Source organism: Echiichthys vipera (genome assembly GCF_963691815.1).
Source record: "Echiichthys vipera genome assembly, chromosome: 6".
In the NCBI taxonomy this organism is placed as follows: domain Eukaryota; kingdom Metazoa; phylum Chordata; class Actinopteri; order Perciformes; family Trachinidae; genus Echiichthys; species Echiichthys vipera.
Window position 1 is genome coordinate 28576638 of NC_139831.1, and position 121438 is coordinate 28698075.

General features: G+C 42.5%; 5 protein-coding genes across 6 annotated transcripts in view; 3 read left to right on the forward strand and 2 right to left on the reverse strand.

Moving 5' to 3' along the window:
* The first annotated feature begins 14542 nt into the window (after positions 1 to 14542).
* On the forward strand, positions 14543 to 43378 carry enpp6 (ectonucleotide pyrophosphatase/phosphodiesterase 6). 2 transcript variants are annotated; one of them, XM_083915803.1, is made up of 8 exons: positions 14543 to 14813; positions 26177 to 26356; positions 28195 to 28306; positions 29819 to 29960; positions 30053 to 30232; positions 32294 to 32431; positions 34030 to 34153; positions 41218 to 43378. In XM_083915803.1, the coding sequence occupies exons 1-8, from the start codon at positions 14561 to 14563 to the stop codon at positions 41421 to 41423; spliced, it is 1335 nt and encodes a 444-aa protein (XP_083771929.1). In that variant the 5' UTR covers positions 14543 to 14560; the 3' UTR covers positions 41424 to 43378. The 2 variants fall into 2 exon arrangements, with proteins under 2 accessions (XP_083771929.1, XP_083771930.1); XM_083915804.1 differs by lacking the exon at positions 26177 to 26356.
* Positions 43379 to 53394: 10016 nt separating this feature from the next.
* ccdc142 (coiled-coil domain containing 142) lies at positions 53395 to 78209 on the reverse strand (the record flags this gene model as incomplete). The annotated part of the gene is made up of 18 exons (XM_083915457.1): positions 77957 to 78209; positions 75805 to 75899; positions 74072 to 74112; positions 73134 to 73176; positions 72709 to 72962; positions 71606 to 71833; positions 68629 to 69875; positions 64634 to 64935; positions 63804 to 63890; positions 63334 to 63516; positions 60471 to 60637; positions 59968 to 60099; positions 57703 to 57817; positions 56920 to 57097; positions 55827 to 55937; positions 55386 to 55486; positions 53648 to 53816; positions 53395 to 53503 (listed from the first exon to the last, which is right to left on the reverse strand). Exons 1-18 carry the CDS (start codon positions 77977 to 77979, stop codon positions 53395 to 53397), a joined length of 3585 nt encoding a protein of 1194 aa, XP_083771583.1. The 5' UTR covers positions 77980 to 78209.
* A 7577-nt stretch (positions 78210 to 85786) lies between these two features.
* slbp (stem-loop histone mRNA binding protein) lies at positions 85787 to 91613 on the forward strand. The gene is made up of 8 exons (XM_083915614.1): positions 85787 to 85937; positions 87311 to 87457; positions 87638 to 87751; positions 87844 to 87915; positions 88247 to 88369; positions 88552 to 88707; positions 89668 to 89776; positions 90642 to 91613. Exons 1-8 carry the CDS (start codon positions 85879 to 85881, stop codon positions 90711 to 90713), a joined length of 852 nt encoding a protein of 283 aa, XP_083771740.1. The 5' UTR covers positions 85787 to 85878; the 3' UTR covers positions 90714 to 91613.
* Positions 91614 to 93491: 1878 nt separating this feature from the next.
* On the forward strand, positions 93492 to 112864 carry immt (inner membrane protein, mitochondrial (mitofilin)). Its single transcript, XM_083915777.1, has 14 exons — positions 93492 to 93642; positions 97142 to 97212; positions 97335 to 97515; positions 99068 to 99212; positions 101043 to 101135; positions 101350 to 101502; positions 102653 to 102786; positions 104301 to 104404; positions 105655 to 105790; positions 106739 to 106868; positions 107239 to 107462; positions 107564 to 107695; positions 108785 to 108914; positions 111767 to 112864. The coding sequence occupies exons 1-14, from the start codon at positions 93601 to 93603 to the stop codon at positions 112372 to 112374; spliced, it is 2283 nt and encodes a 760-aa protein (XP_083771903.1). The 5' UTR covers positions 93492 to 93600; the 3' UTR covers positions 112375 to 112864.
* A 2687-nt stretch (positions 112865 to 115551) lies between these two features.
* LOC310947832 (N-alpha-acetyltransferase 15, NatA auxiliary subunit-like) overlaps positions 115552 to 121438 on the reverse strand; it is a 15948-nt gene continuing 10061 nt past the window's right edge. Inside the window, exons 14-20 of the mRNA XM_083914793.1 lie at positions 120060 to 120273; positions 119666 to 119859; positions 118350 to 118458; positions 118148 to 118246; positions 117791 to 117934; positions 116328 to 116425; positions 115552 to 116231 (exon numbers count right to left, since the gene is read on the reverse strand). Of these exons, the coding sequence (XP_083770919.1) occupies positions 116022 to 116231; positions 116328 to 116425; positions 117791 to 117934; positions 118148 to 118246; positions 118350 to 118458; positions 119666 to 119859; positions 120060 to 120273 (1068 nt within the window). The 3' untranslated portion in view covers positions 115552 to 116021. The remainder of the gene's footprint in view (positions 116232 to 116327; positions 116426 to 117790; positions 117935 to 118147; positions 118247 to 118349; positions 118459 to 119665; positions 119860 to 120059; positions 120274 to 121438) is intronic.

Consider the following 121438-nt stretch of genomic DNA (forward strand, 5'->3'; position numbering starts at 1 on the left):
GTGTGTGTGTGTGTGTGTGTGTGTGTGTGTGTGTGTGTGTGTGTGTGTGTGTGTGTGTGTGTGTGTGTGTGTGTGTGTGTGTGTGTGTGTGTGTGTGTGTGTGTGTGTGTGTAATCTGTAATCTCAGGTCATGTTATTTCCACTCTCATTCCAGCTGCTCCAAATCAGTGCATCTCCCTCTTGTGGTGTCTTGTGGTATTACACACTGAAGAGACGCAGCTCTGCTGACTACTGTCACTGACGGTACACACACTCTCACTGGTCGGTTAGCTCTTCTCTAAATCCACCTCTGGCAGACACCCCGTAAGGTGACAATGTATACCCTTGACCATCACGCCAAAGTGCAACAGTCCGACAGTTAGATGAGTCCAGCGGGACTGTTTTTACTGTAACACTCTCTGTAGGATGAAGCTGAGCAGTCCTTGTGTCTGTTGGATGCCATGATGCCCATTTGAACTGCCAGTTTGAAGCCGCTTTTCTCCTCCAGCTGTTGTCAGATACACGGACAGTCGGAGGTGTAGCTCCAGGGATGAGATGTGCCACTGTTCAGACTTTCTTGGGGACAGACCTTCTTCCACTTGTTCTGTCTTTTTACGTTCCCTGTCATGTCTACCGGGTGCAGCCGCGTCATGTTTCAGCTCTGTCGTGGCTGCTGGAAACGATCCTCTGCACACGTGCTCTTTTCTCCACTCCACTATCGTAACAGATAAGTACGGCGGCCCCGAAAGCTCCACGCACTGCAAATTAAGCAACAAGGGACAGCTCTCAGGGCCACCGTATAACAGACTTTATTTATAATTATTATTATTCTATATATATATATATTATTACCCCTGAGTGGAAATTCACGTTACAGCAGCACAGCGGCAGGATGAGAGGCAAGACAACAGCAAAGAAAAAAAAGAAGATATTAAAGAACTTAGAGCGGTGACATTATATACATACTTTACACACTATAAGTGAATTTATATATACAGTGTATAAATGCCTATATATATTGACAGTTGACATGAAATTAATATTTAATGACATGCATCATCTTGTGACTCGTCTTTATGTACATATAGAAAATCTAGTTTTTCTTGTTGGTCGTGGTCACTTCACAGCGGTGTTCAGATATGAGCTGCTGGGGTCCTGCAGATGATGTCACAGCCTGAACCAGCAGACATGTAGATGTATTCATACAGAGCGCTGAGGTAGCCCCGTTCACATGACATAAGAACATTTTGTCACAATGCTAAACCCACAATTAAACGTCATCACATTCCTTTCAATAGAGATGCTAAGTCCCTCCTTTTCCGGGGGACCACAGTGTGACCTAAAGTATTTATGGTAGTGAGCGGGGAGAGACCGATCTTTTTTTTAATCCTGTTTGAATTGTGCCATGAATTACACCTATGATGTTTGTTTTTATTTTTAAAGTCAGGAAAGTCACCCTTCATCTAAGTTTTGTGTGAACTACATCTCTTATGTCCTACAATGTAAGTCACCTATCCTGTACGCTAGCTAGCTAGTCTCACACAATACAGCTGGCTAGCTCGCGAGTAAGCAAGGTGACCGTTATTTTAGGAGAGATGTAGTTCACTGAGCGGTCAGCTAACTACTAGTCTCACACAATATTGCTAGTGAGCAAAGCAAGGTGACTTGTATTGTGCGAGATGAGAAATGTAGTTCACAGTGATTAGCTAGCTCGTTTAGCACAATATTGCTTACCTGGCTTGCTCGCTAGCTAGCTAACTAGCTAACTTAGCTATATTCCAAACCACAGGTAAAATTATCTTACCTTATGTGTTTTATTCAGCGACTCGAAACATAGAGCAAAACCTGTTGCTCATATGAGCAGCCCGGTACAAAACAAACACAGACACACACACACATAGGCATCATAGCTTCAGCGAGACATCACTCACGAATTTGGGGTGTAGTTTTTTTTAATGACGTGTTTCTATTGTTAAACTTTCACGGTTTTATGACAAACTGTGGCCCTCTTGACTAATAATTATGTTTTAAATTGTAGCTCATGGTACGATTCAAATGTGAACAGAAAATAATTAGTCTTACCCCGTTCACTACCATACATATATTCTCCAAAATAAGGTCCTTCAGTCGTCCACCAGAAGGGGAGGGACTTTGTGTCTCTTTAAACATCACTTATATTCGTGGATTTTCTAGTCTGTAACAGCAGTGTGGTGGTGGGACTACTGCGTAAGAGGGCTTGCAGTGATTTTCATACTTCTAAACTGTAGACAGAGTGTTAAAGAAGGCGTAGCAGAGTGATTTGGGAGGTGTCGGCTACTCATGAAGGTACTGTGGTCCTTATTGATATGGACTCACTCAGCTAATGTTTATTTTATCACCATGGTCGGCTCATAGGAATCCTGCTGCACGATGAGTGTCTGTTGCAATGTTAGCTACGCTAGCTCATTAAGAAACGGACGCAGCTCATTCTGTGCTGAACCTGGACACACAGTGATACAGACGAGGGATCGACCAATATGGATTTTTTAGGGCCGTTTTTTTTTTTCAACGATTTTCTTGAGCCGATATTTGAAGCCGATACTACTTTTGCTCCCTCAATTGACATCATAAAAACTACACAATGATGAAACAAATCAATATAAAAAAAGGAACATTTATTGAACTTAAAAAGGCGTCTCCAGCAACACGGAGCTGCCTGTGGACGCCTATCACTAATACGGACCAAAGTTGGGGAAGTCAGTATGTGCTCGCTAACACGGTTTCTCTCGCTCTTTTGTGCGTAGATGAGACCTTGTGTGGTCAGAGGTGGAAACCATGAATTAGCCGTCGCCTTGTTTTTGCTCTTCAGTGTGGCACTCAGCGCTGTATGGCAACATCACAGCAGGACCTCAATAAACCTTTATGACACAGAAAGCACACAGAAACTTTTTTATATAGACAGTCTCCACCAGTTAGTGCTTATGTACATATCCAGCTGACGTGAGAGGAGGGTGGAGAGAAACAGCAGAAAATGTCGGCTAAACAGCACGAAAAACAAAGCTCCTTCATTTCAAAGCAGAGCCCAGTAGCAGTAAACGCGTGAAGACGTGACGCAGCTGCGTCCAGTGGACATGAGGGGTTACAATCAGATCCCTGTGGAGTCTCACTGCTCTGCTGATAAAAAAGAGTCGGGGAATCTTTAACCAGCAAACATCACAGGGCGCTTTCAGTGGACGGGTAGTGAATCTGAAATGACATGTATGAATCCCGGCTGCAGCAGGTTAAAGGGCAGCCCAGGGTCCATGGGCGTCTGTGATTGGGAGCAGCTGTACTGGCACCTGAGATGGCTGAGCGTCCAACAGAGACCGTGAGATATGAGGTGAATCAGTGTTATACATAACAAGCAGGGATGTGATTTCAGTATTTCTTTAGTTCTACACAACCTTACCGTTAATTTACATCTATCACGACTACTTGAGTTCTTCTTCAAAGTGTTTGAATCCAATCCCTGAGCCACTCTCACTCCTGGTGCTAAGATGTATTATGGCCAGTGACGGCCATGATAATAGTCATAATAAAAAGGGTGATGAGAGAGTAGAATTATACAGTAGTAAATGGTTAATAAACATTTTTTTTAAACTATGGTAAAGCATGTGGGTGAACAGGACTGGGAACAGACGGGCGGGGCGACCATTGACTGATGTGAAATAAGACCCACACTCCGAATGTGTTGGTCTCATTGTAACCAGACCTGAGCTGGGCTGGGGGGAAAAAAACCTCCTGCAGTCCTATAGGTCAATCATTTCCCATCCTCCTATAGGCTCAGGGAGCTGTCAGTCATCCCAGTGTTGTCGTCGTCGTCGTCGTCCTTAAGGCTCCTCTACAACTACCTCCACAGCAGCAAAAACACAGCCCGTCCTTTCTACTATCACACTGTCATCAGCCTCTAGCCTGTGAATGTCTGCACGCACACACACACAAACACACACACACACACACACACATATACTCTAACACACTACACATCAAAGTGCTGGACTCCCTATTGTTTTAAAGGTTTCTCCTAACTGTACATGATAGCATTGTGGTTCAGTTGCCAACCCCACTCCCCAAACACACACACACACTCCTCCCTTCCTCATTAGTGGTACACGACTTCCTCTGCAGAGCGACCCTCTGCCCAGATCCCAGAAACGGACTTCAACCCAAACACTGTTGGCCTTTCGCACCAATACCATATAGAACACAAAATCCTGACGTACAGCTATGCAAGCTAATCGCTGAGACGTGGCACAAAGATTCACAGGACATGCACGCTGTAGACTCCAGGGGCCGCGTTCACAAAACATTGGAAGGCTAAAAGTAGCTCCCTGCTTTCTGATTTGGGAGGAACGGCTTGCACTTGACGAGTCAGGAGCCGACATTCCTCTTTGTTTCATGTTCAATCGTGCTATTTTCAACTCTTTATTTGGATACGGCAACGCACCTCCTACAGTATTTCTATCAAGAACCACCACATCATCCAGAGCAACGGGGTCAATCCCGCCCTTTCTTTAATCTTAAGACTCCTCCCAGTTCCTCAGTGAAAGTCTGTGAGCAGGTATGAAGAGTTTTCGTGCTATTTAGGAGTCTCCTGTTGGGAAGATCAAATGTTTTGTGAATACGGACCCCGGTATACACTTTGGTTGTCTGCATGGACGCCCTCAGACGCGAGCTGCAGATTACGTTTACATCACACGGACCCTCATAGCTGCGTTTAAGGTATAAATTGGCTTTGAGGGATTCAGTTTGCTTGACACAGACAAGTTCATACAACGTGTGAACCATGTCTGCACTCGGTGTTTCTACCTGTTCCAAACCGACACACCCACCTTTAAGGGTCGCACTGGAAGACCAGTTCCACGGTCAGGCTACATCCACACTAAGTTTCCATTTAAAAGGCATATATTTTGCTATGTTTGCGTCCACACTGCTCTGGCTTTTCCAAGCTTCTAAAACAGACGTTTGGAAACACTGTTGAGCCTGTTTTAGTTTGAAGACTCTACGGTTGTCTTTTAGTCACATTTTGAAATGATGACGTAGACACCCACGTCAGTCATTCTCATCAGTTAGGTAGACTGACATACCTTCGGTGATTTCATCCTTCTCGTGTGGGTGTTCCTTTCTCTTTGTCGTGGCTTCCTCCAGCAATGGATAATGCTCCTATCTCCTAAGTAAATATGTCGCCGTATTTGCTTTGCAACAACTCCTCATCTGAGTTTCCCACCCACTGTTACCACTTTATACTCCATACTCCGTTCCACCTCATTGTCCGTCCAATTAGATACATTTCTGGTCTTACTTTTCACCATTGCTGTCCTTCCTCTAGTTGTATTTTGTGTATTTACAACTTATACATCTATGATTTTCCACCGCAGACTAATGGTAAACAAAGTAATGTGGACAGAGATTATTGCTGATACGGCGCTAAAATGTAGGTGTATATCAGGGTACTTGTCACTCTCACCTTGGGTTAACTTGCCTGCTGTATGCTAGGACCTAATGGGTTTGTTCAAAATTCTATTTATTTTCATCGATTTCTCAGCGTTGGTGCTCAGTTCCCTCTGCCCAGCAGTCCTTGTTGCAGCCAACCATACTGTTGGTCCGGGACACTGTAAGCACCACGCCCGACCAATAAGAGCAATTACTGTAGTGTCGCGACAAGAACGAGAGCCCCCACTGGCTTCCAACCTGCAAAGACATTGTGTTTGTGGAAATCAAACTCCTGGAACTGGAAATTTAACTCTCCAGAACAAACTTCCCAAACATTTCTCTTGTGAAAACTCCCAGGATCCCATTAAAGGAGTTGTCCAACAGCTATGTGTTGGATGTAAGGAGGTATAGTGCGTACCACTGGAGCAGGACTCTTCTCCCTGACCTACCGTTGGGCTTTAGTCCTCATTCTACCACTGCATTTGGTCCCACTCTGCATCTTGCCACTAAACAAGGGTACATGTCTTACAACTGCGGTAGAAGGTTCAGTATGTTACTCTGTACCTGGTTACAGGTTTATTTATAACATTTCCCCAATGGACTGATGCTCCTTATGTAAGATTACGGTCATTATTCACTGAGAGCAATGCTCTGGGTTAAGGGCCTTGCTCTTGGGGATTGAACCAACAACCTTCCTGTCACAAGTTCACCTGTCTAACGTTTAGACGCACACTGCCTCATATTATTCTAATTCTATTCTGTTCTTTGTTCTACAACTGAAAGATATTCACAGTGGGTTCCACTGCTCTTAGTCCAAACCCAAAGGGGGCTAAAACTACCAGTGTCTGGTCTTCAAGTTCTCTAAGATTGTAGCCTGTCGTCTACAATGTCAGCAGGGTTCTAATACTACTTAAGGGTTTTAGTCCCTCTTCAGAACACTGTATCTGCAATGGGGTTCCTGTCCCTGCTCTAACCCAATGGTAGGCTTCCAGTCCGTTACAGCGCCCACTACAGCAGGGCTTTAGTCTTTACCACATAACTACATTCGATCCGAGGCTCAGTTTTACCTCTACAGAAAGGTTTGCGGTGCCAGTTGTACCCACGTAGTCGGGTACTATTCCTTCACTACAGACAGACAGGTTCTGTTGGTCGAATTCTAGTCTCTATTTCATCTTTACCATTCAGAGGGAGCCCTGTTCCTACAAATCCAGCCCTTTCAGTCCCTGTTGTACCACTAATCTTGGGTTTACCACTACATTTGAGTTTGTGTCCCTGCAGTGGAGTTGAATCTCTATTGTACCACAGTTCAGGGGTCGTAGCTCCTGTTGGCCTGTGGCCCTGTTCCGCCAGTTAACAGGGGCTGTGGCCCCCCCCTTCTGGTGGAGGTCATGGGTTCCATCGTTCATGTCTGATGATTGCACTGCCCCCGTCCTCCCTGCTACTATCTGGCCCAGTGGCCCTCCATCAACTCCCAGCCCCCTCCAGCCACAGTCCTGTAACCTTCCACCCTTTTCTACACTGACAGTCCATGAAATGTCTTCCCTTAACATCGGCGGTGGTTTATAAAAATGGAGGTTCAACAATAACATTGTTTCTAATGGTGACGGTATGTCATACCTGTAAATGATGTTTATCTGTCATGCCTAGTCAAATAATTTAAACAATAAAAAGAGGGATTTTTTAAAAATGTCTATAATATCTGAAAGTCCCTTTGATGTGTAGTACTGGTGTTACCGTTGTAGTGTATGTGATACCCGATTGGGATTGTGTTACTTTTTAAGATAATAAAATAACAATGTTTGGTTACACCACTGTTGTCTATTTTAATGTGAGCTGCATTACTGTCTTCGAACAATTCTACAGGGCCTGGGACCCAGCTTGAAACTGAGGACACAACTATAACAATTCCAATATAAGTGTATGAATTATTGCTCCTTACATATATGGGTTATTCTACGGATCTGCTGCGTTACCAATGGTACAAAAATGTACACACAAATAGGAAGGCAAGTCACAAATTGTACTTGGACCACAAACTGACAGGGAGGGATCCACAGATGTACAAAAACCCATTTACAGGTACAAACGGGTATGGAGTCGGAATTTGATCGTATGGTATACAAACGTGTGTATATATATATATATATACAGTATATACACATATATGTGTGTGTGTGTATGTGTATATATATATTACTTAAATGTGATTTAAGTTGTGTTTTTTTGTTTTTTAAGATATTTTCTTCAAAAACAAAAGCAGCACAATGTAAATCACATTTATTACGCGTCTGTAGATATCTTTCATGTGCGATGCTAGTGCTAATACTTTAACAGTTGGCTGTAAGGTAAACTAGCTCATGGCTGAAAGAGTCTGGGGTAGTTGTAACCAAACAACCTACCTCCACCGAAATGGTGTGTACATGTCTTTGAGTGAAATGTTGAGTTGGGCATCATATGATGTAAAAGAGCTGAGAACAACAGGCAAAGTTAAAGACAAACCAGCACAGACACACTGCATTGCACCAGTGTATATTTAGAGAGAGAGCTCCATTATCCCAGAGTTCAAAAATAAAGAATACTCCTCATACATTTAGCTGCCCACTATATATTAACATGCCACAACCTGAGAGGCAGTGAGTGATCGAAACACACACACACACACACACTGTGAGTGATAATGTTTATAACGTGTCTGAATATTTGGACTTGGCAATATTGTTTTTAACAAGCGCGCACACATTCCTTTTTTTTAAATTATTTTTTACTTCATTATTTATTTTTCGTTATTTATAATACCTATGAAATGTATTGTTGTTTTGTTTTACTGAATTTTTATGCTTCGGCAACATAGTCTTTGTGACATTCATGCCAATAAAGCTTAATTGAATGGAAATATTGAACTGAGAGAGAGAGAGAAGATATCTTACAAAAGTAGAAGATCTACAGACTCTGTTGGTACCCACCATGAAAGGCTAGCTTGTCAGAAAGGAGGCTAAATTATGCCAAAGCTACATTTTGTGAAGGAAAAACTGGTTTGTCCATTTTCAAAGGGGTCCCTTGACCTCTGACCTCAGGATATCTGAATGAAAATGGGTTCTGTGGGTACTCAGAATGACATAACATCATGAAGACCATGGAGAGACAGGACCTGGAGCAGCTAAGGCCTATGGTCAGGCCCTTCACTGATCCACTACAGTTCGCTTACCAGCCTGGCCTGGGAGTTGAGGACTGCATCACCTACCTGCTGAACAGAGTCTAAAGTCATCCTGACAAGCCTGCGAGCACTGTGAGAGTCATGTTCTTTGACTTCTCCAGAGCATTCAACACCATCCGCCCGGCTCTACTGGGTGAGAAGATGGCTGCGATGCAGGTGGAGGCTCCTATCGTGTCCTGGAGTGTGGATTACCTGATGGGCAGACCACAGTATGTACGCCTACAGAACTGTGTGTCTGACAAGGTGGTCAGCAACACTGGGGTCCCCACAGGGGACTGTCCTCTCTCCCTTTCGCTTCACCCTCTTCACCTCAGACTTCAACTGTTGCCCTGAGTCCTGCTACCTTCACATGTTTTCTGATGACTCAGCAATAGTTGGCTGCATTGGGAAGGGGGATGAAAGTGAATACAGGACTGTTGTGAGCAACTTTGTCACTTGGAGTGAGTGGACTAAAACAAAGAAGCTCGTAGTGGATCTGAGGAGGGTGAAAACACCTGTGACCCCCATCTCCATCCAGGGGGTCCCTGCGGACACTGTAGAGGAGTATAAGTACCTGGGGGTGAACTTCAATAATAAGTTAAACTGGACTAGAAACGCAGATCAGAATCAGAATACTTTATTGATCCCCGGGGGGAAATTCTTTCGTTCCAATGCTCCGTGCACAGTAGAAACAAGCCATAAAGATGAATAAAGTAGAAATAAAATAAAGTAAAGATTCAAATAAAATACAATTAAAATAAATCTAAAGTAGCTAATAAATAGCCAATAAAATACAGTACAAATAAATAATAAACAATCAAGTAAACAATCTGAAGTGGGTGTGAAAATACAATCTGAGATATATACACTGTACAATTAGGTTGTTATGGCAAATGAAATGAAATGAGAACAGATATTTATATTTTGATGCTGTCTACAAAAAGTGCCAAAGTGGACTCTTCTTCCTGGGGAGGCTGAGGTCCTTTAACATCTGCCGGACGATGCTGAGGATGTTTTATGAGTCTGTTGTGGCCAGTGCGATCTTCTTCACTGTCACATGCTGGGGCAGTGGGCGGAAGGTCACAGACACCAACAGACTGTACAAAGTGATCAGGAGGGCAGCTGATGTCGTGGGGGAGGAGCTGGACACCCTGAGGACCGTGGCAGAGAGGAGGGTGCTGTCCAGGCTCCGGTCTATCCTGGACAATGTCTCCAACCCTCTCTACAACACACTGGCCCAGCAGAGGAGCACCTTCAGCAGAAGACTCCTCCACCCAGATGCACCACAGAGCGCCTCAGGAAATCTTTCCTGCCTGTGGTCATTAAACTATACAACACATCCCTTGGAGAGTCTGTCAACCCCTCTCTGTAATATGGACTCAATCATAAACAATCAGTTCATGCACATTATTACGGTACTTTGATCTGTATATATTAATCTTGTAAATTGATATTCACTCTCTCATCACTCATCTTCACCTGCTTATCCGGGGTCTGGCCGCGGGGGCAGCAGCTCCAGCAGGGGACCCCAAACTTCCCTTTCCCGGGCCACATTAACCAGCTCTAACTGGGGGATCCCGAGGCGTTCCCAGGCCAGTGTGGAGATATAATCTCTCCACCTGGTCCTGGGTCTTCCCCGAGGCCTCCTCCCAGCTGGACATGCCTGGAACACCTCCCTAGGGGGGTGCCCAGGGTTCATCCTTACTAGATGATCCTGAACCACCTCAACTGGCTCCTTTCAACGCTAAGGAGCAGCGGCTCTACTCCGAGTTCCTCATGGATGGCTGAACTTCTCCCCCTCTCTCTAAGGGAGACTCCAGCCCCCCTCCTGAGGAAACACATTTCGGCCGCTTGTACCTGCGACCTCGTTCTTTCGGTCATGACCCAGCTTTCATGACCATAGGTGAGGGTAGGAACGAAGATTGACCGGTAGATCCAGAGCTTTGCCTTCCTCAGCTCTCTTTTTGTCACAACGGTGCGGTAGAGCCAGGGGCGGAGTGGGACACAAAAATCCTGACTGCACCGGCCCACAACGGGCCCAACCCATCCCCTCCACCAGGACAGGGGTGTGTGCGTGCGTGCGTGCGTGCGTGTGTGCGTGCGTGCGTGCGTGCGTGCGTGCGAGCGTGCGAGTGTGCGTGCGTGTGTGTGTGTGCGTGTGTGTGTGTGTGTGTAAAACTCGCAGTGCAGACCATGATATGACGACACCGCCCCACTGAGGGGAAAATATGAAGAACTCAGCTCAAATGTTTTGCTAATTCGCAAACAATGTCAAAGCTTGAGCTAACCGCTTTCCTGTCAACTCACCTGCAGCACAAGTTGATGCCTGGTTGTTTCGGAATAAATCCGTGATTTTTGACCATTTTGATGCACTCTCCTCCAGCATCTGCTTCTTCTTCATTCTGGCCTTTTCAGCCCCTCCTTTCTCCTTTTTCTTCTTGCCCTCCATCAGGTGTAACTGAGCAAATCAAACACGCAAATCCGATTCCTTTTCCACTGTAAGAAAATCCTCTACTTCAACCTTTCTCTATTCTCTCTGTCTGACAGACGCTCATTCATCCCCATTCGTTCATTGGATAAACACGGAGTGATCATTGGAGCGATACGCAGTTCCCATTTCCCATGAGGCTTTGCTCCGACCATTCTACATTAATTTATGAACAAAAAAACAAATTCAATCGTTGGCCATTTTATATTTGTGGTCATGAAATTTATATAATGTCTGAATCAAAATAAAGAGATCAAGATTGGAGGCTAAACAAAAATCAGTAGGCTGGATTAATGAGAGTGAGTGTGACACTGTAGCGACCATGAGTGAGATGTAGAGACACAACAAGTGTTCGATATAGTGGTTGGACTCTCAATATGTATGGTTTATAGAGATCTTGAGATTTTCACAGGAATGTGTTTGGTTCTGAAGAGTTTTAACTCAATGGGCCGGTCAGGAACATCACGCGGCTGCGCAGGGCAGTCTGCCGGCCAGTTCACTTGAGCTAATTGGCCACTGGCCGACCGGGAAATCTCCCGGTTGTCCCGATGGCCACTCCGCCCCTGGGTAGAGGATTTGATATTTTATATATATATATATATATATATATATAGTTATATATATATATAAATTGTTTTATATGTTATCTGTATAATATTGTTGTTGTTAAATATGTTGTTTGTATAGCTGGAGTTTGAAACGAAAACAATTCCCCCTGGGATTCTAAAAGTATTTCTGATTCTGATACAAGTCTCCTCTTTACACACAAACCCACTTTATTCAAATCCAGACAGTTTGGAGCAAAAACATGACTTTCTCTTTTTTCTCATGCAGTACAAATGTTTTTTTCACCAGTATTGTAATATTTCTGCATAATGGGGTCCATAAGGGTCCAGTGTTGAGGTGCATAAAGTTGATACTCCTTTGGATTCAGTGAGACCAGTTGTGGTCCTGTGTGGTGATGTTAGTCCCCATAGTAACCATTTCATTGTGAGAGCATTTATTTTAAATGTGTGTCACTATGAAAGTATCTGTTGTGGCCTCTGGGATAATCACAGCCTCGTGCAACTCTACCACCACAAACTACAGACCTGGAGCATTCAGAGGATGGATGCTTTTCTTAGGTATACCGACACTAAGGGGGTTTCTGAGCAGTTTCAAGATTCAAGATTCAAGAAGCTTTATTTATCCCGAGGGAAATTATTTGTGCAACAGTTTCAATACAAAGGTGGGAAAGGATCAGAGTGACACTAAGCTAACATAATTAAATTAAATAAAGCTAACATCAAATAAATCAAACAATAACTAAGTGTGACAGAGTGCAACAGACATTGTGGTTAAGCGTAGGTATATACAATATACAAAAATACGCATTGTGCAGTTTAGCAGCATGTTGAAATAAAATAAGAACAAACTAAATAAGTGATAAACAGACACACAACAAAATGCAATTCTTACAGAAATCTTCAAACGTCAAACGTTTTTGATCCCAAACCACAGCATGGATTTTTACTTTGGTGTTGTTTAAGGTCTGGGTGTCTTAATGTTGTATTTTGGAGCGATTTTTGACTTTGTTTTCTATTCTCAAGTGGTAAAAAAAAAGAAGTGAATTTTCTGTTACAGAGATAACAGCTGCACCATTAAATAGCACGCACGTGTGACTGTTGTGTCACATTTTGAACACACTGGCTTAAAGGAGCTCCAAGATACACACAGAAATGTTACAACCATCCCCAGTCTCCCCTGCTCGGTGATGGACGGTACCCAAAGCTCTAATATAAGGACTGTAAAAGTCTATGAATCCGTAGAAAATAACTTTCTTCCTGACCACAATCAATGCTTTGGATTTCGGAAGAAGGCTGAAACAAAAAAAAAATGCCTGAGCTTTTTTGGTTTGACCAAGATGGGGACCACAGCGACTTCCTGGTGGATCCAATCAGGAAGTGCCCCAAACGTCAGTTCTCTGAGTGTCCACTAGGGGCAGGTTTCATAACAGAGCAGTTTCTCATTGACCCCCATGTTAAACAGGCCGTTTTCACAGCATCATTAAACCTGTTCAAGGCCTGGTACAAAAAAACATTCATGTCTGTATTTTTAGGTCATATCTCCATGACAACACTGAGGGGGGTGAATTTTTTTGTACCAGGCTAGTTTTTATTTTATTGGAGGTGAAAGTTTATGAATAATTGGGGGCGTGGCCTCTTGAGCTGGTAAATGTCAGCCAGATGGACGTATCTCCCTCCCCCAACGTCACATACATGCCCTTTTTTGGTAAAAGGAAAGGAGGCGGAGTCAAAGTCTGACAAGATGGCGACTCCCGTAGGCGAGGACGATTGGGTCAAGTGGAGAGAACGGACCTCGACGGAGGGGCTACGTCTATTTTTGACACAGCCTATGGGTATGAAACATGCAGTGGAACTGGAGCCGAGCTGTTGGAGGGTCCCAGCAGATGGTGCTAGAAATAAAGGGATGGGTTCGGCTCAGGTGCTCTTTGGGTGCGCTCGGTAGTGATGTCCAAATGAAGCTTCATGAATCATTAGTTGTATTTGTTGAGTCCACTAGATGGATGGTTTAAAGAAAAGGGCTCAATGAATGGAGATTCAGTGTGTTTTCAACCCTTTGTTGAACAGAGAGCTCCATCTAGTGTCATAACATATCAGTCATATTCACATACTATAGATATTATTATAGTTACTGTTACTCTTTGGTTGCTTGCATCTCTGGAAGTGTGTCTGTCTCTCTGTCTTTTGTCTGTCTTTGTCTTTCTCTCTCCTTTTCTTCCTCCCCAACCGGTGCAGTCAGATGTGCGTCCTCCACAGAGCTGGGTCTGTCTGACGTTCCTGCCTGTTAAAGGGAAGGTTTACGTTGCCACCGTACTCTACAGAGGAATTGTTGGGTCTATGTAAATCATAAATAAGTCATAGAGTGTGGTCTTTACCTACTCTGTAAAGTGTCCTGAGATAACTTTTGATATGATTTGGCACTGTAAATAGAATTGATTTGAATTTAATTGAGATTGAAATTGAATTAAATTGAAATTGAATTGAATTAGTGGACTTGTTTGGACAGCACTAGCGCACGGGCCGATTCTTTCTTTGATTTCATTTTTATCTTTATAGATAACACAAATACAGTTAAGTACAGTGCTGTACAAATCAAGCATTAGGACTTTCCAGAACAGGATCACACACTCTAAACTCTTTAATTGTTTTGACAGTGAGCCAGATGTTACTGCGCATGCGTCAAACCCCAGCGCTCAGACATGTTTGGTGTGTTTAATTGTGTCCCAGCCTTCATCCACAGCCTTGACCGGAACCCGAAGACGGTCATGTGTGGAGGATGGACAGTCCGACCCCGCCCCCCTACAGAGCGCAGCCAGTATGAGCGCGCCCTCACCGGGTTCACCCCCACACCGCAGACTGCAGCACCGCAGGACAGACCCCCACAGCATGTCCCCCCGGCGCTCTCCCGTGCTGTCCCCGGGTCTCCTCCCGCTGCTGCTGCTGCTCGGAGCGGGGCAGCAGAGCCTCGCGGCCCGCCCGCTGCTCGTGTTCCTCATCGATGGGTTCCGCTATGACTACATGGATGACCTGCACGCGCTGCCCGGGTTTCGCGAGCTGGTGCACAGCGGGGTGAAAGTGGACTACATGACACCGGACTTCCCCAGCCTGTCCTACCCGAATTACTACACGTTAATGACGGGTAAGTGTCACGGTTTAATTATCGGGGCATGGATGAATATCACGCCCAGTCCAGACTCACTGACAAGGCTTTTATTAGAGAGCAGAAATGACACATAACACGGTTCTGTTATGTTTTAAAAGTTTTTCGGGGCATTTTTCAAGCCATTAATATAAATGACAGACGGGAAATAGGGTGAGAGAGAGGGGGAGACATGCAGCAAAGGGCCGCAGGTCGGACTCGAACCCGCAGCCGCTGCCTCGAGGACCTTCAGCCTCTTTACATTGGGCGACTGCTCTAACCACTGTGTCACCAACTACCCCAGATAATATGTTTCTAATGAAATAAACCAAACAATTAATATACACTTAACTAACTAGCTAGATATCGATGTAGATCTAATTAAAGATATCAACATAAAAATAAACAAATAAAGCACCCTGATGTTTTTAGGTAGCCTATACAGAAGAGATGTTTTTAAAGAACCAGAGACTTTTTGGTACATTAAAATAAATTAAACTAATCTAAGTTATTTATACATAGTAAAATTAAAATTAAGTGGTACCTGGAATATTTTACATGTTAATATTTACACATTTTATTCATGTAATTAAAGAGTCCATTTTATTATATATATATATATATATATATATATATATATATATATATATATATATATATATATATATATATATTGACCGTTATATATATATATATATATATATATATATATATATCCCCTTCTGTGTGGAGTTTGCATGTTCTCCCCGTGTCTGCGTGGGTTTTCTCCGGGTTCTCCGGTTCCCTCCCACAATCCAAAGACGTGCAGGTGTTCGGTTCATTGATGAGTCTAAAATCGCCCGTAGGTGTGAATGGTTGTCTGTCTCTGTTCGTCTCTATGTGCCCTGTGATAGACTGGCGTCCTGTCCAGGGTGGACCCCGCCTCACGGCCGATGTCAGCTGGGATCTACTCCAGCCCCCCCGCGAACCCGACCCCGGGATAAGCGGTTGAAGATTGAATGATTTTATTATATATTTACAAATTCAATTGAAATGCTTCCTACGTTTCTAATCAAATAAACAATCCTGTCGAGATTTACAGGCTTTAGAAACAGACATTTGATTGAATATACACTTAACTAACTAACTAGACATAGATATAGATATATTTAAAGATAGCAACACAAAAATAAAAATAAGCCACTCTGATGAATACAGAAGAAATGTGAGAAATGTCCTCCTGGATGTTTTTAAAGAGTCAGAGACTTTGTGGAAGATTAAAATAAATTAAACTAATCTAAGTTATTTATACATAGTAAAATTAAAATTAAGTGGTACCCGGAAGACTTTACATTTAATATTTACACATCATATATTTACAAATACAATTGAAATGCTTCCTAGTCACGGCGCATTAACTTTAAAATACTAATTCAATTTTACTCTGAAAATCTTTTTTTATCACGGATGGGTCATATCTAGTGGATGTAACCTTTCCCACTCATATTTGGTAATACTGTTTATGTTTATGTTTAGTTGTGTGTTGTTTGAAAGCATGAAAGCATGTTTGAGAAATCCACTTCCACCTCTCTCCGACCTTCTGTCACCGAGATACGGCAGAAAAAGCCAAACCGCACTGCAGGATACACAGTCATTTACCAATCAAATAGAATCTTTCTCACCAAAAGTGCATCATAAACACGTACAAGTATGATACATCACTGTGTTGGTCTTGATATCAGCCATCACAATCATATATATATCATTATTAAAAACATTCCCACTGCGACAGATGAGTCTTGTTGACGAGAGTATACCAGATTGGAAGAACACACAGCACCTGTTACTGTGAATACTCATCTTCTGCATCATTGCAGTGCAAAACACAGGAGTGTGCTAGTTAGTGTTCATAGAATGAATGAACCGAACATGTCAACACTTAAATAAAAGTACTAAAATTAACTGATTAACAGTCATTTCCTTTCCATGAGAAAATGTTTGAGACTTTATTTAATTCATTTGGATAAATACAACTTAGAAGTTGAACAGAGTTAAGTAACATTTACTTCATTTCTTCACAAATGATACGTTTAAAGGTGACTACATTCATATTCATATTCAGCAGGACAATTTACTTGAGTGCAAATTGTTACAAGGACTATATTTAGTAAATCTTACAAGTGATTTGTTTCAGTGAGGAAGGGGCCTCAACACAAGGTTCGGTGCCATAATCCTGTTTGATTTGAAAATAGGTTTGTACTTTGGTTTGAATAAAATATCTTTTAACCGGTTTTCTTCAAATGCATGATCAATTATTATATATTCTGATCCAGCTCTCTCAAAAACAGCAGCTCTGTGGCCCGGTTGTGCGATTCACTCCAAAGAAAACCTTTTTTATTGACCCTGTATTCTGACATATTAGGAAAATGACTCCACAGTTTCTCCAGTTCACATTCTTGCCGTATTGACCCGGGAATCCAGCCACTATCAACATCTTTAATGATAAACTATCTTTAAACTCCTGACAGATAGTATTTGTTATTGTTTCAAATTTGGATTATCATCAAAACTGATTTGATCACCACGCTTGGTAAACACTGAGCGTTATCTCCCAGATGCAGCAGTGTGGGTTTGTTTTGCTTAAATGAGAACACGGTGGAAGGCAGAGACATGAACGTATTTGGGTTCAGAGCGCTGAGGGAAACATGACCCGGTCTGAACTTGCAGAAAGAACATGACTGTGAAAGGCTCTTATTATTGGAATGTTAATGCTAAAAAAAAAAACACTGTTCATTTTGTGTGTGTGTGTCTAAAACTTGGAGTGTTCAGGACCTTTTGAACATGTTCTGCACAGTTTAACACTGCTGGCATAATACTTGTAAAAGTCATAATTATGGTCAGAATAAGCGTGATAAGAAATGTTCATACCGTTTTAACCCTACAGTCCATCCATCTTCAGCATGGGTGCAGATTTTCTTCCAACATTGTGGGCAGGGTATATTCAGCTGGGGTCTGGTGGTCCTTCCGCTGATTCAGAGCATCGAACACTTTTGCATTTCCTGCTTTTAGGGGGATTTTTATGCATCACATCAGGTGGAGGTGTTTTTTTTATGTAAGGGAAAACACAGGTGACAATCCAAAATATAAAAGTATAATAATATGACTCTATACGACCTATTTTACGATGACTTTATTCTGGAAATACTGTAATCTTCTTTATTGCAATACTAGACTTAGTTCCCGACATCATTGACAGTTTGGCCTTTTATTTGTTATCATCGCATTAGTTTATGGCTGTATTTGTGGTGCTTGCTTCTTTATTTGAGGTTTCATACCACTGAACACACACGTTCTAGTGGTTCTTCAAAATAAAAGTCCTCTGCTCTTAATGTTAAGGGGGGCATGTCCTCACAGTTATCTGCACCCTTGATCCTCAGCAGTAACTTGGCATTCTCCTCCAGCTGCGGGGCAGGGCTGTCACTTATAAAAACAAAACTTGGATTTGCACTAACATTTCTTCAGTGAACTGGGACTGTAAACAACATTATAACCAGGTGTCTCCGGCGATGTCCAGCTGACAGGTTCACAGGTTTCTGCTGTCTCATTTGGGTTGTGGTTGCAGGCAGCTGTTTTTAACAACGTCACAAACAGAAGAAGTCAAGTACTCTGTCTGCTGGACCAGATTATGACGAATGCACATGCTCTGAATATTGATGAATTGGTGAATTTTCGTGCCTGTACGATTTGAGTTTCAGTTTTAGTTTGGAAAACTTGCACAGCTCCAGGTTTAGTCAAGCAGCACAGCAGTGAGGAGAAACAGAGTGTCTTTGTTTGCAGATGATGCTAACTTGTCCTGCCATGGTTAAAGCTGACCTCGAATGGTTAAAGATAGATGGTTGGGGTTAGGCTTTGTTGAGCATTTACTGCATACTGTCTTGCTGCTGTGCATGTGTGTAGCCTGTACAGACTGTTGTGATATTGTTTAAGGTTTTGCTGTATAATGAGTGATGAGCATTAATCAGTAACTATACAAGGTACAGACTTCTGAAGGCTTGTAGTTTAAAGATAATGGGAGTGTGTAAGTATTTGAAACATGCATTGATACTGATTGTAATTTGTCTCTGATTGCTTTAGTACTGCATATACAGTACTGCATATATTCTTGTATGCCAGAGAAGAGATAAGAGAGTTGAGGGTGCCAGACGGTTTTTAATCAGACAATTAAATGGTTAGGTTCGTATTGAAAGTTCAATGTTAAAAGGTGTTACAAGTCACCAGACAGGAGGATCACAATTATACAGCACACAATTATAATCAGAGCCACAATGCAAACTCAGTTAATCAGTGTATTGAGATAATGTAAGAAAGGTCATATATTTGTATTTTTAAATCTGAGTAGAGGAGTCAAATGGCTGAAGATACAACACATTTATACCGTCAATAATGGCATGGGGTTATCATAAAGAGAGCATGTCTGTAGAGGAGAGACTCATGGAAACCATTTATATTCAGATATCTTGAGGTCAGAGGTCAAAGGACCCCTTTGAAAATGGCCTGCATTCTCCTCTCCTACCACTATCACTGCTCTCTATCTATTTTGAAAGGGCAAAATATTTTTTAGTGTTCCTTTTGTATTTAGACCCATTTATTGATGGATTAATATTTTGATTTTAAAATTATTTTTGGAATACTTCTTTGGATTGCACATTTACATGTCAATTAATAATATGATACGATATAATGATATAAGGCGGTATAGCCCAACTCTACCTCCTAGTCGGCTCTGGGCCGTAGCACGATCACCAATCCGTGTCGTGCTCATCCACGCCGCTGTAAAATGACGTAGTTTAAAGTTCTACTGAGTAAGATTTTCATATATTTAATTGCCTTTTAAGTTTATATCCATCAAAGAGTGAGTTAAAACAATGGTGATTGATCACATGACCTACTAATGAAAGCACTTGTTGTCTTTTTGCTGAGTATTCAAATCCGTGTCTGTGGAGACATTCCCTCTCTAGATGTAAATAAGTCTCCATGTTAGTGACACTGCTGACAGCGGTTCGTCTGTCGGCCAAGATCGTCACCAACGGTTATGCTGCGTTCACTTGTAATCGGAAATTGGGATCTTCCAACTTCTGAGTCAGGCGTGTAGCAATGGCAGAAGTGTAATAGGAGTGTGTGTGTGTGTGGATTTAAGAGGGTAACATATAGGGGACGGACTGTAAGTAGAGAGGTGAATGTGTGTCAATAAAGTTTACAAAAGATTAAAAAAAATACAATTGTCAACACACAAAGTGACCATGAACGTGGCAAGATGGAGGCTCTGAAAGAACCGGCTCGCCTGTAGTTACATCTTACTGCCAAAGAGGATGCTAGAAACAATGTATCTCAATTCCTATGGAGTAAAACTTCAAAGAGCGACAAACAGACACACAGGTCTTCAGAGAAAAGGTTACCATTGATGCCAGTGTTTTTACATTAAGTTCTTTAGTATTATAACCCAAACTACAATCTCTAACAATCTCTAACCACATCGTTTTGTTGCCTGAACATTACCAACGGCGACTATTACCGTGTGAATAGATGATAACGGCATCCTGAACCTACTGGTAGGTGAAAAAAGAGGCTTCTTTTAACCCATAACTATGAGGCTGATCATTACTGATGACAGCCATTCAATGAAATAATGACTCTGAGTCAAGTCTCCAACATGTCAGTGCACCAATCAAGTCCATCACAGAGGGAGCCGACAGACTGAGAGTTCAGATCTTCATTGTCCCACAAGTAGAAATTATTTATGCAGCAAGGCGGCATGAAACCACAAACCTGAAACATAAACACACTAAAAACAAGATGATTAAAGACATTGACACCCATGTTCGTAATTCAGAATTCTTCAGATTTATTATCCCATAGAGGGAAACTAGTTTGATCCAGTGCTGCAGACACCATCAAATCATGATGAATCACATCTGATCCTACTGAGACAGAAAGAGAGACCCGTGCATTAAGCTTCATGTTCTACAGACTGATGGCTCCAGTCAGGTTGTTGCTGCGACTGTATGTGGAGTGAAGGGAATGGGTACTGTCCTGTAAATCCAGTTCTCGGAGGTTTAGTTTGTACAGGCAAGTGTGTCTTGGTCAACACACACACAGAATACTCTGAGACAAAGGGTGTGTGATTAAAGCAACAAAAGCAAGCTAGGTCATGAAGAATAAAAATAAGAAACATCAAGTAAGCTCTGCAGGGAACCAAGAGGCAGCTGTTAGCAGAATTCAGAGCATGTATTGCACATGGGACTGATTAAAACTTGAACCTGTTGCACTGAATACTTGGAACCTTACATCCCTCTTTTTTTTATTATTATTATTTTTTAGGGCTTTTATTTCCTTTTTAATAGAGCAGCTGAAGAGTGACAGGAAAGGGGGGAAGAGAGAGGACGGACAGGCAGCAAATGTCCTCAGGTTTCAGGATGGACTCGGGCTATAAGGGGTGCACGCTCTACCGGGTGATCTAGAGGCCAACCTGGAAGAACGCATCTCTGCCCCGAGGGAAGGATGGTTTGGATTGGATAGGATGGATTCAGCTTTCCATGTGATTCAGACTGAGGAAAATCATTTTACTCGCTGCCTCGACCATGTTTCCCACTTGATTCCTGTTTGGTACGTTTACATTTCCATACCAACATCAGCGAGAATGTATGGACGGATTCTGTGATGGATCTGTAGAGTGTTTTCACTGTAGTCCAGTCATTTTATGAAAAGAGGTTGAACAAATTGCAACAGAAGCTGATTTTGTATCCTCAACATGTCCTGAGTAAGGGAAAAAAGCCCTGAAGAATCCCAATATGGGAAAGTTTCTGTAAAGACCCAAATATTCCCTATGATTCACCTATTCATTATTTTTCTCACATGAATAGGGGGGGGGGGGGGGGGGGGGGCTTCAGATCTCACCATGAAAATTACTGAGTTGATTACTTACATCAAGACAAACAAAACATGTAATACAAGCTTTTTGAAATTGTTTGTTCACATGGGCAAAAGGTACATAATCTTATTACGTATGTGCTAATTTTCAACAATACCACAGCAGATCTTAACATTGGGTATATCCAGGTGAAAATGTCTGGTTGAACCTTGTTGACATTAAAAGATTTAATGTTTAGGTCTGAATGGAACCCATTTACTTGACCCATGAGCATTAATAAATGATTAGATTATGCCCCGTTTGCCCATGTGAACAAACAATTAAAAAACAACTTGTAATACATTTTTTGTTTGTCTTGACGTAAATAATCAGTCATTTTCACGGTAATATCTGAAGGTTATTTTTTTCCCTAACGCCTGCGAAAAATAATGAATAGGGTACATTTGGGTCTTTTTTAGAAACTTTCCCCTATTGGGATTCTTCCGGGCTTTTTCCCTTACTCAGGACAGGTTTGTTCCACATTGAGCCCTATTTTGGCTTAAAATGACTGGACTACTAGGATTTCTTTCCAGCAGAAGTGGAAGATATTTAATGTGTCTGCTGACATGAGAAAGGCTTCAGACACATATGATCTGTACACAGTTGTAGATGTTGAAGTAGGTTCCATTCAATGCTTCCTCTTCTCTCCTGTCATCTCTCTCTCCCTCCATACTTTGCCTGTCCTCCTGTCTAATACAGGAATTCACGAAGGAGATGATAAAGCAACAAATGAAATCAAAGAACTCCTGCTAGGCATTTTCACAATTCAAGTACTTGAGGCAAAATACCCAAGATTTTCAGGGATCCCATTTTGGGGAAAGAATGTGCTATGTAGGTCTGTCAGTGTAGGCCAAAAATGACAAAAATAAAAATTTTCAAAAAGCCAAATGTGTGTCCAGTTGGTGATACACCGAGTCAGTCGACTAAGTCACGACTGTTTGCCGTCCTGGCTCCCAAATGGTCGAAAGAGCTCCCAATCGACACCCGCCATGCAGAAAATCCGCCACAAGCTAAAAACGAATCTCTTTCGACTGCACTTTGGCTAAGAAAATGGTTATTAAAAAAAAGGAAAAAAATAATTTATATGTAGCACTCTATAAATCGGCTTTTTTGAAGCTACTGCACTTACTTAAAAACTTGCTCCTCCGGTTTGTCCCCTAATTGTTGAATGCACTAATTGGAAGTCGCTTTGGACAAAACCGGCAACTAAATGAAATGTAATGTAATTATTATATTATCTTATCTTCTCACACATCCCCGTCTGACTGCACCATTAGCCTCTTCACAACTTGTAAAAACTGAGTATGATTTCATTTTCCTGTGACGTGTTGCTCTGATTAATTACCGCAACGCGATGGTCCTATGTCAATAAGAATCACTCATCGTCACCTGCACTGAATCACATCCTGAGACGACTTGTTTGGTGAAATGAGATGAGGTAGTTACTAGATGACAGAGGATGATTTTTTCGTCTAGCCCTGATAATCTGAGCATGTTTGCACTTTTCTGAGATGTTTTATATTTGATCAAAATAGATTATTTGGGAATAAATAAGTGGATAGAAGCATGTGAATATTTTTTTAAATTTGGCCACAAGTTAAAGCCTGGTGGAGAGGACGAAACTTCAGTCTGCGAGCAAAACGTTAGACATAACTTAAAGGAATTTAAGACAGTTAAATGGATATCAATTAGATGTCCAGTGGTCGGTGGCTGCCTGCGTGTGTTTGTGATGCATGCCTTTGTGTTGCAGTCCTGTATTACAAAGCCCTATAAACAACAGCCCATCCTGGCCAACGGGATGTGAGTTTTGGAGCCTGCCCCTGATGATGTGCTGATGTGTGTGTTTTCATAGAGCACATTCTCCTGTTGAAAGAATCACTGGCTGGAGACATGGGCGGATTATGAGACAATGGGCCCCCGGGCACAGACATGCAAAAGGCCCCACCATCTTTCCTACACAGGGCAAGACACGGGCATTGTGATGTTTTTGGTTCTTTTTTCTTGTCCTTTTGCATCTCTTTGTACTTGTTAAACATTTCTCTGTGGTTTTGCAGCCTTTGTGTCTCTTAGTAGTCAATTTGTCTGTCTTTATAGTCACTTTGTCTCTTTGTAGTTGTTTTGTTTTTCTTTCTAATCACTTTGTATCTTAGTAGTCATTTTGTTTATCTTGGTAGTCACTCTGTTGATCTTTGTATTCACTTTGTCTCTTTGTAGTTGTTTTGTTTATCTTTGTTGTCTCTTTATAGTCACTTTGTCTCTTTGTAGTTGTTTTGTTTTTCTTTGTATTCACTTTGTCTCTTTGTAGTTGTTTTGTTTATCTTTGTTGTCTCTTTGTAGTCATTTTGTATCTTTGTAGTTGTTTTGTTTATCTTTGTTGTCTCTTTGTCGTCATTTTGTCTCTTTGTAGTTGTTTTGTTTATCTTTGTTGTCTCTTTGTCGTCATTTTGTTTATCTTTGTAGTCATTTTGTTTTTCTTTGTAATCACTTTGTATCTTAGTAGTCATTTTGTTTATCTTTGTTGTTACTTTGTTCATCTTTGTAGTCACTTTGTCTCTTTGTAGTCACTTTGTCTCTCTGTAGTCATTTTGTTTATCTTTGTAGTCACTTTGTCTCTGTAGTTGTTTTGTCTCTTTGTAGTCACTTTGTCTCTCTGTAGTCATTTTGTTTATCTTTGTAGTCACTTTGTCTCTGTAGTTGTTTTGTCTCTTTGTAGTCACTTTGTCTCTCTGTAGTCATTTTGTTTATCTTTGTAGTCACTTTGTCTCTTTGTAGTTGTTTTGTTTATCTTTGTCTCTTTGTAGTGATTTTGTTTATCTTTAAAGTCACTTTGTCTCTCTATAGTTGTTTTGTTTATCTTTGTTGTCTCTTTGTAGTGATTTTGTTTATCTTTAAAGTCACTTTGTCTCTTTATAGTTGTTTTGTTTATCTTTGTTGTCTCTTTGTAGTGATTTTGTTTATCTTTAAAGTCACTTTGTCTCTTTGGAGTTGTTTTGTTTATCTTTGTTGTCTCTTTGTAGTGATTTTGTTTATCTTTGTAGTCACTTTGTCTCTATATGGTTGTTTTGTTTATCTTTGTTGTCTCTTTGTTGTTTATCTTGGTAGTCATTTTATGCCTCTCCATTTGCTTTGCACCTTTTGTAGTTGTTGTATGGTTCTTTGTGGTCAGTATTTGTCTCTTTGAGTGAAATATTCTTTTGGAGGCCACGGGGGCCCCCTGACACTTCCTTGGCCTGTGCCATTAACACACCCAGTTCAATGACACCTCCCTTTATCCCTGTGCTTACATGTAGGAGAAAACACATATATTTTCATGATGTTTGTCCTTTCCATTTTCACCCAAACAGAGTTGTTATCACTGAAAACGATAATTTCTGAAAACTCCGGCCAAAGTGGAGATTTGTGGAAAAGCAGATTTTGTGTTTGTTTGTGTACTGGGTGAAACAAGGGTGAACAAGGTTCCTTAATGTCACAGTATGCAAATGAAAATCCATTAGTGTCATGTGTGCATCCTATGTGTACACTTTGTATGGCTACTGATCAGTCCGCAACTTCAGCCGCGGACAAGGCAGATGGGGAGGGGGAAGGTGGGACAGAATCGTCCGGATCATTCGTTTCCATACCGGACGTCGTGGAAGTAGTGGCCGATGAACCACCCAATACCTGCTCGCACAGTTTGTAGTCTGCTCCTTCGTCCACTGTCAACTGCTTTTTGGTACTTTCCTTTGACTGCCTTAATTTTGTCCTCAGGATGACCCGGGTTATGTCCTCGTTTGATGAGGAAACTCCTCAGAGTTCTCCGACAGGTACTGTTCTAAAAACAGTGCCAACAGTGCTTTATTTGCCTTTTAATCTAAGGCTACATCATGAGTAGCTCCACTTCTTAATAGGTCCACACAAATGAACCTTGCGCCATGTTTACCCTTTTGTAAGGAACAGGAAGTCACTTGTGTAATTCGTTGTTGTTGTTGATCTGATTCTGATTGGCCTGCAGGGCTTTATCCTTCTCATTGCACTGCCGCCTATAGGTTTGGTATGGTTATGATGGCGCTCAACTGCTTATTTATGCGTTTTTGGACACAGATCTGGTGTGTTATTATTGAAAATGGGGGGTATTCTTTCCTGTGAATCAGTGTAAATGTTTGTTCCTGAATTTACTGAATTTGCTTTAGCTCAAAACCAACAATGCGTAACTTCCTTAAAAAAACACAGTGTGTATGTTTAAGGTTATGAAGAAACATGTCACCCAGTGCAACCGTGGGGATAACTGCTGTAGCTTTAATGTTTTATGGACAACAAAGGCATTCAATGGCACAGAGGAATAATAACAATGATAATAATAATAATAATAATAATAATAATAATAATGTAATATCTTTGGATACTCAGACTATCTTGTTTCTATGTTGATTTGTTTCAGGTCGTCACTGTGACGCTCATCACATGACTGGAAACTACATGTGGGATGAAGCCTCCAAGAAGGAGTTTCTGATTGGGACCAACCCTGACAGTCAGCTGCCTCTGTGGTGGGATGGATCAGAGCCGTTATGGGTCACCCTGCAGAAACTGGGAAAGAAGGTTTTCATGTACTACTGGCCTGGTGAGCTCACACATTATCACCCTGAACCCTAAACTGAAGCAGTCTGCATGTGTGGGTGGCATTTTGCAAACTGCATTGGCAAATTGACTGACAATTATTTCATATGAATTTTTATTGTGCCTCTCATGCTCTTCTGAAAATCAGACACATTTCCACCTGAATCAACAAAATGGAATCGATCTACGTTAGACAGCATACACTGAGTGTATTTAAAGGTGAAGGAAGGGATCAGTGTGCATCAGTTGTTGTAAGAGAATAGCAAAGGTAAGAAGACAGATGATCATCTAACAGAGCTTTGCAGTTGAATGTAAGTCTCAACAACTTATGTGACCTAATCTTATCACCTGTACTGAAGCTGAGTTCACTCAGGTCATTCATATCTACTGAGTGTGGGTAAATATTAACAGTTAAAGAGATCATCACAACACCCTGACCCCATGACTGTAACTGCATGTAGTAAAACAACAGCAGAACCATCTGCTGTCCACAGTGTCAAACAATAAAGCCTTCAGACAGATAACGTTTGTTTTTACTTTATTGGTGCAATATAACATTTCAAGAAGATGTACGTCCGTCCGATCAGATGCTATGAGCAACTAGGTCAATCTGCAGGGAAGAAAAAACAGGCTTTTAGGATTTCAAGGGCTACTTTTAACGACATCTGTCGGCTCTTCTCCACAAGACTCTCGCAACAAGACACTCAGTTCAGGTGACCCAGAATTGGACCACCTTTGCCTGAAGTGTGAACGTTAACTCTTGAGAATCAATACAGTGTCACAAAACATAATTTGCAAAACTCAAGCGTATCAATTCTTTTTTACAACTTTTGTACATTTGGAGTTATGTTCCCATGGAACCTTAGAGACCTCACAAGCAGACCTTTTTATACTGTGAAATATTTTGTCATTAAAGGTTGAGTAGGAGAATGAGCAGAAAACCGCCATCTAGAGTCTCAAGATCGTAGTCGCAACAACTAAAAATAATTCCAGCAGTCGAGTTGCCAGGTTCGTTGCCGAGTGTGTCAGTGATCAGCCTGCTCCATGTCAGTGATGAATCATACAGGGGAACCACTCATTTGGACTAATCAATTAATTTTACACCAGTATTTAAGGTTAGCAAGTCTTCAACTGGAAGTCTTTCTTTGAGTGCTGTGGAATCCATTCGCTAGCTCTCAACTCAAAATTATTCCTTGTTTCTGTAGCAACAACAGACAACCCTGGCAACCAGCAACGCCCATTGCTATTGGCTGCTACAATGGAAACAGAATGTGACAGAAAGTCATTGTCAAACCCGTCAAAATTTTTTTTGTAGCCCTCAAAACGTTCTGTGGGTGTATTATTTTTTTTCAAATATAGCTTTTAATAAAGATTCTACATATTCAACCTTTAAGTGTATAAAGTGCATTTCTGCCTACTCTTCCACAGTAATAAAATGTCCTGCCATGTGAAAAGGTTGTTCTAGTTCGTATTTGCAGATGATCTTGTTCTGTTCTAAGATGAAGATTAATTAGCACTGGACGACCATAACAGCCTCATGAGCACAAATGCTTAAGTTTAAAGTTGGGGCAAGAGCTAACTCCATGTGTGCTACAGTACTATTTAACATTAACCAACTGTCTGTTAATAATGCAACAATCTTACGTGTGTGTGTGTGTGTGTGTGTGTGTGTGTGTGTGTGTGTGTGTGTGTGTGTGTGTGTGTGTGTGTGTGTGTGTGTGTGTGTGTGTGTGTGTGTGTGTGTGTGTGTGTGTGTGTGTGTGTGTGTGTGTGTGTGTGTGTGTGTGTGTGTGTGTGTGTGTGTGTGTGTGTGTGTGTGTGTGTTTGTGTGTGTGTCTTCAGGCTGCGAGGTGGAGATTCTGGGTGTCCGTCCATCATTCTGTGAGAAATACGTCTACAACCCATCAGTGAAAAACCTCACTGACTCCATAGAGAACGCTCTCAATGTCCTGAGGTAACAACACTCCACTCCATGGCTTACTTTGAGGAGCCATATACAGAGCTGTCAACTTAAGAACTGACTGCCGCGATAGTAAAAACTGTATTTTGAGCTGGAACTTTGATACTGGCCACACATGTAAATTATTTAACCTAATAGAGCCGAAGTGAAAGCCTCATTCAGAATACGGTTGACATTTAAAAACAGAGATGACTCAAAGTTATAATCCGTAAGATTTTCATCCAGTTAATTGTCTTTTAAGTTCCGATCTATCAAAGAGTGAGTCAAAACAATGGCGTCTAATCATATGACCCTGTGTGTCAGTGGAGACGTTCCCTCCCTAGATGTAAACCATGTTAGTGACGCTGTTTACATCAGTCAGCAGCGGTTGGTCTGCCCAGGTGGAGCTTATCACTGAAGTGTATGCAGCGTTTCATTGTAATCAGAAATGGTAAGCTTCCATTTCTGAGTGAGGCTCACTCATGGACATAGAAAAAGAATGGACAGCGGATGAAAAAAATGGCGCCCATTCATGTAAAGCTGCTCAGTGGTGCAGTCTCCCTTAAGGACGCCCCCATTTTTGGTTCTCATGAACATGGGAGGACCTACCGGATGTAGAAATCTTTGTGTTACTGAGTCCATGCCTGAGCACCAAGCAACTCAAAAACAATGAAAAACAATAGAATAAATATCGGACACAATGCACAAAAAGTTTGAGCAGCAGAGTTGTGTCTCTGCTGGAGCCTCGCTCTGGGCTCTACGTAGACGGGACATAAGCTGCTGGAGGTGTTTCACCAGCCTCCTTCTCCTGCCCATAACTCAATTTTGGGAGGGTCTGAAAGTGAAAGAGTGGGCTGTCTTGAGAGATCGGCGGTTCGATCCCCAGTTCCCCCGGTCCGCATGTCGAAGTGTCCAAGACACTGAACCCCGAATTGCTCCCTGTGCTGCGCATGGGTGTGTGAATGGTTAGATTAGATGGTATGTAGATGTCCACTGCCATCTGTGTGATTAGGTGAATGTCGCAAATACTGCGAAAGCACCTTGGTGTCCATTTATGTACAAGTCCATATTAACTACGTTCATTGGAGTTCTTGGAACAGATGCTAGACAGGAAGTGACATCACAACCCCGGCTCTCGGAGCATGGCTCAGCTGAGAGAATCAAAACAACAGGAAAAGTGAGAGTAACTGCATGTTTTGATGAATATGAGACATGACATATGTGTGACAAAAATGGACCTGTTTCATATGAACGGAGATTTCATTAGACCATATCGCTGTTGACATGTGAAGGGGTTTTGACTCCTTTTTATTTTGTAAATGCGGTTGTACAACTGGGGGGTTGTTGCAGTCAACATGCTACACAATTATTCACACAAGTACACAGGGTATTCTCAATAATGTTTACTTTTCAGGCATAACACGGTTTGAAAAGTGAATACTTCATTGGTCCATGGTTTTAATGAGACTATATGATTTTAAAATGTAGCAAAATAAATGATATATGTGTTTGTGTGTGTGTGTGTAGATCAGGCCAGGTGGGCATGGCAGCAATATATTATGAGAAAATCGATGTGGAGGGGCATCACTTTGGTCCAGACTCTCATCAGGTCAGAACAGCTGTGCGGCAGCTGGATTTGGCTATGCAGACACTCAACAGCAAAGTCAAAGTAAGTGATGTCACTACTTTTGTCACGGTTACAGCTGCTACTGCGCTTCCTGTCAAGTAGTTTACTTTCATCTGTTTCTGTTGTTGTTGCAGGAGAAAAACATGGCGGACGAGTTGAACATTATGATGTTTTCAGACCATGGCATGACAAAGATCCAGTGGATGGAAAAGGTCATAGAGCTGGACAAGTACATCAAAATGTCAACCATTGTCAAGATGATGGACAGAGGACCAGTGGTCAGTCTGTGGCCCAAAGACAACAAGTACCAAGAGGTGAGGACACCGTCTGTATTGCACCTGCGCGGCCACGATGCTCTTTGTGATTGTGATTGTCTGCAGGGTGAATTTCCGACAAGGTGTCCAGGTATCAGGTTCAGGTAATGGACCATTAGCACCTGACAATGGAAAGTCAAGGGGAGCAGTGTATGTTTGCAAGAGAAGTCAATTGTTCTTGTTCTTGTTATGTGTTTCAGATAGGCTAAATATTTTGTTACAATAAATTGTAACTGGAAGATTTGTGTCGTGTTGCTGTGGATACTTGTTCAATTTAATTCTTTTTTTTAAAACTGTGCAAACAGTTTAAACTGATAAAGAGTTTACTAACTTACTTCCATATATCAGGGGTTAATACCCAAATATGGGATGTACTCCAGCCAATCAGAAAAGAGTATTCGCAAAGACTATGGTATAAAATATGATATAAGACACTTATTAAAGTGTAATTTCGGCGCAAAATCATCCCATGGTCTTTTCCCAGACTTACATAAATAAATAAGCGATCAAGACCGTTTTCTTTCACGTATAAACTATGAACCGAGAAATCTGAGAGTCGCTAACAGTCAGACGTGGCTAACACTGATTAGCGGCAGAACGGTGAAGGCATTAAAACGTCTTTTTTTAACCACTAATACTGCTCAAAATAACAGCAAACCTCTGCAGCAGCATGAGAAGAGTCCCTACACAGAAAACAAAGCACCAACAACGTAGTTAGTGAACCCAGAGTTTATTAAAAGAGTGTTAAAAGACTTACCTACTGGCCCCTGTACCAGCTCCTCTCATAGTAAAGTCCATTCAAGTGGATTACCAAAGTCAATCCAAAAGGAAGGAGCCAATTGGTGCTTTGTTTTCTGTGTAAGGACTCTTCTCATGCTGCTGCAGAGGTTTGCTGTTATTTTGAGCAGTATTAGTGGTTAAAAAAGACGTTTTAATGCCTTCACCTTGCTGTTATTTTTTTTTGTTAGCCACTCTACTGGATTCTCCGTTAATAGTTTATACACAAAAAAAACTGTCTCAATTGCTTATTTGATGTATGTAAGTGCTGAAAAAGACCATGGGATGATTTTACACCGAAATTAGGTAGTAGTGAAACTGTCTGTTCACCTTTCTAAATTAATCGCTAAATCAAATGTATTATTTCCACCAATGAGTGTAGTCCTTCTGGCTACATGACCTTGTTGTTAAGCATTCTTTCAAACTCTATTTACAGTTTGTCGACCGTACACAATGGTATTGCCTTGAATCATGCTAGCATAACTTTTTCGACTCCAGCATGTCTCCCCCTCTCTCTCACACCCCATTTCCTGTCTGTCCTTTTTAATAAAGGCTTGGAAAACTGCCACAAAATAATCTTTTAAAAAAAAGAAATCTTCTGTTGCCAAGTCGTATTCAAAGTTTGCCCTATTTACTGGAGCAGCAACGCTTCCATTGCGTAATAATCTTATGGGATTGAAATGATTTTTCCAGGTATAAGTACAAGTAATAATTGGCAGAAACTTTAGATTTTGATTGCAAAACGCATGAAAATATGAATTAATGTGTCTTTAAAAAAATGTTCTTTGGCAACTGACCATTGTATAAATGGACTCTGTCACATATACGGCACAGCCCGTTGGTGGTGGTGTATGAGAGACCGCTCTCTCCAAAATGAAACCAGTGACGTCCCTGGAGTTCCTAAGTGCCCAGACGCTCTGCACAGGTGCCACTGATAAGAACTAATGAGTGAAGGGGCTGACCCCGCCTCCTCCTGCCTGCCTACACCACACCTCCATCTATAATAACTCAACCAATGGCTTTACTTCACGACGGGCCTCTTCGGATCTGTCCAAAAGGCTTCTATCTTTTTATTCCTCTCGTTTTCCTTTTCAAGTGCATCTTGAGGACAAATATTTGCTACACTTCAGCAGTTATTATTAGTCCTATAACTTCAACCTGAGCCTGAAAGGAAAGACTGATTGTACAAAGAATGTATTGTAAAAGGCACTTTATAGATAAGGTTTGTTATTAAAATCATTCAATTTACACAGCTTGTGTGTATCTATGTGTGTGTCATGCCAGGTGTATGCTGCATTGTCCCAGGTCCCCAACATGCGTGTCTACGCCAGAAACCAGATCCCTGAACGTTTCCATTTCAAAGGAGGGAAGTTTGTCTCCCCCCTGACGCTGGTGGCTGAGCCCGGCTGGTTTATCACAGAGGTAACAGATCATATTTACCGTGCATCACCACATTAAGCATGACAAAGTCTACTTCACTTCACAACTGCAACTGGAAATGTTTCACCTTTGGGGGGAAAAAAGATTTGTGCGTGTTTATTTCAAGACGTTTCATCATCTGTTTCAGCTCAACTTGTTTCAACAATTTCATTCAGATATTTGGTCCTCTAGCAGCCATGGAACAAACTATAGATGTTTAAGCTTTCCATGACTTTCAGCTCCTCAGGGACACCTCATCCATGTCGACTTATTTTTGATAGTATGGCTATGGAGCCATTTTTCTACTAATCAGGCTCCATTTTTGTTTATCTCATGCACCACGGGGTTTGGGCGATATACATTTCTGCCAATGGTTTCGCTATGCCACTGATCCACAGGTGGCTGTAACAGTCATGAAAGAGGGACAAGAGGAAGACTGCAAGCTACTAAACATATAATCAATGCGTCATTAAGAATACTTATCAAAGAATCACTTTGCAGTTGTTTCATTTGGAAGGTAATGCATTCAATCATAGACTGTAGCTGTGTTCGAAATCGTTCCCTCATTCACTCACTATTCCCTATATAATGTTTATTAAATAGTGCACTATATAGGGAATGACAAAACAAGATTTAAGACACTACACTGGAATTTTCAAACAAATCGTTGCATCAGTGCATGCGCCGGATATATGTGTGACGCTCTAAACCCGTTTTACAGTCTGTTTATGATACAAACCTGCTCTCAGGAGGACGGTCAAAGGTTGTATTGATGTTCATGTTCATTTTAGTGTTCAATCAAGAATAAATAGTTGAAATTTCAATGGTGTTAAAGTGTGGTTTAGTTAACAATGGTTGTGTGTCCCGGGTTGCCAGATGTAATAGCCCTAGGTTCATTTATTTCACAAGCAAGTAACAGCAGTAAGCTCACAAGGAACTAGTCCGCTCGTGAGTATCGATTGATCGTAACCGCAGTTGGCTATTAAATACCTGGCTACAGCTTCTTCTCCTCCGGTAAAACTCAACCGCATTGCATTGTGTACATCGTATGTACACTCAAATTAGCTGTGCATTGTGGGTATTTTATAGTGGACTCTATTTTGAATGAAATCAACCACAGAGAATTCAAACAGCACTACAAAAGGGCGTACACACTTTATAGTGCACTACTTCTGTGGAAGGGAACACTTTCAAACACAGCTTGTGTGTAAATGATGCAGCTCCACTTCCTCCAACTGTACAAAGGTGAAGCGATCAAGATGCTTCGGCCTCACTTTGGTGTGGAGTGCCTTGAAGTAGCACTGAATATAACTTAACTTTAGTTTGTTTACGAGAAAACTCCTTAGAGCTTGAGAACACTCAACATGAAACCATGAAAAAACTATCTCACCTCAAGGTCCGTTTAGTAGCTGTTCTGGATCACATTGTTGCAGCCATCAAAAATCAATACAACTGTACATGCATATTAACATTAGTTCTGTGTATGTGTGTGTGTGTGTGTGTGTGTGTGTGTGTGTGTGTGTGTGTGTGTGTGTGTGTGTGTGTGTGTGTGTGTGTGTGTGTGTGTGTGTGTGCGTGTGCGTGTGCGTGTGTGTGTCCAGAACAAGGCAACACTTCCATACTGGAAAAACGACTCTGGGGAGCCCTCAGCATGGCAAAATGGTTGGCATGGTTACGACAACGAGTTCCTCGACATGAGGGGCTTTTTCTTGGCGACTGGACCTGGTAACAAACGTCATATTTGAATAGTACAATCTGGGCCTTGTTATTATTTTAATACCAGTGATGTGTCCTAAAGCAGCCACAGTCTTCTCCTGTCATCCTCTCGTTTCAGAAGCCCGGGGCAGCGTTCTGTAGTTGTGTTCAGTGAAGCGTTCTGCTCGCTGCTTTTGCATACTCCCTAAAATCAGGCATTATAAAATAGGTTTATGACAGTTTCAACTTCTAATGTTTTCCCCTCTCTTAATGAGGTGTGTGTAGTACACAAGTATATGTGGCTGGAAATAAATGATTTATACTTATAATTATGATTATAAGAACCATCACCTTATCGTGGTGGAGAGGTTTGTGTGTCCCTGTGAACCCGAGGGCTGTGTTGTCTGGAGCTTAATGCTCCTGGTGGGCTCCAATGGACAAACAACAAAGAGGAAGAGAGACCCTGCCCGGAGGAAGCCCGGGGCCCCCGTCTGGAGCCAGGCCCAGACGGAGGGCTCGCCGGCGAGCGCCTGGCGGCCGGGTTTGCCATGGAGCCCGGCCGGGCACAGCCCGAAAAAGTGACGTGGCACCTCCCTCCTCTCCATCCTGTGGGCCCACCACTCGCAGGAGGAACCAGTTGGGTCGGGTGCGCTGCTGCACGGGTGGCAGTGAAGGTGACGGGCCTCGACGGACCAGACACGGGCAGCAGAAGCTGGCTCTTGGGACGTGGAATGTCACCTCTCTGTCGGGGAAGGAGCCGGAGCTTGTGCGGGAGGTGGAGCGCTACCAGTTAGATCTGGTGGGGCTTACCTCCACACACAGTCTCGGTTCTGGAACCGTTCTCCTGGATAGGGGTTGGACACTATTCTTCTCTGGAGTTGCCCAGGGTGTAAGGCGCCGGGCGGGTGTGGGGATACTCACAAACCCCCGGCTGAGCGCCGCGGTGTTGGAGTTCACCCCGGTGGACGAGAGGGTCGCCTCCTTACGCCTGCGGGTGGTAGGGGGGAAAACTCTGACTGTTGTTTCTGCATATGCACCGAACAGCAGTTCAGAGTATTCGGCCTTCTTGGAGACCCTGAATGGAGTCCTGCATGGGGCTCCAGTAGGGGACTCAATAGTTCTGCTGGGAGACTTCAACGCCCACGTGGGCAATGATGGAGACACCTGGAGAGGCGTGATTGGGAGGAACGGCCTCCCTGATCTAAATCTGAGTGGTCGTCAGTTATTAGACTTCTGTGCTAGTCACGGATTATCTATAACTAACACCATGTTCGAACATAAGGATGCTCATAAGTGTACGTGGTACCAGAGCACCCTAGGCCAAAGGTCGATGATCGATTTTGTGATCGTATCATTTGATCTGAGGCCGCATGTTTTGGACACTCGGGTGAAGAGAGGGGCAGAGCTGTCAACTGATCACCATCTGGTGATGAGTTGGATCAGAGGATGGGGGAAGATTCTGGACAGACCAGGTAAACCCAAACGAGTAGTGCGGGTGAACTGGGAACGTCTGGAGGAGGCCCCTGTCCGAGAGATCTTCAACTCACACCTCCGGCGGAGCTTTTCTGGCATCACTGTGGAGGTTGGGGGCATTGAACCGGAGTGGGCAATGTTCAAAGCTTCAATTGCTGAAGCTGCAGTGGTGAGCTGTGGCCTCAAGGTCTTAGGTGCCTCAAGGGGCGGTAACCCTCGAACACCGTGGTGGACACCGGTGGTCAGGGAAGCTGTCCGACTGAAGAAGGAGGCCTTCCGGGATATGCTATCCCAGAAGACTCCGGAGGCAGTTGCAAGGTACCGACAGGCCAGAAGGGCTGCAGCCTCTGCTGTGTCAGAGGCAAAGCAGCGGGTGTGGGAGGAGTTCGGAGAAGCCATGGAGAAGGACTTTCGGGCGGCACCAAGGTGCTTCTGGAAAACCATTCGACATCTCAGGAGGGGGAAACGGGGAACCGTCCAAGCTGTTTACAGTAAAGACGGGACGCTGGTGACCTCAGCCGATGAGGTGATCGGGCGGTGGAAGGAGCACTTTGAGGAACTCCTTAATCCGACTAACACGCCCTCTTTTGTAGAGGCAGAGCTGGAGGCTGATGGGGAATCATTGTCAATATCCCTGGCGGAAGTCACTGAGGTAGTCAAACAACTCCACAGTGGCAAAGCCCCAGGGGTTGATGAGATTCGTCCAGAAATGCTGAAAACTTTGGGTTACGAGGGGCTGTCTTGGTTGACACGCCTCTTCAACATTGCGTGGAAGTCTGGGACAGTGCCAAGGGAGTGGCAGACCGGGGTGGTGGTTCCTCTTTTTAAAAAGGGGGAGCAGAGGGTGTGTGCCAATTACAGGGGTATCACACTACTCAGCCTCCCTGGTAAAGTCTACTCCAAGGTGCTGGAAAGGAGGGTTCGTCCTACAGTCGAACCTCAGATTGAAGAGGAACAATGTGGATTCCGTCCTGGACATGGACCAACGGACCAGCTCTTCATTCTCGCAAGGATCCTGGAGGGGGCCTGGGAGTATGCTCATCCAGTCTACATGTGTTTTGTGGATCTGGAGAAGGCATATGACCGGGTTCCTAGGGAGATACTGTGGGAGGTGCTGCGGGACTATGGGGTGAGGGGGTCACTTCTGTGGGCCATCCAATCTCTGTACACCCAAAGTGAGAGCTGTGTCCGGATCCTCGGAAGTAAGTCGGATTCGTTTCCGGTGGGGGTTGGCCTCCGCCAGGGGTGCGCTTTGTCACCAATCCTGTTCGTGATTTTCATGGACAGGATTTCAAGGCGTAGTCGTGGTGGGGAGGGGTAGCAGTTCGGTGGGCTGAGGATCTCGTCTCTGCTTTTCGCAGATGATGTGGTCCTGATGGCATCGTCGGTCAGTGACCTTAAGCACTCACTGGATCGGTTTGCAGCCGAGTGTGAAACGGCTGGGATGAGGATCACCATCTCTAAATCTGAGGCCATGGCTCTTAGCAGGAAACCGGTGGATTGCTTACTCCAGGTAGGGAATGAGTCCTTACCCCAAGTGAAGGAGTACAAGTACCTCGGGATCATGTTCACGAGTGAGGGGACGATGGAGCGTGAGTTTGGCCGGAGAATCGGAGCAGCGGGGGCGGTGTTGCAGTCGCTCTACCGCACCGTTGTGACGAAAAGAGAGCTGAGCCGGAAGGCAAAGCTCTCGATCTACCGGTCAATCTTCGTTCCTACCCTCACCTATGGTCATGAAAGTTGGGTCATGACTGAAAGAACGAGGTCGCGAGTACAAGCGGCCGAAATGGGTTTTCTCAGGAGGGTGGCTGGAGTCTCCCTTAGAGATAGGGTGAGAAGTTCAGCCATCCGTGAGGAACTCGGAGTAGAGCGTTGCTCCTTAGCGTTGAAAGGAGCCAGTTGAGGTGGTTCGGGCATCTGGTAAGGATGCCCCCTGGGCGCCTCCCTAGGGAGGTGTTCCAGGCACGGCCAGCTGGGAGGAGGCCTCGGGGAAGACCCAGGACTAGGTGGAGAGATTATATCTCCACACTGGCCTGGGAACGCCTCGGGATCCCCCAGTTAGAGCTGGTTAATGTGGCCCAGGAAAGGGAAGTTTGGGGTCCCCTACTAAAGCTGCTGCCCCTGCGACCCGACCCCGGATAAGCGGATGAAGATGAGATGAGATGAGATTATGATTTGTATTAAGAATTTATTATTTTTATTATTATAAGAATTAGTTCACAACTTACTGAAGTTTCCAGATGAATCAAAGTAGCATCGGACATCAGGGATGGACTAACCTGACTCGTCAGATGGTTTGTGTCACTGAACCACCTTGAAAACGGATGGAAAAGGGGAGGCTTTACCAAAACGTACCTGGCAGGTGATTGGATGAAGCATCTGTCTATCACAGGCTGACAGTCAGTCAGAAGAAGAGAAAAAAGCCTCCTCCAGTTCTGATTCTAGAGTAGATGCTATCGTAGCATCTAAGCTAACCTCTTTAGGAGCCTCCATTGTTGTTTTGAACGTGTGGTGGCCCGGTCATCAGGTTTATATAAGTCTAGTGTATGTAATGTCACTGCGCTGCATTTTCATCAACTCTGATGAGATCCCGTGTGAAAGAAATTCTCTGAAGTCCTCAGTGTTTCTCAAATCATGTCTTTACTAAGCTGCGTGCATGCAGGAGAGAAGCTACAAACAACGCTGTCGAAAATGTTCTCTCCCGTTCTCCAGATAGCTTCAGCAGATATACAGTCTTATCACAGCACCTTAGAAACACAATGACATCAAAGTAACAAAAACACACTACCCAATGTTTATGACCCCACTGGATGTTATCAATGTTTTACGACCACCAAATGTCACCATTTGCAAACCCCCATGTGACTTCTCTCTGCAATCCCCCAGCATCCTACAGCTTGACTGTTATGTTAATCAACATACAGAAACAGAGGATTTACATCATAGAATAAGAAACACATGGTTATTTCCCACAGCCGGCCATTCAAATTGAAGCTAAAACCATGAATGTCGCCCAGAGTGACGTCATCATATATAGTGTTTCTCTCAGCGTCCTCACCACCTAACTGACCTCCAGCGTCCCTGCTGACATCATTTAACTTCACAGCAAAATAACCCTTGAATGATGAGGGTGGCTGATTTAACTCAACTGGAGACGCCCTGTCTGATCAGGTGTCTTCAACAAAAACATCAGTGCAGTGCACTTCACGTCTGCAACATACTCAGATGAAACCACTTTGGGTTCTTTTAGGCCTAGTCCACACGAATACAGGTATTTTTGAAACAGAAAATTATGGCCCCTGGTTAAAATAAAATTCCTGTTCACACTACAGGTGTATAAAAATATCTCCGTCCACATGAAACGGCAAAATCTGCCTCAAACAATGTCACACACATGCCAAAGCAGTCGCTGGCGATAGCGCTCCTAACAGGAAGGCCATTTTAGCCAATCACAAGGCTGGACAAATAAGTAATAAAAAAATTAATCAAGTTGATACCTGTGTTGTTGGATGAGGTTGAGTAGTTGTATTAGACAAACACAAAGTGCTGATAAGTTGCTAAATAGCAGCAGTATTTTGGCTCCGTCTTCCAGCTCCGTCTTCCTGGTTATTAGATTTGGAGGAGAGACACTCCTTGCCCTGAATACACAGCCATGGGGTGAGGTTTATTGAGAACTTTACCCGATGGCGTTTACCCAAGCATCACTGGACCCAGACTAGTTGGCATCGACCTATGTTGTGCCCCTTGGGATGTCATGCTCACGTCTTCAACATACAAAACACTCTCTGTCTGATCAGGGCTTAAAGATGCTGCAGTGGGTTCCTGTAATCATGTCACGTCTGTGATCTGGGTGGTATTGGAGGCTGATAGAGAGAGTGAACAGTGCAGGAGAAATGACGTGTATTGCTGCTCTGTCAGTATAGTTTGTTGTGAAGTTACAGATTGTAAATTGTGATAAAGACCAATCCGGTGAACAAGTGAACAAGCCGCCATTACTGCAGTCCCTCCAGTATGTGTGTGCTTAAATGGGAGCTGTCATTTTCTACTTTTACCTGTACTTTTTATGCAGCATTACTTTTGACAATGATGTCGAGGAAGTGGAATTCTTTGCTGCTCCAACAGCAGTGGGAAACTTCTTCTTTGGAAAAAAATGAATGCGAACTAAACAAACCTTTACCTCATGAAGAGTACTTGTGATTATTTACCTCCATCACTGATAAACTCAGCTACTTGATGTTTACATTGTGCTCATTTGGATGCTTTAGTTAGAGTAACTTAGGTTATATTTCACAATAACAGCACACTGAGTTCATTTACTGTGTGTGACCACAGCAGTCTTGATAGAGGCGTCTAACATGAGCTAGCTAAGCAGTGTTAGCTTAGCTGACATTACTTTTTCACTGTGTTAAGCTCGGCAGCCTCATGATGTTCACTGTGAGATTGAGTGTGAAGTGTGAACCAAAACTTCCTCTGTTAATATTCTTGATCCACTTCTAGAGAACATCTGCACGCCCAGGGAGTCCATGTAGACCGTACGGCCTCAGACAGGGGCGCTCTTCATGAGGTAAAGGTCTGAATCCATGTAGACAGTACAGCCTCAGACAGGGGCGCTCTTCATGAGGTAAAGGTTTGAATCCATGTAGACAGTACAGCCTCAGACAGGGGCGCTCTTCATGAGGTAAAGGTTTGAATCCATGTAGACTGTACAGCCTCAGACAGGGGCGCTCTTCATGAGGTAAAGGTTTGAATCCATGTAGACCGTACGGCCTCAGAAAGGGGCGCTCTTCATGAGGTAAAGGTTTGAATCCATGTAGACAGTACAGCCTCAGATAGGGGCGCTCTTCATGAGGTGAAGGTTTGAATCCATGTAGACCGTACGGCCTCAGACAGGGGCACTCTTCATGAGGTAAAGGTTTGAATCCATGTAGACCGTACGGCCTCAGACAGGGGCGCTCTTCATGAGGTGAAGGTTTGAATCCATGTAGACCGTACGGCCTCAGACAGGGGCGCTCTTCATGAGGTAAAGGTTTGAATCCATGTAGACCGTACGGCCTCAGACAGGGGCGCTCTTCGTGAGGTAAAGGTTTGAATCCATGTAGACCGTACGGCCTCAGACATGGGCACTCTTCATGAGGTAAAGGTCTGAATCCATGTAGACCATACGGCCTCAGATAGGGGCGCTCTTCATGAGGTAAAGGTTTGAATCCATGTAGACCGTACGGCCTCAGACAGGGGTGCTCTTCATGAGGTAAAGGTTTGAATCCATGTAGACCGTACGGCCTCAGACAGGGGCGCTCTTCATGAGGTAAAGGTTTGTGTAGTTCACATGCAGTTTTTTTTCCAAAGTTGAAGTTTCCCACTGCTGTTGGAGCAGCAGAGAATTGCACAGGTTCTTCCTAGACAAAAGTAAAAGTAAAAGTCATTGACAAAAGTAATGCTGCATAAAAAGTACAGGTAAAGGTAGAAAAAAAAAACCTCTAATGACAGCTCCCATTCAAGCATGCGCATACTGAAGGGAGAATGCAGTATTGGCGGTGCTGCTAGATGGTGAAACACAGAAACAGCCAGATTCTCTATAATTTGAGAAGTAGATCTAATTACGTTTCATTCATTTCATACAGACTTCAAGCAGAATGTTCGGGCAGCTCCAATTCGAGAGGTGGACGTCTATAACTTGATGTGCTGGTCGTTGGGGGTGAAACCTTTGCCCAATAATGGCTCCTGGTCTCGGGTGGAGTACTTCCTGAATGGCTCCGATGGTCCCTCCCAGCCAACAACTCTCTGCTGTATGAGTTTGTTGGGAATACTGCTCGCACTATGGGACTAAAGCTTTGAACAGTTCAGTTTTTGTGGGATCTGATGGGACATGATCTGCTAGACCAGTTGGTCTCAACCAGGGGTTCTTGAGGGGCATCCAGGGGTCTATTTCATTCACTAAAGAAGTGAGCTCAATGCGAGTTGGAGTCAAAAAAGTGACTATTGTGATCAATGGTTTCACTTCCTCCACTCTTATCACTCTGGTCTTAATTGTACCCAACAACCAACATGTTTTCAGATGGAGGTCCCTGAAGGGTAATCCTATAAATCACACAGACTGGGAACTCACCTTCAATGGTCAGAGCATTGTTCTTGGCCAAGAACTTTAAAGGCCTTAAAGGGCCTGGGGAGTTTTCCAGGACCTCATCTACAACTTCCCAAAGATAATCCTACATGCCCACAACACCTTAGAACATTTTCACACCTTCTGTCCATGTCGAGTCAACGAGCGATCATGTATGAGGTGCTTCACAGTGTAGTTTTGCATGTGGTTTTGTTTTCTTCTGCAATTTCTCTCATTAACCACGTTAATCATAGTGAATAACCAGAATAATAGAGAGGTGCAACATGTCTGCAGGACTTGTATTCATTGTATTCATTTATTATAGATGTAGACCATGTGTATGTGTTCATGTACAATTTATATACAATTTATACTTACAATTGTTTCACAGCTTTTCCTGGAAAGAACTACAAACTAATTACAGGGAAAATGGGAATTTCCTGTCATGAACTGCTCCATTTAAACTGAATTATTTATTAGTAATTGGAAACACTGATGTCCATGTACAGTATGTTAAAAGGTATGCTTCACACTTCTGCATGCTCAGCTGACTGTAGATGACACTGCCCATTATAGAAATGAATTGAAAGTCAACAATGTTTCCAAATCACATGTCAGTTCTTTCCAGGAAATGTTCCTGAAAAATAATACAGAACTGTAAAATAAAGTATTACTGATTTCTTAAGGTGCAATTCTGGTGTAAAATCATCATGTGGTCTTTTTCCAGTTGTTTTTTTTTCATGTATGAACTATTAACGGAAATCCAGTAGAGACTCTAATAGTCGCTAACAGCCGGACGCTGCTAACACTAATTAGCTCAGAGCAGTACGGTGAAGGCATTAAAACGTCTTTTTTTAACCACTAATACTGCTGAACATAACACCAAACTTCTGCAGTAGCATGAGAAGAGTCCTTACACAGAAAACAAAGCACCAACAACGTAGTTATTGAACCCAGAGTTTATTAAAATAGTGTTTTAAAGACTTACCTACTGGCCCCTGTACCAGCTTCTCTCATAGTAAAGTCTATTCAAGTGGATTAGCAAAGTCAATCCCAAAGGAAGGAGCCCATTGGTGCTTTGTTTTCTGTGTAAGGACTCTTATCATGCTGCTGCAGAGGTTTGCTGTTATTTTGAGCAGCATTAGTGGTTAAAAAAGACGTTTGAATGGTCTCCATTAGTTATTTGATGTATGTAAGTACAGCCAAAGACCATGGGATGATTTTACGCCGGATTTACACATTAACTTGAATGTTGAATGTAAAGTTCTTCTCTTTTGTGATACATAAAAACAAAACTGCATATCCAGATCATAATGAATCGTTTAAATATAACAGAAAGGCACTTTGAACTTGAGTCATACAGTGAATAACACCGATATCGCCTTCTTTTGATGCGTGGAACAGCTAGAATATGAATTAGGGGGAATAATGGCAAATATACCTTTTTTCAAATTAGCAAAGCACAAATCCATGTAGGTTTTGAACTCCTAATCTTTTTAAAGATGACTTTTAAAGCTTGGGCTCTTTTAATATCTTGTGATTCACTCTGTATGGTGGATGATTATAACTGAGATGCTGATTTTTTTTATCTAGCTACAACTTCTTTGTGCAATCCTGTATTGTATACTGATAATCAAGCTGACCCTGAATTCAGCTTTTCATGTCTTTGCATTGGAACAATAAGAACCTGTATGACACGTTTTGTGAAAAAAGCTCTCTAAATAAATTTGCTTTGATTTGAAAACATGATTGTGTTTGTGTCCATGTGGATTTTATCAGTGTGGGGGAACAAACCCTTCAGAGTGAGGAATAGCTGGGAAATACGGTATCTGCTCAGACGAAACCACTTTGGGTTCTTTTGGTTTCAGTCAGAGACACTTGTGTCAAGAAAGTGATCATTTGTATTCAGTGGTTATGCAGTGAGGTTTGGAGGAGAGACACTCTTGCCCTGAATACACAGCAGACATCTGCATGCTTCAGCCGTGGGGGGAAGTTTATTGAGAACTTTACCTGATGGCGTTCGCCCAAGCATCACTGGACGCAGACCAGTTGGCGCCGACCTATGTCGTGCCCTTGGGATGTCATACTAAAACAGGAACGTTTGGATAAGCGCACAGCACACACAGGCAGACATCCAGTATCTCTGCCCCCGCACCTGACCACACACTCCCCCCACTTTCTCCCCCACAGTCATTCCCCTGACCAGTTCCAACCTTCAAATCCCCCTAAACACAGCACAAATCAGATGTCAACGTACAGTAGTAATAACAGGGAGTTTATAGAAAGTAAGTTAATAAAGAGTAGAAGGGTACTCAATTAAAGGGGGGAAAGATAGAAAAGAAAAAAATGATCCAAGATAAGGGATCGACCGATACTGTTTTTTTGATGACTGATACGGACTGACGATTTTCTTGAGCTGATATTTGGAGCCGATACTACTGAAGCTCCCTCAATTTACATCATAACAATTACACAATGATGAACACAAATGTTACAAGTCTCAATTTAAAGAAAAGGAATGTTTATTGAACTTAAAAAAGGCGTCTGCAGCAACACAGAGCTGCCTGTGGACGCCTGTCATATATCGGCTATCACTATCCAAGATATCAGGCAAGAGTTATGAATCTACGGAAAGAGTCTTCAATTGACCAAGGTAATGTTCATTAATGAAGTAGATCTATATTTGTCAGGATGTCCCCACAAAGGAAACAAAGAACTTGAAGGATGAGGTGACTTCCAATCCAGCTGAATTCTTCTGGGCTGGGATGAAAAAGCATTTTTGTGTCGTTGTTGTTGTTTTTTTTTTTTAAGTTTGATGGTGGTTACTCTGAACCCCCAAGATGCACCTTCAGGCATAAGGCTGAAGATTTAGATTGAGGGACTCTGATAAAACTCTGATGAGACATGTTCTTAGTTGAGACCTGGATAAACAGCACTGCTGGTGTAGCAAAGATACAGGTTTGTCCTCCAAACTATCGTTTTTATCAGTCAGTCAGACAAAACAGGAGAGGGGGAGGGACCACAGGGCACAATGACATTGGCAAAGAAACAGAGAAGGAGATTCACACCCTTGGAAGCAGATTGGAAGGTGTATAGTATGTGGAAGGATGGATACTGAGTAAGGTAAAGACAACAGTTAAAGGGTCAGCATAAAAAAGAAAGAAGAAAGTTAGAACAAAAATCCAAAACACAATATAATGACCAACAATTTCCTCTTCTGTCTGAGCTGAATCCTGGGAAATTGCATCCTCAAATCAGAGGCTATTTCAATATTTCATTCAGAATGCCTCTGCGGAAGAAAAAACCCAGAATGGGGACATGATGGCAACTGTGACTCGGTCCAGGCCGCAGTCAGCGTTTCACAAGACACAGCCGCTTTTAGAACTGGTGAATCAGGGCGGACGAGGCGAGTCAAGCTGAGATCCAGAAGAATGTTTCAACTGAGGAGGAAAGGGACATTGGGCGAATGAGTAGCCCTACCCCAGGGGTGACAGGAGAGCAGCTGAGAAGAAAACCGACTCAAACTCAAATGGTGGCCATGGGCGGAAAAACAGGAGCCGCCTGGGACGAAGCAGAAGGATGAGGTAACACATGCACATACTCAAACACGGGATAAAGACACGCACATAAATACTGAATCACCCAAAAAGAAAAGTAACTCAAACTAATTCCAGAAACAATGTATCATGAGGAAGGGTATTAAACAATGTGTTAAATGTGTATATGAAAGGCAGCTGTTGCATAACTCACATTCTTCAAAAGAGATGATGTCATTGTCACACTCACACAGCACAAAAGCAGGAAGTTACATGACACCACAGGCGCTGCACTGCACATAGTCAGAGGCAAGACACAGACTTTTAGGGAGAGTGGTACGGGAGAGCTGAGAAGCCAGAAATATGGACATTGACACACATTAAGTGGACAAAGTCAGTTGCTGTTGTTTCTGTCACCCTCTCTGCCGCCCAACACCGACGTTTTTCAGACAACCACCCCACACATCCAGCTGGCTAAGCCTGCATCATAGAAAAGGCAGGGTCTGTGACTCTGAGGCAAACGCAGGTGATCAGATGTCTGCAGAACAGAGGATCCAAGAACAGAGAACAGCAGAAATGTTGATGTTTATCGCACTACAACAACATCTACAGTGCAGGTCAAAAGAACAGTAGAACTGTGGTTCATTGGTGTACACAGTCATGACTACTGAAAACATGCCAACTGAATTGACACAGGAGCCTTATTGGTCATAAGTTCCCGGTTGGACTTGTGAAAGCTGCAATACCTTTGGAAATTCGTCCAAATTCAGACTACAGGCCTTGTAAGAAACAGTATCCTTTGAAACTATTCCAGTGTTTGACCAGTTGCTCAAAGGGGGTGTAATTATCCCATGCAATGACCACAGACTGTGTAAAAAATGGAGGTAGCATACCCGAGGTCCGTTCTCTAAACTTGATCCAATCGTCCTCGCCTACGGGAGTCGTCATCTTGTCAGACTTTGACTCCTCCTCATTTCCTCTTACCAAAAAAGGGCATGTATGTGACGTTGGGGGGAGGGAGATACTTCCATCTGGCTGACGTTTACCTCCGAGGAGAAGTGAGGGCCAGAGGCTAGTTGTCACTCAAGAGACCACGCCCCTAATTATTCCTAAACTTTAACCTCCAATAAAATAAACTAGCCTGGTACAAAAAAATCACCCCCCTCAGTGTTGTCATGGAGATATGACCTAAACATGCAGACTAGAATGTTTTATTTTTGTACCAGGCCTTAAACAGGTTTAATGATGCTGTGAAAACGGCCTGTTTAACATGGGGGTCAAAGAGAAACTGCTCTATTATGAAACCTGCCCCTAGTGGACACTCGGAGAACTCAGTTTTTGGAGCTTCCGGATTGGATCAACCAGGAAGTCGCTGTGGTGGGGGGCTTGGAAATGACTCAGCAATCAATGTTTCCTGAAGAAAATCAGGGAGGAGGGCCAAACCGAAAGAATGGAGTTCAAACCCACAAACCGCTCTGTCTCTCATTCCACCCGATGCCTCTCATTTGACAGTTGTTCAGTCATCGACCTCGCAAATGGGTTTTTTCTCCGTACCCGTCCACGCAGAAAGCCACTACTGGTTTGTGTTCACGTTTCAGGGGCGGCCTTACACCTGGACTAGTTCGATAACTGAAAAACTGTAAAAAAAACTAAAAAAAAAAACTAAAAAAAAACGAGGATTATTCGAAAGTCTGAGCTATTTTCAACCGCAATTGAGACAAAATTTTGAAAATTGGTGTGCAGCTCCTCAGAGAAGGCATGCAAAAAAAAAAACAGTTTGTCCAGACTGAAGTTTCCTATCTGGGACCGGTGATCACAGCAGAGGTAAAATCCCTCTTTCCCGTAGCAGCTATCCAGAACGTTCTACTACCTGTATCAAAGAAACATACAGTCATGCTGCAGACAGTAACCTCTCAGAGCGGGAGGCATCACTCTCAACTACAGGCCATGGTAAACATTTGGCAGCTCATGACAAGATCACATGGACTCCAGATGTAAAAAAGGCTTTTATAGAGTTGAAAAGTGCACTTGCTAATTCTCCTGTTCCTCTGATCCCCTTTCGTGCAGTGCTCCGCCAAGATCCGGGAACCCGGCGCGCAACATCAGGTGTTCCAGACGGACATCGGCTCAGGAGTGAACACATCAAATTCCTAGTTCGAACATCTTGTTGCTTGGCTGGATTATTTTTTCCTGCCGCTGCTCCTGTGCCTTACCTGTGTCTCCAATAAGTCTTCTGCCTAGTTCAGTTTCTGATACAAATGGGTTTGAGTCCATTTGAGGCCTCCAAATACAGGTTACCCCTAGCCAGGGTCTGTTTCTCTTCACTGTATGACGACGTCTGTGTCAACCTCTCATCCAACCAGCATTTTAAATCCTCCTGGCTTGATGTAATTTCCACTTGGACGTATATACTTGTGAATTATCATAAATGATAAAAAAAGGAAGAATGTGAGGGGAAAGTAACGCAAAGCTATTGTTTAAGATAATGTCTAACCATTTATGCATAGCTTTTTGTGTTGATCATTTTAGGTCATTTCTACTGACCGTGTGACTCATTGCCACAGCTGAAACCAGAAATGTTGCTAAGTATTATGTCCTGTGTCGAGGCATATCATGTGAGATGTCTGATCACGTATGAAATGTCTACAGCCTGTTTTCCAACAACTATTGCTCAGAGTTGACACTTAATATAGCAGGAACTACTGCAGAGGAAGTTTGAGTATCCGTCTGTCGACAGATTTTGGCGCAGTGATAGCATCCGTACAAGATACAGTCACGAAATGTTCCACGTGTGTATTTGAGATCAAGGCCGAGTTCAATGATGGCCGTAGTCCGAGCAAGGGTGCCGGAAGTAGAGCGTAGGAAGTAGGAAAGCCTCCCCAATTTACACCCTTGGCCCGATTTGGCGTCGTGGCTGCTGCGATCCCTTCTCAAGGGCCAGTCCCTGTATGGCTGTCGGAAGCGTCCAGAGAACTCATGAAGGTAAAGTTTCATGAGGCCGTGCTTAATCAAAAAGAAAACAAACTGACAAAATGATCAACTGTTCGCTTTATTTTATTTTACATGCTGTGTCCCAAATCGTTCACTGCAGTGAGTGTACTGACACGATCAGTGCACTGAATTTTCCCAGTAAGTGCTGTCTGTCTGAAATCACACACTGCCGCCCCGCACTTACCGGAAATGACGAACATATTTCTTCTTCTGTTTATTTTTCTAAAAGCTTTTCCAACAACTCTTCGGACTCAGCACACCGCCGAAAGTCCTTGTGATCCTCTTTTTACATTTAGAAAGTGAATCTAGTTGTTGCTGCTCCGTTGCGCTGTTGTTCCGCCATTTTCCAGTTTGAATTTAGTCCCGCCTCTTCTGCTACGTAGACAAAACGGCGGCGATTGAGGGCGTTGAGTGTCCATTGATCCACACTCAACCGTTTGGGCGCTTTTGAGTGCACGGCCGCATGCGTGAACGCACTTCCACCCTCAAAAAAGCCAGTTTGAGGGCGGAAGAGCGCGATTTGGGACACAGCACTCTCCTGACATAGTACAATAAGATCATATGGCACTTCTGACGGATAATAGTACAAGAACAAAATAATAGACTGCGTTTGTTGTGCTGTATTGTGGCAGTGTTTGTTCTGAGCAGGGCTGCGTTCGACTGCGTGTTTTCCACTGGAAGAAATGATCCAATGAAGAAAATACAAATGACAGAAAAACAGCTACAAATCCTTGCTAAACTCTTTACAAAAAAGATCCATGAAGTCAAACACACAGTAATACAGAAACAGCTAACATTTTCCACAGAACAAAAGTGAACATTACTCATAGCCTTCCATGAAACTTCAGGAGCTAATGCTAAACTAAACAACACAGTCGACCCTCATGTGTTACACTGGTGAGTGGCGGCTATTTTGAACCTATGCAAGACCCCTGCATTCAGACTTTTTTTTTGTTGTTTTGGATAATGCAAATCAGTCACATTTTCATAAGGCAGTGTAGTCAAATTAACTCTTCTTCTTCTTCTTCTTCTATCGGTTTATTATATTCCTGCCCTGACAGTGGAGTTGACTTGAGAGCTGAACTCCACAGAGAAGCCCTGCAGGCAGACCCCTCTCCCAAATTGACTATTTATATCAAATAATTATACAGGAAAGGCACTCCTTGCCCTGAATGCATGGCTGACATCTGCTTCACCCATGGAATGAAGTTTACTGACAACTTCAATATGTCTTGGAACTGTTAAAACCGTTTTAAACCCAATGGCGTTCACCCAAGCATCACTGAATCCAGACCACTTGGCGCCGACCTGCGTCACTCCCTTGCGATACAATACAAAAACGGGAATGTTTGGATGAGTGCCAAGGACAGCGCACGCAGGAAGACATCCGGTATCTCTCCAACCTCACCTGACCCTCTGCTCCACCTCACCCAAGACTTCAGAGCGTGGTGGAGTCCAGTTTTTAGTCCTGAGTATACTGTGATTTTTGGCCTGTGCCACAGCGACAGCCCATAAGCACCAACACACTCCCTACTGCATACAGTAAGCATCTACATTCATGCTAATGTGTGTTAACAAGGATTTTAACAGCCAATGACATTTACAGTTGGGAAGACTGGACTGATTTTCTACGGTTTAGTGTTAATCCCTATCTAGCCTGGTTATTGCCAGACCATGTTCCAGTGTAGATTGCATGTTGATCTGGGAAGGCTGCTGTCATTTTCTTTAGCACAAAAGGCAGGCGTAGTTCAAATCGCTGCACACAACTGGACGGTCCTCCAACCAATCAGACCAACGATCCGGATGACGTGCTCCATTCATTTGGCCACCAGCGGGGCTAACTGGTAGATTAAACTTTTAGCAAAATGAGTTGGCAGTAAAGCAAATACATCCTTTCCAGGGAAAGTTTCTCCTCAGTTTTAAGGGAAACTGAAATTATTTAAAACTGCAGTGACAGCTGCATCAACGGGTAGCAGTTGTTACGCTTTGGTGGCCGCCATGTTGAATGTAAATTGTTAACACAAAACTGCGACGCTTCTCTGTCGTCATCGTGTTTAACAAGCCAATAGTGTGCCAGAGAAAAAAGCCAGCTTGGTGATTGGATCCGGGAAAAGGGGATAGGAAACTGTTAAAATAGACCTGCTCTTCTCCAGACCCAGGTGTATGGAGAATTCAAATCGCCCGCAGAAGGGGGTTGGGATCCCCAGTCTAGTTAAGAGCTACATTAACTATACTGTAAACTGTAAACTAAAGCTGATGTGTGAATATGGTCCCTGGAGCACAGGTTCTATTAGCTAGCAATTTTCAATGTGCATTTAAGAGTGCAACTATTATTAATAATGGAAAATGTTCCACTCTTTCAATAGCTAATTACGCTAAGCTAATAGCTAAGTTATCTACTGATAACTGACACTACCATATAGTACTTTAATGGTGTAAATTAAAGTGTAACTCCAGTGAAATTGAACCCCACAGTACTCTTCATCAAATAAGCCATTTTTTTCATTGATCACCTGTTAACAGAGAAATCCCAGAGATTTCAAGTCGATTTCGAGTTCAGTTCTATTGAGTTTCAACTCTGTAATCGACTTGTTTGTCTGCCTGTCAATATGGACCAGCCGGCTGCTAAGGTCTGTAGCCTTGTAAAACAGTATTTTTTAAATAAACTCTGGGTTCTCTAACTATGTTGTTGGTGCTTTGTTTTCTGTGTAAGGACTCTTCTCATGCTACTGCAGAGGTTTGCTGTTATTTTCAGCAGTATTAGTGGTTAAAAAATACATTTTAGATGAGTTGGGCGCTCTGCCCCGAGCTAATCAGTGTTAGCCACGTCTGGCTGCTAGCATCTCTCCAGGCTTTCTCTGTTAACAGGTGAAAAATATTGTCTCGAAGGCTTCTTTGATGTATATTTGCGATGAAAAAGTGTGTGCTGATGTTACCTAACTTTCTGGAGGCTTACGAAAAAACCTATTTCATATCTCCTTCAGTGATTTTAGTGAGTTCATTTCAAACTTGTGCAGCAGAGAGTGACCGCCAAACAGCTGTGTTGTTGTTCCTTGGTAGGTGACCCCAGCTCCAGGTCACAGGCCACAGAAGCACCAATGGTCCAAAAGCAAACCACTGAGCCGCTTTCATTGCCCATCAACACAGATGGGGTGAATTCAGGAATGAAAGTATGAGTTCTATCACAAAACGATGTTGCTACACATCTTTGCACTTTTGTAAGTGGCTAAAAATCCTTGACCTTTCCTAGTGGGTATACGGTGTATACCTGCGTAACCCGACGGACTACAAAACTGCTTCAGAGGATGTCTCTGTCCCAATCAGGGGCCTGATGGACGCCCGCCACCACACTCACCATGGCAACATATCCTAATCAGCGGGTTTGTGACGGCCAGTACATGACAGTTCAGGTTCAGGCGCCAAAACAACTAGATCAAGTTTAGAAAAAAAGGTGGTGGTTTTGCTTCTCACTGTAGTTTCTTTTCACCACTGATAAAGAAGAGCGTCTGCACCGTTCACAGACTACGGTGTTCCTAGCTTAGTATCAGATCAGTGTGCTACGTACCTCATGAGACAGGCAGAATGAATTTCCATTGGTATCATCCATAGCTTCCTACAATGGAACAAACTGGACTTCTTGGCTACCGGGCTTTGTAACCCACTTCCAGTCCCCTAATTGGTTTGGAATGAAGCTGCCAACAGCAAGCTCACCCAGGCCGCGGTCTAGTCTCTGTCACGCACCTTCTGGCCTTTCAGTGGACACTTTAATAAGAGTGTGATCCTCCACACCCCCGACACAGCTGAGAGCCGTCAGGCCCTTTAGTGTTGCATAATCTCATACAGTTTATGTCGGCTATCCGTTGTGTTCTACAAGTAAGAAGTCGCCTTTTGTTCATGAGTACTTTGTTCATATGTTTGGCACCAGGGCAAACCTCCAGTCACAGGGGTAAATTTTGTTTTTCCTCACTCAGACTAAAGGGTTTAAAGTTCTACAGATCACCACCCTTTGAGGAGTTTTAGACTTTCTCAGTTACAGAAGCTGGGTGTCCACCAGGGCCAGATTTTACCAGGAGACTCTTAAACAACACTTAGTTCCCCACTAAGAGTGTCCTCTTCAAACATGAGACCAACCTTTTCTAAGAACAGGAACACATCTGAGGCTAAGACAAAGATTGACCCTGTTGCTAAGGGTGATTTCATCAGACTGTGTTTGGCTGTCTCGGGACATTGTCAGTGAACTCTGTAATGCAATTAGCAGGTATCCATGTGAGGAGCCTTGTACTGTTCAGGCTACAGTAACCATGGTGATAGTGAGAGTTGCAAGCAACAACAACTTTTACTTCTTACCCAACTTCTGCATGAAAGGAAGGACAGAGAGAGAGAGAGAGAGAGATAAAAAAGCACTCCCCACACTGTGCTTCTAACTTGTCACAGATTTTAGAAGCTTTTATCATTAAAACACACACAAAGATTGTTTTAAAGAGTAAATCAGGAGGTTAGGAACTACTTTGAGACTTAAATGTGTTGTCCCTGATCTTTGACTCAATTCCACTTTGTTGTATCAAATGATCTCCTGTTTTTGTCCGTACATGTAACCTGTTTATCTTCCTTTCCTTTAGCCGGAGAAGCATCTGGCTGATCCAAATGTTTCCTGCTTCTACTATTAACAGTTGTTAACCAACATACCACTAAAGAGAAAAAGCTGCAAAACTGATGGATTATCAGGGTGAGTGTAACATAGACCATTTACAGCAAATTCCTCATTAATCCAGTACCATACGGAAAAGTATGCGAGGCAACATATACACGTTAAAAAATGTGTGCAAACCAAACATTTCATCGGGAAGAGATGGTGATAAAATCATGTTTTTTATTCAGAAATAAAAAATGTATAATATATTACAAATGGTAAAATAAATATATTTTTGTTCAGTAATATAAATTATTTTGAGATTAATTAATACATCTGTTTTACATGAGTGAAAAGTAACCTCCAGAGTTATCACATTCTTTTATGTAAAAATATACATGATATAAACATTACACATACATTATGTACATATATCTAAACAGCAAGAATAAAACGTATTTACTGGATAATTCCTGTGTGTGTGTGTGTGTGTGTGTGTGTGTGTGTGTGTGTGTGTGTGTGTGTGTGTGTGTGTGTGTGTTCAGGGTTCAGACTTGAAGAGACACTGCAGTCCCGGCAGCCTCCAGCGCCGAGCGCTGCTGTGGATCCTCAGGTCCAACCATTCCCGCTGAACGACACCCAGAGCTGCACTGAAACACGAAACGAACACTGTTCACTGCTGAATTTTATCACAACAAAACAAAACACACCAATAACGCAGAACTTTGTGAGGTACTCTGACGGCAGGGACACTAACACTAACCCACAGAGAAATCGCAGATGTAAAAGCGTACCTTGGAGCGAGGTAGGGCTCTCCGGGGCTGGATGGGTTCACTGGAGGGAGGTCAGTGGTCAGAGGCGAGGGGTCAGACTGAGTCAGGTCCTCCCCCTCCATACATCCCAGGTTGGTTATGCTGCTCCCAACTGCTGCATCAATGCTTTCTCTGCTGCTGTTGGCTGGACCTGAAGAGTTACACACAGAGGTCACTGCCACTGGTCTTTTCACCGTCTTGCTCAAGGACACATTCACAAACTTATTTATTGTGAAAAATACAGATGCTTTGTGGCTATACTTTACTGAATGACAAATGTTTGAGTGAAAACTGTAGCATTCCTTCTGCTTCACTCACTTCAGAGGAGAAGTGACAGAAACAGAGGTACATGGAGATTAAGTCAGTAACAAATCAACTGCATCATTAAAGGTTGAATATGTAGAATCTTTATTAAAAGCTATATTTAAAAAAAAATAATACACCCACAGGGGGTTTTGAGGGCTACAGAAAAAATATATTTAGTCTGAATGAATATTTTTAAAATTTTTGACGGGTTTGATGATGACTTTCTGTCCCGTTCTGTTTCCATGGTATCAGCCAATAGCCTTGGGTGTTGCTGGTTGGCAGGGTTGTCTGTTGTTGGGTGCAGCTACTGTAGGCTGGCACTGGGTAGGCTGGCACTGGTTTGTCCCAGCAGCTGAGTGAGCGGGGACGGGCAAAAACCAGAGTCAATATAGGCCAAGCATTCACTCCATGGACTGAGAGAAAGGGACATGTCCCCCCCATCCCCCCCAGGATCTGCACCCATGTCCAGAATATTCTGCAACTTCTTCAGGTGCACCAACGAGAGTATCCTGCATCACCACCAGGCTTCACCTGGTCCTCTTGACACTTTACCTTTTGATTTTCTTGTACTGTACAACTGTTTTCACCTCTGTCCTTATTGATTTATTACTTCTCATTATGAATATGCATTTAATACATTTACACTGTTTATTCATCACAATCAATGTGAAATTGATGTTACATTTTAAAAAATATTTGATAATGTTTTATTTGAATCCTCATCTTACCTTGCATTACTTTAGATTTTTTTTTTACTTTTTTAGATTTTCATTTTGCTGTTGTTACGTGTGTGGTTTTCCTTTTCTTTCTTAAATGATTCATGTTTGAGGACCATGAGACCTCACACTTTTGTTGCCAACGCCTGCTTCCCTGGAATGGTTGTGGACATGATAAATAAAGAGCTGGAGCAGAGTTATGTCCACAGGGCAGAGAACTATTGTGCAGAATAAATAGTCCCAACTTTCAACTTCTACTTAAATGATCATGCTTATTTAAGCAATTCTTACCTTTTTAGCATGTCGCACAGCACTTGGTAATAATATGAGCACCAACAACTCTGCCACCCTCCAAAGTCCCACCCTCTTCCCCCTGCCTGACCTCCTCCCCAGACACGTGCGGTGAAAAAGTGAGCAGCAAAAGTGAAACGGAGCGACAGATGACGGGCAGGAAGCTCTGCAAATCATTTTATTCGGTCCAAATAAAATGATTGGTCAGACTTTTATCAGAAATATATGAGAATTGAATAGTGATGAGTTTCAACACCTGGTAGATTTTTTTACGGTTCAGTGCGCCGTACGCTTATCAGGAGCATTTTAAGATTACAAAAGAAAAGTGTCAAAATGACAGCAAGGTAAGAATTGCTTTAAGTGATATTCAGGCTTTAAAGCTCCCTGACTTTGTGACTGATACTCACAGCAGCGTGTGAAAGGCTCCCAGGCTCTGGACTGCAGGTATGGTTTGGCCTGTGGCTGCTGGAGCAGACACACCACTGCTGAGTCAACTTGTTGGAAAACCCTGCAGACAGAGAGAAGGATTACTTAACCTGCTTACCAAAATGATAATGATCAGTGCAGGCTCTGTTCACCCTGACGTCAAAATATAAGGAATTATTGAATAAGGTCAGTTTGTTTCAGCACATCAATAATTTAAAAAAATAATTTCAGATTTTCTAGGGCTTTTTGTTTTTGTATTTTGACTCGTTAAGAGACACAAAAGAGGGCCCAAAGAGCTCAAATCAGTGTATGCTTAAATGTATTTAATTTATATACAGAACAGCACTTATATAAACAATACATTAAACAACTACAGCTACATACAGTGAGGTTTAAGGGCAGGATGTAACACAGACTGATACCGGAGGCTGAGGAGTTGTTGGTGGAGTTCATCTGACAGACCGTATTTTTCGGACTGGATCAACTCTCTGATCGAATCAAAGTCCTGCTTCAGCTGGAGCGCTCCCTGCACACTGTGGAGGAACCAAACAACAGCATCAGCTACACGGTTAAACACACTCACACAAAACTAACTCAACACACAGCTACCATGAATGCAGCTTGACAACTCATCACACAACCATGTTTTTTAGAGACATTTTTCTAGTTACTAAAATGATGCTTTATATTTTTGCAATTTTCAAAGGTGATGAGCCGATTCATTGCACTGCTCGCCTTTTTTTGGAGTCAGAGTCCTTCTAAAGGCTCATTTATGCTCCGGGTTGGATAGATCCTCCATGTGTAAAGAGAAGTGGATACAGCGTTGGAGGCGTAGCCCCGTTCATTCCTATATAAGTTCTTCAGTGGTGCATAAAGCCAAAACAGTTCAACTGCTGCGACCAAAAAAAAACACATGATTGGCAGTATACCTCCAGTGCGCGGCTAACTTAAATGGGGTTGAATGATTTAATCGTGGGTTTCTTCTAGACTTTCAAAATGCTATCAGACGGAATTAATCAAAATCTGATAGTGACGCATTTTGCAGTCACACGTCATTTCACGTGGTTGTGACGGTCTAAAAAAATCATCCATGAAATCAAAGGCGTCCCCTTCCCCATGTGAGCCAAGGGGAAAAAGTGTTTTTTATTTGGGCGCCGTGACATCACATTACCGACACAGAAGTTGCACTTCCACTGTTTGGCCGCTATGTCTTATTGGCTTTAAAGCCCGGCGCCTTTTGTCCATACGCTGCGTTCACCATCTTTATTGATTACAACATAGTGAAATTTAACTTCTGCATTTAACTCAGAGTCAGACCCGCAACATGCGGACGTGAGGATGGAACCGCCAAGCCTTGTGATTAGGACCGCTAAACCTCTTGAGTCACAGGGTCCATGACTTAACAGTTGGGTCTCAGGGCTCTGCATTGATGATGTCATTAATCTGTTTCAAATGTGCCATGCATTTAGAGGCTGACACTGTGGTAGACATCTATGAATGATAGCAAAAACAAACCTGAATTTGATCTTCTGTTGCAGGATGTGTTCCATCCATGCCTCCATGAACGCTGTCATCGTTATACTCAGAGCCTGCACACAGGCGTCCTCAGACAATGGTGCCACACCCTCTAAAACCTGACCAATCACGGTCTGAGCGGCCACAGCAGCATACTCACTGGAGCTGCTGGGAAAAACTGTGCACCAACAGAGAAATACAAAGTCGTCAATACACTGTAAGATGTTGCAAAAGTTGGTAAAGTAAGCGTTCATTTGGAAGCCCATTAATGTTATGTAACAGACTTTATACCTTTGTTTTGAATAGTGCTGTATAAATAAAGCATATTAACGTGTTGTATGTCTACGTATGAACAGGCTCTGCAGTGGGTATCAGGCTGTGCTGCCACAAATCCACCTTAGCCCTCTCCACATGATATGCTTTGGCTAAACTGTAAACTGATCCAGTTGGCTTGATAGGCACCTTCATCTGAATGCCATGACCTGCTCATTTGTCCAGCCGCCATCATTGTTTATCTGGCTCCACCAGTCTAAGAGCAAACAGCGTACAGGAGCCACACATGTGGTCACGTAGCCGGTTCATAACTTGGTCAGAAACAACCCATTCTCTTGCCGTTTTTGTATTTGTCTGACGATCTTGCCATCGGCCTTTACTGAAAGAAGTTCCTGAATCTCCTTGTCTCTCTAGTCAACCGACTGTACAGTAGATCTACAAATCCATCCATGGACTGGTGTTCCTCTCTGTTTATTTAGTTACAAGCCGAGCCTGTTTTCTGTCCTGTACCTGTCCTGAGGCTGGGTCTCCAGTGGACACCAGATGGCATGGTCTGTTCAAAGATCTCCCCTGAAATCCTCTTGCAGTCTATGGAGAAGGTCTTGAGCGCCCATGAAGAGAAGGTCTGAAAGAGAAGTGGCACTAGGATCATATTAGAGCTACATTCTTTACTTTGCATCATGCCACATTCATGCTGGCAGGATGAAGAAAGGGAAAACACTCACACTTTATTCCAAAACATCGACATTACAGGCCCTGTCGTTCATATGTGTCATATACAGCACATGCATCATCAGGCTACAGCGTGAATGGATGGATTAGTGAACGGGCCATCCAGGCACAGGCACAGGGGACCTGACTCACCTGAAATGTTGCTGTAAAAAACAAAACGATCACAAAGAGATGCTATAGACGAATCCGGCAGTGGCCTAAGTGAACAAGCCGCCATTGCTGCGGTGGTGTCTCCCTTCGGTATGTGCAGTATTTATGTCATAAGTGCACCTTTTCTACTTTTACCTGTACTTTTTATGCAGCATTACTTTTGACAACGATGTCTAGGAAGTCAGAAAGAACCTGTGCAATTCTTTGCTGCTCCAACAGCAGTGGGAAACTTCTACTTTGGAAAAAAAATGAATGAGAACTAAACAAACTCTTCATGAAGAGTGCTTGTAATTATTTACCTCCGTCACTGATAAACTCAGCTACTTGACGTTAAACTAACTTACTTAGGTTATATTTCACAATAACAGCACACTGAGTTCATTTACTGTGTGTGACCACAGCAGTCTTGATAGAGGCGTCTAACATGAGCTAGCTAAGCAGTGTTAGCTTAGCTAGCATTACTTTTTCACTGTGTTAAGCTCGGCAGCCTCATGATGTTCACTGTGAGATTGAGTGTGAAGTGTGAACCAAAACTTCCTCTGTTAATATTCTTGATCCACTTCTGGAGAACATCTGCACGCCCAGGGAGTCCATGTAGACCGTACGGCCTCAGACAGGGGCGCTCTTCATGAGGTAAAGGTCTGAATCCATGTAGACTTTAGGGCCTCAGACAGGGGCGCTCTTCATGAGGTAAAGGTTTGAATCCATGTAGACTTTAGGGCCTCAGACAGGGGCGCTCTTCATGAGGTAAAGGTTTCAATCCATGTAGACTTTAGGGCCTCAGACAGGGGCGCTCTTCATGAGGTAAAGGTTTGAATCCATGTAGACCGTACGGCCTCAGACAGGGGCGCTCTTCATGAGGTAAAGGTTTGAATCCATGTAGACTTTAGGGCCTCAGACAGGGGCGCTCTTCATGAGGTAAAGGTTTGAATCCATGTAGACTGTACGGCCTCAGACAGGGGCGCTCTTCATGAGGTAAAGGTTTGAATCCATGTAGACCGTACGGCCTCAGACAGGGGCGCTCTTCATGAGGTAAAGGTTTGAATCCCTGTAGACCGTACGGCCTCAGACAGGGGCGCTCTTCATGAGGTAAAGGTTTGAATCCAATTGAATTGCACAGGTTATTCCTAGACATCATTGTCAAAAGTAATGCTGCATAAAAAGGACAGGTAAAAGTAGAAGAAGAAAAAACCTCTAATAACAGCTTCCATGTAATTGCAGGCATACTGGAGGGAGACGCCACTGCAGTAATGGCGGCGCTGCTAGATGGTGAAACACAGACACGGCTCGCTGGATTCATCTTTATGAACACAAACATACACAAAACAACTACAAACGACATAAATGACCTTAAAAGAGACGCAAAATTACTAAAAATACACATAAACCCACAACAGAGATGCAAACCATCTTAAAATAGATGCATAACGTGTATGTGTACGTCAGACATAAAAGACATAAAAACCACTACAAAGGTAACGGCTACGGCTCTCTGTTGTAGTTTTATTTATTTTATTTTTTTTGCATTGCTGTGCCTTCAGTTGGGGCGTATTTTGGTACAAATCTGATGACAGTTGTGCTATTCTTTTTGCCAAATGCAGGATCTTGGCAGAAGAGCCTGATTTCTCTTAATTACACTGACAGGAGGCTGACATGAACATGAACTCTTGTTCCTGCTCAGGTCTTTTCAGTGTGTTCTGCCTTGACTTTGAAAACAAGTCCAGATAATGTTTTGTATGTGAACACAGCTGATGTGTCGCTTGTTCTCTAATCCAAGCCTAAATATTGGGATACCATTCTGACAACACGGCTTTCACTGCTCTGAAACAAAAATGGAAGAGGAGTCGGCTTTCTAATGTGCGGCTGAAACTTAAGAATAAAGCAGCGGGTCACCTGCAGCTCGGACACAGCACCGTCAAGGGCTTTGAGTTGCTGCCTCAGCAGAAGATGGCTGTGGTCACTGTCTGAATTCATCACCAGGGACTTAGTCTGATGCAGCAGCACCTCTAACGACTCTCTCAGCACCTGCACACAGAGAAAGACACCTCGTTAAGTTGATGCTGATTTAACTTCAGGGCTCCAACTGTAAATCAGAAATTCAGCGATCATAATCACTTCATGAGCTGGCAGAATATTAAGTCTGTCTGTTTTAGTGTGTGTGTGTGTGTGTGTGTGTGTGTGTGTGTTGTCTAAGTTTCTCTTTGACACAACTATGGAGCTCTATGGCACAGAGGACTAAGATGTGTCTGGCTTTGATACACACACAATACTTGTTGGCAGGATCAATTCACTGTAAGTTTTGGTCTTTTCATTGAAAAGTTGCTAATAATAAAAAAGTGTTGACAAAGTTGTGTGAATACTGCACATACTGGTCTTGTGGTTGATGAGTCACCTACTTTGAGGTCTCCCTGTGTGATGAGCAGGAACTTGCTGACGCTCCATGAGGAGAGGAACTGGAAAGCCTTTGACATGACCCAGACTGTAGACAGCTGCACTGTGGCTAACGCCAAGCTAACAGTGTGTCTTTGGAGAGGGAGTCTTGGGGGGACGAGGCTAGAAGAACCTGAGGAGGGAGAGAGGGAGAGAGGGAGAGAGAGACCTACAATTAATGCCATTAAAGGTTGTATGTGTAGAATCTTTATTCAAAGCTACGCCCACAGGGCGTTTTGAGGGGTACAGAATGAAAGTATTGCTTTTCCATAAAAAAATGATAAAAAACTGTATTTAGTCTTAATAACTATTTTAATTTTTTTTGGAGGGGTTTGACAATGTTTCTGTCCCGTTGTGTTTCCATTGTACCAGCCAATAGCGGCTGGTATTGCTGGTTGCCAGGGTTGTCGGTTGTTGGGTGCAGCTACTGTAGACTGGCACTGGGTGAAATGGAGTTTGCCAATCCTGCAGCTGCTTATTTGTCCCAGCAGCTGAGTGAGCGGAGACGGGCAAAATTATTTTCTGTTGTTGCGACTACGATCTTGAGACACTAGATGGCGCTGTTCTGCCCATTCTCCATATTCAACCTTTAAAACTAGTAAGTAACTTTTATAAAAAATATGTTTGGTCATATTTGTTGGAACTATATCCTCCTATGAGACGGACCGTTACAATTCATGTCCCTCTGCCTCCACCTGGTGCTCCTAAAGGCATCTGCCAGATTCCACTGTGGCTGAAGGAAAACAATCAGAGCCAGGAGTCTCTGACACAGTGTCAATGACTGCTCATGAACTACAATCAAACTGTGAAGCTAGACAGCGCTGATCAAATATGAATCAATATTCTGTTACCGTAGCTCATATTTCCTGCACAAAGTGTTTCAGAAACATACTTTAGTCCCTGTATAGCTGTAAAATGAGAAAGTCTGTCCAGATGGTGGGTGGGGCTTGGTTTTGTTTCAACTAGGTCACAAACTTTTCTCATTTTACAGCTAAACACTACCTTAAAACATGTTTCTGAAAATAATGCAGGAATAGACAATACACACACAGAATCTTGATGCACATCCAAGCTGTATGCAATATTTCAGTACCGCCAGTTACTAATGTTATAACTTCACTGCCACTTGCCATGTACTTACTTTATTTTATTTTGTTATTTAATGTTATTTGGTACTGTACTTTATTGCCATTTGTATTTGTAATTTTACTTTTATAGCACCCATAAGCAGGTTGCTTTCATTTTGCACTATGACAATAAAGATATTCATATTTGATCAGCGCTTCTCACAGTTTCTTCAGAGTTCAGAGCAGTCGTTGACACTGCATCAGATTGGTTGTTTTCATTCCATTTGTTGTCATTAGAATAGAATAGAACAGAAATACTTTATTGATCCCAAGCTGGGAAATTGCAGAAAGAAGCAGCAGGTGGAGGCAGAGGAACATTTTTTCACAGATTATCGGTCTCGTGTTGCTGTCAGGATATAGTGACAGTGTCATTAAATATGACAAAGAGAAAAGTTACCTACTTCAACCGTCACACTGCTTTGGTTTAGCACTGATGGGCTTCACCACTGGAGGAGCCCGGCTCAACCAGAGTCCACTGAAAGGGTTAAGCTGATAATTCGTCCTTTGAATCGATGAAAGCCAGGATTCACTGCTTGCAGTTGATTTTCAAATGCATTTCATTCACCTATTCTTCATACTTACAAGATGTTTTAATTCCATATGTGTCATCATGTAGACTAGAGAACCTTTCAGATCCTTTATGCATCTCTTTTCATTTATCTTCAGACAACCTGCTCTTGCTTCTGCTGTACTTGTTATGTGTAGGTACATGTAAACATACGCATAGTTATCCCCAAAGCAATTTCAGTCAAAAGCATCTGGTCTTGGTTATTTGTCTAGGAAGACGCTTCACCTCTCATCCAAGAGGCTTCACCAGTTCATGTATGTATCTGACCAGGCTGGGACTGGTCCAACTAACTGGTGTGGAGATCCATGTATTTAAGGGCGCACTCACATTGTCCATCCGTACCGTGCCCAAGTACGTTTCACGGCTAAAGTCTAGTTCGTTTGACCAGTGTGAGTGCAAGTGGTGCGGTAAGCTTGCTGTGATGTGCTGTGTTATGTACGACGGCGTATTAGGGACAAGTATGACCCGGGGGAGGGGGGGAATATTTCGAGAAAAAAGTTCAGATGATCTATGAGATTAAAAAGTAGCAAATCTAGGAGAAAAAAGTCACAACATAGAATAAAATAAGTGCCTTTAAAGTTTCATTACATATAACATTAGAAGCGCCAAAATGCAGTCTCATCTACTGCGTATTAAACATGATGTCATCTGACCCTCTTAGCATTCCTTCATTCTTTCTAAACTTCAAAACAGAGTATTGCCGTAGACAAAGTAGCTTGCACGGCCTGCAGCAGCGTCTGTGTTGATCCTGAACAGTTCAACAGGGAGTGTAAAACAAAACACTATATTTCCGACTTTGTATCTAATAAATTTACAACTTTTTTCTCATAGATTTGCCACTTTAATCTCAGAAATCTGCCAATTTCTTCTGGAAATATTACCCCCCTCCCCATGGTCCATAATTCTTTTTTTCTTTTCATACTTGTCCGTGACACGCTGTCGCAGTTATGTTATGTTTATGTGGTGATAAATATAAATGTGTTCTTGAATGAATCTTTATATTCAAGTGTTTTGTTTTTCATATGGCGCTGCACTCATTTAAAATGTAAATACAATTTTTAAAGAGATATTGCACGTGAGTAGCTGCGGTGGGATTCAGTAGCTGAGGAGGAAACCTGGTGTGTGTCTCTTTACCTGAGGCCCTGCTGTCTGAGGGATGGCAACACAGAGAGGACAGAAGAGGAGGGTGCAGCAGCAGGAAGTGCTCCATGGTCACTGACATCATCTTATTTCCGTCTTGCTTCGATGACGCCGTCTCAGAGTTCATATCTGTGAGACACTTATCTCTCAGAGCTGAACCTAAACTTCTGCACACCTCTGAAGAAAGACAGACACAACTCAAATATTCAGTCAGTACTTGAGTTGTTATTGTTGTTCATGAAGAGTTTATTTTAAATAAAAACTTTCAGGGAGATGTTCTGATGTTTAAGGTTGGGGATTTAATACTGAGTGTCTGATTGTGAATCATCCAAAATCACATCAAATTTAAAAATACTGCGCAGATGATTAAAATATGGAATGCCAGTCCAACTGCCCGTTGCTGTTGAACACAAACGCAGAGATTATTTGTGTGTTTGTGTGTGTGTGCGTGCGTGTGTACTAACCAGAGTCCCACTGAGCATGTGCAGTAATGCCTAACAGATAAAGACTGAAGTCCTCTAGCATGGCTCTGCACTCCTTGGGAACCAGATCTACAACAAACAGCACAAAAGCCAGATGTGTCACGTAGTCCGTACAGTAAACTGGATTTCTCCTCTCGTCCGTCCAGCAATTCAAAATCTTGCAATCGGAAGAAATAAAAACAAATTCTATCGATCCCCTTGATATTTGCTGGGCTAACAAAATGCAACACAAAGTTGTACTCCATAAGATTTGAGCTCTCTTGTTTCTAGCGGCCTCTGTGTCGGTAAGATGTAACTGCAGTCGTGCCTGTTCTTTAGAGCCTCCATCTTGTCACGTTCATGGTCACTATATGTGTTGACTACTTATTTTTTGCTCTTTAGTAAACTTTATTGAAACACATTTACCTCCCTACTTCCGGTCCGTTCCCTATATATTACCCTCTTAAACACACACAAACACACGCACACACTCCTATTACACTTCTGCTCTTACTACAAGCCTGACTCAGAAGATGGAAGTTCCCAATTACAAGTTACTGGGTCCCTGCACCCGACCCTGTGGGGAGCCCAGTGCAAAAAGCTTCTCATGTGAAGGCCCCTTAATTGACTTAACGCTCAGTTCCATGTTCCACCTGACACAAGCGCCACAAGGCCTGCAGCTGCCATGGTGAAGTAACAAGCTAATGACTTTTTTAAAGAAGAAAGAGCTTGAGAAGGATCGAAATACTAAATATATAAATACTATGAACGACTGTTGCAGTTTTGTGCAGACACTTCCACACTGTAAATTCTACACGACATTATCTTCTCACCCGTCTTTGCAGCTTGACTGATCCTGTGCAGGATTTGAAAGCTCCCGTGTTTGTCTTGGAGGTTGATGCTTCCTGCAGTGTTTCCTGCTTGTGGCACATGCAGCTGCAGCCACAATGCTTTGCTGCAGAGAGTCCACAGCAGGGACTGGTACTGCCCATAGAGATCAGCAAACACCAGCGACTGACCCAGGTCCAGCCACTGCACCGAGTGAGGCCAACGAAGACAGTCCATCTCCACTTTTGTCCCCTCTGCTGCTACGGTGTCCTCCTTCTCTGGGTTTCCTTCTCTTCCAAAACCTGAGCTGAAGGGTACAAATACTCTGTTATCATACATGGACTGTGTGTGTGTGTGGTCGCCAGAAGATCAACACAACACAGGACATATTTTAGGCCACATTACTGTTGGATTTGTTAAGATGTGCAGTAAACCATAACAGCGCAACAACAGGTTTTCCTGCTAAAGACAATTTGTCCCCCTGTAACTTTTTCTCAACAAAAACAGAGCTAGATCAGGGGACAAACATCAGCTGGTGAAGTGCCAACACTGTACACCTCTCACAGTCTTATTTCATACTGCATTTGTACATCATTTCTACACATGAAAGCTCCAGAACAAATCTAGAATGTGGACTTTGAGTCACATTATAGTTCAAACAGTTCAAATAATACAGTAAGCTATCCAGCTTAAGTAACGGTAAGTAATAGATACGTTGAAATAGTTAGTTAAAATTAATGGATAATAGCTGAAATAGTTAGTTAAAAGTAATGGATAATGGTTAAAATAGTAATTTAAAAGTAATGGATAATAGTTAAAATAGTAAGCTAAAAGTAATGGATAATAGTTGAAATGGTTAGCTAAAAGTAATGGATAATGGTTAAAATAGTTAGCTAAAAGTAATGGATAATGGTTAAAATAGTAAGTTAAAAGTAATGGATAATAGTTGAAATAGTTAGCTAAAAGTAATGGATAATGGTTAGCTAAAAGTGATGGATAATGGCTAAAATATTTAGCTAAAAGTAATGGATAATGGTTAAAATAGTAATTTAAAAGTAATGGATAATGGTTAAAATAGTTGGCTAAAAGTAATGGGTAATGGTTTAAATGGTTAGCTAAAAGTAATGGATAATGGTTAAAATAGTTAGCTAAAAGTAATGGATAATGGTTAAAATAGTAAGCTAAAAGTAATGGATAATAGTTGAAATGGTTAGCTAAAAGTAATGGATAATGGTTGAAATGGTTAGCTAAAAGTAATGGATAATGGTTAAAATATTTAGCTAAAAGTAATGGATAATGGATGAAATGGTTAGCTAAAAGTAATGGATAATGGTTAGCTAAAAGTAATTGATAATGGTTGAAATGGTTAGCTAAAAGTAATGGATAATGGTTAAAATAGTTAGCTAAAAGTAATGGATAATGGTTAAAATAGTAAGCTAAAAGTAATGGATAATGGTTGAAATGGTTAGCTAAAAGTAATGGATAATGGTTAAAATAGTTAGCTAAAAGTAATGGATAATGGTTAAAATGGTTAGCTAAAAGTAATGGATAATGGTTAAAATAGTAAGCTAAAAGTAATGGATAATAGTTGAAATGGTTAGCTAAAAGTAATGGATAATGGTTGAATTAGTTAGCTAAAAGTAATGGATAATGGTTAAAATAGGAAGCTAAAAGTAATGGATAATAGTTGAAATGGTGAGCTAAAAGTAATGGATAATGGTCAGCTAAAAGTAATGGATAATGGTTAAAATATTTAGCTAAAAGTAATGGATAATGGATGAAATGGTTAGCTAAAAGTAATGGATAATGGTTAGCTAAAAGTAATGGATAATGGTTAAAATATTTAGCTAAAAGTAATGGATAATGGTTAAAATAGTTATTTAAAAGTAATGGATAATGGTTAAAATAGTTAGCTAAAAGTAATGGGTAATGGTTGAAATGGTTAGCTAAAAGTAATGGATAATGGTTAAAATAGTTAGCTAAAAGTAATGGATAATGGTTAAAATAGTAAGCTAAAAGTAATGGATAATAGTTGAAATGGTTAGCTAAAAGTCATGGATAATGGTTAGCTAAAAGTAATGGATAATGGTTAAAATATTTAGCTAAAAGTAATGGATAATGGATGAAATGGTTAGCTAAAAGTAATGGATAATGGTTAGCTAAAAGTAATTGATAATGGTTGAAATGGTTAGCTAAAAGTAATGGATAATGTTTAAAATAGTTAGCTAAAAGTAATGGATAATAGTTGAAATGGTTAGCTAAAAGTAATGGATAATGGTTGAAATGGTTAGCTAAAAGTAATGGATAATGGTTAAAATATTTAGCTAAAAGTAATGGATAATGGATGAAATGGTTAGCTAAAAGTAATGGATAATGGTTAGCTAAAAGTAATTGATAATGGTTGAAATGGTTAGCTAAAAGTAATGGATAATGGTTAAAATAGTTAGCTAAAAGTAATGGATAATGGTTAAAATAGTAAGCTAAAAGTAATGGATAATGGTTGAAATGGTTAGCTAAAAGTAATGGATAATGGTTAAAATAGTTAGCTAAAAGTAATGGATAATGGTTAAAATGGTTAGCTAAAAGTAATGGATAATGGTTAAAATAGTAAGCTAAAAGTAATGGATAATAGTTGAAATGGTTAGCTAAAAGTAATGGATAATGGTTGAATTAGTTAGCTAAAAGTAATGGATAATGGTTAAAATAGGAAGCTAAAAGTAATGGATAATAGTTGAAATGGTGAGCTAAAAGTAATGGATAATGGTCAGCTAAAAGTAATGGATAATGGTTAAAATATTTAGCTAAAAGTAATGGATAATGGATGAAATGGTTAGCTAAAAGTAATGGATAATGGTTAGCTAAAAGTAATGGATAATGGTTAAAATATTTAGCTAAAAGTAATGGATAATGGTTAAAATAGTTATTTAAAAGTAATGGATAATGGTTAAAATAGTTAGCTAAAAGTAATGGGTAATGGTTGAAATGGTTAGCTAAAAGTAATGGATAATGGTTAAAATAGTTAGCTAAAAGTAATGGATAATGGTTAAAATAGTAAGCTAAAAGTAATGGATAATAGTTGAAATGGTTAGCTAAAAGTCATGGATAATGGTTAGCTAAAAGTAATGGATAATGGTTAAAATATTTAGCTAAAAGTAATGGATAATGGATGAAATGGTTAGCTAAAAGTAATGGATAATGGTTAGCTAAAAGTAATTGATAATGGTTGAAATGGTTAGCTAAAAGTAATGGATAATGTTTAAAATAGTTAGCTAAAAGTAATGGATAATAGTTGAAATGGTTAGCTAAAAGTAATGGATAATGGTTGAAATGGTTAGCTAAAAGTAATGGATAATGGTTAAAATAGTTAGCTAAAAGTAATGGATAATGGTTAAAATAGTAAGCTAAAAGTAATGGATAATGGTTAAAATAGTTAGCTACAAGTAATGGATAATGGTTGAAATGGTTAGCTAAAAGTAATGGATAATGGTTGAAATGGTTAGCTAAAAGTAATGGATAATGGTTGAAATGGTTAGCTAAAAGTAATGGATAATGGTTAAAATAGTTAGCTAAAAGTAATGGATAATGGTGGAAATGGTTAGCTAAAAGTAATGGATAATGGTTGAAATAGATAGCTAAAAACTGATAAATGGTTAGTTAACTTAAAGAAATCATACAGCTATTAGTACAGGCCTCATAGCAGCACAGCTCACCAAACCAACCTAAATATTGACAGTTTAAAAATGAACAATATCCACTGTTACATAATGAATAGTGTTATACATTTGGAACACACATTGGGAAGTGATGAAGTGGTACGTGTGTGTTTATCTGACAGGGGAGGAGATCTAGGAAAGGGTCTGAACTGCTTGTTGAGCCTCATGTTTTCTGTGCTGGTAGGCACACCAGAGAAATGTACAAACACACAGAGAAATGGAGTTTTTCATTGTGTGTGCCTTAAAATTCAACACAACAGTCATTGGCTGCTTAATCGTGACATTACCTGACAGCGGCTTCTTGCCTGGTTGTAATTTCCAGTTCAGCCCATTCCTGCGGACTTCTTTCCACATGTTGGTCCTTGTTCCATTCTGTACTCAATTCCACTGAATCAGCGGTGTTCAAAACCATCAGGTTAGTCTTTCCATTTGGTGATAACACATCTGTTGTACTTTGGAGCACTTCAGTCGGTGCCTCTGGTGAAACTAGTGGAGCCAGCAGCTCACTGGAGGAAACTAGCACCTGAAAAAGGAGCTCTACTGATGAATGGTCCTGTTGGCAACCCCCTGACAGAGGCAGGCCTGAGAGATGACGTAAGCTGGCTGAAGGGGGTGAAACAGTCTGCAATAGTTTACAGTTTTCTAGCTTTGATTGGATTGGATCCAAAGCTTCCACACTGGGAAGCTGGGCTGTTTGGCACTGGCTGGTTTGGTCTTTGTTAGAGCCCTCTGGTCTGTGTTGGACAAAGGTGGCACTGTCCAAATGAAGGCCGTGGGTGTAAACAGGAGGAGTTTTATGGCAGCTGTGACGAGATGAAGAATGAGGGGGGCGGTGTTGATTAATAGAGAAGAGAGGAGAGGTAGTTAGGTAGGTATGCTGCAGCTGCTCCCAGGTCCACTCAGATTTCAGAGCGGAGGTCCCACAGCAGAGCCTGGCCCCTGGACTAACAGAGTCACCAGAACATGCAGAGGACTCGTGGTTGGTGTGGACCTGACACATGTGACAGCCCTGCTCAGACGCCCAGTGGTGCAGCTGCTTGGCTGCCACGTCTGCTTGGTGAACCGCTAAAATCGTCATCAGCTCTTTGACCGAGAAGGCAGCAGGGTGATGGCCTTTGCTGTTTGGAAGACTAGACTTCAGTGTGGAATAATGTGCCTGGTGTAATACTGCAGTCCTCAGCTGGGTGGCGCTGTGCTGCGCTCTCTGCTCTCCCACAGCCTGGTTATACAGGTCTGTACCAGTGAAAATATCCTCCAGGACTTCTCTTGGTACAGACTCTAATTCAGTCTGGGCTACAGCTGACAGAATGACACACACATAATGCTCCGTCACAACCAGCGCCTGCAGACCGAGTAAGTCCAGAGTGTGCTTGATTTGCACCAGTAGCCCAGTCTGCTGGACCAGGGCAAGTCTCAGGTAGGGGTCAGACTGGACTCTGGAGAACAGACGGGACCAGTGGTTGAGATGGACCCGGAGCTCCTGACTCAGTGAGACAAGACCAACTGGACCGATGGAAGACCAGTTGGACGAGGTCTGGAAAGGAGAGGGTTAGGGTTAGGGTTAGGGAGTTGTGATACGTTTTTAGTACCGATACCAATTTTTTTTTTCAGTACCTTACTTAAATAAGGACATGTTTTATTTTAAAGCTGCAGTCTGCAAGTCTGGCAGATTGAGATGACTCAAATTTTGAATGTTTACAACTCTCACGCCCCTCCCCCTCTACCACTGAGCTCCTCCGCTCCCTCCCATCAAGTGCTCGTCAGTGCACGTGCACCAGATTCCTGTGAACGCACCCTTGTCTTCTCTCATCATTTAACAGCACGGGGTACATGCTACATGGAGGTAGGCAGGCTAACTTACTCATAGATAGCAATTGCTAACGTCATTTAGTGTATGCCTAGCTTGAGGCATGTGCCTGTGATGTTGTAACATGCGCGGGGGGTCTGTGGCGTGTGCACAGACTGTGAATTATGCTGAGTGGACAGGATGAGACCGGCGAGTCGGTCTCAGTGAATATGATCAAACAAATGTTGCCGATTGCGACTTTATTTATTATTTTTTCCATTTAGGATAAGAAACCAAAGCTCTGAAAAGTTGACTGCCGTCTAAACATCTTAACAAGAGGAGCAATACACAAGCTAAAATAAAACATGGTCTGTAATATAAGACCTAAGGACGATTAGATCAAGAACTATGTGATCAGAGGCATCCATGTACTGGGTGACATTAACAACAATGATGGTCTCGGATCATTTCACGATGTTAAAGACAGCTATTATCTTTAGAACAAACCCATTTAATAGAACCATCGGCTTCTGATGGCCCTAAAGCTTTAGCCTCTGTACTTTATTCAAAATTGCTCACAGCCTCTTAAAAGACATTTTGCTGGCTCCCTGCAATCCTGTCCGTCAACAACTTATCTGAGTAGTAGCTCAGATACAGTTATACTGTTAGTTACAGGCCTAACAGCAGCTAAAACCCTCATTGCAATAACTCTAACAATGTTATGAATATGGAACAATCAGTTGCCTGTATAAACGGGGCTAAAGGAGACAACCTGAATCCTTAGCACCTGACTGCAGAGAAGCTAAAGGCTTGTGTACAGTCATAATCAGATTAATAAATCAGTTGGTCTTTCTGTCTTGATCCTGTAGCTCGTTATTTCTTTTCGTTTTATTTATTTATTTATATATTAGTTGTAACCTCAGCCTGTTAAAGTTTCTGTCTTTTTATTTCAAAATTGTGTATTTTACTTTGAAATGTCTGTGCGATGTCTAAGATACATCTGTTCAAATGTGTGTGTGGACTGTTCATTATGAATAAACAAATGGATTTTGGTTCTATATTATAAGAAACAAAGTGTAATGTTTGTGAATATGCAACTGACATTATCATACTGATCCATTACACACAATATAATCCAAACTATCAATAACCAAAAAAGGAAAAAGGCTTATTTTTGCCTATCCTATACATTTATAAATATTTTGACATGATATGATATGATACCTGAAAGGACTAACGTGATGTCAAAGAGGAGAAAGACATATGGGTTCCAACTGCTCCCTTTAACTGCCAGAATCGTGGAGTGGAATTTTTCGCTGAATGTTTTGAGACAATGCTGGTGAACATATGAAAAGCTGCAAGGAGCTGCACAGTCAGGTGCTGATTCTCAACAGGAGTGACATTACTCATGGTGCTCTGACTGCGTGTTCATATGACAAAGACTGCTGACAGGAAATGTTCCTGCACTTCAGCCTAACCTGGTTGTGTGTCAGCCGTGGTTTCCCCAGCTGATCCTCCAGCAGGTGGCTCACTCTGGATATGTATGCTGCTGCTAGGCGAGCCCTCCTGGTGTACTCGTGTGTGAAGAGCAGCAGGGATCGCTGCTCCAGGAGCCTCCACAGAGCTGTGTAGTGCCCCTGCAGGAAGGAGGAGGAGGGGGGCAGGAGGAGAACACCGCCCTCTGCTGGGAGACCTTTACCACACACCTGAGAGGGAGGAAGAGAGGAGGAGGGGGTGGACAGTATGGTAGAATGTGTATTAGAACGCAGGGGTAGTTTTGAGTATTTAGGATGCAAGAAAAATAACGTAATAAGTATGTCCCAGAACATAGTATGTCAATGCAATATGCCACAAATACAAGGATGTCCTGGTGCATCCAGTTGGATTTTGCAGCATGCTTTTCTGGCTATTCTGACCCACAATTTAGGTCAGGTTCACTAACTATGTTGTTGGTGCTTTGTTTTCTGTGTAGGGACTCTTCTCGTGCTACAGATGAGTTTACACTGGAATTACACTTCAATAAAAAGCAGTGGTGTGCATTGTCTCAAAATGACATAATATTTTAGATGAGGGGTCCTCAGAGTCTTCTCTAATAGGCTGAATGTCTGAAGAAGTGAAGTACAATGAAAAAGGATTTCATTTCAGAGGACTGAGAAGTAGCATGTGCTGAAATACAAACACAAACTGCTAACACTTAGGTCAGATTGCTGCATTATAGGTGGCTGATGAGGACATATGTGACCGCAGAAAAACTAAACGTATAATAGAAGTATAAAATAAGTATAATAGCACTATCCCAGACCTGTGTAGTAGGTGTGGACATGAGAACACCTGGGCACATTCAATCTGAAAACAGAGAGAACAGTTTTGCTACGGTTTCCAGGTTGTTGTTTGGTGGGTGTGTCAGAGGTGTTACCCAATCAGAAGCAGCGTGTATGTAAACTTGTGGTATTAAAAAGCCAGTGCACTTGCGTACACAACAAGGCGTTCAACGCACCACCGTTTCAGTTTAAATAAATGCTTTGCTACGTTTTGTTACGCCTATGTTGAAATTCAGTTTCCTACAGCCCCTGGAACTCACCCGGGGAAACCCCATCTGTGCCCTGCCGACCGGCTGCCACTGCGGTGCCACGGTCAGAAGAGCTTGCTGCAGACGCAGCAGACGTGCAGAGGAGCGGGACACCAGATTGTTAGCGACTACAAAGTTTCCCTCTACCTCTTCTTCATCTTGACTGCGGCCGTGGAACAGCCACTTCAGACTGGGATTAAACGTGCTCCTGAGTAACGTCTCAGCTCGCTGCAAGGAACGGGAGATGGACCTCTGTGACCAGGTACCTGAGGGGCAGACCAGGTGTGTTCAGCACACCAGAGAAACTAGGACACAACTCAACGTGTACAACAGGAGTATGAGTAGAGCTCATGTGTTCAGTTGTGGTGGCTGATAACAGTGTGTTTTTGGATGCTGCAGTGATGTACATGGTGGCTGCTGTCACATATTCATAGTACCGTTAGTGGTCAGATCCTCAGTCACCGTGCAGGAGCTGCATCTCTGAAAAACACAACACAGTAAGGGAGCGCACCTATGTTCCCCGGGTCCTATGTTCCCCGCTTTATACGTGACAGGGGAACATGTTATTTGTTCCACAATCAGTTCCAAACTCTACAGTAAATAGGCGTATGTGGAACCTAACACTAGCCCATAATCCTAACCGTAACTCCTGTTGTGGAAATGGATTTCCTCAACAAAGATCAACAAACAGGATCTGCTTTTTCTCCATGGTTTATTTTGACAAAGTATTTTTTTCCTCTGCAGACAAAAATACATTCACCCCTGCTTCCTCACGAAGCTTTGAGTTTAGCAGAAATGACCCCGAGCCCACTGGTGCTCAGCCTTTTAGTAGGAGGAGACACCCCATCCAGACAGACAGGGTCACAAGGGAATAGATAGAACAAGCTACGCCTTGGTTGGGTGACGTCTTTAGACCAAACAAAACATGCCTTAGACATTACAATCCTCCTCTGAACTTCTCTCATCACAAGCCCTCTAAAACAGATGGATACCAAATATCAAAAATTCACTCCTGACCCTAAAACAAATGCTAAATTAAATCAATGGAGCCATAGGCTTATGCTACAGTGGAAATATAGACCCCCGGGGAACATAGGAATGACCCCCAAAGTAATAAACAGATATACACACAGCAACGCACAGATACAGGCCCCGATCAGACAGAGGGGTACCAGCTGCACCTTTTTATTGTTCTTGCTAATTAACCAAAAATCAATTCACTTTGGGCTCTCGGGGGCCTTCAGGCATTACAAGATTTAGCATAATTCTCTCTGGGTTCCATATACAGTCTATTTCCATGATTACCATTATTAGACAGTCATGGCGTCCAACTGATGGGTAATAAAGATTTAAATGAAATCAAAGAAGAACTAACCTGCTCCTTTTCTGGACAGGATGACTCAGAATTATCCCGGTCTGAAAGAGAGAGACAAACAAAACCCACAATCATTAAACAACACGAGATGTCTGCCGGGTGTGTCTCCCTGTCCCGTCCCAAACAAAGCAGAGTTGAATCCCACCCAATTTTCTACACGGCTTTTTACGCCTTTATTTGTTAGTACAGCTGAAGATCAACAGGAAAAGGGAGAAAGAGAGAAGGGATGACATGCAGCAAAGGGCCGCAGGTCGAACCTCAGTTCACTGGGCGCCCTCTCTACCAGGTGAGCTACCGGGTGCCCTTATGGTGAGCACTTGTGGGAAACCATCCATCCTCTGAATGCTCTAGATCTGTAGTTTGTGGTTGTAAAGTTTCATGAGGCTGTGATTATCCTAGAGGTCACAACAACTCAGCTTATACAGTGACACTAAAAAACCCACAGCCTCTTAAAGAGCAGTAATGTCTCCGCTGGTCTAGAGGAGTGAGGAATCAGTAGTCATTGACGATATGAAACGATTCCGAAACTGGGGCGGCATAATAACAAAACAAAGAAAACATGACAGGAGGCCACTGGATGAACGTGTTGCAGAAGGGTTTGTGTACTGGCATTCCTCGTGTCTCTGTGGGGCTATGGTCTTGCTGTAAATGTCGGCTCAAAACACACAGCCATTTTCCACTGCCATAAGAAAACATGGGGATCAGGAACCTGGCTCTTGGGTTACTTTCTTTTTTTATTGGTGACATGAAGGACAATTACATCACAACACTTGGACTACAAATACAGACAGAGGACATGAAGTACAGATAACAACAGAATACAACGACATGTATATTAGTAGTATATGTGTGTGTGTGTGTGTGTGTGTGTGTGTGTGTGTGTGTGTGTGTGTGTGTATGTGTGTATGTGTGTGTGTGTGTTATTATAAACACATAATATGGCATAGATGGATGACATATGTGACACCAGTAAATAAAAAAAAGGTAATGAATAAAAAATAAATAAATATGAGAAGAGAATACGAGAGGAGGAGGGAAAGAGAAGAAATAAAGAAAAAATAAGATAAAAGAATAAGAATAATCTGCAATGCCACATGGTAATAATATATTACAATGAGAGGTGCCGATGCCAATACCGATTTTTTTTCATCAGCCTGAACCGATGACAGATACGGACTCACGATTTTCTTGAGTCGATATTTGGAGCTGATACTACTTTTTTTTTCTAAATGTTTTTAGTGCAAGAGAAAAAGTATGACAGTTATACAGTGCGTCTGCCTCGCTGATACTACTTTTGCTCCCTCAATTTACTCATTATAAAAGTTTCACAATGAAGATAACAAATGTTTTGAGTCTCAATTTAAAAAAACAAACCATTATTGACTTTAAAAAAGGCAACACGGAGCTCCCTGTGGACGCCCATCTGTAAATAATGCCGGGAAAAAACTACCGACGAACGCAGCAGCCCACATCGGCCGATACGATACACCTAAAAAAATATTAGCCGGCAGATGTATTGGTTCTAACACTAATTGACATCAATTTTACCAATCATTGAGCCTAAGTCAAATACAAATGATGGATCGCTGTTATCTAATAGTAGACCTTAAACTCACCAGTGCGTTTCTGGATTCGTGGTGCTTACCGGCTCCACGGCAGAGTAGGAAGCACCGAGGTGACCTTAAAGACTTTGTATGTTTAGCTTCTATCCCTTCACTGTTGGAATCACTGACCTTTCAACACATCCCCTGCTGCCAGACCAGGCTCTCCTCCAGGATCCTTAAGTGTCTCTGCGTGGTTGTGATCCATCCCAGACGACGCAGTCGGGCTGTGAACACACATGAAAGGATGCTTCTCAGGCTGAGGTGGTGTCTGTGAGCAAATGTTGTCATTAATACGTAAAAGTTATTGTCTAGTTTTATATATATATTTGCACTAGGCTTGGGACGATGAAACTCTTAAAATGGCACTAAAACACACTTGAATCAGTTTACCTTACATTTAGTTGAGAAATAAATATTTGTATTGCATCACAGATACGACATATTTTGAAGTGAAAAACAATTCTTAAAAGGTTGAATATGTAGAATCTTAATTAAAAGCTATATTTTAAAATAATAACACACCCATGGGGCGTTTTGAGGGCTACAGAATGAAATTATTGCTTTTCCATAAAAATATATATCTTAGTCTGAATTAATTTAAAAAAATGTTTTCACGGGTTTGACAATGACTTTGTGTCCCGTTCTGTTTCCATGGAAGCAGCCAATAGCGTTGGGCGTTGCTGGTTGCCAGGGTTGTCTGTTGTTGGGTGCAGCTACTGCAGGCTGGCACTGGGTGAAATGGAGTTTGCCAATCCTGCAGCTGCTTATTTGTCCCAGCAGCTGAGTGAGTGGAGACGGGCAAAAACCAGAGTCTATATAGGCCAAACATTCACTCCATGGACTGAGAGAAAGGAGAGAAACGCCATTCAAACACACGCCCAAATGGCTACAGTTCTCCTTGATCGCCAACATCACTTTCATCTTTACTTAGCTGGAACGGCTAACGCTAACGGCTAACAGTCAAACTCCTCTAATACTTGTTTTTATGGTGTGATTTTCTGGAGGGGACGGGTTCAAACAGACTCAAACAGACTCCGGTCTCCTGTAACTACTGGGCTAGGTCTGACCAACCTGGCAACCCGACTGCTGGAATTATTGTTGTTATTGTTGTTGTGATTACGATCTTGAGACACTAGATGGCGCTGCTCTACTCAATCATCAGTAATGATCAATTTAGATATGTTTAGTTGATAAGTACATACAGAGCGATGTTAACTGTACAAGGAACAAACACTTTCATTACTTGGTATTACTTATGGGCCAAATGAACGTTATCGTTAGAGAAAAACTGCAGTAAACTGTGACTCAAGTCACTCGTGAGGATATTCACTATTGTCCCGATAATGGAAACTCATCACGATCAACTCATGGAAAGGGTTTATCTTGATCTTTGTCCTGTCCTGTTTTTTTTCCCCCAATTCAATTAATTTAATTGCCATATCTAATATAAAACACACACACACTCACACGCTTTTGGCATAGTGGTGATTACTGTATGCATTTTAACATGGGCTCATTTCACATTAACTTTATGCACTAATTACTTTTCTAAAAAGTGCCTTCTAAATTTTGTAAATGCCCCCTTTTTCTGACAATTTGGCAAAAGTTTCCCCAGAATTATTTGAACATTTCCTGCACTGAAATACAACCTAGAATGTGTTATTATTGTTGTTGTTGTTGTTGTAAATAGATTTATATCGCAATGTTCATAACAAGGGCGACACGGTGGTGTGGTGTCGCCTCACAACAAGAGGGTTACCGGTTCGAATCCCGGCTGGGGACTCCCGTGTCTGCGTGGGTTCTCTCCGGGTTCTCCGGCTTCCTCCCACAGTCCAAAAACATGCACGTGTTAGGTTCATTGATGACTCTAAATTGCCCGTAGGTGTGAATGGTTGTTTGTCTCTGTTTGTCTCTATGTGCCCTGTGATAGACTGGGCTACACGACGATCCCAGCTGACATAACGCCCGATGTCAGCTGGGATCGGCTCGCGACCCCGACAGGGACACGCGTTTGAAAATGAATGAATGTTCAAGCAGTTACAAAGTGCTTTACAGAACAAGATGAAATGAACACACAGTCAAGACAAAAACATTAAAAGCATAAATAAAAACGTGTGTTGCATGTCACGTTTACTAAAGTACACAGAGATGTGAACACTTGGACCGAAGTGTTCCATGTCAACAGGTCAGTGCGGTCCTTTTCCTTTAAGTACTAGATAGATGCTCCACAGTTTCTACCTTTGACAGATAGCAGCGGAGATGGGAAGACAAATGTTCTTACCGGTTCTTAGAAAGGGTGTCCATACGTCCATCCCCGGGGCATCCTGACGACTCGACACAGGAGCTGTTGTCTTTATTATCGGGAGACTGTCGCTCCACGTTCGCTCAGTGGGGACTTTAGCAGCTACTAACGAGGTTTATCCGTTATTTCCTGTTTCTGTTGGTCGCATTCCTTCAGTGAAACGGTCGCTGAGAGCCAAATATCGTATTATTGACTTACTGCTGTTCTCAGATGTAGCCTTCTGCAGTTAATCCACTGCTCACGGGGGTTTAAAATAGCAGCATCTGTTAGCAAGGCCTGAAAACAACTCAGAGAACCAACAGGAGATGCGCGAGCAGCGAATCAGGACAGAGCGTCCACGGTTGTTATGGAAAACTTCTTCTTCTCTTGAGTGATTTCCGGCAGAGCAGAGGACCTGCGGCACACTGCTGCCTCTGCAGGTCATTATTATAACACATACAGGTCATTATTATAACCTTTACAGGTCATTATTATAACCTCTCCACACCATTATTATAACCTCTCCACACCATTATTATAACCTCTACACGTCATTATTATAACCTCTATACAGGTCATTATTATAACACCTACAGGTCATTATTATAACCGCTACAGGTCCTTATTATAACCTCTACAGGTCATTATTATAACACATACAGGTCATTATTATAACCTCTATACAGGTCATTATTATAACACCTACAGGTCATTATTATAACCGCTACAGGTCCTTATTATAACCTCTACAGGTCATTATTATAACACATACAGGTCATTATTATAACCTCTACACGTCATTATTATAACCTCTACAGGTCCTTATTATAACCTCTACAGGTCATTATTATAACACATACAGGTCATTATTATAACCTCTACAGGTCATTATTATAACACATACAGGTCATTATTATAACCTCTACACGTCATTATTATAACCTCTATACAGGTCATTATTATAACCTCTACAGGTCATTATTATAACACATAGGGGTCATTATTATAACCTCTACACGTCATTATTATAACCTCTACAGGTCATTATTATAACACCTACAGGTCATTATTATAACCTTTACAGGTCATTATTATAACCTCTCCACACCATTATTATAACCTCTCCACACCATTATTATAACCTCTACACGTCATTATTATAACCTCTATACAGGTCATTATTATAACACCTACAGGTCATTATTATAACCTCTACAGGTCATTATTATAACCGCTACAGGTCCTTATTATAACCTCTACAGGTCATTATTATAACCTCTACAGGTCCTTATTATAACCTCTACAGGTCATTATTATAACACCTACAGGTCATTATTATAACCTCTATACAGGTCATTATTATAACCTCTATACAGGTCGTTATTATAACCTCTACAGGCCTTTATTATAACCTCTATACAGGTCGTTATTATAACCTCTACAGGTCATTATTATAACACATACAGGTCATTAATATAACCTCTACAGGTCATTATTATAACCTCTATACAGGTCGTTATTATAACCTCTATACAGGTCGTTATAATAACCTCTACAGGTCATTATTATAACCTCTACAGGTCGTTATTATAACCTCTACAGGTCATTATTATAACCTCTACAGGTCGTTATTATAACCTCTACAGGTCATTATTATAACCTCTACAGGTCATTATTATAACCCTGTACAGGTCATTAATATAACCTCTATACACGTCATTATTATAACCTCTACAGGTCATTATTATAACCTCTACAGGTCATTATTATAACCTCTATACAGGTCGTTATTATAACATCTACAGGTCGTTATTATAACCTCCACAGGTCATTATTATAACCTCTACAGGTCGTTATTATAACCTCTATACAGGTCATTATTATAACCTCTACAGGTCATTATTATAACCTCTATACAGGTCGTTATTATAACCTCTATACAGGTCGTTATTATAACCTCTACAGGTCATTATTATAACCTCTACAGGTCGTTATTATAACCTCTGCAGGCCATTATTATAACACATACAGGTCATTATTATAACACATACAGGTCATTATTATAACCTCTACAGGTCATTATTATTACTTCTACAGGTCATTATTATAACACCTACAGGTCATTATTATAACCTCTACAGGTCATTATTATAACACCTACAGGTCATTATTATAACCTCTACAGGTCATTATTATAACCTCTACAGGTCATTATTATAACACCTACAGGTCATTATTATAACACATACAGGTCATTATTATAACCTCTACAGGTCATTATTATAACACCTACAGGTCATTATTATAACCTCTACAGGTCATTATTATAACCTCTACAGGTCATTATTATAACCTCTACAGGTTGTTATTATAACCTCTACAGGTCATTATTATAACCTCTACAGGTCATTATTATAACCTCTACAGGTCATTATTATAACACCTACAGGTCATTATTATAACACATACAGGTCATTATTATAACCTCTACAGGTCATTATTATAACACCTACAGGTCATTATTATAACCTCTACAGGTCATTATTATAACCTCTATACAGGTCGTTATTATAACCTCTACAGGTCATTATTATAACCCTGTACAGGTCATTATTATAACCTCTATACAGGTCGTTGTTATGACACCTGCAGGTCATTATTATAACCTCTACAGGTCATTATTATAACCTCTATACAGGTCGTTATTATAACCTCTACAGGTCATTATTATAACACCTACAGGTCATTATTATAACATCTACAGGTCATTATTATAACCTCTACAGGTCATTATTATAACCTCTACAGGTCATTATTATAACCTCTACAGGTCATTATTATAACACCTACAGGTCATTATTATAACCTCTACATCCAAAAGATGCCCAAAACCAAAAAATCCCAACAAGCATTGTTAATATTCCATTACTAACTCCATTACCAACTACCAAACGCGACGAGCGCGAGTGACGTCATCCACACCGTCGCCGCGGGCCTTCAGACACGGCACCCAGATGCATTCATGGCAATATCTGGGGACTTCAACCACATCACTCTGGCTGCAACACTGCCCACTTTCAAGCAGTTTGTGGACTGTCCCACCAGGGAAAACAAGACACTGGACCTGCTGTATGCTAATGTTAAGGAGGCCTACAGCTCCACTGCCCTTCCTCCTCTTGAAATCAGACCACAACCTCATCCACCTGCAGCCCCTGTATAAGCCCCAAGTCCAGCGGCTTCCTGTGACCACCAGGACTGTGAGGAGATGGTCACAGAAGACTGATGAAGCTTTACAGGGCTGCTTTGAACTCACAGACTGGGATTTCCTCTGTGATTCACATGGAGAGGACCTTGATGATCTCACGGACTGCATAACAGGGTACATCAATTTCTGTGTGGACAGCGTTGTTCCTACAGTGACTGTACGCTGTTTCCCCAACAACAAACCGTGGGTCAGCAGAGACATCAAGGTCCTGCTGAATGAGAAGAAGAGTGCCTTGAGAGATGGGGACAGAGAGCGGATGAGGCAGGTCCAGAGGGAGCTGAAGGAGAGGATTCAACAGGGCAAAGACAGCTACAGGAGGAAGCTGGAGCACAAACTCCAGCAGAACAATTTAAAGGACGTGTGAAGCGGCATGAGGAGCATCACTGGCTACAAACCATCTGGTAGCCAGACAGTAGGAGGTGGTACTGAACGTGCCAATGAGCTGAATCTGTTCTTCAACAGATTTGATGAAAGGGCTCTGGACCACCCCCCCACGGCTCCTCCACAACCATCCACCTCCAAACCTCCAGCCCTGCTGACACCCCCCCCCCCTCAATTCCTTCCTGATTTTGCCCTACCTGTCCCCTTCCCCCCGCCATCACCTCTCTCCACCCCCACTAACACACACAGCAGACAGACCTTCACTGCAGAGCAGGTGATGAAGGAGCTGTGCAGACTTCGCCCAGGCAAGGCAGCAGGTCCCGACGGTGTCAGCCCGAGGGTCCTCAAAAAGCATGTGCAACCCAGCTGTGTGAAGTCCTGCAGTACATCTTCAACCTCAGCCTGAGTCTTGAGAAGGTCCCTGTGCTGTGGAAGACATCCTGCCTGGTACCAGTACCGAAGAAGGTGCGTCCCAGCTCCTCCGAAGACTACAGACCGGTGGCGCTGACGTCGCACCTGATGAAGTCCCTGGAGAGGCTGGTCCTTTCACTTCTTGGGCCCCTGGTCAGCTCATCACTGGACCCTCTACAGTTTGCCTACCAGCCGAAACTAGGTGTGGAGGACGCTATTATCTTCCTTCTCAACCGTGCCTGCACCCACCTGGACAGACCAGGAACCACAGTGAGAATCTTGTTCATGGACTTCTCAAGTGCGTTCAATACCATCCGGCCTGCTCTGCTGGGACGTAAGCTGACGGTGATGCAGGTGGACCCTCCCCTGGTTTCCTGGATTATTGATTTCTTGACGGGTCAACTACAGTATGTCAGACTGCAGGACGGAGTGTCTGACACTGTGGTCAGCAGCACTGGAGCTCCACAGGGAACTGTTCTTTCCCTCTTTCTGTTCACCCTGTACACCTCAGACTTTCAGTTCCTCTCTGAGTCCTGCCACCTGCAGAAGTTTGCTGACGATTCTGCAATTGTTGGCTGTGTCAGTGAGGGGAAGGAGGAGGAGTACAGGGGCGTTGTGGACTCCTTCGCCGACTGGTGTGCAGCTAATCACCTGATTCTAAACTCCCCAAACTAAGGAGCTAGTGGTGGATTTCCGCAGGAGTAAATCTGCCCCCACACCCATCTCCATCAACAGCGTGACTGTGGATGTTGTCCAGGATTACAAATATCTTGGAATTTACCTGGATAACAAACTGGACTGGTCCAAGAACACTGAGGCTGTTTACAAGAAGGGCCAGAGTCGTCTCTATTTCCTGAGGAGGCTCCGGTCATTCAATGTATGTAACACCATGCTGAGGATGTTCTACCAGTCGGTGGTAGCCAGTGCCATCTTCTTTGCTGTTGTGTGCTGGGGCAGCAGACTGAGGGCAGCAGACGCCAAGAGGATCAGTAAGATCATCAGGAAGGCTGGCTCCGTCCTGGGGGTCACACTGGACTCTTTGGTGGCGGTGTCTGAGATGAGGATGCTGTCTAAACTGCACAGCATCCTGGACAACAACTCTCACCCTCTCCACCAGCTGCTGACCTCCAGCAGAAGCACATTCAGCCATAGACTCATTCTCCCCCGGTGTTATACTGAACGCCGGAGGAAGTCTTTTCTTCCGGTGGCCATCAAACTCTTTAATTCATCTACAGGTCAGGTAAGGAACAGTGGAGACACTGTATCACTGTATAATGTCACTTTGACACTTTATATCATCACTGCGTCACTTTATTCAGTTGTACTGTCACTTACTTCAGTAAGAAAGGCTGCTAAACTCCACTGTCACTTTATACCACCACTACATCAATTTATTAGTGGTACTGTAACTTACTGCTGCTACACTTTACTGTGGTTTACTGTAACTAAGTTCTGTAGGAAATGCTGCTACATTTATAACACTGTTATCACTTATCGCTCCTTACCACTTATTTAGTTTGTACTTTTCAATCATACTACAAACATACTATTTCAATCTGCTGCTAAACTGCACGCTGCGTATTGTTGTATATTGTATATACCTACACTTAACCACAATGTCTGTTGCACTCTGTCACACTTAGTTATTGTTTGATTTATTTGATGTTAGCTTTATTTTGATTTGATTATGTTAGCTTAGTGTCACTCTGATCCTTTCCCATCTTTGTATTGAAACTGTTGCACAATAATTTCCCTCGGGATAAATAAAGCTTCTTGAATCTTGAATCTTGAATATTCTGTCAATATTTAGTGCAATGGTGTTATCTACCTCTAACAGGTAATGGTCCAATTATGATAATTCACTCGCTTATTGCGCAAAAAAAATACAGGATTTCAGCATTTTTGTGCGGAGTGCTCATGAGCACAACATTTTTTCCCTTTTTGGGGCAGTAAGACACTAGGGCTGTGGCTTCTGTGAAGGAAAAAACATGGAAGATCGAGGGGCCCTGTTCTTAATTAGCAGCAGCTCAGCAGGGAGTTCAGTCCTGTTCTTTCGGACAGTTCCAACCATTGTGAGCTTTCTCCTTGGAAGCTCCCGACCCAAGTTGCAGTTTGTGAAAAAATTGTCGCAGGTTATGTTGTGTCCCATGAAACCCTGTGCCATGTCGAGCACGACCCTTGTGCCCCGATTCTTCTCTGGGGCTCCTCCAACCGGCTTTCCAGTGTAAACCTGCATGTTCAATGCATACCTGGTGTTTGCATCACATGCTGCCCAGATTTTATCTCATATTTAGCTGGTTTAGAAGAATGCCACCAGCCTTTCATCCACTGTGATATTAGGGCCTGGGTTATAGGGTAGTGGAAGTTGCTCTACCCACTTGTCTCACACTGTCCTAATAGCTGCCAGCTTGTCTCTCTGCCGTCTACCAGCCCTTGTCTCTTGATTATCAAATCAGATTACTCTGGAAAAAATGTGAAAAGTCTCCAGAGACATTGTAGCTCCAAATATAGCCCTGCCTGTCTCTGCATCCCACAGACTGGCTGTCGATTCATCCTTCAACTTATAGACCCCAGCCAGGATGAGGAGCCCCAAATACGCATCGAAATGTGTTTTGACTAGCTCCTTCTACTTCTCCCCCAAAACACGGCTCCCTTCTAGATTGGTCATTTCCAGAATTATTTTCTGTACTGAATCTGGCATGACCAGCTCAAAAGCTGACTTGATGACAGTCACACGAGTCACTGCCATCCTAGTGGGCCCTAGCACTGTCTTTATTATGTTTTCTGCAGACAGTTTTGCCTGACGCACATTTGGGGATGAAGACCACTGTATTTCACCATTTTTTGACATGAATGTCATGCTTGGAGGAATAGGAATAGCAATTCCCTCATCTACCTCAAAATCAGAATCATTAGAATCAGAATTCAGCTCGAGACTGTCTTCATCTTCAGACACATCCTCCTCTATTTCACTGTCATGATCAATGATTACTTCCAGAGCCTCCTGGACTGTCATCCTTTTGCTTCTGTTGCTCATTTTGTAAAGGTCTGCCTGACAGAGTGTAATGTTGGTAGGACTCCCATGCAGAGAAGCTTTTATATGTTTTGCCCCTCCCCTGTTGAGTGTCCAGTGAATGTTGGTGGAGTTTTCCCGTGAGAACATAAATGGTTTTAACACCTGCGTGTGTGTGTGTGTGTGTGTGTGTGTGTGTGTGTGTGTGTGTGTGTGTGTGTGTGTGTGTGTGAGAGAGAGAAATTGGGGGGAAACAAGTCTCACAGTTGCTAAGAAAGAAATAGTCTGACATTTCTCACACTCTTTTACCTTCAGTTTGACTGCCGGGTCAAATTGACCCGAACAGTATCTATGTGATATAAACATGCAGGGGGGGGTTGCAAATATGTGAGATGAACCATTTTCATATTATATGTTGATTACACAAATTAAGGCAAGCAGAAAAAGTTTCATACTGAAAAAATACTTTTAACTATTTTTCCTAGATCTTCAAACTTTAAAACGGGTCAATTTGACCCGGAACATAACAGGAGGATTAAAGTTAAAGTGAATAGCCCTATGCTACATATTACTTTGACCGTATTGCTCTACAGCCACTTGCATACCGCACTGCACACAGTCAAAGTTCTCTTTCTCCAGGAGAGTCGCTGTCAGGTCGGTCCGTGCTTTTATTTTCTAAAATGTACACGCATATCCGCCCTATCCGGTCATGTGACCTGCTGTATTGTTTGGGACCGCGCGTCTTTCAGTGTTGGCGGGTATCTGCCGGTAGACCGAGCTGCTGCTGGAACGACAGAGCCGCTCAGCTGACAACGGAGCGATACAGTTTACACTTCCAGCTAACCTTTAAACATGTCTGAGTGGAACCGAAGCAGAAGACGTGATGCTCACAGCAGCGAACAGGAAGACAGGTATGAATGCGGCGGTGCTTCACCCACTGAAACACCGCTAATATCCCCAGCTGCCCGGGTCTTTGTCCACTTCATGGAAGACGGTGTGCTAAGTGAGCTTCTCTCTCTAAGTGTGCCTGTAGATCTGTTGCTAAGTTACTAGCTACATTCGAACGTTCTCCGTCCGTGTTGCTCGCTACATCTTCTCTCTTGCGCTAAAGTTAGCTTGTACGACTAACGAAGCATTAGCTTTAACGTCACCTCCGTGTGTCTAAGTTAGCATTAAAGTAGCACGTTTATGCTTTTCTTGGCTGTATAAGTCACTTTTGTTACACGTAACGTTCTCCCGGTGTCGTTAGTTCTCTGTTGGCGTCGTGTACAGAGCCGAGGGAGAGAAAGAGGCGGTAAAGGCTAGCCGTTAACCTCAAGTGACTAAAACAAGCGTAACGTCGTTCGCCGGGTTGGTTTACAACTCGTTTCAGATAGCTGTATGGTTATTTTACCACTCTGACAAATGGACAGTGAGGCTATTTAGCCGCTTGTACTCAGGATACAGAGTGTGTGAGCAGAGATAGGCCTCAGCCCCCTGGTCGGGTACATAATGGAGCAGGAACAGACGGCCCCGGGACAATAGGAAGTAGGTCATGGCGGGAGAAACTTTTAAAGCAGGGGTTATAGCCTGTTATTTTAGACAGAAGAATGTTGATTTAAGCAGAGCTGCAACTAACGCTGTCCCAAGCATGTGCCTCTCGTGACATTATACAGTCATGTTACAGGAGTAACCATGATTTATGGCGCCTTATCGGAGAATTGTGTTTTGTGCATTTTCGTCACTATTATGACGTTTCTGTTGTGTGTTTTTTAACCAATAAGGGTGAGTGTACTGTAAGATTATGGGGAGCATATGATGGTACTCTGTTATAACATCTTTATTTAAGATTATGGGGAAGCGTGTTATTTATATTCCAAATTTCCTATCAATCTGGATAAAGCCAGATACTACATCTGGATAAAGCGCAGATATGACAGAACATAAACATGTTTGTGAAGACTGATAATATTTATAGATCCATCAGTTATTTGGTTGGGGAAACATTCTGCCCACTGCCTGATGACAACTTTAATCTGTTTTCCAAGTTTCATCTCAGTCTATTATCTGCCACCTTTGCTAAGACTGCAACACACTAGTATTAGTGGCTATAGCTTGTTAATGAATGATCTGTAGGCTGGTTCTGCATTTGGTGCTGGAATATTGTGATTGTAACTTCCTGGCCTATGACTAATTCATTTTTTTGCACTTTATTGGTTTGCTCGACAAACCTGTACTTGAGATATAAAATGCAGAAACATGCCTGTATGTTAAAATCGAAATTCTTTGTGTCTTACCTGTGCAGGAGCTATGGCCCATCTCGGTGGTCCCACTGCAGGAAACGCGGGATTGATGGAAGCCTGCGGGCCAACAGAACGGCGGATGATAATGGTGTGGAAAACGACAAGCACCCTGATGGCAACTACAAACACTCTGAAAAGAGACATGCTAGGTAAGAGCATACAGCTACAATAGAATGTAGGTGCAAAAAGTCATTTAGAGTATGAACAGTGTGAAAGAGTTGGTGCAGAGTTCAACAAGGTGACAATGCTGTGCACCACCTGCAGGCTGCAACTACATCTGCTGGCACTGGCAACGCAAACTAAAATCCTCCTGTGTGCTTCCTCCCTAGTTTCACCACTCCAGAGGGCACAGGCCCGGTGTCCCGCTGTGGAAGAGGGACTGACTGGGGCAGCCAGGTGGAGGAGGATGAGATGAGGAGGGATGTACACAGAGACATGCAGCGGTAACCAGGCTCTGCATCTATTTTAGTGGTTTTGTCTCTGCTTCATTCAACGGTCACTCTTTATTAAATGAATGTGTGTGTACTCTGTTCAGTTACAGGAGGAGGATACTGGGTGCAGAGGTCACCCAGAGAGAGAGAAAGACCTCCTCTGGCTCTTCGGAGAGGTACGTCGCCTTCTCTCATATTGTCTCTGTCTGACCACTTAACTCACTTGTTGATAAAACATCGAAAACAGGCCATTACATTTATCGGTGTGCCTATACATAGATTACTCTTACTGTAAAGTCATTACAATTTTAGATAACAGTGTGATTACTTCTCATGACATTTTCATATCCATAAATAATTATTACTATAGTAAGTTTTTATCTTTAAGGTAAACACATATTTTCTTGAATTTGTGGGGGAAATTCCCATTCCCAATGAATAGCAACCTGTAGCGCCTTTTAATTGTTTGGATATGTATGCGTGAATATGCCGGTCTGTCTGCTGCAGCTGTGACTCGAAAGAGGGAGACAACATGGAGACTGATGAAGCCGTGTTGCTACGCCGACAGAAACAGATAAACTATGGCAAGAACACACTGGCCTATGATCGTTACCTCAAAGAAGTTCCAAAGTAGGTCTACACAAACATACACACACCCTCAATGAATCTAGAACAACAATAAATCATGTTCTACCATATATAAGTAAAACTTTGACCTCTCCTCTGTATTTATCACAATGCTCCAAGACAAATTCCTTCTATGTGCAAAAGTACGTTTTGATGTTTACATTGTTTTTGTTGTTTGTTTCCAGACACATGCGTCAGACGGGTGTTCACCCAAAGACTCCCAATAAGTTCAGGAAGTACAGCCGTCGCTCCTGGGACCAGCAGATCAAACTGTGGAAGGTCAAACTGCACACCTGGGACCCCCCAACAGAGGCGGGTCAAGAAAAAGTCATTGAGAACATGTAAGAAACTATTTCAAAGATAAGTCACCTAAGGCCGTATTACAGAAACGTCCTATCTTAAGGAGTCTGAGATGTTTTTCCCTCCATTTTTTTACTACAGATGCAGATCCCAACTTACTTTAGGTGTCTAATTTTATTTCAGGTTAGGAACTCTTAAATGACCAATCAAACATCAATTATAAACTATAAACCTAGCAACCAATGCTACGTTTTTCATCTCGTGAGCTAAACGGCTATGAAATTGTTGTTTTTCACATTGAATGTGAATTTTTCTCTCTGGCTGATAGCAGACCCTCATTAACTGATCAGTAACTGTAGCAGGCGACAGAGTCCTGGTTCCCCCGATCGAGAGGCTTGGAAAGGCGTTACACATTCCAGAGCTGCGGACTTGTAACCGTCGCACAGCCACAATGTTGCGTGCATTGTCGTGGACACATGCAGCCACTTTCCCAGAACAGACCGTTTGCAGGTCTCCACCGCCCCAACAAGTCCGCAGAGTGTATGTCAGAGCCTCCACCACATCCAACTGTGAGGTTGTCAGCTGTGTCTGCCTGGCGCGCTGTGTAGGGCCGTTGAATTAACACACCAGTCCTCACAGATAGATACAGATATATATATATCCTGTGTCACGTAGCCGAGCGCTGTCCAGCAGTCGGTCATGAAAGTTCAAGCTGCGTGGAAAATTTTAGTTCAGGTTATTTAGGGTTTATTCAAGATTTTGGCAAGTTAGGCTGTTTGTGTAACATACTTTTTCTATCTTAAGTTAGGATAGGAACACTGACTTAAGTGTTCATCTGTGCTGGTTTTTCCTAAACCAGGCCCTTACTAATTTCCATGGTTACCCAACAGTTATGATAGGATCTGCAAGTTAAGAAGTTTCCGTAATATGTCCCGCAAAGAATGCCACCTGTGCATTGTGAGCAGTCCTGATCATGTGTTGTCTGTCCTCTGTTCTTTCAGTGAGGAGCTGGGTCTCGGTGATGTTATGGACATTGAGCTGGATTTCCCGACCTTGTCGGAATCCCAGGATGCCCCGGCCTCTCTCACCGCACACAGCCTTTCACTGGAGGTGAGTTTGATTCGGTGTTTAGTGGAGTTCTTCAGGTTTTCCACGTTTTCAAGTAGCAGAATTTATAAGGCACCCTAATGTTCAGATGTCCCAGATGAAGTCTCCAGGACAGAACTATATAATTTGATACAGTGTTCAGCTGATGTACTCTAAATGTTATAAAATGTGTCTATAGACAGATATACTATTCAACATCTACCATGGCTGGTTCTATGGCTGGGCGATAAATCAATATCATTGTATTGTGATTAAATCCCACTATTGTGATACACAATTACATCATCTGAATCGTCAGTAACAAGCACATACTAACTGTGCATGCATGTACACATCGTCTGCGTTTAGCTGGATTTCCTTAATTTCACCTGAAACAGTTATGGTCACGCTCTTATTAAAATGAGAAAATACTTTAAATTGAAAAAGTATTTGATTCACACTGGACTATTCAGAAACCAGCTTCCCGAGTGGTTATTTCATGCAGACTTTTTCTTGTTTACCAGAAAACATGATATATTATGATATATATCATGATCATTATGAAACGATCATGCGTGACACGTAACCGGGAAATGACAGACATGCATTGTGCCGTTTTCTTATCTATCCATGTTTTAGTAAATCTGTGCTGTGAAACTTTATTCAGTTCCTCCTTTCTGCTGTTTTCAGTTTACTGCTCAAATACAACAAACAGCTTGTCGGGTTAAAACAACGGAAAGCAAATTATTTCCAACCTCTTTTTATTGAACAAGTTGAACTGAACAAAAAAGACACCTTTTAAAAAAATAAAAATTAGAGAGCGAAGTAGAGTGTTCTACAGACAAAGGTTCTTTCTATTGAGCCAGATTGTTTTTGCTCTCTTGCTCAGGATGAAGACTGCTCGGGTACCCCAGTGAAAGTCCAAAAGACAGAAACCACGGCGGAGCCCGACATGGCATAGTTCATCCTGGGAAACAAAATGCAACATGTTCACACCCTTCTCAAAGGGTCCCCCCACCCAGAATGCCTCTGTTCCAGGTCCCAGCTACTTGATGTGCTCCAAGTTATGCAGCACCTGCACAGCTTCACGATGCCGTGTCTGTGTCTCCGCTTATCAGTTCAGCACTGTCACATATTTAGTGTTTTGTTTCCATTTATACTAGCGCTTCGTGATCCATTCAAGTGAAACTCCGGCATAAAAATTACCCCAGGGTCTTTTTTTCAGCAAATGCACTCATTAAATAAGCCACCAAGACAGTTCTTTTCATGTAACAACTATTGACGGAGAAATCCGTAAGAGTCGCCAACGCTATCATGCTATTGCAGAGGTTTGATGTTTTTTTTAGCAGTATTAGTGGTAAAAAAAAGACGTTTGAATGCCCTCTCCGTACTTCCCGAGCTAATCACTGTTAGCCACATCTGGCTGTTAACGACTCTACCGGATTTCTCTGTTAATAGTTCATACACACAAAACCTGTCTCGACGGCTTATTTGATGAGTGTTCTTGCCGAAAAAGACCCCGGGATGATTTTACTCTGAAATTTCACTTTACATTGGGACCTTTTTCAGATTACTAATCTGCTCAGGGAGTTCTCTTTTATGGCAAGATTTTCCAGTTTTTCCATCCAGCTTTGGTTGTTTAGGCAGTTCAGGATTTGGTGTGAACAGAAACGCTTCTAGCACTGATCTGTGGCCTGGTGGAGCAATCGTCCAGGTTCGTCGATGTCCATTATGTGCAAATGTTAAATCACACCCTGCTCATTCTTGCTGAAACCAGTGCAAGATTTCATGGAAACGAACAGAACTCAAAGGGTTCTTTCAATCATTTAAACAAGACGGGCTAACCAAAGGCACAGTATTTTCCTGTTAATGATTCATACTAACATGCTTTTTTTCTCCTGTGTACTATTTTAAATACTGAAGGGAATTACTTTGGTTATTGGGTTGCAATCTGTTTTTATATTGGTTGTTTTTTTTTTAATGCAAATGTTATCGTTTAATTCTGTTTCCTTCATGGTGAAAACTTTCAAATAATAAAAAAAACTTGAATGTATCATCGTCTTCTATGACCAGCTTTTTGAAGGGTTGTTCAGGGTTCTTACACGTGCTGGAAATCCTTAAACGCTTACATTTGAATGGGGTGTGTTCAAGGTTTGAAAAGTGCTTGGGTTCTGAAAGAAGTGCTCCAACTGCTTTAAATTTAGGTTAAATAGGAGTGAGAAGTGTACATTGTAAAACATTAAATTTGACCCTTCTGTAGAATGATGCAATGAAACATTTGGATGTGTCTATATCGCAATGGCATCTAATTTAAGGTGATAAAGCAATGAATGACCTGCATGTAAATATGTAATTAACCACAGCTGCAAGGTGCGGAGAAATCTTGAATTTGACTTTGGACAAGGTGTAGCAACCCTGGTTTCTTATCCTGGTGTCCTGCACTTGGACCCACCCACCAGATCAGCTGCTACATTGAATCAGTTCAGATGTAAACCACACCCAACTTTTTGCATCCTGTAAACAATATATATAAACTGTGTGTGTGGGTGTATTAGATATATATAAATGTAAATTAATTTCCCCCTGGGGATTATTAAAGTATTTCTGATTCTTATGGCTCATAAGAGGGCACTTTAACACACGTTTTGACTCCTAGAGGGCACTTTAGCATGCGTTTTGGCTCCTAGAAGACACTTTAACACACGTTTTGACGCCTAGAAGGCACTTTAGCATGGGTTTTGGCTCCTAGAAGGCACTTTAGCGTGCGTTTTGACTCTTAGAAGGCACTTTAGCACACGTTCTGGCTTCCATGAGGGAACTTAAGCACATGTTTGCTCCCAGAGGACACTTTAGAACGTTTGGGCTGTCATGAGGGTACTTTAGCACACGTTTTAGCTGCCGTGAGGGCACTTTGGCACACGTTTTGTCTGTCATGAGGGCACTTAAGCACACACTTTGGCTGCCATGAGGGCACTTTAACACGTGTTTTGACTCCCATGAGGGCACTTTAACACGTGTTTTGACTCCCATGAGGGCACTTTAACACGTGTTTTGACTCCCATGAGGGCACATTAGCACGTCTTTGCTCCCAGAGGGCATTTTGGCTCCTAGAGGGCACTTAAGCACGCGTTTTGGCTCTGCAGAGGGTACTTAAGCACACGTTTTGGCTCCGAAGATGGCACTTAACCAAACATTTTTGCTCCCAGAAGTCACTTTAACATGCGTTTTGGCTGCCATGAGGGCACTTTAGCACACGTTTTGGCTCCGAATAGAGCATTTAAGCACACGTTTTTGCTCCCAGAGAACACTTTAGCATACATTTTGGCTCCTAAGGGGGCACTTTAGCACACGTTTTGGCTGCTAGATGGCACTTTAACACACGTTTTGGCTTCCAAAAGGGCACTCTTGCACGCGTTTTGGCTCCTGGAGGGCCCTTTAACACGCGTTTTGGCTTCCAAAAAGGCACTCTAGCACGCGTTTTGGCTCACAAGAGGGCACTTTAACATGCGTTTTGGCTTCCAAAAGGGCACTTTAACATACGTTTTGGCTCCCAGCGAACACTTTAGCACGTTTTTTAACAATTAGGCCGTGAGGGAGGGCACGCCAGCGCAAGTACCCCTGGCTGCGAATCCCTCCCTAAAATCAAAAGAAGACTGTAGTTCTGTTAATGACCTGAGGAGGGCAGCAACACGCCTCAGCTGCGGCTAGTCCCCTGAAAATCCACCAGCAGAAGAAAGAAGAAGAAGGGGTGGGACAGAAAAGAAACAGAAGGGCGAGAGGAGAAAGAGTTCTTGCTACTGTGCAGGTTAAATATTTCAGATTTAACTACATAAAGGTGACTGTGGACCATGCTGAGGGCCTGTCTGAGAGGAGCTAATGCCACAGCCCGGGTAAGACCAACTTCTCCTTCATACCGGGCGATGACGTTAGCATGTTGGGTTAGCGTGCTGTCATTCAGTGACCCACAGGCTGGCCCAAGGTGGACTTAATATATTTATTACATATTTATTATTAAACTGTTAACACTGACGTGCAGCCGAATGTTGTGTTTTACATTTAACAAGGCCCCTTATTGAACGTGCAGTTGTCACCAGAGAGCCATGATAATGACAGTGCTAGCTGCTTAGCCTCTAGTGACGTATGGCTAACGGCTCTTCCACCGTAAGTGTATTTGTGTAAATAAAGGTTATCAAAAAAAGGCTAACAGTTAGCGCAGGATATAGCATCCACTCTGCACACACGCCTCTTTTCACTGTGTCGTGTCAGTGAATGAGAAAGTGTTTTAATACCACTGACCTTTTTAAAAAGCACAAACACTAAAGCAAAACATTTTGCTCTGCAATTTTAAAGTCATTTGAAAAAAAAACAACCGTCGTCCATGTAGGTAATAACGCTAATGCGGGGAAGTTGATTCAACTACATTAATGATTTAAATGATTTATATTTAAATTTCGGCTTCATGTTTGAGCATTAGTATTTATATTTAAAAACGTTGATTTAATGACATTAACGGTATGTACACAAAAACTGTCCAGGTGGATTTACAAGATATCGTTTTAGATTAATTTGGTCTACAGTCCGCCCATTTCTTCTTACGAGTGTTGACTTTTCCCAATAACAAAATAACTCTTACTACCTTTAGAATATAAAACGATGTCTTAATCTTGTCTTAAAGTCGTTTCCCTTCTCATCGAATGTTTAACATCCACCCCAAATATTCTGGTATGGTCCCATAACAAATGGCAGTTTTTATTCTAGTTAACAGAAAGTACGAGGATACTCACTATCAAGTCTAACTATATCTATTTTTTTGCTGTATATATTCTATTAAAGATTTTAAAGGAAACTTCTGATTAAATCAAATTTGTCTCCAGCCAGCCAAACTTTGTGTCAGTTATTCCAAAAGAATCTCGTTCCAGCTTGTTTGTAAGTCCTGGTGTATTTATTCTTGGTAATGTCGACTTCTCCAAGGAGTACACCACTATTACATGGATCAACCATTGAAAAGTTGCTAACTGAACCTCTCAGTTTTTAGCACATCATCAAAAACCACTGCATATTCCTTTGGTGTAACTGTGAACCTGAATCAGACAGGAATTCATTTTACATCAGTAAATGCCCACGTTTGAAAAAGATCCAGAGTAGTGTTGGTCCGAAACATCGGCCAGCTGGACGATATTTGCGTTTTTAGGTGCATCGTATCGGCCAATGCGGGCTGCTTAGTTCACTGAGCAGTTTTCCCAGCCTTATTTACAGACAGGCGTCCACAGGCAGCTCCGTGTTGCTGGAGACGCCTTTTTTAAGTTCAATAAAAAACTCTTAACATGTTATCTTCATCGTGTAACTTTTACAATAAATAAATTGAGGGAGCAAAAGTACTTTCGGTGAAGCAGACACACAGTATAACTCGTACTTTTTTCTGCTTACTTGTTTGCAGAATTCAATTAAAAAAATGTGGAAAAAAAGTAGTATCAGCTCCAAATATCGGCTCAAGAAAGCCGTGAGTCAGTATCGCTCATCGGTTCAGGCTGATGAGAAAAAATCGGTATTGGCATCGGCCCTAAAAAAACATATCGGTCGATCCCTGATGTCAATACAAAGTAACACCAGCCGTCTCGCTTGTCTCCTGCTGGGACTCCTCACTGGCCACTCTGGACCAGGTCCCTTGCTTACCATCCGGATGCCCTGGTCAGGCAGCAAAAGTAGTATCCGCTGCATATATCGGCTCAAGAAAATCGTCAGTCCGAATCGATAATAAAAAGCAGCATCTGCCCTAAAAAATCCGTATCGGTGGATACAGATTTCTCTAGAGTCCCCGCTGCAGTTCAGCACACGCAGCTCAGGTCTAACTGAAAGGCTCCAGTACAGATAAGTAAATATCGGCCCCTTGTCGTAAAAACTGCTCATGTTGTTGCTTCACATAAGGTGTCGCTATCGTTTAATAAACAAAGAGTCACTTGATAACCTTCCTGTAATATGATAAACGGTGCTCAGCACGATAAGTCATTACCTGTTACATCGTCATTTTGGTGTTTTTGTTGTCAGTGAGAATCATGGGAACACGACGTAAAGGCTATTAATAACAAAGTAGTATAACATGAATAAATGTATTCCAAGTGTTTGATGGGTACATTTGTGAGAGGGGTGCACTGCTGGTACACCCTTTGGGGAAACCTGAGTTACATCCACTATGTCATAATCAAATAGGACTTTATAGTCCGCCAAAACAGAAAAGAGAAACAGCAGTAGGACATGACACATATGGGACGAATATGATAAAAGGACACGTTTCCTCTGCTGTAGTACCTCTCTGTAGACTGGGGGTTAGAGAGAGATGCAAAGGAAACAGTTCATCATCATTTTGCTCCTTTTGTAGGAGGTTTTTGACAAATATGATGTCAGAAATGGACCACTGCAAGTGCTGCTCTGTCCACCTCGGTTTCCTTAAAAATCAACTGTTTTACAACAACAAACCTGTATTTACAAGTCAATCCAACGTACTTGTAAGTGTACTCCGCTGCTCAGAAACACCAAGGCCCCTCCCGGTAGCAAAGCCATTTCCATGCAGCTACTTTCATTTGTATGTTTTCTTTTCACATGTAACTTTATTATTGAAGATTCAGATTTTATCAGAATGTTTGTGGCCCTGTAGTTTCCACCAGGTGCCGTGTAATCAAGTTGCTTGTTCATTTTTAAATGCTCCTCCGATGCTATATATATATATATATACAGTATATATGTATGTATGTATGATCTTTTTATTGAACAATTTAGAGGTACAACAATACAAGGTATACAATAAACAGCACATTGGCGACATAATTAATAAATAAAACAAAGAGAGTACAATAAATAAGAAAATTAAATAAATAATACTCACTAAAATAAATAAATAAAACAAACAAAAAAACTTACCGTATAAGATATCAGAGTTCATCAGGTGTTCAAGAGCATTATCTTCTTGGTTAGTATAGCAGCTAATAACACCTTTAAGAGTTAGCAGCATAAAAAGAACATGACATTGTTTCTGTATTAACTTTACAGAAAGTGCAGGAATCATCATCATCATCTATAAACTTAGCAATCATCATCATCTATAAACTTAGCAATAATACTACTAACTCTGTATATTACGCAGTGTCTTAAAATGTACTTCTTTAGCTTCGTTAGACATGCAATATTTGTGCCTCTGATCATTCAACTCCCCAAACATGGAGTTTGGGGAGTAAAAGCAGATGTGTGTACCACAGACTGTATATAAAGACGTGTACCTTTGCGTGTTTCAGAGAGTCAACCTCAAACAATAGCATGAATGAACACATGAACTGTCTGATAGGGATTCTCTCTCTTCCTCACCCTCTCCGTCCACCTCTCCCGCCCTCTCTCTAGAAGAACTGTGGGAGGAGAAACCCTCTAGCCAACCCGCAACACTGTCGGCACTACACATCAGGAGAGAGCAGGTGACAGATGCGCACACACACACACGCACACGCACACAATCCTATTTCATTCAACTCTCTTGATGATAGCAAGATATCGTCAGGCCTCATGTCTCTTCTCCTCTGTCCTCTTCCTGTCACAGCGGTGCTGCTAAAGTGGTGGTCGGCGGCCTGGTGACCGTAGGCGGTGGCATCGGGGGTACAATACTCTACTCTAAATGGGACCACAAGTTCCGAGCAGCTGTGGAGAACAATATTCCATACTCAGACTGGCTGCTGGGTCTGGCTTTGGGACCCGCTTCTCCGGATGGCGCCAAGAAACAGGTCAGGATGGATTCACGTCATGTGCGGGTGTAATTTACTGGAATCTGTTCTTTTAAAGAAACATTTATATATTTTGTATTCTGCAAACAAACGAAACAACCCTGACGGTCAGGGTAAGTAAGGATGAGGATAAACAAAGACAAGAACAAATCAGTCTCAGAAGAAGACACATCCAAATTTTTTCCAAAGGGTCCAAATATTTATTTTTGCAGTAACAGTGCCATTTTCTATTGTCTGCAGTTGCAAGTGGGATAGAGTTATTTCAGGTTGTGTCCTGAGTGTTGGGCTAGGCAATAAAATTTCATATCCCGATATAGGTCATTTCATATCCTTATAACAATATATATCATCATATAGCCCATTTTCTCTTCAAAAAAATGCGTTTTCCAAGTACATTCTTGTACTGTTTTTTTATTTTTAATTGGTCTGTGAACGTGTGTAAATGATAAACCCTCTCAGGCTGTGCGGCAGCTCCTGACACAGGACAGCAGCTGGTGCACGTGAGTCCAGTGCTGCCCGAGGTCACGCAGCCGGTTACTGGGTGATTTCTGATACGGGCATCAGAGTACTTGTTGTCATGAAAACAAAAATGTGTTTGTTTGTATTTCTCGTTGCCAATAGCTGACGGTACATTCAGAACTGTCGTTTCACTTTTACCGTGGCTGTGTCAGATTGTCGGACTGACGGCACAGCTGTAATAGGCCGATCATTTATCAATTTCATTGAAACACTGCAGCCTGTCTAAGTCAGACATGGAGCGTGTGTGTCGGATATCTGCGTCTGGTGTGTTATGGCACCGCAAGAAAAACCATACAGCAAAATATGACATGATAGACGTTTTTCTACAGCCATACGTTGCATATCACCATATCGCACAGCCCCATGTTGATATCCTTATACCGCAGTTATATACTTCAGAAAAGCTGGAATCTCTTCTTGATGAGATTACGCTATTTTGAGAAATTACAACAGGGTGTGAAAGAGAAAAAGAGCTGGGAAATAAATCCAGTCACTTTTAATTACAGATGTCCCGAGCAAGTCCAAATGACCAGTATCAGTATTATCACTTTAATGCTGGTGTGTCAAACTGATCCAGTAAAGGGCCGCTGTGGCTGCAGGTTTTCATTCCAACCAAGCAAGAACACACCTGATCCAACACATCAAACTGTGTGAAGGCGATTCAGTTGGTGGAATAAGTCAGGTCAGGTGTGTTCTTGCTCGGTTGGAATGAAAACCTGCAGCCACAGCGATCCTTTACTGGATCAGTTTGAGACACCTGGTTTAATGGATCAGTATCAGCTGAAATGAAGCAGATTCAAATCTGATTCCTTCTTTACTGTACTCGTCTGTGTTTCTGTCAAAACTTTCCTTAATATCAGATCAGTAATTTAAGTTTATCAACGTGTTACTTTTGAATCAGGACCTTCAGGAACCATTAGCTGGTGAAAACTAATGTGTGTCAGATACTTATTTGATGGGTATGACTTGTGATATGTGGCTCCGATGAGACTCTGAGGCGGTAGTGAAAATGTCTGCTGTCCCTGCTGTGTAGATGGAGCTGGCCCAGCCTCCTTCTATGATGGAGAAAGGTATGAAGGCGTCCAAAGCTAAGTCCGAGAAAAAGACGAAGGAGTCTGCAGAGAGTCCAGCCAAAGAGAGCAGTCCTGTCCCAACACCGCCTGCACAGAGCATAGAGGGTAAGTCTCTCATATGGTCTGGACTCAGGTTCTTCACTTATTGGCAGCTGTTCCAGTAGTCACTCGCTCTATTCTGCCAGCTGCTACAGTGAGGCCCTGTGCTGTCTGGGTGGGTAGGGGGGACACTAGAGGGCAGCAGCGATAACACCAGACATCACAAAGGTCCGGCTACACCACATTCTGGGAAATGGGGGGAAAAGGCTCTGGGTTTTTAGTCCTTTTTTGAAGCAATCACAGTCGTCTTGTATGGAGCTAAGCCCCAGCTGCAGCGACGTGCCTTTGCAGAATAGATAGTAGAGATGGGGGGGGGGGGGGGGGTGCCTGGTTTTATCACAGCACTGATAAATGTTCTTGTAAAGCATAAACATTATTTTAAAAAATAGACATTGTGTTAACTGGCTGTAGTTTAAAGTATATGAAGTGAATATAAAGACCTTTTCAAAGATGTAAACTTAAACATTTTAAATCTGTCCTAGCTGATTTCCTGTTGCAGTGAATTTGAATGACACCAGTAAGCCCGTCACATAACAAATGCTGATATAACTGACAATGATAATGGCATAATAATGTAAGTACTTCTTTTCAAGATCACTAAACGTTTATTTCTAAAGAATGTTAAACACTAAAACTGGAAGATAAATATCCAAAATAAATAAACAAAACAACCAAAAAACATTAATAAAATGGACTCTCAGTCTACACTCAGTGGCCACTTTATTAGGTACACCTGCATCTTAATAAAGTGTCAGTGTGGTCTTCTGCTGCTGTGATTAACTATGATTAAGAAGTGACTAGTTTAGTTATAATCCAGGTGTTTTCTGTGAACTGTGTTGTCTTAATGCTCCCACAGAGGACTCTCAGGGTAAGCTGTGTAGTGTCGTACTTTAGCTGCTCTGCCTCTTACTAGACTGTAGAGATGAAACCATAAAGGGCAACACACACACACACACACACACACACACACACACACACACACACACACACACACACACACACACACACACACACACACACACACACACACACACACACACACACACACACACACACACACACACACACACGGCGTCCCAGAGCAACATGGTGCCCACTGCTCTTTCATATGGATTTTAAACAGTTTTTTTATTTCTTCAGGTATCCATAATCTTTATTTCAATAATGTATTTTTAGTCTTTATTTATGTATCTCTATTTAATTCATGTTTTTTAATATGATTTATAACACCAGTCTAAAGACACGGTTTAATAGCAGAGGTTTCACTGTTCATGACAACTGTACAGGGAGGATTTTATGTAATTATTTATATTATGGCTTACATTTCTGCATAATTAAGGGTGTGGTCTATTTGAGTCACAGGTGGGTGCTGTCACAGGAGACTGTAGGTTTCCCATGTTCCAATTAGCCAGGCCTGAGCCACAGAAAGCTGCCCACTTTAAATAAAGTTGTATTTGTAAGAATTCCCTGCTTGTCAAATGTGGATATTGGCTGATAAAAATAATATTTTGTCGCAGATATGTAGTCCTATTAGACTTCCATAATGTAGTTTGTAGTCCTTTCCAGCTTTTAGGGCATACATTGCAATCCCGTACATATAGCTCTGTGATAAATGCTAAAAAAGAAGCTGTTGGTGCAGGAGATTGATCTAGTTTTGTTATTATATTTGAGTTTTGTTATTATATTTGAATGATTAAACCAGTTGATGGATGTCTTGGACCATCAGTCTCCGAGTAAATGACTGTACTGTTTTGTGCTTCATAATCAAACCTCATCAAAACCAGTTGGTCATCTGTCATGCACACACTCACAGTAAACTGCCTGTGTCCCACCCAGAGGCTTCAGCAGAGGCTACTCACATCATCGCAGCCATCAGCGAGGTCTCCACAGTCCCCGCTCCATGTGACACAGAGGCAGCAGCAGTCAAAGGTAACACCATAAGGCTGCACCTCTCCACCCCACTGTACTTATATATATTGATGTAAAGCAGATTGTAACCTTTGGGCATTTAAATCAATGTATAGATACGTGTTTGTGCCTTTTTATATGTGTTACACTGTACATTAATAACTGAATGAAGATGTTTGAAGGTATTTAGTGAAAATAAGCTTACAATTTGTCTCTTTGTGCCTGTTTTCTCTAGAAGAGTGCAACGAGTGCCACCACATGGACACCCCAGTGGTTCAACCTGCCACAGAGTCACCTGTGGAAACAGAAGCACTGAAAGAGCGACCAGTGGAAGAAGTGACAGCTATACTGGCTCAACAAGACCAGAACGACCAGGACACCGTCACATGTAGGATGGCAACCACGCGCGCGCGCACACAAAGCATCTAGGATTTTATGTGATGGCATAAAATGTAAAACACCTGTCGATAAAATGACAGTATTCACGTGTGCACATTCAGGTGGTTGACACTGTGTGTGTGTGTGTGCGCACGCACACACACACACACACACACACACACACACACACACACACACACACACACACACAGAGTGTCAACCACCTGAGTGTGCACACGTGAATACTGTCATTTTATCGACAGGTGTTTTACATTTTATGCCATCACACAGTACTTTAAAGTGAAATAATGATACTCTGGATAAGATGATTTTCATAGAAGTTCAACACAGATGATGGAGAAAAAAAACACAAATAAATCTGTGTGTGCATAATTTATATCTGCCCATCCTTCTAATTTACCGTTTTCTTTATAATCTACTAGAGTTGTTCTGTCGCGTGTATTTGTCATTATCCTGTCGGCAACATTACAGTTCCTTTAGTGTTAAACCACGGAAACTCTGAAGTTACAAAAAAATCTGGAGAATTTATGTTGATCGAAGTACCTGTCTCGCAGGGTATGAACCTTCCACTGCATTAGGGTTGAGTGATATGTTAACATTTTCCAACGGGCCGCTGTCGGTCCAGCTGAAAGATGAGTTCACAATGCTAATAAATAAGCAAATTAAACTCACAAACTGTCAAGGAAAGACATGTTCTCGCTCTTATTTCCCCTTTGAAGCAGAAAAATACAACCGTACACCTTCTGAATTCCGGTTTCTCTCGTTCACTGATCGAAGGGTGCCTAAGCCTGTTCAGGGTTTCCCTTTAAGTAGCAAAACTAAAATCTGAAGCTATAAACTTGACGGAGGAAGCAGAACTAAACATTGAGCTTCTGAAATAATCAATAAAGCGGCTGTTTCTGGTGTGTAAATGCACACACAGTGTCTCTCTTCACGGGGACACCGACACTTGCTTGATCATTTTTCTTTTTCCTTAATGATGAATTATTTCACAAACCCACAATGCATTAGTTTTTAATCAGAATGTTATTTTTTATGAATTCACCCACTCGGTCGATGATTTAGTCAACTTTGAAAAGTCTTTAACCTCCTCCTCTACTCTCTAACGCTGTCTATCTGTGTGTCTGACTTTTCTGCAGCTGTATCGAGCAGTCTTGAAGACTCACTGGCCAGCTCAGCTAAAGCTACACTGCAGGCCATCGGAGCTCAAGAGGCAGCCCTGCAGGCTATCGCACAGCACACACTCAAACTGAAGGAGGCTATGGAAGCAGAGGTACAGAGCAGTGTCATTGACCACATTCAGTCCTTTAACACTGGTACAGGTGTGGAGAAATGGGATTAGATTTATGTGAATAGGTCTGTTTTAGTGTTTGAGCCACCGGTTAGCAATGAACTGATTTGGGACTCTGAATGCTCCAATTACATATTAATCAGAGCTAGGACGATCCAGTTCCATCATTATCACCACGATGGCATGGATGAGGATCACCTGGCTCATCATTCAGGGGGCACAGGGACTTTGAAGAGCATGCGTTTTCTCCCTCTTGCGTGCCAGACGCCCCTCTCCCCAGCAACGTGTTCCAGCTCCTCCTAAGCAAGCCCCCACCACTGCAACTTCCTGGTTGATCCAAACAGGAAGTGCCAAAAACTGCAGTTCTCTGAGTGTCCACTAGGGGCATGTTTCATAATAGAGCACTTTTTCATTGACCCCCACGTTAAACAGGCCATTTTCACAGCATCATTAAACCTGTTTAAGGCCTGGGTTAAAAATAACGTTTTAGTCTGTATGTTTAGGTCATATCTCCATGACAACACTTAGGGGGTGAATTTTTATGTGCCAGTCTATTTTTATTCTTTTCTATTTACGTTGATGAATAATTAAGGGCGTGGCCTCTTGAGTGACAGCTATCCTCTGGCCCTCACTTCTCCTCAGAGGTAAATGTCAGCCAGATGGAATTATCTCCCTCCCCCCAACGTCACATACATGCCCTTTTGTGGTAAGAGGAAGTGAGGCGGAGTCAAATTCGGAAAAGATGGCGACTCCCGTAGGCGAAGACGATTGGATCAAGTTTAGAGAACGGACCTGGACTGAGAGGCTACGTCTATTTTTTATACAATCTATGGTCCTGAGGGATCCAACGGCCTCTACCATTGCATCTTATACCAGTTGGCTATTCCTGAGGAGGCCTCCTGATCAGATGCACAAACATAAGCCACAAAGCAAAAGAACCTAGTCCACTAGATGGAGGTCTCTGTTGAATCACCATTCATTGAGTCCTTTTCTTTAAACCAACAGCTCCATCCAGTGGACTCAAATACAACTAATGCTTCATGAAGCTTCATTTGGACCTCACTTATTTCAACCCAGTTCTGATAAGGAGCCTGATAATGTTAATAAGGCGATCTGTAAACTCTGTCTGATGAAGGTGGCAGCATTTGAGGGCAACACCTTAAAGCACACAAGAGTGAAAGCTCAACCAAATAGGCCTGAGGTCAAAGTAAGCGCTCTACAGATATGGAGCGTCATCTGCAAATATCCTTTCTTGTAAAGTGTCCATCATCCGGTGGGAAAATGGCCTTCACTCCCAACCCATACAGAGTAATCCTCCGTTTTCGGGCACGGAACCATGTTCTCAGACTCTCAGATCAAATGGAGACGCCCCCACAGTTTTTCATGCCTGGATAGTTATTGGTAGTTAAAGAGCTAACTGCAAAACCTCTGTGACACTTTTAATGGGCGACCTCGTTGCTTTACAGAAGAGTGATTACTGTTCTTCTTCAATCCAGGTCCCACCTCAGGAGAAGTCAGCCCAGTGGAAGGATCTAGAAGCTGCTCTAGCTGATAGAAACAACGCCGTGAAAGATGCTGGAACTGCTCTATCCAATGCCAAGTAAGACGTATATCTTAAAACACACACACACACACACACACATTAATGTAAAAAAAACATTTTCATTGTTTGTGGTCACCTGCTGAGCTGAATCCAACAGATACGTCTCATCTTGATTTGAATCAGACTTAAATGGACTGTGTGTTCTGGGATCTGTGATATTGAACCACTGCTCTTTTTCCCAGAAGCTTGTGATGCTAATATTATATTTTTTAAAAATGACTAACAGTTTATTCTGCTGTTAGTGGAGGCAGTAGTAGTGCTGATTGATGAGTCGTACGTCCTGTGAACGTATATGCATGCAGGAGAGTGTTAGGCCTGTATTCACATCTCCAACATTACCCTCACAGGGCCCCACGGGAACAGCTACCAAGTTGCCACTGACAACCACTTCTTGGCCTTTGGTTTTCACTTTTAACATATAAAAAATATGGACAGCAAACAGCAACATGTGCACCCCATAGTAAATACTTGTCTAATATTAATTGAACCAGTGATGTTTAAATATTGCTGTTACAGTCAGAACCAGACAACTGAAGTGCACTGGTGCGTCCAAAGTCATCTTTTTAAAGACAACAGTGAAGCAAAGGAAATTGTTTGATTCGACTTTTAAACTTAAAATTTAGTTTGGTCACTGTGATAAATCTTATTCTTTTATGTCACATTTTCATTATTAAGCTGACGTAAAGCTGCGTATATCGTAGTATGCGTAGTATTTTAATTATTTGAAATATAAGGTGACTAAAAATGGCAATCATATTTTCAGTTTTGGCAACCAAAAGCTGCGGCCTGGCAACTACTTCTGGTTGCTTGGCAACTACTTCTAAAGGTTCATGTTGAGGGCTGCAACTCACCAATAATTTCACTGTTGATTCATCTGCAGATTACTTATGTTGATCAATCGAATAGTTATTGGGTTTATAAAATGGTGAAAATGTGGATCAGTGTTTCCCAAAGAACAAGAAGATGTCCTCAAATGTCTTGTTTTTTCCACAACTCAAAGAGATTCAGTTCAGAGTAGCAAAGAAACCAAAAAATATTCACATTTAAGAAGTTGGAAGCAGAGAATTTGGACTTTTTTCTTAAAAATTATTCAAAACAATGAATCGATTATTTGATACGGTTGTCGATGATAGTTGACAACTAATGGGTGAATCAACTTATCGTTGCAGCTGTATTATTGTGGAGCCCTGCCTGATAACTGTCAGGTGTTCTGCCTCACCTCTCCTCTCCCTTCTGTGTCCCTGCAGCGAAGCCTTGGACAGTCTCAAGTCAGTGATTGACAGCTCTAAAGGGCTGAAGGTGGCTGCTGTGCGCCCACTGGTTTTAGCAGCAGAGGAGAATCTCCATAACATGGTGGTGGACTTGGACAAAGTGGTCACTAAGGTAAGGATATTATTGTGTACATTTTGTACAACCCATAGACTGTGTAAAAAATGGATGTAGCGTCTCCGTCGGGGTCCGTTCTCTAAACTTGATCCAGTCATACTCGCCTACGGGAGTCGCCATCTTTTCAGACTTTGACTCCGCCTCATTTCCTCTTACCAAAAGAGGGCATGTATGTGACGTTGTGGGGAGGGAGATACGTCCATCTGGCTGACGTATACCGGCTCGCTGTCACTCAAGAGACCACGCCCCTAATTATTCATAAACTTTAGCCTCAAATAAAATAAAAACTAGCCTGGTCCAAAAACTGCTCTGTTATGAAACCTGCCCCTAGCGGACACTGGTAGAATTCAGTTTTTGGCACTTCAGTATTGGATCAAACAGGAAGTCACTGTGATGGGGGCTTATTCAACTTTATTTATTGCTTGGTACAACCAGATGAAAATACTTAGAGAGAACTCATTTTGTGAAATCTGCTCATTGGCTTTCATGTTGAGAGATTGATGTTCACACTTATATACAACCCTTATGTCTGTACAGTAGATATGATGAAAAGGCTAAGGATCTCTAAAATGATTACTCATCCATAAGGGGACGGTGAATGGATGAACCTTATTTAAATTTCTATGTCACTTAAATCCACACGCCAACGCATGGTGGAGGAAAAGTAATGAGGATTCATCCTCTTAGGATTGTAGAGGCACAATCTTACACCAGTGACATGATTTATCATCCAGTGGTCATTAATAGAGCTCGACTGAGATATCTCCGTTAATAGTTTTTACATGAAAAAAACAGTCCAGATGGCTTATTTGGTGTATGCAAGTGCTGAAAAAGACCCAGGGATGATTTTACGCCCGGATTTCACTTTAAGCTGTATCTATGACAAAGACAAAAAGCCCAAAAACTAAACGTGTGTGTGTGTGTGTGGGGGGGGGGTGTTTGTAGGTGCAGTCTGCAGAGTCAGAAGCTAAGATTGTCTCGCAGTACAGTGACCTGGTTAATGAAGCCAAACTACAGTTCCAGAGGGAAGTAAGCAGCCTGACTCCAGACATCCAGGCCAACTGGAAGGGCCTCAGTAAGACCACACACACACACACACACACACACGGACACATACACACACACAAACACACACACACATACACACACACACACATACACACACACACGGACACAGACAGACACGCACACACACCGAAAGACACGCACACACACCGAAAGACAGACACACGCGCATGCACGCGCACACACAGACAGACACACACGCACACACACACACACACACACACACACACACACACACACACACACACACACACACACACACACACACACACACACACACACACAGACAGACACGTATAGTAAGATAAACCCTTCCTATGGGGTTCTTCAGACACAAGAGACATATTTGAAAAAATAACATTAGTGTTTTTGTTTGTCAGCTGGTAAACTGTCAGCAGATGATCTGAACGCCCTGATCGCCCACGCACACCGTCGCATCGACCAGCTGAATCGCGAGCTGGCTGAGCAGAGAGTCAGAGAGCAGATCCACATCGACGCGTCGCTGGAGCAGCAGAAGCTGGAGGACCAGAGAGCCCTGGAGAAGGCTGTCAACACCGCCCTTCAGCACGTCAAGGAGGAGGCCCGGCTGGAGCAGGAGAGGAAGGTACGGAGGAGACACCGGGCCATGGACCAGTCACCAGTCACCAGTTCATCTCTTATCATCACTGGACGTCATCAATATTTACAATTTTTGTGTGTGTATAGATGTCTGAATTAAGGGAAGTGATGGAGGCAGAGATGAGGACTCAGCTCCGGCGTCAGGCAGCCGCTCACACAGACCACGTCCAAGACGTCCTGAAGGTCCAGGAGCAGGAGCTCAGAGCTACCGCTGAGCAGGTCCACACACCCTCTTTCACACTTTACATTCAAACATAAAAGCACACAGATTGTGTATGTCTGTTTGAGCGTCATCTATTGTTTTGTTTGTTTGGGATTAACATAACACAACATTAACAACAGTAATCCCGTCCCACGCCACCACCGTCCATGCTGATTCATTTCTGGTTACCAACATCAAACATTGTGCTCCCTCTTAAATAGCTATTACTCCATCAATGAAACACAATATAACCGTAATAGAACAGACACGTGAAATAACTCCAAACCAGATCGTTACAACAAATAAAGCAAATGCTACATTAAAGAAATAATTGGTTAACAGATAAAAATGAATTAAAAGAGCATTAGCTAAACAGAATACAAATAGAAATAAGAAGCACTGTCCTGTATTTATCCACCATAAGTGAAAACTTGCATCTCTCCACCATATGACTTCTTTCAGGAGCCATTTAAAAAGTGTAAGTATTTGCCCCACTTGCTTCATATAGACCCCATCTACCCAGTTATTTATGTGATGTTTTTTCAAATGCTGCAGCGCGTGCCGACTCCACAGCCCACTCTTGAAGAGATGGCACCCCCTCCTTCTTCCATCCCCTGAGAAGGATTTGTCTGCCAATCATAATACTGGTTTGGACATAACCTTTAACATGTTCATCGTGTCCTGTCAGAACGGAATGATCCCCCAAAGTAAATAATCTGGGGCTAAATGGCATTCGTATCCCTGCAATCTCACCCAAGTTCTCATAAATATTGGTCCAGTACGTTCGGACCATAAAACATGAACTAGATTACCTCTCTCCTTTTTGCATCAGCAACAGTTTGATGTGAGTAATCATCCTAATCGAGTCCAATAAAAAAGATGTATAATTTTGAATTGAATAAGACTTACTTTTTCATCCCTCGAAACTATTTTAAAATTTTTTACAAATTCTGTTCCAATCTTCATCATTAAATGTCAGGTTCAGATCCCTTTACCATGTCTTCTGCAGAGCAGAAATGTGCCTGTTACCAAGTACTTTATCTATTGTTATTCACTGGTCACGGCCGCCATCGTTCCTTCAACGCTCTGCTGTGGGCTGTGTTCAGGTCCTGAACAGTAAGATGCTGGAACAGGAGACCCGCTACCGCCAGCTGAGCCAGGAACAGCTGGATAACTTCACTCTGGATATGAACGCTGCCTACGCACGACTGAAGGGGGTGGAGGAGGCCATAGACAGTAAGATACACACACCACTATGGAAGAAAGTCCTCGAGATACTATTGGAGTTGTTTGACTGACTGATACTGTGACGCCATTGGTGACAGCATGCTCCGCCCTAAACTGGTGATCCATAACACAAAGGCTGCAGGGCAAGGAGGGCAAAATAAAAAGCTTTGTTTAGCCTTAATAAAGGGACACGAGAAGACATTTACAGGGAAACTGATTTCATTTATTTGAATGTAAAAAGACACTATGCTAGTTTTTCTTTTTCAACAATATCTTGATTGGATTTTTTACGTAACAACCGTAGAGCTGAATGAAATGATAATGTGCAACACTATATCAACTAGGTACCAGACCCTACAGGTCCGACCATACATTCCTACAGAGCGTGTACAGTACAAAGTCAAATAAGTAAGAGTCAACACAAGCCTTCAGTATATCATAAAGACAAAAGGAAGCTAATAGAAAACTGTTGCACAGAGGGAATAAGTAGCAGCAAGAGGTGGAAAATAAAAATAAAAGTATGGCTGAAACAGCACCAGATGTTGAGTAAGCCTGTTTAACAATTACGTGACATTATTTAAATACAAAAGTATTATTGTATTGTGGACTCCATGTCCACATATGCTAGAAAACCAACCCAGATCTTTGTTTTATTTTCTTTTCTTTTAATGTAAATCACTTTGGGCTGCATTTGTATATGTATGACAGGTGCTATATAAATAAATATAGCTGATTTGATGTGACTAGATTTTACTCTTGGCTTTGCGGGGATGGTTCCTCCTGTAACATCATTAAGCCCTTACAGTATAGACACAAGACAAGGGCTAAAGTCCAAAACATACGTACCAATGTTCCTATTCCCGATTTCCATCTGGGGCAAAACTGGGAGTACTGAGACTTTATTTGATGTAGTCTGTCATGGGTAAAGTTCACTACGCTAGTTTTGTCTTTTGGGATTTCTGCTTTGAACTCTATTTATTTAATAATCGTATAGTCATTTATGGAACACAAAGTGAAAAATAAACAAAGGTATGCATGTTCACAGGAAATAAACTTGCTTTAGATGTGAAGCAGATTCACAGTTTATTCACTCGCACACACAAATCCAGAGGGAGAAGATAAAAGGTGGGTTAACTGTCTCTGCTGAGCGTAACTAAGCTGTCCGTGTCCGCTCTGAAGCTGGTGCTGGAAATACGCGTGTCCCAAAGCTCACACACAAAAAAGTAGAGAAGTTAACGCGAGCTACTGACTGCCGCATTTGCACAAATAAAACACACCATAATATAAGGTAATTCACACTCATGCTCCTAAGCACATTAAACAGTTCACACACATCTTTTCTGATTCGCAAATGTGAGTGAAACAGGCGCACTGTGTGAGATCTTAACCTGGTGTAGAGGAACTGAGCTGAGTAATATTATTAATGAATGCAAGTTAAACACAAAAATAAGATCTTAATAACACCTCATTCTAACGTGCTGCATATTATTCTAGAGGTCCTTAAATGTTCATTTGGGGCTCCACACTGCGACCAAATTTGAGTGTGTAACTGAATTTCACATGTGGTCGCGCATGTGCGTAAAGATGTCTCGCCATATCATTATGTAAGTGGATAAACAGCAACAGAGTGGCAGATAAGACAGGAACAATATGGAAAGCACCGCCAGCACCGTAACACAAACACGAGAGCCCCCGCAGCTTCTTTAACATCAGGCTACAAGTGGCGCTGGGAGGGACGGTCTCTGAAATAGTTTTTCATGTGGGTTCTATGCGAAGAAATCAACAGTGTTTAACTGATTCAGTGACTTTATTTTATCATATTAAAATCTCGTCTCGTCTCGTGGACTCAATGTCGTGTATCGTCTCGTCTCTGAGCCGAGGGTCTCGTCACAGCCCTTATTCTTAATGTATGGTATATTTTTTAATATTGTTCTGTCATGACAGCGCTGCCGGTTTACCTTCTATGCTGCATCTTCAATAGAGCATAATAAAAATGTGACAGTGAATTTGAAACAGCACATTGGAATTTCTGCATCTATTATTGATTTACCGTGTGTGCCCCTAACATTTCTGGTTGTGCCCCTAAAATTATCAGTTGGGGGCAACAGTGCCCCTAGAGAAAAAAGTTAGTCATGGGCGTGAGAAATGTAAACATTTGAAATTTGACTGAGTTAGCTCAATCTGCCTGATCGCCGACTGCAGCTTTAATAAAATCCATTTTCCATTTGTAACCAAATCACAACTGGGGGGAGATGGCGACTTTTGGACAGAATTACTACAGAAACGGGTCTTCTTGGTAGTGACGTTTCTTGCCTTAGTGAAGTCCTCCCTCGGTTTAAAGGTTACGCTCTATTGTTGTTGTTTGTTTCATGCTGTCTTTGGTGCTGTTGCTTCCTTATTTATTCTATTTCCGGGTCAAAAGCCACTGCAGCAGAGTGGGGAGGGGGGAGTTATAACCTACGGAGCATGCGCAGAATGGAAACCCAATAGTAACCTGGGAACGCTCTTTAGTTCTCTAAAGGGTTATCTAGGTCTGTTAACTGGGGTATGATAACTCTGATTTTACCCAGGGTACGGTTTTTACATGGTGTAAAAAGTATGCCCTTAACCCGAATATAATCAGGTTTTTAAGTGGCAGCAACGGAAAATGGAAGTTACTTTTTAAAGAAATAAATGGAATAACAAAGGTTTGTAAATGTGGGTAATCCGGACATAAAGGTATGCACAACAAAGCAAGGGCCGCATATACACAGTGTTGAGTCTTTGATTTATTCATAGTATGTAAAGGTCTGGACTCGGAGCAGAGTAGGACCTGTTCTATTAAAGCTGTCCTGAAAACCCTTCCTGTCTCTTGACTGCAGGCCATGTGGTAGCAGAGGAGGAGGCCCGTAAAGCTCACCGGCTCTGGCTCTCCGTGGAGGCTCTCAACTACACTCTAAAGAGCACCGACACCGACGTGCCCACCAAGCCTCTAGAAGGTGCCGCTCAGGCTGTGCGAGACAGCTGCCACGACAACGACTTCGCCTTGACCCTAGCATCGTCCCTTCCCGAAGAATCCCTGCAGCGCGGCGTGTACAGCGAGGCCTCTCTTCGCGCCCGATTCAACTCTCTCAGATCGCTGGCCCGCCGGGTCGCCCTCGTCGACGAAACCCACAACTCCCTGTACCAGTATTTCTTATCCTACCTTCAAGCCGCACTGCTGTTTGAGGCCAAACAGGAGGCGCCCCCCGCCCAGCTGAGCGGTGAGGATTTAGACCCGTTCAAGCTCCTGTCGTACGCCAGCTTCTGCCTGGAGCACGGGGATCTGGAGCTGGCAGCCAAACTGGTGAACCAGCTGAGAGGAGAGGCCAGGAGAGTGGCGGAGGACTGGCTGGCCGAAGCCAGACTCACGCTGGAAACCAGGCAGGTCGTCAGTCTGTTGTCGGCTTACGCAAACGCAGTGGGGTTAGGAACCACACAGGCTCCTTAGGCTGCTCCCATGTAACCAGGCAACCCTAAAGGGAACAATCCGCCGAAAACCTCAAGAGTATCAAGCAGTCGCCACTGTAAGCTCATAACGGTAGCCAGGCTGCGTGTTTGTGAAGGAAAGCAGCTGCAGTGTCGGGGGAGCGCTGGATACTCTGAAGGGTTTTTTAAAGCGGTGACTTCCTTTTAAGGTCACTTAAGTTAACCAAGTGCTCCATGTCAAGATGCAACGTACGTTTATTTGTTTTAAAGCACTTCTAAGTGTCACTCTGGAGGGTTCTTTGCTAAATCTAACTGACGCACCCTCTTGATCTAGTTGTGGCAGTTCAGCCCCACAAGTTTGGTTCAGGTATTTATTTCTGGCTAATCCCCACCCCCACCTCCACCCCCTAACCTCCCATGAGAAATGAATCCCAACGTTGATGAAAGATTATATCATGCTGCATTTTATTTTTGTCAATACTGCACATGTACCAATAAATCATGAAGAAGAATGCTGTCTGTTACATGTTTCATTTCTTCAATTCAATTTTATTCATAGTGCCAAATCATAACAAAAGTTGTCTCAGGAAACTTTAAAGAGTAGGTAAAGACCACACTCTATGACTTATTTATGATTTACATAGACCCAACAATTCCCCTGTAGAGTACGGTGGCGTGAAAATGATAATTATGACAAACATGATTTATGATGAGTAGTGGCGATTAAATAAGGCATTCAAATGTCTTTTTTAACCACTAATACTGCTGAAAATAACAGCAAACCTCTGCAGCAGCATGATAAGAGTCCTTACACACAAGACAAAGCACCAATGGGCTCCTTCCTTTGGGACTGACTTTGGTAATCCACTGGAATGGACTTTACTATGAGAGGAGCTGGTACAGGGGCCAGTAGGTAAGTCTTTAAAACACTCTTTTAATAAACTCTGGGTTCACTAACTAAGTCCAGTCGTATGTTCTCGTCCAGTCAAAAATGAAAAACTGTTAGTATGTCATGGTCTATTGTTCCCGATCGTCACATGCAGTGAAGTACTGGGATAGTGAAGTAGTGGAACATTGATCTTTATCAGCGTTTTTGGAAATCTGAGTAACGTTTGTTCCCAGAAAAAAACTGATCAAACACTACTCTCTCCATTTAGGCTCTAAGTACAGGAAGAATGCTGATTGGGCGGCTGTAGACTCCTGTAAGCCTTTCCTTTGGGGTTTCGGGTGAAGTCAATTCAATTCTATTGTATTTACAGGGCCAAATCATAATAAAGGTTATCCCAAGACACTTTACATATAGAGTGGGTAAAGACCACACTCTATGAAGTCAGTTTTGAAGTCACTTTGGGAGCACACACCCTCTTTTTGTACTAAAAATATGACAAATACGTATAACCAGAGGCTGAAGTCTCCCACCTGGTTATCTGGTCCTGGTGGTTTGAGCCCAAAGAAAAGTAAAAGACCAGGTTTCCTCCCTGCTGCTGTCTGGCAACAGATACAGAAGGAACATGAATGACATGGAGCTCTCTCTCCTGTTGGTACTCCCAGACCACTACCCTTATTCCCTCTGTTTTCATTTAAAACACTCATTTAACACGTGATTGTATATATTTTTCTGTGTATATATATTCATTGTAAAGAAAATGTGTTTTTCTTTCATATAGTTCTATTTTATTTGTTTATATTCTATTGTAATTGAGATATCTTGAATATGTGTTTATGTATTTTCTGTATGTAGCACGGAGGGAGCTACAGCTACATCTCATTGTGTAATATTTATTCTGTGACAATAATAAATCCTTGAAACCCTTTCACAAAAGTCACAATAGTGAGTCACACTACTGCAGTCCTATGACAAAACAGACGACATTTAAATGAAGACACAGTCAAAGGTTTGGACTTTTAATGTGAAACTTCTGATGGAACAAGCCGAAGACTCAACTTATTGAGTTTGTGTCTCATAATTTTGACTTCTCTTAGGTTTCATTAAAGGTTGAATATGTAGAATCTGTATTAAAAGCTAAATAAAAAAAAAAAAGAACGGTACAAAATTAAAGCATTGCTTTTCCAGGAAAAAAAAAAATTGAGTCTGAATTTATATTCAAACATTTTTTGACAATGACTCCCGTTGTCTTTCAATGGTAGCAGCCAATAGCGTTGCTGGTTGCCAGGGTTGTCTGTTGTTGGGTGCAGCTACTGCAGGCTGGCACTGGGTGAAATTGAGTTTGCCAATCCTGCAGCTGCTTATTTGTCCCAGCAGCTGAGTGAGCGGAGACGGGCACAAACCAGAGTCACTATAGGCCAAACATTCACTCCATGGACTGAGAGAAAGGAGAGAAACGCCATTCAAACACACTTGATCGCTAACATCACTTTCATCTTTACTTAGCTGGAACGGCTACCGCTAACTGTCAGTCAAACTCCTCTGTAATCCTTGTTTTTATAGTGTTATTTGCCAGAGGAGTTGTGTTCAAACAGGCTCAAACAGACTCTGGTCTCCTGTATCTACTGGGCCGGGTCTGACCAACCTGGCAACCCGACTGCTGGAATTATTTTCTGTTGTTGCAACGACGATCTTGAGACTCTAGATGGAGCTGTTCTGCTCATTCTCCATATTCAACCTTTAACTTTTGTCATTTCAGTCCTTTCCTGTTTGCATCACTAGAGAACAAATGGAAACTCTTCCATGTCAGGTCAATTGTCTCAGTCTTCTTAAGCCCTGGGGCTTAATAGAGGTCACAGAGCAGCAGACGAACTCCTTAACAGAGGTTTCCTAGAGTTCATCACCACCTAATGGGATCAGCTCCCAGAACCCTAGACAGGTGGACACACACATAAACTGTGTGGGTGCAGTTGAAGACCTTCTGTCCTCTGCTTAACAGTTTTTACAGATCACACTCTCAAACAGACACCATGAAGAAAGGCTCTGACTGTGTTTGTTTATTTCCTTGCTTACATTTGATTAAATCTAGTCTGCTCTCCATGTTTATCGGTTTAATCAGTTTAAACAACACAAAACCACAGCTCTTTCCCACCAGGATCTGACTGAAGAGATGAGGACAAGGGTTCAGACAGGGTTCATGTCTGGAGCAGGCAGCGCCCTCATGTGGCAGAGCAGAGAACTGCAGGGGCCGGGCAGCTGGCGTCACCTCACATTCAGAACACCACCACTATCACAAAAGGTACCGTTTGGTTTTGCAAACATTGTTTTATTAATCCATTTGTCAGTTTGTAATATATAAATTACTTTTAAAAACGTGAGAAGCGGATGCACCTACAAGAAGGACATGGCATGAAAACACAGGAGTTATAGAAAACCTAGACTGTGTTTACAGGAGCCATCTTCGCCATCCAATGTCCACTTTCCCAGAGTCCTCTTTGCCTCCCCGTACTGTATTTATCTTTGTTTTGTTTTTTTCAGTTACAGAACAACTGTGGACAGGGCCTTTTTTAATGTTTAAAAAAGTTATGTGGGCGTCGCCTTCCTCCGTGTGCCAGCTCCCTTTCCTGTGGCGCTCAGTCCATCCAGATCAGTGCAATGTAGGGGCGACTCACGGCAGCCATAGCCCAGGGGCTGGATGGGGGGCGGGTTTGGGGAAATGGGTGTGTTGGCGGACTAAGGCGTCTGGCGGCGTGTTCGCACCTCCTCCTCCTCCTCGTCAGAGCTCACATTTCGTTTGCCATGTCGTCGTGCTCTCCTGCCGACAGGTCGCCGTTGGCACTGATTGTGGTGTTGTTGTCTTGGTAACCGGGAGGCATGAAGGCCAGGCTGTAGGGGAAGATCTTTTGGCAGGCGGCTCGGTAAGCCTCGGCCGCCTTCTGCTGGCCCTCGCCCAGCTGCCCGTCACGCAAAGCCTCCAGCACCTCAGTACAGATCTGCAGAACACAAACACGCACACACACAGTTACATAATCTGAATGTTCTCAACCACACAGCGGCTGTGTGATGTCAGCTGATAAATGGTCACACACCTGGATGCTTCTTCCTGACAGCGACTCATCCAGGGCCGTAGCTATCTCACAGGCCATCTTATCAGAGGAAGGCTCCAGGTAGACCATCATCTTCGCAGCTGGGAATACAGAAGACACGTCACGCGGCTCTTATGGCAGTTTCACATGATGGTCTATGTCTAGATGAACACCCGTCACTTTTACATAAAAGTCAAAATAGCAATCTTTATACAGTAGTTCAGACTAGTTCTGAATTGAGGAGTGTCACGTTAAAATCGTGGTTAAATGATTATTGTTCTGCTTTCCTAAAAGAAGTGTATTTTTCAGTGAAACGTGTATGTGTTCGCACACATGTTCAACCCGGCAGCATAGAGGATCTAAACAATAAGCACAGTTTGGGGATTAGTGTCACTACCTCAGTATGGTGTGAAACAGTATGTTGTCAAGGAGAAGTTGACCTTTTGGATAGAAAATGTACATACTACATTTGATCCTGTTAGACATTTGTGTGAAATGTCAGAATTAGGTTGAGAGAGGTGGGCGTTTGTAAAGCAGGGATGCACATTTACGCGCATGTGCATTGATGGCGGTGTATTTATATGTGACTGTTCCCCGCGACGGACATTTAAAAAGATGTGGCTGAAGGGTTGGCGTGGTCTGATGCGGAGGAGGGGTGTTTCCTGCAATCACGCTCAAGTACGGCATGGATGATCTGGGCCAAGTGCGAGTGTGCCCTTTGAGATTGAGAGGGAACAGATATCTTTTTCCACCCCCTAACAATCAGAGAAGACAAGCTTTTTGGCACTTTCCTGTTGACATGTTTGAAGACCTAAAAAGTAATAATAATTTGCCCCAAAATAAATCCTGCAGGTACATCAGGTGTTGAAGTGACACAGTGACAACTTCAGCAGATTAATGTGAAAACAAACTCTGTACACAGCATTCAACAATAATAAGATAAACAGTTGGAGTGGAGAGGGACTTAAAGTCATAATCTGTAAGAATTGAGATACGTTGTTTCTAGCGTCCTCTTTGGCGGTAAGATGTAACTGCAGGTGAGCCTGTTCTTTCAGAGCCTCCATCTTGTCACGTTCACGTCCACGACCACTGTGTTTGTTTATATGTGTGTGTGTGTGTGTGTGTGTGTGTGTTTTTGCTCTTTTGGAAACTTTGACACACATTCACCTCATTACTACCAGAGCATCTCCATGTTCCCCTCTTAAATACACACACACGCGTTTCTGTTACGCTTCTGCCCTCACTACAAGCCTGACTCAGAAGTTGGAAATTCCTGATTTCTGATTACAAGTGAACGCAGCATGGCCATTGGTTACGATCTGGGCCGACAGACGAACCGCTGTCAGCAGCGTCACTAACATGGAGACTTATTTACATATAGAAAGGGAATGTCTCCACAGACACGGATATTGGAAAAGATATTGGGGTGTGGGTGTGTGTGTATGTGTGTGCGTGCGTGCGTATACCAGCCAGTCGGTGAGGGATGGAGTTGGAGTGTTGGCTCAGGTAGTTCTTGTTGAAGCTCTGAGGGTTGCTCTCCCCAAACAGCCTGGAGATCTCCTGCTTCAACACCGTCCGTACGGCCTCCGCCAGGTCCGCACTCTCACGCACTACGCACACCAACACGACAAAGGACACATGAAAGTTTAATTAGCTAAGCTCAAGCTGGGCCTGTCCATTTATTAGTAAACCCAAGTGAGATGGACATTCTAACCTCTGCTACAGACATCCTGACCATGCTCAAAGTTACATCAACACCTGCCCTTTCTACCCTTTAATGCTTCTCCCTCACTAAACATCAGCTCAGAGTGGGTCGTACTCGCCTCCTTTGAAGAAGCGCACTAGACACTGGTGCAGCCATGGGTTGGAAGGCTCTATGGTTACAGCCCTCTTTATTGACTGAAGCATCAACAGGTACTTCTCTGGAGGGATCAAGAGGAACACATGTAATGTTAGTTCAAGTATAATACAATGTTTTCTACCTCTGCTCCAGTAGGAACTGTTGAAATGAGAGTGTGAAATTACCTTTCCTGAAGTAGATCTCAAAGGCCAGGAGGTGAGTCTCGATCTTGTTGCGCACCAGGGTCTTCAGAGGGATCAGGAACTTCACTGCCTCCTCCAGAGGATTCTCCACCTGGGAACAGAATACTGTACACATGACACACTGGGAAGCAACCTTCTTTCACATTACGTTTCAATGGAAAAAGATTCAATACATCACGATTCTATCTGGCAACCATTCCTCAACTTTGCGTGAAAAGAATGATTGAAGTGTAATTTCGGCTCAAAATCATCCCATGGTCTTTTGACACTTACATACATCAAATAAGCCATCGAGACAGTTTTTTTCGTGTATGAACAATTAACGGAAAAATCCAGTAGAGTGGCTAACAGTGATTAGCTCGGGGCAGCGCAGTGAAGGCATTCAAACGTCTTTTTTAACCACTAATACTGCTGAAAATAACAGCAAACCTCTGCAGTAGCATGAGTAGAGTCCCTACACAGAAAACAAAGCACCAACAACATAGTTAGTGAATCCAGAGTTTATTAAGAGTGTTTTAAAGACTTACCTACTGGCCCCTGTACCAGCTCCTCTCATAGTAAAGTCCATTCAAGTGGATTACCAAAGTCAATCCCAAAGGAAGGAGCCCATTGGTGCTTTGTTTTCTGTGTAGGGTCTCTTCTCATGCTGCTGCAGAGGTTTGCTGTTATTTTCAGCAGTATTAGTGGTTAAAAAAGACGTTTGAATGCCTTCACCATACTGCCCCGAGCTAATCAGTGTTAGCCACATCTGACTGTTCGCGACTCAAAGAAGTTTCTCCGTTTATAGTTCATATGCAAAAAAAACAACCTCTAAATGGCTTATTTGACGTATGCAGGTGCCGAAGAAAGACCATGGGATGATTTTGCGCCAGAATTACACTTAAAGGAGGGAGCCAGCCATCCAGCTCCGCTCGCATTACACACGGCCGTTGACTGTGTTAAATCACCTAAAACGGCTAGAACACTTCCTCAGAACACTGTGATGAAGTTCAGCCTGCACGCACGTTTTGTAAGTCGAACCTTGTTGAAACAGAGCGTGTTGTAGCTACAGCGACAAGTTAGCGTACTGCTGCGCTGCTCTGGAATGCAAAACCCTGTTAAGACTCACACACTGAGCTGTCAGGTATTTGGTTTTCAAGTTTGGGGTTGGGATATTGGTCTTTTTTTTTTAAATGCAGAACTACCAAACAAACAAATGTCTGAGTAGTCAAACATTAATAATAATAATAATAGTACCGATGAAGGACGGTGTATTGACAGAGCATAGTTACAACACCTCGTGGTCAAGAGTAGCCCACCTTGGCCAGTTTGTCTGGTATTAGCTCCTCTTTCGGCCCTCCTATCTCCTCGTCATCATCCTCCTTCTTCTTCTTCTGGTTCTTCAGCTGCTTCTCCTTCTCTGCGTTCTTCTTCTCCTCTTCTAACTGCGCCTTCTTCTGGGCTCTCCGCTGTTTGTTGCGCAGTTTCTTCAGCTCCTTGTCCGTCAGATTCTCTACAGAGAGCGAAACGGTGAAAGGTCGGTTAATAGTGAAACTTTTAGGATGGCGCCATCTCCCGACTGCTGTTGTTCTGCACTGTTCAGGGAACTAAATTTGTTTCCACTGTATCTGAAGAACTGTGAAGGTTAGGTTGATGAAACAAACAATGATGGGTCTGTGTCCGGCTCAGTGTCACACACACGCACATACTGACCGGTGTCTGCCTGGCTCTCCTTGTTGTCATCAGTCAGAGGTTTGTCGTGCAGCACCAGGTAGATCTGGATGGCGCTTCGAGCGGCTTTGTAGTAGAACGGATGCTGCCGCAGTACGTCCTCCAGCTTCAGCAGGTCCACGTAGGAGCGCAACGTCATCTTCCTCATGCAGTAGGTGTGGAAGTCAAACTGGTCATCTGTGATCTCCACAAAATGCTGATGGAGCGGAGGAGGGGAGAAGAGAGAGAGAGAGAGAGAGAGAGAGAGAGGAATGAGCCTGCTGATGTGATACAGCATGCTCATATATAATGAGATGATTGTCTGAATGAATTTAAGTATGACCCTTTACGCATTCTGGGTTTTTCTGGACTCTTACTGATGTAAAACTGCTATGAGAGTAATTATTGGTCTATAAGAGTTTCACAGAGTGTGCGATTTCATGAATTTGATTGGTCCAGCCCCATGACATGATGCCATATCTGTATGTTCCTTGTTTGTCGAAAATGGGTGGAAGGCTGGAAATAATAAGGCTGTATATTTTCATGGTTCACAGGGCGCAGCAAATGCCCTGTACCGAATAGTTTGGGAGAAACCCCCACACACACATTCAGACCGGAGCATCAGTGACTTCATGCGTCTTAGGAGATCACCATCGAGAGGAAATGCAACCAAGACGCATTGAAGGTGGATTTTTTGTGTCTGAACTATTTACGATGAAATCCAGTAGAGTCGCTAACAGGCTTCATCACCAATGGGCTCCTTCCTTTTGGATTGACTTTGGTAATCCACTTGAATGGACTTAACTATGAGAGGAGCTGGTACCTGGGCCAGTAGGTAAGTCTTTAAAACACTCTTTTAAACTATGTTGTTGGTGCTTTGTTTTCTGTGTAGGGACTCTTCTCATGCTACTGCAGAGGTTTGTTGTTATTTTGAGCAGTATTAGTGGTTAAAAAGACGTTTATTGCCTTCACCATACTGCCCCGAGCTAATCACTGTTAGCCACGTCCGGCCGTTAGCGACTCTCCCGGATTTCTCCGTTAATTAGTTTTTACATGAAAAAAACTGTCTCTGTGGCTTATTTGATGTATGTAAGTGTCGAAATAGACCATGGGGTGATTTTACGCCAGACTTACACTTTAAAAAAGATTTATCCATGCGTTTCCATCAGTTTATGGCTAACTGTTAGCAAAGTAAAGTAAGTAGTAGTAAATCCTCTCTTCATGAAGGTTACAATCTTCTGTTTTGGTTTTAGAGAGCTGTTGATTCAACTTTATGATCATTTTGGAGGATTCAATTTAATTCAAAAAGTTCTCTCAGGACACTCTATGACTTATTTATGATTTACATAGACCCAACAATTCCTCTGTAGAGTACGGTGGCT

Bases quoted from the DNA above. Each gene is read 5' to 3' on its own strand.
- enpp6 (XM_083915803.1), top strand. From the start codon at position 14,561: ATGTCCCCCCGGCGCTCTCCCGTGCTGTCCCCGGGTCTCCTCCCGCTG. The intron at 28,307-29,818 runs GTAACAACACTC...GTGTGTGTGTAG, and splicing joins AACGCTCTCAATGTCCTGAG to ATCAGGCCAGGTGGGCATGG. The intron at 34,154-41,217 runs GTAACAAACGTC...CATTTCATACAG, and splicing joins TTTCTTGGCGACTGGACCTG to ACTTCAAGCAGAATGTTCGG.
- slbp (XM_083915614.1), top strand. From the start codon at position 85,879: ATGTCTGAGTGGAACCGAAGCAGAAGACGTGATGCTCACAGCAGCGAA. The intron at 88,370-88,551 runs GTAGGTCTACAC...GTTTGTTTCCAG, and splicing joins TACCTCAAAGAAGTTCCAAA to ACACATGCGTCAGACGGGTG. The intron at 89,777-90,641 runs GTGAGTTTGATT...TCTCTTGCTCAG, and splicing joins CACACAGCCTTTCACTGGAG to GATGAAGACTGCTCGGGTAC.
- immt (XM_083915777.1), top strand. From the start codon at position 93,601: ATGCTGAGGGCCTGTCTGAGAGGAGCTAATGCCACAGCCCGG. The intron at 101,503-102,652 runs GTAGGATGGCAA...ACTTTTCTGCAG, and splicing joins CGACCAGGACACCGTCACAT to CTGTATCGAGCAGTCTTGAA. The intron at 104,405-105,654 runs GTAAGACGTATA...GTGTCCCTGCAG, and splicing joins ACTGCTCTATCCAATGCCAA to CGAAGCCTTGGACAGTCTCA.